Source organism: Juglans microcarpa x Juglans regia, chromosome 1D (genome assembly GCF_004785595.1).
Source record: "Juglans microcarpa x Juglans regia isolate MS1-56 chromosome 1D, Jm3101_v1.0, whole genome shotgun sequence".
NCBI classification, from domain to species: domain Eukaryota; kingdom Viridiplantae; phylum Streptophyta; class Magnoliopsida; order Fagales; family Juglandaceae; genus Juglans; species Juglans microcarpa x Juglans regia.
Window position 1 is genome coordinate 31,346,998 of NC_054594.1, and position 122,461 is coordinate 31,469,458.

General features: G+C 37.8%; 7 protein-coding genes and 1 long non-coding RNA gene across 9 annotated transcripts; 2 read left to right on the forward strand and 6 right to left on the reverse strand.

The window, feature by feature from the left end:
- Positions 1-6,612: 6,612 nt before the first annotated feature.
- On the reverse strand, positions 6,613-7,923 carry LOC121246677. The gene has a single exon (XM_041144917.1). It carries the CDS (start codon positions 7,921-7,923, stop codon positions 6,613-6,615), a length of 1,311 nt encoding a protein of 436 aa, XP_041000851.1.
- Positions 7,924-32,823: 24,900 nt separating this feature from the next.
- On the reverse strand, positions 32,824-34,847 carry LOC121249197 (pre-mRNA-splicing factor cwf23). Its single transcript, XM_041147924.1, has 4 exons — positions 34,495-34,847; positions 34,346-34,397; positions 34,186-34,253; positions 32,824-33,626 (listed from the first exon to the last, which is right to left on the reverse strand). Exons 1-4 carry the CDS (start codon positions 34,639-34,641, stop codon positions 33,099-33,101), a joined length of 795 nt encoding a protein of 264 aa, XP_041003858.1. The 5' UTR covers positions 34,642-34,847; the 3' UTR covers positions 32,824-33,098.
- An 18,989-nt stretch (positions 34,848-53,836) lies between these two features.
- On the forward strand, positions 53,837-59,383 carry LOC121255539. The gene is made up of 7 exons (XM_041155901.1): positions 53,837-54,590; positions 54,869-55,066; positions 55,670-55,942; positions 56,694-56,796; positions 57,824-57,942; positions 58,050-58,226; positions 58,552-59,383. The coding sequence occupies exons 1-7, from the start codon at positions 54,297-54,299 to the stop codon at positions 59,296-59,298; spliced, it is 1,911 nt and encodes a 636-aa protein (XP_041011835.1). The 5' UTR covers positions 53,837-54,296; the 3' UTR covers positions 59,299-59,383.
- A 917-nt stretch (positions 59,384-60,300) lies between these two features.
- LOC121255545 lies at positions 60,301-63,294 on the forward strand. Its single transcript, XR_005938793.1, has 3 exons — positions 60,301-60,963; positions 61,576-61,848; positions 62,810-63,294. It is a non-coding gene; the product is annotated as an uncharacterized LOC121255545 (long non-coding RNA).
- Positions 63,295-76,129: 12,835 nt separating this feature from the next.
- LOC121238927 lies at positions 76,130-79,136 on the reverse strand. The gene is made up of 8 exons (XM_041136032.1): positions 78,785-79,136; positions 78,558-78,688; positions 78,292-78,369; positions 78,118-78,162; positions 77,971-78,015; positions 77,827-77,878; positions 77,222-77,318; positions 76,130-76,564 (listed from the first exon to the last, which is right to left on the reverse strand). Exons 1-8 carry the CDS (start codon positions 79,053-79,055, stop codon positions 76,399-76,401), a joined length of 885 nt encoding a protein of 294 aa, XP_040991966.1. The 5' UTR covers positions 79,056-79,136; the 3' UTR covers positions 76,130-76,398.
- A 569-nt stretch (positions 79,137-79,705) lies between these two features.
- LOC121239849 (probable protein phosphatase 2C 34) lies at positions 79,706-82,716 on the reverse strand. Of its 2 annotated transcripts, none has more exons than XM_041137202.1 (6): positions 82,470-82,716; positions 81,954-82,239; positions 81,499-81,807; positions 80,674-80,791; positions 80,365-80,588; positions 79,706-80,056 (listed from the first exon to the last, which is right to left on the reverse strand). In XM_041137202.1, the coding sequence occupies exons 2-6, from the start codon at positions 82,194-82,196 to the stop codon at positions 79,847-79,849; spliced, it is 1,104 nt and encodes a 367-aa protein (XP_040993136.1). In that variant the 5' UTR covers positions 82,197-82,239; positions 82,470-82,716; the 3' UTR covers positions 79,706-79,846. The 2 variants fall into 2 exon arrangements, with proteins under 2 accessions (XP_040993136.1, XP_040993129.1); XM_041137195.1 differs by having other exon boundaries at positions 81,954-82,236; positions 82,470-82,714.
- A 3,959-nt stretch (positions 82,717-86,675) lies between these two features.
- On the reverse strand, positions 86,676-89,455 carry LOC121240934 (60S ribosomal protein L19-1-like). Its single transcript, XM_041138452.1, has 5 exons — positions 89,224-89,455; positions 87,865-87,987; positions 87,440-87,753; positions 87,149-87,195; positions 86,676-86,911 (listed from the first exon to the last, which is right to left on the reverse strand). The coding sequence occupies exons 1-5, from the start codon at positions 89,333-89,335 to the stop codon at positions 86,887-86,889; spliced, it is 621 nt and encodes a 206-aa protein (XP_040994386.1). The 5' UTR covers positions 89,336-89,455; the 3' UTR covers positions 86,676-86,886.
- A 23,838-nt stretch (positions 89,456-113,293) lies between these two features.
- Positions 113,294-114,717, reverse strand: LOC121246689. Its single transcript, XM_041144926.1, has 2 exons — positions 114,545-114,717; positions 113,294-114,044 (listed from the first exon to the last, which is right to left on the reverse strand). The coding sequence occupies exons 1-2, from the start codon at positions 114,715-114,717 to the stop codon at positions 113,294-113,296; spliced, it is 924 nt and encodes a 307-aa protein (XP_041000860.1).
- Between the last annotated feature and the right edge of the window lie 7,744 nt (positions 114,718-122,461).

Consider the following 122,461-nt stretch of genomic DNA (forward strand, 5'->3'; position numbering starts at 1 on the left):
GCTATGTATTACCCATATTTAAAAACAACCAAGAACCTCTACTGAAATCCCATCATCTAGGTAAACAATAGTTGGAACAATAGTTGGAAAAGGCCATTAAGCAGCATGCAATATTAAAACTAGACTAAACTCTTCTAAAATAATCTACATTTGTGGTGCTTTTATACTAAGTTTGTGAGGAAAGATGTAGAGTGTTTACAAATGCATGTAGTGCTAGAATCTCATGTAACAGGGGGATAGTTGTTATGCAAACCCATCAACGAGATGCCAAGTATAAACACCATTTGCGCACTGCTATGAGAATAAATACATCCGAAGGTTCTCAGTAATCCCCACCTCAAACAACAAAAAAATGGCTGAAAAGAAGATAATGGAAAGACTCGAGGACTTGAATATACCATGTTAGAAGCTGTCCAAAGTGTATTAAAACCATTTGAAGGGGCCGAAATCAATGGGCCCCTTGAAAACATGGGGCGCTGGTCACCCGATACTCACCCAGAACAGAGGTCAAGAAAAGAAGTAGGGAGAAGAGAACTAGGGAGAAGAAGAGATGCACCTTCAGATTAAAAAGCCCAGACTTGCTCAGGGGAGGATTAGCTGGAACTTCCTTACCAATTTGGTGTACAGGTTCAAGTCAGGGAAGGAATAGTCCTCTGGTTCACCAAATTGCCCGTCCACCTTCTACCTTCTGCTTTCCCTCCAACAAAGTCATTAATCCCTCAACAACAGGCCAGCTGTCCTTATGGACCCATCATGTGTAAACATTTCAAGTCTGGAAGTGACCCTTTCTGGCGCCATTTCAGAGCCAATTTGGTGAATAAAATTCCCGCCTACTAATTCAAGATCTGATCTTCACCTGTGCTAATTATAATGAAGGAAAATTAATTAGTACCCACATTTACAGCCACGTAGCAAGGCAAACAGTTATAAAATACCTTTAACATCCATGGAAATTTAAGCTTTTATTGGAATTTAAATAATGAATTATTACGCTTGGCCTTATACCAAAGGAATTTGTATCACAAATTGGAACTGATTAGTGAAAATACCATAATAATCAATTGTTACTTAGGAGAAAGGAAATTTAATTTATTTCCTTTTACTATACAAGAACCATCTGTGTGACCAACGTATAATTTAGTTCTCACCTAATCATAAAACCTCATTTCATGTGTTTTCTTAACATCTGAGTAACTAAAAAACTAAAACCATCAACCTGCAACTGTATTATTTATTTTGTCCTCATATCTGAATTGGAACGTTGCAAGTCAAAAGCATTTTTTCCCTTGATAACAGTCCCCATTTCCAGCAAGCATAATTCCCAAATTTCTGGTGTTTTGCATTACTCTTTCCAATAGAGAATACTCATCTAGAAATCATTGCTAAGAAGGGATGCACATATAAACTATGTGCATTTCCTGGATTGCTCCCCAACAACTATGTCATCCATACCAAGTGTGTGCATACATTTCATTCCATATGTGAAATGGGACATGCAAAGCTGACCAAGTGTGTGTTTCCAGTATGACTATGTTACACATTTGCATGATTTTTCCGTGTGTTTTTCAGTTACACATTTACACATCATGGGTCAATTTGTGACATTGACCCCCATTTCATAACATACACAACCCATCATCTTACACTCCCTAGCTGGCAATTCAAATGTGTCCTTCCCACTAGTTGAATCAATCATCAATTTGTGCCTCTCCCTTTGAGAAGGTGTTCCACAAAATAAGCTCTGAGTTCCAAGAAAAATCTGCACACAATATTAAAACCTTATGAGAAATTAATAACTTTGATTCCCTAACTAACAATCTCAATTGATTGTCAAGTATATCCAACTCAAAACCAGCATTGTAGATGGATCGATTTCTAAACCATCCAATATTACAGCTGCAAGAATATGTCAGTTGCTTCTTAATGGACTTCAAGGTCTCCAAAATTTTTTTCTTCTCTCTCTCTCACATTAGATGACAGATCTTGTTGCTTGGATACTTTGCTATCGATCAACAAAAGTCTCTTAACTTGTCTTAAAGTCGCTTAGCTTTTAGAATGCTAAGTTTGATCATTTACGTTATTGGTCATTAATGGAATTCGATATAACTATGGTAGAAACAATAAGTGCAGGTGATGCTTGCTCATATGTGGAGAATGTTGGTTTTGCAGCTTGAGAAGGCTTTGCGTGAAATGCGCTCGGAAAATGCAGCAATCAAGTTTACTACTAATTCTAAGTTACTGCATGAGGCCATTGCTTTAGTCACTAGCATTGAGGAGAAATCTTTGGAGGTAGAGGTGAAATTGCATCCCAATGATGCCAAGCTTGCTGAGGTGAGCAGAAAGAGTGTAGAAATTGAGAGAAAATCACAGGACTTGGAGGCTGGAGAAGCTGCACTTCAAAGGGACAGCTTATCCTTCATTTCTGAGTAAGCTCTTCTGACCTTTGCTATATCCATACTCTTGCTCTTGAATCTTTTTGCTACTGAGTGCTGTACAGTTTTTTTTTTTTTTTGGTAAAAGTTTTTGATAGTTAATTAGTGAGGGCAATTTTACATAGTTCAATTTTTTTTTCTCTCATTTAATTAAGTTGTTTGTACTTCTTGTAGGTGAGAGTCCTATGATTATTAACCAAATAGAGGAGAGGGCAAATGAGAACGATAGTCCAAACAAGTAGCAAGAAAAGGACCTTGAAGGGTCAAAGAGCTAGGATTGATGCAACCAACATTAGCTTGAAAAGGAAAGAAGATGACATAAACAGCAGGCTTTCAAATTTAACTTCGAGAGAGCAGGCAAGTATTTCTCTGTGCTGTGTAGTTGCTAAATCTGTTGACTTATGTATTAATATATCATTTTAGCAGGAATTTGATGCCATGAGGACAAACTTGGAGATGAAAGAGAAAGAGCTACTTGCTGTGAAGAGCTATTGAAGATACGTGAAGACTAGCATCGGCTTCAAGTGAGTGAAGAAGAGAGATCAGAACATGTTCGCTTGCAATCAGAACTAAAACAGGAGATCAATGATTACATTTGCTTCAAAAAGAACTACTTCTGAAGGATGCTGGAGATTTAAAGAGAGAACTTGAGTTATGGAAGAGAGAACTTGAGACTGATATGCAGCACCAACTAGAGGACAAAGAGAGAGAATTGCGGGAGAGGGAGAAGCTATTTCAAGAAAAAAAACATAGACAATTAGACAATGTTAATTACTTGAGAGAAGTAGCTAGGAGAGAAATGGAAGGAATTACACTTGAGAGAGTTAAAATAGATAAAGAAAGACAAGAAGCTGATGAAAACAGAAAGCATCTTGAAAGGCGCCAACTGGAAATGTGAAAGGATATTGATGAGCTTGATGACCTTAGCAGGAAGTTGACAGATCAGCGTGAACAATTTGTTAAGGACCTTTGGCCATTAATAGCAATGCTAAAGGACCTTTGGCCATTTTTTCCCTTGCTCGCAGCTGCTCCATGGTTTGTTTCAAGAACCACTGAGGGTATGCCACTCTATTGTTATTACTACCAATTATCTCTTGATGATTGACAACATGGAAGTTCCTAAGCAGGAAAACCCCATCAACAGGGCTGCACTTACAAGAAAAGGGGATCTTCTACTAGGCTGCTGGGTAAAGATAGAGAGAACCATACTCTACGTAAAATATTAAGAGAAGACGAAAAAGAAAACTTTCCACCATGGATTATTTGATAATGAGAACAGGTGCTAGATGTGCGGGCAATTTTAAGGTACTGCTTTCATTATCAATTTCAGCATTGCTATTACAGATTCATAAGCATATTGGTTTAAACATTGTTGATGATCGTGGACAATGTGAATAGGCAATATAATTCGAATGAAGACTATATTTATTTGGGTAATTAGCGATTCCTACCTAAGCTTTGCCGACAATCTCCTCATCTTTTGTGTTTCTTCATTGAAGTGGTGTGCTATCTGCAATTAAGCACGTAGACAAAGTAAGCTACTATACACACACACATATATATATATATATATATATCAATATATTTTCAATGTGATTTCTAATACTTACGCTTATAAAGGGGATTGTGAAATGGGGGGTAGCAAAATAAATTCATGAAACCACGATGGGTGTAAGCCTGGATCTATTATAAAAAATGAAGGCAATGATAGGGATAAACATTCCTATTTGTCTAGCATAGAACTTAAAACAATACATAGGGTCTTAATTCAAAGAACTGTGTATATATGCCCATTGTCATGAGTACATAATGAATTTCAACTTAAAAATCATAATAATCAATACAAATATGACTTACCGTCATCATCATCTGACTCCTCATGCATATGAGTCTCAGACTCGCTACCAGAGTTATCCTCGTCAAGTGGGTCATCATCAATGAAGACATCATTGTCAACTGGTTGGGACGGGTCTTGACGTGATATGCTTAATGGATCAACAAGCAAATGCTTTTCATCGACTCGACTCAACGGATCGGCCATGGTTGATTCACTCTCGAGAATAGGGGGATAGTTGTTCACATTATTGTGACTATCATCTTCTGTTTCACCCCCTGATGATTCGTCATCATTAATCTCCTCCTCAACAGTAGTCATCGAAGGAATGTTGTAAACATTCCTATTTGTAATCTTATGGACGACATGCCAACTACCACCCAATGTCGGATCCGTGAGATATAATACCTGAGTTGCTTGACATGCAAGGCCAAAAGGCTCATCTTTATACCATTGCCTAGCAGTATTCACTAACGTTAAGTGGTCTCTAACACGTATCCCCCTTCTCGGGTCGCCAACGTCATACCACGCACATTGAAAAAGATATACCTTACGCCATCTCATGTAGCGTAATTCTATAATATCATGTAACACACCATAGAAGTCAACAGGGGATCCCTGATGCGACCCATGAACCACCACCCCACTGTTTTGAGTTCGACGATGCCTTTCACGCTCTTTCGAATGAAAGCGAATACCATTCACTATGCATCCGGCATATGATGCGACCCAGGGATCTGGACCACATGCTAATGCATATATGTCATCAGTTACCGCGCTTGGACTACTTGCACGCAACTCTTGAATCTACCATACAAAATGACAGAAGAAAAAACAGTTATGACTTACCGTCATAATTTGTCTAAGGGATACAAATGGAAACAAAAAATATCGGTATCTTACATGAGATTTGAACCACAATGGGAATTCGCTCTAGTGCCTACGATCGATGTTATGAGGGTCTTCTTCTTTCATCTTGTTATAGTGTTCCTTGTATGTATGGGAAGCTAACGTAATTAGGAGAGTAAAAAATAAAAATTTAATAACTAAAGAAACTTTCCAAGAATGTTGTACTTACTCTGTGTATTGCTCAACCTCCGTGCATTTATTAAGTACATACCAATGGGCCTTGGCCATTAGTGTATCTGCTAATTTGTGCGACCTTGTTGTCCCCAATGGTTGTGTCTTATGTGAGAAAATAGATAAACTTGGCTCACTTCCCGACCCAGTCGAACTGACAACATCATTGTTACGTTCCTCTCAGTTATATCTAGTCTCAATATCATTAAGGTACATAGAGCAAAATGTAAGGCACTTGAGATGAAGATATGCCTCAGCAATTGAGCCTTCTGGACGGGCTCTGTTGCGGATGTACCGCTTGAACTTTCCTAGATACCTTTCAAAAGGGTATATCCATTTGTATTGCATGGGTTCTGCCAGTAATGCCTCCTCTGGCAGGTGAACAGCAAGGTGCACCATGATATCAAAAAATGCGGGAGGGAATATCATTTCTAGTTTGTAGAGAATGATGGGAATATTTGCCTGAAGCCGATGCAACATTGATATGTTCAAAGTTTGTGAACATAATTCTTTGAAGAAATAGCTTAAATCTATTAAGGCTTGACGCACATCGGCCCATAAGAACCCACCAATCACGACCGGCAACAGTGCTTGAATGAAGATATGACAGGCATGGCTCTTCATTCCACTGATTTTCCCATCACCAACATTGACACACCGGGCTATGTTCGAGGCAAATCCATCAGGGAATTTCACATTTGACAGTCAGGCACAAAACGTCTTTCTCTCATTCAAATTTAACATGTAGCAAGCAAGACTCATACTAATATGATCGCCATCACGTTGTAAATGCAATTATTTGCTTAGTCCAATATTAACCAAATCCCTACGTGCATTGGCGGAGTCCTTAGTTTTTCCTTCAATATTCAGCAATGTTCCCAAAACGTTATCGCATATGTTTTTCTCAATATGCATGACATCCATGTTATGTCTCAAACCCAAGTCTAACCAGTAAGGAAGCTAAAAAAATATAGATTTTTTTGTCCAATTTAATTGATTGGGCGTTCGTTTCCTCTTCAAAGAAGATTTACCAAACTGGACATGTGACAAGAGAGCCAATTGTTCAATCAAATCCTCTCCCTCGACCCTTGATGGTTGGACTCGGTGCTCCTCGTACCCATTAAAAGCATTTTTTTTCCGTCTCCAAGTGTGATCTGGGGCCAACCATCTTCGATGACCCATATAGTAATGTTTGCGCCTATAAACCCACCATTGTGAATCTGTGTCAGATGTACATGAAGGGCATGCCATTTTGCCCTTTGTGCTCTAACCAGAAAGATTGGCATATGCGGGAAAGTCATTGATAGTCCAAAGCAACGCTGCATGCAATCTAAACATTTGCCCATTGTACGCATCAAAGGTATGAATACCCTCTTCCCATAACTCACTCAACTCATCGACAAGAGGGCGCAAGAAAACATCAATATCATTTCCTGGTGCCTTTGGGCCAGTGATTAGCAACGACAACATGGTATATGGATATTTCATACATGACCAAGGGGGCAAGTTGTAACGCACAAGTAGTACCGGCCATATGCTGTACGGTTTGCTCATGTTATTGAATGGGTTAAACCCATCACTCACCAAACCAAGTCTAACATTGCGAGGATCTTGGGAAAACCAACCATGTTTTTCATCAAATTCTTTCCATACCTTAGAATCGGCTAGATGACGCATGCATGTCGGATCGTCACCACGTGCTTCTACATGCCATCTCATGGCTTGGGCTGTCTTCTTTGACATAAATAGCCTCTGCAAGCGCGGCTTCAGGGGGAAATATCGGAGAACTTTTTGTGGTATTCTCTGTTGCTTACTTGTAGTTACAATCCACCTAGATGCTTTACATTTAGAGCATTCATTATGATCAGCATTTTCCTTCCAAAACAATGCACAATCATTTGGGCACACATGTATCTTTTTGTAAATAAAGCCTAAGTCATGCTCCAAGCGATGAGCGTCATTAAATGAGTCAGGGAATAGAGCATGGGGAAATGCAGCTTGCAGAAGCTTTATAACCATGTCAAAGGACTTCACGGTCCAACCACCAATGCTCTTGATGTGAAGCAACTTGACTATAAATGATAGCTTTAAGAACTTAGCACATGAAGGATAAAGTGGACGTCGTGCGTCGGCTACCAAATCCTCAAAATTAAGGTTTGCTGGAGTATTAGAGGTGGAGGGTTGATCATTTGTGTTTGCATTTTCTTCATTTCTAGTTGAATTATCCATAAACAACCCATGACGAATGTCATCTAACATCTCGTCGAAATCATCAATGTAGTCATTGTAAGCTGATGCATTGTCACCTTCATCATCAGAAAATGTAGCATCTAGGAAGGGATCATCTTCTCCATGGAATATCCATTCCGTATAAGTTGGATCAATCCCTATGATGAACAAATGATCTTCGACCGTCAGAGAAGAGTGGAAAGCTCTATTTCGGCATCTCCTACAGGGACACCTAATGTGATTGGATCCAAGTGTGTGGGCTTGAGCCATAGCCAGGAATTGTCTAACACCTTCAGCATATTCATTGGAATGCAATCTATCTTCGATAAGCATCCAAACCTTATCCATCAGAGTAGCTGACCAACTATGGGAAAAGAGAGAGTTAGGGGATAATCAATGAGAAAGAATGTAAAAGATCATTTCTTGGAGTGGAGGTATTTACTAGGATATCTGAAAAAAGTAACAAAGAATGGAAAATGAGAAAAGCCATCAAGCAGAAATCTGTTTGCATTGTGGTTTGTGGGTAGGTAGAGGTGAACATGTATGTTTAATTGGTGGGTTTTAAAGTCGATCAAGCAAAATGTGTTGTAAACTGGTGGCGTAACCTTGCCTATTAGGTGTACAGGTTCTCATAAATGCCTACTTAAAATTGTGTTGGATGAATTTAGCATTATGTATATTTTCAGGTTGAATGAAGGAAGAGGCCAGAAAATTAAGCACTATTATTGAATTAAGGAGCCCATACTCGAAAATTAAGGAGCTGCAGTGCATGTTTTTTTTGTATTCTATTACATGTCAATGCAGCAATTATAAAATAAAGTAGAATTTAAATTTGACCAATACATGAGATAAATGAATTAATGCCTATTATACGCTGAGTTATTAAATTAACTGAGAGAGTTCATATTATATATAGCTTTTGAAATTATAAGCATTGTGATATTGGTAAATATCATAACCCATCATGAATGTTTAACTTGGAGGAGTACTTCCTTTGTATGAGATGGAACATTTATTTCTGATCGATCAACAATATGCAGGCTAAATTGATCTCATGAACCAATATATGCCAACACAATATTAATTGCGTCAATACTATAACAAAGGAATTCTCCATGAAGTAGACATATAAGGTCATATGTCTACTTCATTCAGCCACATGGATTTTGTATTTCTCTTAGGATAAGAAGGAAATTACACTAGGATCAAATAGAGTGGTGGCATATATATATACAGCCACATATATATATATATATTGGTCCCTACTACAACTCAAGGGCATATAAAATCTGTGGTGATTGAAGGCGAAGGGTACTTTGAAATGGCATGTTCGGAGATATATCTTGGTCGAATTATTTCGTAACCAAAGTAGGAATCATTTATAGGTCTGGTGGTGTTTTCTTTTGAAATGCATTGTCTATGATTCTAATCCGTTTTATTCAGTATGTTCTTATGGTGGATGAACCTTGTTTCACAATTTGAGAGGGGGGCTATCCTCTTCCCTCGTTAACTTCCCTGCAAGGTAGGTGGAAAAGGCAATAAATCAGAATGTTCAAAATCGGAAAAGGCAAACTAATATGCAAGGTAGGCTACCCTCATTGTCTGATTATGAGTTTGTGTCCAAAGTGTCTTCCTATGGCCTTACATGGTATTACACTTATGAAGATTTGGACAATTATGAAGTACATGCCACATATAACATTAGTTTACGCATAAAAGCCACGTAATTGAAATATCCGAAAACTCTATCATTTCAAATTGCACCAAACTATTATAGTATAAGTTTGAGTAGGTGTTGACAAATATGCATAAAAATCTTGTTATTTTCCTTTATAGAAGCAGAAATTATATTGCTTGCATCAATGATTATATCAACAAAGATGCAAGCAACATTTATAGTAAATATAAGAACATGGTATAAATGTTAGCCTTTCTTGAAATGCATAACCAAGATTATCACGGGGCAGCAAAGGAAAAAATAATATGAAAAGCATGAAAATGAATCAATGCACGAAACTAACTAAAAAGATAATGAAACCAAAAGAGACAACAGATTCAATAAACATATAAAGGTAACATATAAATTTTATATATATTTATATATATATATATGTAGATTCAGAAGGGCAGCAGATGCACAAGTAGAGAGTATACCTTAGTAAGATTTGGATGATCTAGTTTATGCCACACAACAACGTTCTTGTGTAAAAGCTGCGAACAAATGACGCAATACATTAGAACTTCTGTCCTATGACCCTTCTCACCCCAATCGAGCAATTTAACTTGGTATCATGAAAGAATACAGACCACAGAAGAAGCTGTTAATAGCGTATGGGAATGACTTCTTGTTAATGAAATATAACAAATGTAACCCACTTAGCATTACAAATTAAAAAGAGGCTAACATAAGCAAGCAAAGAAATTCAGGTGATTGGCTGAATTGTGATGACGAGGAGAGGATTCAACTAATCGTAATATTTAGATACACAATTCAGCCTAGCTACTGCATGCACTCCAACTTATTGTCACACAGAAATGCACTGTCACCATAAGAGTGTGAGATGCCACACTCCTTGCCCATTGCACGGATCCCACATCCCATGTTGAAAGAATTCATCAATAACATTCCCTTTGAGTTTTTTTTTTGGTTGGGAGGAGTATACTATTGAATAGTGCAGAAGTGACAAATAAAATCAATCCTCAAATTCTTACCAAAGTTTATCATACATAACATTAAAAAAAATGAGCTCCCCAAGATAGATGTTTTGGTTTTTTGGTATTATTTTCACTGTATTTAGAACATGCCAAGTTTTAGTCTCTTGTCCAAAAGAATGTTATTGATAGTATTCCTTGGCCACCCGAAAGGCAGCTAATGAAAAAAAGGTACAGTCGTGGGAATATGCACAAATGCTTGGAAAGTACTTTAGTTGTGCGTAATTTAATGCCTCAGTTGGAGTATATGAAACTTCGATTTATAACTGAATCAAAAAATTCTTTTATTAACACTTAACATTCTAAAGTAAATCACGAACATATTCCATGTTCTAGAAAATGATACGTCTTTGTCTCATAGGGTGCATATGGTTTGAAAGAAATTAGAGATGCTTCGAAGATAAAGAACGCTCATTGGGAGATCTTAGGCATTTTTTCTTGAGTACTTTGAGTTCTTGGGTTAAAGTGTTTTTGTAAAACAGATAATTTTCTGCACCAGTTTTAGTTTTCTTGCGTTTAGTTTCTTTTCGTTTGTGGAGGTTGTAGGTGTTTCCTTTGTATACGGCATGTGTACTTGGGCTTCTGCCTATATCTTGAATGAATTATTACTTATCAAAACAATTGCAATGGTCTTATTGATTGAAATAATATCAAAGAGGAAGCGAATATAAATAGCAAAAAAAAAAAAAAAAAAAATACGTGACCAAAGTCCACAAACATTTTCACTGTATGCACCAAAAAGTAGAAGCTGCCAAGCAATGATACGTGGCAGTTAGGAAAGCAATCACGTTACCTTATTACTAGCTCCTTGTAAGGCTCATTCGGCAATGAACTGCTCTCACTTATATGTCCCGCATTGACATATTCACTTTTGCCTGCACTTGTAGTTATAGAAAATATTTACTGACATTGAACCTAATTTGATTTGAGTCAAAAGTTAGGAATTAGAGTTTGAACCAAAGTTGGGGGATGAAATTGATTAATTTATAGATATGTTTCCCAATACAAGAATTTTATTAAAATCAGCTCATGCCTTGTTAACATTTTCAGTTCATAGATTAAGGAAATTAAACAGTTTACATCCAGATGGTGTCCAAAAGGCCCTTTACAGATGAGATCAAGAAACTTACAATCATAGTCTCTCCAATCCTATTTGTTGACCAGCCAAATCATAACCAAATATTTTGTCTCGTCGCAAATAAGGTCTGCAAAAGATTGTGATATTGTTATCATAAAAGCACAAAGCTAATCCAAAAAATAATAATTGGAGCAGTTTAAGCACCAGGTAGTAAGCAATAAGATTTGCAATGAATCTAATGTTGTGAAATGCACCCAAATTAGCCTCAGCTGGAGGGGAAATGGAAAGAAATAAACACAATTGTCCAGTGACATGCGAAAGCCAAATTAAAGTCGCTACTGCATAAGCATGCGTGCATTAAGATAAGATAAAAAAAAAATGAATTGAATAATATGGAAAAGCAGCAGGTAGTGATATGGAAAATAACAAGTAGGGAGAAACAAGGCACCAACAACATCACCAAAGTAATTCATGATGCAAAGTCCATGAGAAATAAAGATGGATTTTAACCAAAGCATCACCAAAGTAAATTAAGAGAATAATGATTTTTTGGTCTAAAACATTTAGGATATAACTGGAAGTATGGCTAGAAACCTATAGAAATAAAAGCACGCACATTATTTAGCTTGACCTCATTAAGGCAAGTAAACAAGATTGGTGACTCTAACTGTGGTGCCTTAAATTGTGATGATAGTTTGCTGGAGTAACCATATAATGCTAGTAACAAGATTGGTGAAAGAAGAATAAAAGGATTATACTTGGGGAAACAGTTGTTATTTTATGATTATAAAATAAACTATTTATGTAGAAAGGGCTGGGTTGGGTCTGAAAACTTCTCTACAGAGGGATAAGAAAGTGTAAAGAGGGATTTATGAGGTAGGCATCAATTTTTGGTTTATTCAGTTTAACTTCATATATAACTGACAAGTAAAGTAGTGAGGTGAGAAAAAACAAAACTGGATTTAGCACAACAAAGTTACTTGAAAAGGTTGCAAAATATGAATTTGTGGAGAAAAATCCTCCGGTCAATACCTCTGACTCGACCTTTTTATCTATAAAGCATCACCACAACAGGGATCTCTCTATAATCAAGTGACGTGGATATTGGGTAACTGAACCAAACACTCCATTAAATCATACCACTAAATTAGCGAAGATTATCAAACATACCCAATGATGTTTTTCCCCAATAAAACTCTCTAAAAAAGAGAAATTTGATGAAAACGGATTTGTGGCAATTCTCTAGTAAAGGAAAAAAAACCATGCAGTGATATGGAAAAGAACAAGTACGGAGAAGAAAATATTTAGCGGGTGTTAAGAAAGAAAGGAAGACAAATTCATCTCTCCTGCTTGAATTGATACTTTAGATTCTATAGACAATTCAGACCATAAACAACAAATGTAGAGTAAATTTTGTATGGTCATACAAAACACAAAGACATATACTCAACATAAGTATCAATAAGCAAAATCAATACAAGTAAATGTTGTGATAATGTAGCCTAAAAATTCCTGAATAAATAATTCATAATTGGAGCCATGGGAATGAGGTGGTAATATAAGGAAATAGTGGTGACCATATCCACCTTTGGAAAAAAAATCGCAGTACTATGTTTGGTGTACCTATTTATCTTTAGACTCTATTTGGAGGAAAATTGGAAAATGGCAATATTTGAGGATTGTGAGGAAACGATGCTAGGGCTATGTATATATACTTCTCTAATACCATGTTTCTGTAGGCAGCCCAGTGCAGAGTTTTATTGGACTGTGGAAAAAAAGACTAAGATGTAACAAATTAATTCTATGGTTTGTATTGACCATAGAAAACAATATATCGATCAAGTTATAACAATGGCAAACATATTTATAAATACAAGATAATTTACAATAGAGATAGGAAATAATATTAAGCTCATAACCAAGAAACATAATGTTGGCCACTATTTGAGATATCAAGTTAGATAAAAAAAAATAAAAACACCACAACAAAATAGAGATCTTCCAAATCATTTTCAACATCTACATTCCCTGTCTAATAGGTTGCAATTTGTAAAAATATAATGCAAAATTAGTATAGAGAGATATTTGTTAATAATCTTTGATTATTTTGATAAACATGACTCATAACTTTGAGTACTCTTAACCAATAAAAATGGAACAGGAAAAGAGGAACAATTAGAGGAGCGATTTTGCTTTCCCAAGTTCATGTTGAAAACTAGAACATGAATTAAAGACTGGGGTTTCTATTCGTGACAGGTGCGAGCTGAGAGACTTACCATTGCGAGAGTGGTGACGGCATCTACCAGTCCGTGGACAACTCCGACTTCAAACCGCGCGAACCCCTCTGCTCATACCCACTACGTGCTCTCAGCCATTGACGCCAGATGACCATGTGCTGTCTTCGGTGGAGCGTAGGGTCCAACCAGCCACCAGACAAATCCACGAGGTCGGCGACGTTGGAAGCTCCACCGAGTCTTCTGGGGATGAACGTGGTAGATGCAAGCCGTGGGAGTCGTTACCAATTCGTGTACGCCGACCCTTTCCTCTCTGCGAGATTATCTCCCTAATTGATGGATTCCAATGGAAATGGTCGATCACTGGAGGATTTCATGAAATGGGAGAAATTAAGAGAGGCAGAGGGAAATTTTGGTAGATTTGGTCTGAGGTGATGAAAAGAAATTTCCCCGCTAAAATCAGACGAAAGGGAGAGTCAGCGCGCCAGTCCCTAAATTCCCACCGTGCTGTTCATCGAAATGGGTTTCCACATGTTAAGCAGTGTAAAATGAGGGTTTTTTTCTTTTGCGGCGAAATATGTTGGTGGGAAAATAACTTTTTTACAACAATTTTAAGTGATTTGTCGACATGTCGCTGCAACAGAACGATGCTTTTCCCACAAACCCAGTTTGTGACATAAATCAAGTATTTCCCACCATGGTTTGTCATGGAAAATATTTTTGTGGCAAAAACGCTATATTGTTGTAGTGATGCCTGGATAGGAAGAACTGAATGTCCTCAATCAACTGCCCTTTACAAGAACAATCAGCATTGGGAGCATTAACACAATCAATTACTACTTTAGCATCTCCCTCAAAAATCACTTGGTTAAGTCCCAACTCATGATACAACTACAGACTTCTAATTAGAGCATGGCATTCTGCAGAAAATGCAGCACATACATGGGTTTTTGGAGCAGACAAAACAACCTCAACCTTACCTCTTTTATTTCTTAGCACAATACCAATTCCCATTATTTTCTTTCCAGCATCAAAGGCAACATCGAAGTTGAGCTTGTAAAATGGATTTATTGGAGGGCTCCATCCCATATCAGTGGCTTGTTAAGCCTCTTTATCTGCAACAGTAAGTGAAAGCTGATGAACCTCATGATAGGCTTCAATGTCACTTAAAGCTAATCTTAGAAGAGTAGAAGGACTCACAAAGTTGTTTCAAATACCAGACTATTCCTCCTAGCCCAAATTTTGTGAAAAACAGCAGCCCCCTGACTCAACTTCTGAGCCTCCAGTCTGCTATATAAATAATGCCACAACAAGGTAAAATCACTATAATCAGAATGCCATTTCTTCACAGGGCTATCATTCTCCCCCACACATCCACTGCAGCAAGGCAGTTCCAAAGGGCATGTATAGATGTTTCCTCATGTCGATTGCAAACTGGGCACATACTATCTTCAATAATCTGTTTTTCCTTCAAAGAATGCTTTGTAGGTAATATATCATTAAAAGCCTTCCAGACAAATTGTTTAATCTTACCAGGAACTTACAATTGCCATAGCTTCCTCCACTGCACATCAATTTCCTCTCCATTTGAGGCCTCTCCTTGAGACTGATTCCTCATCAAATAGTCCAAAAAAAAAAAGCACTCTTTACTGTAAAAGCACCCTTTCAGTCCTTACCCAAAACATTTTATCAGTGACATCCCTCAAATTGATTGGAATACTGCAAATTAACAATTGGCCTCTTCTAAACTAAAAATTTCCTCCACCAAAGCAGCCTTCCAACAATGATTAGTAGTATCAATTAGATCTGCAACTTTAGCTTCTGACTCCAACTGATGCATAGGAGTTTGTACTCTGTAAGAGGTTGGTTGTGATAACCATTTATCATGCCAAAATTTTATACTCTTGCCATCACCCACCCTCCAAACAGCTCCTTCATTGACCAAGTCTAGTGAAGACCAAATACTTCTCCAAATATGAGAAGGAGAAGATCCTATCTTGGACTCCATCAGCTCACAATTATTGAAATACTTGTGTTTAAAGACTCGTGCCACCAAAGAGGAAGGTTCTTTAATCAACCCCCATACTTGTTTTGCCAATAATGCTCTATTAAAGCTGATTAAATCCCTGAATCCTAATCCCCCTTTGTTTTTCACTTTGCCTAGCTTTTTCCAACTCCTCCAATGAATACCCATTTCAGAACTCTTATGGCTCCACCAAAACCGAGATAACATGGCCTCAATTTCCTTCAATAACACAACAGGCAATCGAAATACACTCATAGTGTAAGCTGGTATGGCTTGAAGAACACTCTTTATGAGGATTTCCTTACCTGCTAATGATAATAATTCAAACTTTTAGCTACTACTCCTCCTCCAAATCTTTTCCTTTAAGCCCTTAAAAGTGTTGTACTTAGACCTTCCTACCATAGTAGGTAGGCCTAAATGCCTATTGCAATACCACTTACCACTCCATTAGTAGACAAAGTGATACACTCCCTTATATTCGAACTAAATAGGATAGAAGTCTTTTATTTGTTCATAGTTTGTCCAGATGCACATTCATACTTCCATAAGATATGTTCTACATGAATCGTCAGCAAATAATAGGTGATTAATGCTCATACCACCCCTTGAGGCTGCAACTCCTTTAATAGAACCATTCATCTCAGCTTGTTGGAATAAAGAACTTAGCCCCTCAACCCAAAGAAGAAATAGGTATGGAGACAAGGGATCACCTTGTCTTAAGCCTCTTGAAGGAAAAATAAGATCTCCAAGTGCACTATTCACCTTGACTGAATAGCTAACTGTTCTAACACAGGCCATAGTCAAAGTTATTCATCTCTCCCCAAAACCCAGCCTCAACATTATAGCCCCTAAGTAATCCTACTCCACCCTATCATATGCTTTTGATATATCCAATTTGATGGACATACTTCCCACCCTACCTTTTTGCCTTGATTGCATAGTGTGTAAGAGTTCATAAGCCACCATTACATTATCTATGATAAGCCTACCGGGAATAAATGCACTTCGGTTCCATGAAATCAACTTAGACAACATCATTTTCATTCTATTAGCCTCAGCTTATACAATATATTGCATAAGCTAATAGGTCTAAACTCATGCATGGAAGTAGGAGTATTTACCTTCAAGACCAAAGTAATGAGAGTGTGGTTTAGATCACTAGGCATGCTTCCACTCCTTATAAACTCCAATATAGCTTGCAAAACATCATTACCAACAATCTCCCAATGGTCTTGGAAGAATCCAGCAGTAAAGCCATATGGTTCAGGGGCTTTAAAAGGAGACATTTGCTTCAAACCAATCTGAACTTCTTCCTTAGAGAACTCTTTCTCCAAACTGCACCTCATATCTTCAAAAATTCTAGGCTCCACCCTAGCCAAACATTGATTGATGCACTCTCTGGAAGGATAGGTGGAGAGAAAAACATTTGAAAAATACTGCCAGAATCCTTGAGCAATTTCCTTGCAATCTATCAGCAGCACCCCATCACCATTCATCATCTTCTTAATTGTATTCTTCTTTCTTCTCTGGTTAACACAAGCGTGATAAAATTTGGTATTTCTATCACCCTTCTCTAACCAATGCCTTTTAGCCCTTTGTTTCCATTTGATGTCTTCTTGATATAATAAAAACACAGTTTCCTTCTGAAACTGTTTCTGAACATGCATAGAACTTGGTCCTTCATCCCTTTGTAACTGATTTAAGTCTTTAGATTTTTCCTTAATAGCCTTAACTCTGTCTCTATAGACATTCTTGCCCCATCTTTGAAGACCTCTTCTACACACCTCAAGTTTAGCCTGGATAGTTTCTAAATGATTCATACCAACCATCATTTTTTGTCATTCTGATGCCACTGTATGACCACACCCTTCTTCTCTACTCCAACTAGCTTCATATTTGAAACTAGTAGATCGTCTCAACTGACCAGGTCTATTTGTAGCATAATCTAATAGTAGGGGTCGATGATCAGAACAAATAGCAATTAAAGACTCCACCTCATAATGACTATTGCTATCCAACCAAACCTATTAGCCAACACTCTATCTAATATTTCTTTAGTACAAGTAGCATCTCCATGTCTATTACTTTATGTGAATTTCTCACCCTTCCAGCCTAAATCAAACAAGTTACCCCTTTCTAGAACCTGCCTAAACAGCACCCATCTGACTCTCATTCCTTAATTTGCCTCCCACCTTCTCATCATTAGAAAAATCTCATTGAAGTCATCAATGACACACCACCCTATTTCATTAGGCTGAAAAGGAGTTTAACAAATCCCACGCTCCCTTTCTTTGACTAACCTCTGGATGACCATAAAAACAGGTAAGTAGCCACCTCTTCTCACCATGATCATCAGCTATAATAACATTGATATGTCTAAGTGAATAATTCACTAACTCAATATTAAGATCATGCTTCCACATTGGCAGAAGTCCTCCACTTCTGCCAATAGCATCAACCCCTATACAGATTTCATATCTAGCTTTTCTAGCAATCAACTTTGCACGCTTAGAAGAAAGCTTGGTTTCCATAAGGAAAACCACCTTGGGTACTTTAACCTTCACTTGAGAGTAAAGGGTTTGAACTATTCGGGGTTCTCAAGCCCTGACTGTTCCAACTTAAGATTTTCGTAATGCTTGGCGGGGCTGACAAATAACCTCCGCCAATTCCTTCTGGTAATCACTACTAGTTTGATGAATTCCACTCTTCCCCTTCTTTGAAACAACATATTCAGACAACAACTCCTCATTCTCATCAACCAGTCTTTTTTTACCAAACAAATGACCTTGTTAGAAGCAGTTTTACCTTGAGAATGAGCCCTTCTTTCTTGATTCCTGCCATGCACTCTGACCTTTTCCTTGGGCCTCCCCACAACAGAAGTTGTAACAAACTGATGAGAACTCGCTGGCCCATCAACGCCCACCAACTTAACCTTATCCCTCCCAACGGTACACGCTTCAGAAATCAAATCAGCTACATCAAGATTTCCACTAACTGGATCCACTGAGATCTTCGCACAATACCCCCATTAACTCGCAATGAATCCTTAGCTTTATCCCTTCCTTCAAATTCCATAACTAATCCACCTGGGCTTCTTGGAGTCACGCCATGATTTTTGCTAATGACGTAACTGCCACACCTCTGTTCGCCGTCTCGTACTTTCCTCCACCACCTTGGCTCCGCCCCCATTATCAGTGCTTCTGACGGACCCCTCCACCACTCTCGTCTCTTTAACTTGACCTTCCTCACTTCATTCGAAACTTGTAGCAGGAGACACAAATGAAGATCTACGACGGAAAGCACCCTTCGCTCGAAGCCATGCACCATATTGCATGGTTGTGAACTCCTCATTCTCAGAACCTGAACCCTCTTTCGTGCAACCAGAGGCATCATTCACAATCCATCCACACTTACAATAAATTTTTGGCAGCTTCTCATATTTGAATGAAACCCATCGTTTCCTACCAAATGAATTAATAAAACGACCACGAGCAATAGGCTTCTGAAGGGGTAATTCAATTTTCACTCTCATATATTTCCCCCACCCTACTCCATCATCCGCCACATCCACCTCTAGAACCCTACCAACAAAGGACCCAAATAGGTTATTTATATTGTATCTTATAATTTTATATATAAATTTTAACTATCAATTTCTTGACTTTTTGGTTGTTATATTATCCATATAAATATTTAATGTATTCTCATCGCAGATATAAAGATAATACTAAAAACTTATAATAGTCGAACTAAGTTTTGTATGAATTAGATTGTTTAATTCTCTATTATTATTTTGTGTTCATGAATAACTTATTTTATAAATGAATTGAGTTGAATTTGAATTTGAATTTGACTAAGTCGATCTCAAGCAATCTGTTTAGTTGTCTTCTTTATATGCAACCCTAGCTGGCAGGATTTATCACTCCCTTGCCCTTCTTGGGCATGTGGCTTCTCTTCTTCACCACATGGTCGGATCAGTTGGTATGTCTTAGTAATTTTTGGCCTTTTTTTTTTTTATTTGTTAGTTGTTCTTGGACTTTCTTCCAAATAATTGGATTATCAAGAGTGATGTGGCCCAGGTTATAGGCTTATAGCTAGAAATGTTGACATTTTTTCACTCTTTTGTAATAACTTAGGTTATGGTTCATTTGAAATGTTACATTCTCATTTTTCCGGTATTCAATCATTCAATAGAGGATATAAGATTTGTTTCCCCTGCAACACAGAATCGTAACATGTTTTGGTAGTTTGAGAGCCATAACGGGAAAGCGCGCAGCAGGGGTATTAAAGTCATAGTGTACATCATCTAATTTGCTTATGCCTATGGCACTATCTGCTAAAATTTTACCGTTCAACACTGATGCAATCATTCCTAAAAATGATGTCAACGAATGTATTTGCAGTAGGTACTCATCTACTTTTTTCTCAAACCGTTGAGATTAAATATTCTAAATATTTTTTTTAATGTTAATTGTAAGAAAAACTCTTGCTACAGTCGCCTCATGCAAATGTGGGGCAAATGGGTCCGACATGGCGTAAATAAAAACTCACCGTTTCAATGAAATAACAACGCATCGTTTCGTTCTACCCTACCTCATTCGGTTCCCCTCCATCTCTTTTTTCACTCATTCGATTTCTCTCCCTCAAGATGATTTCCATTTCCCCGTCGCCGAGACTCTCAGTGTTTCTCTCCCTTGAAGATGAAGACCTCTCTCTATTTCTCTCCGTCTCTGTGTTTCTCTCTCTCGAAAACGAAGACTTTCCCATTTCGCCGAGTTCGAGCTCCGTTTCCCTTCCAATTCCCTCTATGGTTACTTATTCCATGATTACTAATTCCACAGTCACTTATGTGGTGATGCATTTTCTCCCCATCACAAATATAACTATGGGAATACTTCATGAAGTCGGTAAACAATAAAAATCATTGAGCAAACAGACAGATGATAACACTATCTTTCACATATCAAATGACATCGTGTCTCGTTTGATTTGGTAACAACCATATGATATCAGAACCTCTGTTCTAGTCAACTCTGATAATTATTTGGTAACATCCATCTGATTATCATTTCATATGGGGCGTCATTCTTATTTGGTCCCTCAAATTTGTTGTTTCAGTTGACGAAATATAAATTAAGAAAAGTTACCAATGGAGACCCATGGAGAAGACCCCATGGAGAAAACCCACATAGAGAAGACCCACAGAAAATACCCACAAAAATGGAGACCCACAGTGAACATGAAAACTCAGAAGCAATGTGGGTAGCAATTCCCCAAATCAGATGAGCAGGAAGACGACTCGGCAACCATTACGCATGAAGCCGACGACTGAGAAACCATTACACACAACCTAAAGAAATAGACGCCATACGAGCGGGAACACGAAGACCCATACGATGTTGAGCTCTATTTTTTCTTCAGTTCTTCTTTCAACCATTACACATGAAACTGATGAACCATTACACGCAAGACCCAGACGCAACATGAACTGGAAGATGAAGACCGAGCTCTGTTTCTTTAATCAATTCTTCTTTTAGTTTTTGGTGGGCTTCTTTTCATATTCTGCTTCTATAGTTTTTTTTTTAATCTGACGTGGTGTCCTGACTGCTCATCGGCTGCATAACTTGATTGTACATTACAGAATTGTAATTGTAAAATTATTTATTGGCAGTTGTTCAGCATGCATACGAGTTAACAAATGCAACATGTTTTGGATGTGTTTCGTACGTATCAAGAGGACTCTTCAAACAACTCGGAGGTGGATCAAAAGACCTATAAACATACAAATAAAAAAGAGAGCTCAGGGTGGTTAGGGGACCCTCCGATGCTTAATTTAGTTTTTCTTTTTAGGAAGTGTTTTATTTGCCCATAAATTTCGTGTCTTTGATCATATCTTGAGTGGGCTTGATGTTAGGTAGTGTTGAGTGCTGTTGCTTTCATCCCAAGGGGTTGTCCCATTGTGCTTCATGTTTCGTGCACGTGAATCAATTAGGGGGTGTGATACCTTAAGAAAAATAATTAATGTGGCATTAAGCTCTGACTCATGTCTCGGCGTCTCCTCAGTCAGATCCGTCGAGTCCCTCTCTCTCTTCTCGAGGAGAGCCATGGTTGTTCTTTCAGCACGCATTCCCATAAATACTGCTTCACAACCATCATTTTGGTTGCCTCTCAACTTTCTGCGGCGATGCCCACCTTTCATTCCTTAGGGCATGAGTCATGGTTACCTCTCACACATGCTTCCTAGTAGCTGTTTTCTAGGGACTTGAGGAGTTGGTGCCTCCTCGGCCTGTCCTGGCGACGCCCACCTTCCTTTTCCCAGGTGAATGGTGGTTATAGCTTCTCCCAACCACTTCCTGGTAGCCACGTGCTAGTGATGATTCAAGGCGGCTGATAGGTTAGCGTATGTCACCCTTGAAAACCTCTGTCGGCGTCTCATTAGTCTTGGGTCAGGCTGAACAGGCCTCTCTCTTGGTGGTACAAGCCCACCAAAGGCCGTTATCTTCACTTTGCAAGACCAATAGGCCTCCTTTAGATCATGGGATTTTGGACTCTTAAACTTGGCCTTTTTACCGTCTCCATTTCCCCACTAATTCTCATTGAACCGGTTCGATGGGAATTTAATTCTCCCTCTTCTTTTCTCTTTCGTTTCCCTCTTTTATGCTTTTACCCTCCTTAGTCTAACAACTAGACTCCTCAGACCTATCTTGATGCGCCATTTGGTTTCCCACATTGCATTGTATCTCATGTTTCACAGGATTCGAACCCTTCTGCATCTCACATCTGACACATGGGCATGGAAGGCCAACCATCACTTCCCCTTTATATAAACATGGTTCTGCCCTCTTTTCTCCATTTTACGACATCCTCATCTCTCTGACCTTTTTGGCCGTGAGTTTCTTTTAACCCATAACCTATGATAAAGCGATACGGTCGAAGGCCTCCTTCGAAGAGTTACGTCGTATTGCTCTTGTCAAAGAATAGGTGAAGAATCACCCGTTCAATGTCTTCTCAGAGGCTCTTCTTGGAGAGAAAAATATAATGGTATTTTTACCTCCCCTCTGTCACACCATTTTTGACGACCCGTCTTACCTATGTAGTCTAAAGCCACCCTGACTAGGAAGCGTTCCCCTAGCCCTCCCGCAAACAAGGGGAATAAACTCCACATGGAGGTTGCTAGGGTCGATAGAAGCCTAGTGTCCCCTCGATTTCCTTTGGGGCATTCCTCAAATCTGATTGAGGTATGACGTCCACCACCATTTGTGGTTGTCCTACTATCAGCCCCTCTATCCATCCATCAAATCCACCAAGGAGGCAGGAGAGAGAGTCCTGCCATCCTAGAAGCCTATCATGATCGCGATCCCTGTGGTGCCAGTTGCACCGATGTGCCAGCTTAGGTTGTCCCGGGGGGGCAATATGCTCTCAACACATTTCTATGGGGCCCTCCTAGAACTGGCTCCTTGTCGGTCAACTCTGGTAGAGCCTCCTTCTGAGGTGAACGTGAAGATGATCCCCTCTTCTCCAACCACAATGCAATCCTCCGTCGGCGGTCAAGTCTTCGAGGGTGATGCTAAAGATTGCACATGAGGCCCCAACTCAAATGTGGAAAGGTGTCTTCCCCGAGTCCCCTCGTGCCCAGCTGTTAGGAGAGGGCCTTGCTTCTGCCACCATCATCGTCGGGCTCATAGTGGCTCCTGCCGAGGAGCCTGTCGGGAGAACTTCTGGAGGGGAAGAAGTGGAGCCAGAGTTGGTCACGGTTCTTGACCTCGTTGCCAAGAAGGCAACTGCTCCCCTCTCTCCCTTACCTGTCGTGAGGTCACCTGCTGCTGAAATTGAGACGGTCATCAAGTTGAGGACCGGGGGAGAAAGTCCTCGTGGCCCTAGTGAGAGAGAGGGGCCTCAAAGTCTTGGTAAGGACCTTTCTTCTGCCACTGAGGGCCACCTTCTTTCCTAGCCTGCCATCGGCCCTACAGAAAGGCAGGCACAATTGAAGATGTGGATGCAGCTACTCGGCCATCCCTTGAAGAAAGCTCAGTGAAGGCCATTCCTCTTTCTACTCGATCTAAGGCGAGAGGTGCTTGGGCAGAATCTCTGGAACGGGTGACCAAGTCTTTGATGAATTCTTTTCTGAGGTCTCTCGCACTTGTTTATTATTTTCTGCCCTCTTATCGATTATCCTATACTGACTATTCCCATGTTTGTTTTTGGTTGGCGACATGATGCATCTCAGCTTGCCGCCTTCTTTGTAGATGGCCACGAAGTAGTTGAGGGTGAGAACTAGGCCCTTCGTTCGTTGTCACGGCCAGCCCTGCGAGGCACCTGGGGGAGAGGGAGGAGAATGAGCATCGAGAAATGGAGCTTGTGAAAGCCAACTCGCTCACAAAAAGAGCTAGGAGCAGTTCAAGCAGCTTCATTATCGGCAGAAGACATTAAAAATCAAGGTTGCCAAGATGAAGGAGTAGGCCAAGTTGGCTCGCAATGATGTCCTGACTGAGTCGGCGGCAAGGTGCTTGGTCGTGGAGTCGGTTGATAAACTAACTGCGAAGGTGGTGGCTCTCGAGGAGTCACTAAGCCAGTTGCGGGGGGAGAATGCTATGTTAAAGGGCTGTCAAGACTCTGAGGCTTAGCGGCTTCAGCAGTTGGACAAAGATTTCCAGTCCCTTTCAGAAGCTTTGAAAGGACGGGAAGATTCTTTAGCGGCTGCCTAGGCTGCTGCCGACCAAGGGAAAAGGAGGGCCAACTAAACATCTGAAGAATTAAAGGGAGCTGAGAAAAGGCTTGCCACTCATAATGTAGTCATTGAAGATCTGCGGAGCGACCTGTCTCAAGTTCAGGAGGTTTGTTCCAAGCTTACAGAGACAGCTGAGGTCGGTTGTGTTCGTTCGCGACCAAACTTGGTCGTACAGATACACTGAAGGCCTCAAGAGGATGTGGGACCTCGTTCTAGAGAGCCCTCAAGCAAACTTAAGAGCCCTCGACCCCCACGATCTCCCTTCAGACCCCGATGCACTTGAGCACGACTGTACCTTGGGTAGAGAAATGATTCCTGACGCCTTCCCTCCTAACTCTGATGCCTTCGATCCTAATGCCCCTGATCTAGATCCCAATGCTCTTGAGCCAGATCCTCATGCTCTTGAGCCAGATCTTAATGCTCCTGCACCCTAGCTTTTATTTCTGTTTCTCAGTTGTAAAGTTATGTACATTATTTATTTTCCTTGTAAAGACCTCTGACCAAGTATCTTTAGACTGAGGCAAGGGATGAGACAAGTCCATGGAGACACAGTACTTGGCTCCCTTGGTCTTCTCGTCGATCATATATTTTATTTAGCTCTTATTGAGGAAAATAGAAAAATGGACACTAATGAAGAAACAAAAGATTTCATTACTATTTCGCTCTATTAAACACATCAGTTTACATCTTTTCATTTTCAACTAAAAAACTTCTGCAGATGCTCTGCGTTCCAAGGGTGGGGTAACTCTTTTCCTTGCGCATCTTTGAGTCAATATGACCCCGGCCGATTACTTGTGCGACTATGTAAGGCCCTTCACACCGCGGCCCAAGTTTTCCTTCATTCTGACCCGACATTCCTATCTCCCTGAGCACTAAACCCCTCACTTTGAAGGACCGTGGTCGGACGCGCTGACTCTACTCTACTTTCCTCTTATGGGCCGCGGTCCTCATTTTTGCCTCCATCATTCTTTCTTCCAAAAAATCGAGTTCATCTTCTAACTTAGCATCATTGGCTTACGAGTCAACATGCTGAACACGATATGTGGGCATCCCTATTTCCATGAGTAGGATAGCTTCATGCCCATAGGTAAGGGTAGTGGCAGAACTAGGAATTTGTTTTAGGGGGGCCAAACAAAACTAAAACTATAATAAAATAGTTTTTGTTCTATTTCTATACAATTCTTCTTGCGGTATAGAACAATCTAATAGTAAGATCTAAAATAAAAATAAAATATGTTTAATACAATCTATGTATTAAAAAAAGTATATGATATGTTAATAACAATATATCATTGAAATAACATAAAGACACTCATACAAATATATCAAACAAAAGAAACATATAATGTCTAAAATTGTAACTTACGTTCTTTTAAAGAAACAAAATCATCAAGTATTTAATCTAAATCAAAATTCTTAGCTATAGACAACTAAATTATTTGCTAGAAACTCATTTTCAATTTTGTTGCAAAGTCTTGTTTTAACAATTTTCATAGTTGAAAATGCTCATTCATTGGTTGCTGTAGATACTGAAAGAGTCAAAACAAGACGAATCAATCTATCAATAAGATATTATGTTTTTTATTTCTCTGTCTCTACTAATCTTCGACATAAATCTGCAATGAATGACAAATTTTGAAACTTCAGATTAGTAAGCACATCAACTTCAAAATGCTTCAATTGAAACCTTAAATTAATTTTCCCGTTCTCAAAAAAATCAAGAGGATAATAATTTTTCGCAAGACAATAGATATCATTAATATTAAAGGATTTATAAGCATCATTTGGAACTAAAGCTAAATTAAGGGTTAAAAGTTTTGTCACTCCTTCACCAAACCTACTGTCTTGCATTTGAAAACCTATAGTAGCAATTAAATATTTCAAAATGATAATGATACTCTATCGTAATGTGATCTCGTTGATGACGACTACGACTTTGTACATAACGAGAGCTCAATTCTGGAATGTCAATATCAAATTTCTTGGAGAAAGAGAACATTCTTAAGCAGATTTTCCCAACCTTCATTTCTTAACTTTTGAATGAGTCCTTTTGTAGTATAAACCATATTCATGGCATTCAAGATATTTTGGGATTTTTCTGCAAAACTTAACTAAAAACATCAATAATACCCATGACTTCCTTCATTAATGTAAAATAAATATAAATTTGAATGATGTAATCATTTTATAAGTAGCATTCGCATCCCCACGTTGAGAGTAAGTGTATCCTTCTTTTATTATATTTTCAAGCACCGAGCAAGTGGCTCCAAACATTCGTAGTAGATCGCAAATAAAATAAAAATGAGAACCCCAATGAGAATCACCGGCTCGTTTGATAGTGCCAATTTGGTTAGCTCCTTTTTCACTTTCAAGTTCATCAATAGCTATCATATGTGCAATTTGTGTTGCCTAAGCAGTTTGTAGTTTATCATGATGTTTACATGAAGTGCCAACCACATTGATAATGAAATTCAAATTTGAAAAAAACTCATGAACAGAAACTACCTCTCTAGATGCAGAAACTATTAGCTAAGTGTAATCGGTGAGCAAAACAATGAACATAGTATGCATATGGGCAATCTTTAAGAAATAATACTTGCAATCCTTTCTATTTACCACGCATATTACAAGCATCATCATATCTTTGCCCACGAATATTTTGAATATCAAGACAATGATGAGAAAGAACTGCAGATATTTCATTCTTTATAGTCAATGCCGATGTACCTTTAGCATGTACAAGATTAAAAAATGTTCTTGTATAAAACCATCATCATCAACAAATCTTGAGATCATAGCCATTTGCTCTCTCTTAGACTCATATCGTGCCTCATCAATAATAATGCAAAATTTAGAATTTCCAACGTCTTCACGAATTTTATTTCTCACTTTCTTTGCAAGAACTTCCATTTTTTTTTTTTTTTTGGGTGAAGTATACTTTGAAGATTTAGGAGTATTTTACAAAATAAATTTTCCAACCTTGTCATTATACGAAGCCAAGAGTTTAAGCATCTCAAGGAAATTACCTCGATTTTTTTACTCAGGGGTCTTATCATGACCTCTAAAGGCACATCCTTGAAATGTAAGCCATTGAACAACATCAATAGATGTTTTTACTTGGAGTCGATTGCTGAGAATTTGTTCAAAATTTTGTACATTCATTACTTTATCAATATGCTGTGATTGTTTTAATAAATCCTCACAAGATTTCATAACATTATTATGACAAGAGCAAAGACCCTCCCCAATATGATTCAAAAAGACACAATGTTTTCTATCATTAATCTTCTTCCAACTTCTAAATTCTATGACAGTAAATACATCCTATCCAGAACGTCAAGATGCTTTCATTGTAAAAAGATAACAAGGTAAACAATATGCAACATCCTTTTATGGAGAATACTCTAGCCAAGATGCAAATCGTACAAACCAAGAAGCTTGAAAGCAACGAGGATGCTTTTTAGAACCAAAAAAATGGATATTTTGAGAGACGTGTTTGATATGGATTCATTTTCAAGTAAGCTCTTCTTATTTCATCACGTTGATTGATTGGATAGTCTCATATAGGAGGACGTAATCCTAAATCTCATTGTAGAGAAAATATATCAATCTCTTTAGAATCAAGTGTTGACGATGTAAAATAAATCTCTTCAGACTCCACAATTAGAGAGTTAAGATCAGGATTCTCCTCAAATTCAATCCTTGGAATTTTAGAAGAATTTTCTAGAATATCAACTTCTTTTCTTTTGAAGAATGAGTCGATAGTTTTTAATTTAGACATAATTCATGAACCTAAATTTAAAATCAAATTGAGATATATAAAATAAATTTAGATATATACGAATTCAATTACTCATGAAACATGAATTTAAAGTTAATATTTAAGCAAAAAATAAATAACCATTTAATAGACATAATTATATATAAGCCAAACCAAGTAGTAATCAATCTATTTCAAAACGAAAAAGAAAAATTCTAATAAAAAATACAACTGCATCAATACATGAAAGAAGGGAAAAAGTGAAAAAAAAAAAAACTTCAAAAACATTGCATCAATAGATTCAATACAATTATATATATCAAACAAGAAGAAAATCGAAAAAAATGGAACAATAAATAACAAAGAAAAGTCAAACTGTGTATACAGTGGTGGAACTATCACTATGTATGTAAGCAACTAGGCTATTACAATGTTACTGTTACTGTAGCTTGTAGAAGAGCTATAATTTGCACCAAAAATTTGCTTCAAGACAATACGTAATTGCACCCATGATTAAAAGCTCTCATTTTTTACCTTTTGGCAAATGGTAAGGACAAGAGAAGTTTCTTTTAGCAATAGAAAGTTAGAAATTGCAGAATTGTAGGTGGCAACGGGCAAAGGAGAAGAAAACCATCCGACTTCCTTTTTTTAGTTTTATTGATAATAAAAATGTGTCATCATGTTATTAGATCATTTTATTTTATGTGATATGTATTTTATTTATTGTATTTTTAAATTCGATTAAATTTTTTTAAATTGGACTTATAAGTAATTAATTTATAAGATCAAAATAATTTTGTAGAGGGGAAAAGATAATTTTTTAGAGAGGCGGCCAACACAAGATGAGATTAATATCATCCTATTAAATCATAAAAAATTAATATGTATTATTTTTTTTTCAAAACTTTGGGGAGGCCATGCCCCCCCCCCCCTCCCCCACCCCCGGGGCCCTTTCATAGTTCCACCACTGGGAAAGGGAGAAAGGGGTTTCCCCGTCGAGGTTTTTACTGTGGTTCAATAAGCTCATGATACTCTGGGAAGCTCCTCGGCCAATGCTCCCTTCCTGTCGCCTAGCTTCTTCTTGAGGATGCCAGGCAGAGCCTTGTTAGTAGCCTCGGCTTGCCCATTAGACTTCAGATGTCCTGGCGACGAATACCTGACCTCAATGCCTTACTCCAGGCACTAATCTTGATATTGATTGTAATCAAACTGCTGCCCGTTATCTGATATAGTTAAGGGAATCCTGAATCTGCACACAACAGCCTTCCACAAGAAATGTGTGATGTTGTTTGCAGTTATGGTCGCCAGGGGTTCAACTTCCACCCACTTTGTGAAGTAATCTACCATTACCACTACAAATTTCACCCCGCCCTTCTTAGGGGAAAAGGCCTAATCAAATTGATTCCCCACTGCATAAAAGGCTAGAGTGATGTGATTGACGTAAGTTCTTCAGGTGGACAGTGAGGTATCGGGGCAAACTCTTGGCACTTCTTATATTTTTGGACAAATTCTTTTACATCTTTAAGGGAACAGGGCCAGTAGTATGCCGCCCTCATTGCTTTCGCCGCCAATGATCTTTCGCTAGAATGGTTCCCACACACCCCTTCATGCACCTCCGCCAATATGTACTGCGCCTCCTCCTGTGATACACATCTCAAGAGGGGAGTTGAGTAACCCCGCTTGTATAACACTCCATTCACCAGTGTGAACCTCGTTGCTCTGTTTCTAACTTTCCTCGTTTCCCCCTTATCTTTTGGAAAATCACCAGCCTCTAAATACTTGATTATCTCCTCGGCCCATCTAGGTATCCCTGCATTTATCTCCAAAGCTTCAGCTCCTATTGCGGGCACTTCCAAAGTTCTAACTACAGTTTCCTCAGGCAAGGAATATCCTTCCTATCCTGATGCTACTCTGGCTAGTCTGTCAGCTCTTCGATTTTTGGCCATCAGCACTTGTTGAATTTGAAAGTATCGGAAGTGGGCACGTCTTCTTTCGACTTCCTGCAAGTACTTTTTCAGTCTTTCGCTTTTTGTTGTGAACTCTCCTTTTACCTTATTGACCACAACCTGGGAATTTGCTCTCGCCTTTATTTCCTTGGCCCCGAGGGATGTTGCGACTGTTAATCCAACTAAGGGTGGAAATATGTGACACAACCCGTTAACCCAACACAAATGCGACACGATAAAAGCGGGTTTGAGTTTGGTCTTAACAGGTTCGGGTCAAAACAGGTTGACTCGTCAAGACACGATTGCTTAACGGGTCACTAACGGGTCAAACCGTTATGGTTAAGAAAATTGAATTTACATTTATACCCTTAGATCTAAAATTCAAAAAATTCAAAAAACCCTAACCCAGTAACTCTACGGCCCTCAAGTCCCTCAATTTTCTCAAATCTCAACTTCTCAACCACCCAAATGATCAAGTCTCATGCCGCCCCTTCAACCAGTAACCCTTGTAATATTAATATTTCACAATGTGTGTTTATTATATTTGGGATTGTAACTCTAATATTATTACAATGTGTGTTTATCATATTTGTGTAATTGTGTGTTTATCATATTTGGTACTGTTAGAATTTTAATGTCGGTATTTTTATTGTTTGATTTGTAATTTTGTAGTTAGTTTTTATTTTTTTATTTTTGATAGATATTGTTTATATTTTAATATTTATATAAAACCAATCGGGTCAAACGGGTTGAAAGGAGTCTGTTCAACCCATTAAGTATACGGGTTGAAACAAGTCGGGTCGAGTCGTGTCCTATTGTGTCAATCTATTTTGTATTTATTAACGGATCAAAACGGGTCGTGTCTTGTCAACCTGTTATCTTAATGGATCGTGTTAGAATTTGAAATTTTGACACGAAATCCTTAACAAGTCATGTTCGGGTTGACCCATTAAGTATAATGTACATGTCATGATACGACACGAACACGACCCGTTAACATGATTTGACACCCATAAATCCAGCCAACAGCGTCTCATACTTCATTGTTGATAGTTTTGAAGGCCAGTCGGATGGCGTAATCGTACTCTACTCCTTCATCCAAAACAATATGCACCCCCACTCCTCCAGCTCAGCATGACGAGCCATCTACTAAGACATGTCAGGGCTTCAAGGATGATTCGTATTGTGGCTCCTCTAGGAACTTAGTAAACTCAGACACAAAGTCTGCCAACACTTGCCCCTTTAGAGTGATCCTAGGCACATAGTCGATATCAAATTCACTTAGCTCCACGGCCCAGTTGACCAATCGACCCGATACTTCTGGCTGCTAGAGGATTTTCTTTACAAGTGCTTCCGTGAGGACGCGGATGGGGTGTGCCAGGAAGTACGGCCGCAGTCGTCGGGCTGTTATAATCAATGTGAAGATGAACTGTTTTATACGTGGATATCTCACCTCGGCTCCCCGAAAAGCCCTGTTGGTATAATAAATTGGCCTTTGTTTGCCTCCTTTGTCGCTAACTAACATTGAGGACACCGCATGTGGTGAGACCGATAGGTACAGGTTCAAGACTTCCCCTAGCTTGGCTTGGCTTAGCTTAGAAGGGGAGGGTTGGCGAGGTAAGTTTTGAGGGCCTCGAACGCCCTATTGCATTCGTCGTTCCATTCTTGGGCCTTTGAGATTGCCTCAAAACCCATATGCAGTCGTAGTGTGTTTATCCATAATGTTTCTTTTGTCAGTGCTTGTTGAATGTCACTTAGAGAGTATCTACACCTGAACTTTTGTCTGTTGAACATTATTGGTATCTGTTGGCCATGGTCTTCACCTAGTTTAGGGAGGAAGAAAGGACCCTTTCTTAAGAAGGCAAGAGATGTTGGTTAGTAGTGGTCTTGCTGAGGTGTTTTATTTTACTCTTTGGATTCCTTAATAGATTTTCATTTTCTTTTTACATTTTTATGCACCCTTTTGATAACTTCTTTCATTTAGTTGAGAAATAACCTATACCGCCGCTTCATCAATATCATCTTCACCATTGAAATTTGTGAAGCTCCTCCAATAATGTAGATCAAAAGTTAGCTTAAACTAGTCAAAGACTAACTTTGAGTGGGGGAAAATTGGATGCTGGAATGTTTGTAGGGTCTAGTTGATATATGTATCAAGAGTGCATGAGAACTACTTGAGATAAAATTTTGGAAAAGAAGTCATATATGAGGTATTTTATGAGGGGTTCAATGGTTGTTTGATTTTCCTTGATCTTTTTTTTGTTTTTTTTTTTTTTTTTTTTTTTTTTTTTTTTTTTTTTTTTTTATACATGGGGAGGGGGATTCGATCTTTAGTTCTTTTAGTGAGAAACCAAGATGTTGCCAATTGATCCAAAGGATCTTGGCTCCTCGATCTTATTAGTTCATATTGTGTGTTTGATAACTTGTACAGGTCTTATTGGACTTTGTTTCCTTGGCAGATCTGTTCATTTTTCTGAAGATTAGAAATGCTGAAACTACTATATGTTGGGAATATCACTTCCTTGAAAAAGAAAATTCAGATATTGGTTCTCCATGTAATAAGCTGCACTTTCTAAATTCTAAACCCATCATACAACTGCCTTGACTACTTGTTTGTCATGCATGCAGATTGCAAGTGGAGGTTCTGTTGGCATTCTCCACACAGTATAATCAGGGCTAAAAAAGTGAATTTTTGTATTGAGATTTTTTCCTGTCATATCATCAGGTTTTAATGATGAAAAGAACCGCTGATGACAACATAAAACGCAGCAAAAATACCTGTACATTGGCATAAGCAGAAGTGTTTGGGTCAAAAAATTGTAGGAAATCCTAATCCTTGTGTTTATTATCCCTTTGATATTGAAAAAGTGTTGGATCCTGATGTTCAATTATGTCCTAAAATATTTACATCAAATGTTTTTCAGACAAAATTTTGGCACTATGAAAATTCAGAACAGAAAACTAAAAGATCTCCTAGAGACAACAAGTCCATCACATTGTCTTTTGTCAATGCAGCGCATTACACCTGTTAGGCTAAGATCAGGAACGCGCACAAGCAGATTTGCTTCTAAGCATTGCTCTTTCCGACCTTACTTCAAAAATTGGAGTGTCATACCCCCTGCTTCTTCCCCCTTCATAATTCACACGACTCCATGTCTGTAAGTACCAATAGTTCCCTGGTTGCCTGCAAATTCGGGTCCTAAGATGAGGGTATCCTTGGACATTGTGGTCCGATGGATTGAATATTGGAGATTCTTTCTGGGTCCTTTTGTTGCTTGGGAATAAAGATTCGGATGGAGTGAAGAGTGGGGATTCTTTCCTTGATGTTGCGTTAGCTCTCACACAGTTCTCTATTACCTTGGCCTCCTCTTTGAATCTTTCTCTGATGTCTTTCAGACCGTGAGACCTTGATTGGCTTGTAAGATTCCAAACATTTTCTGAGCCATTGCAGTTTCTACGACTGCTGCAGATCGAATATGGATTTGTCTTGCACTCAAAGCAAAAGTTTTTCCATCTCTCCAAGTCGAATGCTCTTCTCTTTGCACCATCACAGAGACATGTATATGCCTGCAGATAAGTGAAGATTCTAAAAAGAAAATAATAATATTATATTAATCGCGTAATTCAAAACTCATGTTTATATTATACCAATCACTCAATTTGTTTGGGTCATTCGATGCAGGATTCTATACCATGTTGAAACTTCAACAGAAAATAATTACTGAAGAGAGAGGAAAAATAAACTTACGTTGACTTTGGTGTGCGGAACAGTGAAAAAACTGACAAAATGAATGCCACGCAAATGAATGCACTCTACTCATCCACATGCAAAAAACTAAATACCAATCCTTCCATGGCCCAGGATCCAGGACTCATTCATTCATTCATGTTGCATGAGTTTACCATCTTGAACCAGACTAGCAATGATTCTCGAAATGCAGTCAACTTCCCTTGTGTGATTGGGCAGCTTTATCGATGTTGGAGACTGGAGAGGGCTAAATGCTAATGATTGTTTCTGGGTCTAGTGCTAACACTGTATCCTATGTTCTAAATATTTGGTTTTCTATTTCAATCTTCAGCATGTAAATTTTCTCAAGATTGACGAAATGGAAAGAATCAATCTAACCTCTGAGACAAGCTTGAAAGCAATTTCAGCCTTGGGATGCTTGTTCTTATCTGGATGAAGTTGCAAAGCTGCGCAACAAACGATTGATTGTCACGAAAACAAGAAAATGAAAATGCGTATTGGAAAATGAAAGAAAAGCGCGTCCATGAACGGAACCCACCAAGCTTATGGTATCGCTTGCGAATAACGTCTGTCTTTTCATTTTCTTCCACCTATAGAATCCATTAACAAACAAATTAGATCAAATGCAAAAGCTCTGTGACAAGACTGCTTGAAAAACTTGAGATCATGAGCACCCCATAAACCTACTCCAAGAACGCGATACCAGTCGATCAAATGCGATTTAAACGGGCTGCGACCATGTCTATGAGTGCAAGAAACTGGACGAGTTGAAATAGAGCAAATTTCTGTGACTAAATGGGATTTAAGATCGGATTCTTTACCCACTCTACCCATTTCAAAGAGAAGAGAGTAAAACTCTGGAAGACGAGGGAGGAGGAGGAAATGTGAAATGGGTTGTAAAGATTAATGGCTTTTCTTTGTGTGCATCTCCTTTGGTCTTAAGAAAGAAAGAGGGTAGTGATTGATTGATTACGAGGTGGAGCGGTTAAGAAAAAAGAGCAAGGTTTCCGGAAGAGATTTTTGAAAGTGGATCAGTTGGTGGGAAGAAAGAAGCGGAGTTCAGAGAGTTTAACGTTAATTATGCCACGTGGCATCACCCAAGAAGGAATAGGGCCAGCCATTTGGTTTAACCACAATGCTTTGAATTACAGATCCCTTATATTAATCTCAATCATTTTTATGGGTGGGCATTAACCGGATAAATGTCATACATGCAATCCTACCTATGTATTATTTTTGAAAAAAATGGGATTCATAAAAAAAAAAAAAAAAAAAAAAATCATATCATCTGAGAGAGATATCTCAACATACAAACTGAACCTAAATCTCATTTGTTATGTTTGCTGGCAATAAATTATGATGGATGACTACTTAACTAAGAAGAAAAACAATTATTTACTAATACGTTATCAATACAACAAACAAATCATTATAATGTCGATATTTTAATTTTCTTTTTATAATTATAATGAATTATGTAACGAGTGATGCGTTTACAGACTATAATGTAAACCAATATATATCGTAATCAAATTACAGAAAAATCCCATTAGAGAGAGCATATAGAGAATGCAGAAAGAGTGATTGCAGACTTTGAGACAGTAAAGCTGAGAAACAACAGGTATCATGGATTTCAAAACAGGTACTACCATATTGAATTCCAAAGTGAAATTACACGTGACATTGGAGCGTTCAGTCGGTGTGTGTGGCCCACAGATATAATGCCCAGTTGAATCACAGCATGAAAAGTGATCCAGAGTAGGTGTAAAATAATCCAAAAGGCCCCTACCATCGGTGGAAAAATATGGTCAATTTTTACAGAACAGCCTGAATTTTTTTTGTTTTGTTTTGTCAAGAACAACTTGAATTTGAATTTCGCATATTTGAACTGAATATTGGCTCGAGTATTGTAGGCTAATATAATTTGATTTGAAAAATAAATTTTAAATTTTAAATTTTACGAATTAATTTTATTATATAAATGATGTGAATGTTGTACTCTACACACCAATTTAAAAATAGAATAACTGATCGGTTGCCCATATGTCAGACTGCTTGAACTAGAAAGCACTTATTACGTTTGTTAGATATTGGTTGGTGTTTATGGCTGCATTTGGTTTTTGAAGCCGACTGGTAACTTGGAATCTAGAGGACTCTATGTGGCTGTCCCCATGCAATTATTGAGCAAATGTGGGTCTCATAACCCGATGCTTTCAAGTCTCTCTCCCGTCATCAAGTTCAAGTCCAGGCCTGGAGAAGTGAGAATCAGAGGCAAAAGACCTAGGCAATGCAATGGCTTTCGATAATGGTTGGCCGGCAGGGGCTGCTTGTTTATCAAATGTAGCTTTTGTTTGTACAGGGGCAACTTCCAAAGGGAGTAGGAAATACACGTTTTACAATGTCCAATTGCATGAGATGGTCAAAGTTGACCAATTAGTCTTTGTAATGTGATGTATAAGTTAGTTTCTAAGAGCATTAGTAGTGAGTTCAACAAAGTCAAATTTTAGCTAAAGAATAGCTGAAGTGCAAAATAAAGTACAATAATAGGCTTAACAAATGAACAATAATTTTAACTTCAGATGAATTTACTGGCTAAATTTGTTGAGCCAAAGGGGCTGGCCAAATATTATTTTTTGACTAAAATATTGTCTTCCAGCTGCTTCTTCTCTCCCGCACAAGTAGAAAAATTCCAAAAAATTTACACAGCCTGCCTTTCCTCTCTTCCTTTCCCCTCTTTTAGCTTGAACAAAACCTAAACACCGAAACAAAACCCACTCATGATGGCCATTGACTGCCACCATCACAACAAAACGAAACGCCATCGACTCCGAATCACAACCGCGGAATGCCATCGTCTCCAACAATCGCCACAGTAAGCCACGCAAAATCCATTTTTCTTTCTCTATTTTTTCTATCTTCCCTAGCGATTTTAATTCCAGGCTCTTAACTTTTTTCAAATCCGGGTTCTACGTCCATAAAATCAAATATCATAAAACATCCATTATAATTCGAAAATGCAGGATTTAATTGTTCTCTTGATGTGTTCTATCTCAGAGCTGGGATTTAATTGTTCTCTTGATGTGTTCTATCTCAGAGCTGGGATTTAATTAGTTAGTTCCATTTATTTTTCTCTCGGTATTTCTTATTATGAGGTGGATTTTCTAGATTCATGGATTTTCTAACACCCTTGGTGGTGCCCAGTGTGAAAGTTGGATTTAGGTGTCTGATATTATTATTGCTTCATTGCCTGAACAACTGCTTGGATTTATAGTGCTTTTTGAGAAAGTTTCCTCGCTCTTAATAGGCTCCGCAAATCTTCGCATCCTTTGGCTTCAAAGTTCATTAGCCCTGCTTCTGGTGTTAGTTCTTGGTGGGAGTCGGCTTAGTTGAGGCCTGTTGCAATCCCCATGGCTCATTTGCCTGTTTTTGCTGCTTGGACTTATACATAAAAAGCTTATATGCATTTTTCACCTAAAACGTTTTGCATGTAGTAGGAATAGGAAGAAATCTGACTGTAAATTTTAATACAACCATAACTTTTAATACAACCATATATCTGTTGAAAGAATGTGACCGTTGTAAAAAAAAAAAAAGACTGTTAAAAAATTTTATTCGTTGGAACAATATAAATGTTAGAAAATTAATGGGTAGTTTTTTAATAACGAATAAATATTCAAATTACAATTAGAATTAAAATAAATAAAAAGTTCAAAATCAATATTTTAATAGAATAGTGAAAGATTTGTTAAGCCTGTTATTTGATGTTGTTGAAAAGTGATTAGCTAAATTTGTAAAAGTGAATTTCTTAGTCAAATTTTGGCTAAATCTGTTGAGCCCACTACTAGTGCTCTAAGGTCATAGTGAATAGACTCAAGGTTTTTCTATCTGCTATTATTTTTGAGTCACAGTGTGCCTTTGTTGGTGGAAGGTTGATAACTGACAATGTTTTAGTGGCCTATGAGCTGGTTAATTATTTGAGGCACAAAAAAATGGTAAAAAAGGTTATATGTCCCTTAAATTGGATATAAGCAAAGCCTACAATCGAGTGGAGTTGAGTTTTTTAGAAAAAAATTATGGTAAAATTGGGTTTTGCTCAATGTTTTGTGAAGCTGATTATGCAATCTGTGAAGATAGTTTCTTTCTTAGTTTTTGTTAATAAGGAGTCTCATGGACCTATTCTACCTACTAGGGGAATTAGGCAAGGAGATCCATTATCCCTTTACCTATTTCTTCTATGTACTAAGGGTCTTATGCTTTGTTAAAAGATGCAAACAATAAACAGCTTGTGAGGGGAATAGAGTGTGTCGAAGGGCTCCAATGGTGAGTCATTTATTGTTCGCAGATAATAGCATTATTTTTTGTAGAGCTGATGTTCAAATTACTAGACATATTCAGGGGGTTTTAGAAAAGTATGAGGAAGCATCTAGTCAGAAAGTTAATAAAGAGAAACTATTGTGGTTTTTTCAAAGAATGTTGATCCTGGTAAACAAAGGGAGTTGTTGAGTTTGTGGGGGTGTTAGGACCTTCCAACAGTATGATAAATATTTGGGGTTACCTAACCTAGTGGGATGTCCAAGTCTAGAGCTTTTGCTAATATTAAGAGAAGGGTGTAGAATAAGTTCCAAAGCTGGAAAGAAAAACTATTATCACAAGGTGGGAGAGAAGTTCTCATTAAAACAGTGGCTTTGTCAATTCCCACTTACGCTATGTCTTGTTTCGAGCTTCCATTGAGTTTTTATAGAGAATTGGAAGGGATGATGGCTAGATTTTGGTGGGAGCAGAGGAATAGTGAGCAGAAAATGCGTTGGCTAAGTTGGCAAAAATTGTGTACTTTAAGTTTAGAGGTAGAGTGGATTTTAGAATCTTATATTCATTTAATATGGCTTTATTGGCTAAGCAAGATTAGAGGATATTACAAAATGAAGTGTCTTTGTTATAAATGATCTATAAGGCTAAATACTTTCCTAATGATACTTTTCTCCAAGCTACTTTGGGATTGCATCCATCTTATGCATGGAGGGAGATTTTTGAGCAAAAAAAATGGTTGCTTGAAGGGTGTCAATGGAGGGTTGAGACTGGTGATTCTATTAAGATATGGAAGGCTGATGATGTTAGAGCTATCTTTAATCCAATAGTGGCTGAGGAAATTTTAAAGATTAGACTGTCTTTTACCCCTTACAAAGATAAATGATCTGGTCAAAGGAGTCAAATGGTTGTTTTAGTGTGAAAAGCGCATACAAGAAGATTCAAGCTTTGAGCTCAAGTGGTATTGATGAAAGCTCTAGTTGGATGCAAGATAAGCAGCTTAGAAAAAGCTATGGCAGATGAAAGTTCCAAGAAAAATTAGAACTTTTGCTTTGAGAGCTTGTAGGGATATACTGCCTACTCAACACAGCCTGAGAAAGAGAAATATTGCAGTGGGGGGGGGGGGGGGTGTTGTTTTTGTGAAGAGACTAAAGAAGATATTAACTATGCTTTATTTTCTTGTCCTCAGCTTCAAGTAGTCTGACAGGGATTTGCTCCAATGATGTTGCTTTTTAAACCTACTTAGTGTTTTATGGAAAATGTGAGACCTGTTGATATGAACCCATAAGAATGAAATTTCTTGAACTCATAGTCAATTTGAAAACTCACCCAAGAAAGTCAAAATCAAGTCAATGGATGGAGAACCTAGATCCGTTGAGAACTCGTTTAAAAAACCTAAATTATACTAAAATCTAGACCCGTTGAAAAACTTGTCTCAATAACCTAGATTACAAGGAGGAATGCCACAAAGGTTGTGATTTAATTTTGATAAGTTTAAAAGTTCAACTAAGAACAAGAGGAGTAAACTCAACTCACAATGAATAAATTCATCAAATTTCATAAAATTTCTTAAAATGAGATTACAAAGAGTATTTAAACCAAAACCTAATTAAAACCCTAACCAAAATAAAGCCCTTTCTTTCAAAAATACCCTTGGATGAATAGTGCCTTGGCTACAGTATCGCGGCTACAGTAACTCGCTATAGTACCTCTTTAAACCCTAGTTCCTAAAAAGTAACTTTTCAAATAAGCCCTTGGCCAAAATACAAGGCCTTCCCAAAAACCATAGATCATAAGAAACAAGACATAGGGCTAAGCATCCTCAAGCCCAATTATTCTAGACTAATTCTAATAACTAATAAAATAAACCATTTTAATTAAATAAACAAGTCCAATGCCTTCAATCACATAAACATAATAATAGGCCATAATTTATGTTGCACTCTCACATAGCTTGTATCACGTAGATGATCACTGAATCTCATTCTCTCAAGGTCATCTTGAATATTTGGCTCTTGCTAGACTCGTCTCAAGTAGATTGCACTAATCCTTGCATTACCTCTTTGATCTTTTTGGCTCTTGACCTTGTAATTGGCTCATCTAGAACTTGCAAAGGATCTTTAAGACTAGGTCAATCTTGGTGCTCATCATTCCCCCTCTCCTTAAAAGGATTCGATTTCGTATCTCCACCTGTATCAAAGGAAAAAATGTTAAAAACATTGAAAATAATAGAAACATTATACTTACCTGAAAAATCCACTTCATATGCATTATCATTAATTTGTTCAAGAATTTGGAAAAGTCCATCCAAGTTACTTCTGTCATCAACATGTAAAGGCATTAAATCTAAAGAAGTAAATGGATTAAGTCTATAAACAATTTCAAAAGGTGAAAATTTAGTAGTAGCATGAACACTCTAATTATATGTAAACTTAATGAATAACAAACAATATTCCCACAAATCTTCATGAAACACATATAAAGTCTTCCTTATACCAAAATAATCACTCCAATTATATGCAAACTCAATGAAAGACAAATGATACTCCCGCAAACGTTCATGTAACAAGTCAATGAATGGCAAATGATACTCCCACAAATGTTCATGCAACACGTCTAAAATCTTATTTACACCAAAATGATCCATCAAACCAAATCCATGAGCAAGCAACTCACGCATAAGACTAGTAGGCTCTCAAATTCTATTCTCTTTAAACAAATATCAATCTAATCTATAGAGCTGACTAAATAATGCATTCTCATGTACTTCATACACACTAGCAAAGCCATCATCATTAACATACAATTTTTTTTATCATATTCAAGTCTCAATAACTTTGCATCTAAAATGGTGACAAGGACATACCTTCTTGCTAAAGCATCAACCACAAAATTTTCCTTACCTTGTGTGTACTTGATTACATGAGAAAATGTCTCAATGAATTGCACCAACTTGGCATGCATTCTATTCAACTTACCTCGTTCCTTAAAGTGTGTCAAAGACTCATATTCTTCAAAGAAAGGTCAGGTAGGGATTTTCGCACTAGGCACAAAATCAATGTATTGCTCTATCTCTCTAATTGGTGGCAATTCACAAAACACATCGCTATGAATCATGACCTCATATCTCTAGAACAAAGAAACAACAACACTAGGCAAATAGTCATTAAATTTGTTAGTATAAAAGCTTGCCTTAGCATAAAAACTCACTTTTGTCTTTCTGTTTCTCTCTGCAATCTCTATTTATTTTTCCTCTAGTGGCTCCACACTTTTTTCTTGACCCTCAGCCACCTCTCTATTTTCTTTTTCACTCTCTCTTTCTCTTGATGTTTCAGTGTCATTCTCTTTTTTCCTCTTATTCTCTTTTTCCTTTTCACTCTCTTTTTTTTCTTTCACTCTCCTCTTTTTTTGAACTCTCGGCCTCACAATTGTTTTAAAACTTATTCTCTATTTTTCTTGAGATTTCAGCCTCACCCTCATCTTTTTTCCCATCTCATTTCTCTCTCTCTCTCTCTCTCCCTTTCGGTCTCACTATTTCTTTTTTTCTCAATCTCATTCTCACTTTTACTTTTTTTTTTTTTTTTATCAATCTCATTTTTCAGATCTGGTTGGTCCTCATGGACCTGTGTTGGAGTTAAAGGAGCAAGTTTGATTATTTTTCTATCATTTTCAAAATTGTACATGTTCCTTAACACATCATGAATCACCTTCCTATCATACTGTCATGGCTTCTCTAACAAAATATGGCCAGCATGCATAGACACTACATCACAAAACATCATATCCAGGTATTTCCCAATTGAAAAAGAAATTAGCAATTACTTATTTACCCTAACTTCCTCACAATCACTCAACGACTGCAATTTGTATGATCTAGGGTATTTCAAGGTAGGTAAATTCAATTTCTCAACAAAAGTAGTGCTAGCTAAATTAATACAACTCCTTAAATCAATGATCATACTACATACATTGTTGCTGATATGGTATCTAGTATGAAAAATACTCTCACTCTGCTTCTCTGTATCATCCATCTTAATTTGTATATTGAGAGCACGCCTGACAACAAGAGACTCACTATACTCCTCATTCTTACACTTGTTCACTACTATGCTCACGTCTCCTAATATCTCTCTCACCTTGTAGTTTTCTGCACACTACATCTCGTTGATCCATCCTATCCCTCACTTCACCCAACATCAAGTTCAATTGCTCAAACTATTGTGCATGGCTTGCAACACAAATGATGAGTTATTTGCCATCCCCTTTGGTGATGAGTCACTCCTATGAGACATCATAATGTGCTGCACAAAAAAAATATTAGTGGAAAACCTCACACTCTCATACGTGTTTACACTCGAATAATGACACTCCACACGTGTTTCACTCTTAATTGACTTTTACCCGATAATAGTCTCACACTCTCTTGCATTTTATCTCAATAGTTTTTCCTCTTAAGTTCTTTAAGAACTAGTTAGACTAAATCAACACAATACAACCTTGTATTATTTCAACTAGCAATAGGTTCAAGAAACAAGGAATGAATAAAATGACACAAGACTCAAGGAATTTATACAAGGAAAAGAGTAATTATAAAATAAGATACCAACTAGAAAGTTGTATCATACCCCTTTGATGATAAAGATCAATCAACAAATATTTTTCTTTCTCTTTGTTATAACTATGTAACAACCTTTGAATATGCTACTTTTTCCTTTCTTTTTCTTTTTTTTTTTTTCAAATTTTGTTTTCCTTTCTTTTATTTTCCTTTCTTTTCTCTAATTTAATCACAAACATCAATATTCAATTTTGAAAATCAAGCATTTGATTCAAACACACAAGAATTGAAAATGAAGTAGAAGAAAATCAATGGAATGACACTCCAAGTAATTAACAAACTTATAGATGCAATAAATCCTAAAATTTTGAAATCTTAGGTGATGCAAATTTCGGCCAAACCAAAAACCCTAAGAATTTTGGCAGCATACTTTTTGTTTTGTTTTGTTTTGTTTTTTTTTTTTTGCAACCCTAGAATAATGAAACCCTAGAATTAAATGTGAAGATGCAAGAATTAAAAGATAGAATCAGATCTGATTGGAAACCTGGCTCTGATACCAAATGATATGAACCTATGAGAATGAAATCCTTTGAACCCACAATCAATTTGAAAACTCACCCAAGAAAGCCAAAATCAAGTCAATGGATGGAGAACCTAGACATGTTGAGAACTCGTTTCAAGAATCTAGATTATATTAAAATCTAGACTCATTGAAGAACTTGTCTCAAGAACCCAAATTACAAGGAGGAACGTCATAAAGGTTGTGATTTACCTTTGATAAGTTTAAAAGTTCAATCAAGAACAAGAGGAGTAAACTTAACTCACAATGAATAAATTCATCAAATTTCATAAAACTTTTTAAAATGAGGCTACAAAGAGTATTTATAAACTAAAACCTAATTAAAACCCTAATAAAAATAAAGCTCTTTCTTCCTGGCCGAATAGTGTCGCAGCTACAATAACTCGCTACAGTATCTCTTTAAACCCTAGTTCCTAAGAAGTAACTTTCTAAATAAGTCCTTAACCAAAATACAAGGCCTTCCCAAGAACCATAATTCATAAGAAATAAGACATATATGGGTCAAGCATCTTCAAGCCCAATTATTCTAGACTAAATCCAATAAATAATAAAATAAGCCCCTTTAATTAAATAAACAAGTCCAAGGCCTTCAATCACATAAACATAATAATAGGCCCTAATTTATGTTATACTCTTCCATAGCTTGTATCACGTGAATGATCACTGTATCTCATTCTCTCAAGTCTATCTTGAATATTTGGCTCTTACTAGTCTCATCCCAACTGGATTGCACCAATCATTGCATTGTCTCATTGATCTGCTTGGCTCTTGATCTTGTAATTGACTCATCTAGAACTTATAAAAGAACTTTAAGACTAGATCCATCTTGGTACCCATCACCTGTTTTGGACTAGATGAAATGATGCATATTTTACTCTTCTTTTTGTGCTCTGTTGGGGTGTTTGGTATAGGAGGAATAAGATGAAAATGAAGAAAGAGCTTATTACTCCTTTTGCAGCAGCTAACTTGGCAATGTCTCTTTATAAGTCTTATTCAGATTTAAGCTTATCAATTTAAACTGAGGTGAGGAAGATTTGTAGATAGCAGCCTCTATTAAGGGGTTATTTGAAACTTAATGTTGATAGAGCTATTTTCTCAAATATAAGGAAGACTGGAATTCGGTTGATTTTAAGATATAGCTATGGAAATGTGGTAATGGTAGCAACTATTTTAGAAACTAAAGTGAATGAACCTGCAACAGTCGACTTACTTGCAGTGCTAAGAGGGTTGTAACTTTGCATTCCTCTTGGTAATGGGAACTTAGTTATGGAGGCAAAGAGCTTAATGAATTATTCCAGGAAGTTAGCATTGAGCATGTTAACCGAATGGGTAATGGAGTTGCACACACATTAGCTAGGTATGCATGAAATGTTTTTGACGTTCAAATGTGGTGGGAAAATGTCCTTGATTTTGTTGATCACGCTCTTTGGTTTGATAAAGTTACTATGTAATTTGCTTTGGGTTTAAATGAAATTCTGTTTAAATATATATATATATATATATAAATAAAATAAACGCAACACGAAGGAATTTGAGGAATGTTATTTTTATCTTAAATTTGATTAATTTTAATTATATTAGTCATTTAATAATATTTTAAATAGTTTTATAGACTAACCCACCTGAATAAAAAACTAGTTAAGTCATGATACACAATAAATATAATTGAGAACATCAAAATTCATGATCAAAAAGTATTTCTCATGAATGTATCGCTACATGTCGGGAAAAAATTAGAAGATAATTATCGGTCTAAGAAATTATATATTTTCAATTTCTTATAACAAATTTACAAGTATTTTATGTGCTGTCTATAACAAAAATACTAAAAATTATGCTTTATCCATTTAAATTACCACTCTCTTTTTACCATGATTTCTCAACTATCAAGTTTGTAATTCAATTGTCAATTAAAATGTAAATTATTTTAATTTACTCCACAGTTTAATATCTTATCAGTAATGACGTAGCTAGATATCTATCTATCTTGGAAAATTGGAGGATTGAACTTATATTATTATTATTATTATTATAATAATTATTTGTCGCATTAGCATATAATGCATGTCTTTCATTATATAATATTTAATATATATAGAGAGAAACGCAAAAAGCATAATTGAAGATGTAAAAAATATTAGCATGTTCATCAAAATAAAATCGCTTAAGATGATGTATCATGGTTGTAAAAGACAATGAGTTATGGGATGTCATTTTCTCTTTTTTTTTTTTTTTAAAAAAAAAAAAACTCAATATCTTCATTCAAGATTATGATTATAGAGACGATAATAAGATAATAGAGACAAAAATAAAAAATAAAAAAATAAAAAATAAAAAAATCATATGTTAACAAGTGGGTTTAAGAAAATACGCCTTTTGACTTTCATAAGCTTTTTGAGGTCAAAATTTTTGAGTCGTAAATATCAATACTTTAATCAAAGATTTAGGGTAAAGTTTGTATTTCTTTTTTCAAAAAGAATCTTTATTTATTTTATAATAAGATTTTCAAGGGGTTTGTGAACTTATTTCAAGCTTATTAGAGTTATGAACTTGAATAATTATTAGTCACTATTCACTATCCCACAGTCTATGAAAAACACTTCACACTGTATAAAAAAAAAAATTATCAGGTGTGAAATGTAGGGATGAATAGTAGCTGATGTATATCAAAACCTTACGAACTTATGAGGTTATTTTGAACTTTTTGTAGACTAAATAACTTTTGATAACTTTTTTGAGGATAAAGAAGGGATTTCTTAAAGATTTTGAGGGGTTAAGGGTTGTTTAAAATTATAAGGAGTAATAATTTTAAAGCATTTTAGGGTAGGGAGGCTTTTTTTTTTAAGCTTTTATTTATATTTTAAATATAAAATAATTATCTCGTGAGAAAGTGTTTTGTCAATTATTTATTCTTCCGTTCTAGTCAAGCAGTAATTTTATAGAAAATAAAAGATCACGTAAAAATAAGAGAAATGTGCATTTTGCTCACCCTCGAACCACAAGTAAAAAACTAGCACATTACAACCTCAAACTATAAGTTATAATAATGATACTTTATACTCTAATTCAATAATGATAGTTGAAAGAAATGAAAAATAGACAATATTAACAGTTAATCTATTAACGGGGAGGTGTAAAGCATCATTTTGTAATAATTTGATAGTGCAATGCGTTAAATCTAATGTTTTTGGTACAAAATGCAAAACCTTTCACAAATTGAATGGGCAAAATGTATATATCGATACAGGTAAAATATAGGGGCGAAGGGTGAGAGAACTTAAAATAATCTCAATACAAATCATTCATATTAAGATAAAAAGAAAAATAGAGGTGTTGATGCATAAAACATCGCACAATAGGTCGGAAGGAGAGAAAGAGTCATTTCCAGCCTGCTATGACGATTTGGACCTCAATAGGTGTGGTCTGGTGCTCCCGACAGGGTCCGGTGCGGTCGTATGGCGTTGATATGTACATCCATGGCGGTGTATAGAAAACAAATACAGGATAGGGGTGCTACCCGCCCCCTACGGGGTGGGGGCACCCTTGCCCGCACCCCGTCCCACATGGGGTGGGGGGGTGGGGTTTTCACCCTCGTCCCTCGCCCCCGGGATGCTGGAGCGGGGTGCGGGGTGGATTCCCAATCCGCCCCGCCTCTTTTCACTTAAAAAAATACTATATTTATTTTATTTAAAAATTATTTATAAGTACAAATGTAATTAAAAATACATTTTTAGATCCAAATTATAAATTTAAATTTTTGTAAATATGACTATAATTTAAAAATTATGTAATTTTTAAAATTTCCTAGTGCATATTTTGTGTAAATTGTAGTGTATTAGTTTTTAAATTTGCCAATGCATATTTTGTGAACAAGTCCAACAAATTGTAATATATATTTATATATACACAATTTGTAAAATATAAATATAAATATTTATGTTTATATATGTATATAATATATATATATATAAATGGGGGTGGGGGTGGGGGCGGGGCAAGGTTGGGCCCTCTCTGTCACCTGGATGCGGGGCAGGGGGCTCCGCCCCCGCATGGGCGGAGCGGGGTTGCCCACCCCGCCATGCGGGGACGGGGTGGGGCAGCGGGGACGGCGCCCTGCTGCCCACCCCTAATACAAGGAAAGTAAGAGATTGAGACACAAAGATTTACGTGGTTCGGCATAATGCATACGTCCACGGGTGTTTAGAGAGGAGAAATCCACTATAATATGCTTGTTTACAATTTCTCATAGCTTCTCATTTCTCACTGTATAATGGAGATCTTGAATTTATTTACTGGAGAACATCCCCTCGCTGGAGCTCCCCTTCGAGAGGTTGAAGAAGAAGTCGAATATCCCTAAGTTGTCTGTCTGCCTGCTTTTTATTTGATCCTCTTCTCGCGTACGCCTCGGTAGTGGTGAGGGACGTCCGTTTTGCGTGTCTGACCATCTCCCCCTTTATCACTTTCTCCTAACACTGTCCCCTTATCTACTGACACACTCTTATCCTTTACCTTCTTGCTTTTTCTCTTATTTCTTAGTGGTGGCATGGTGGGCTGGGCTGATCTTAGGCCTGATATTTTGTCCCTTACCAGAAACACCCTACTCCATCGCAACTCGCGTCTACTTTCTCAACCCAGCACCTCTCGGCGACGCCGTCTCTCTTGTCAGTGCCATCGAGCTGCGCACCTCTGTCTGCCCAGTGCCTCCACTCTTCTGCGAGCTCGTTGAATGGAGTAAATAAGATTTGAATCCCACGAATCCTCATTCCTCGCCATGAACCCACGTCCGTCGGCTTCCTCTTCCCAGCGCTACCTCGCAATGGCGTCTCTCTGTTTAGGGCCAACTCGTGACACTCGTACGTCTGCTCAGCGCCGCCACTCCCCGCAAGCTGATTGAATGGACCAAACCAGCGACAAGTCCCAACTACTCTGTTTCGCCAAATAGTTTGCTCAGCTTCATAGGTAAATATTGTACTACCATTTTCCCATCCATACATGCTATGTTCTTCATGTGTATATCAAGATGTGATTTTTGTATTTTCTGATATGAGTATTGTGGCTTAGGGCATGGAGAAATTTTCAAAAAATTAGGATCCATAACTGCTCTTCTGCATGCGCATTGCCCTTATTGAGGCACATTTTCTAGTAACTTAATAGACATCATTTTTTTTTTATGTTTTTATTTTCAGAAACATTTCCTATCTCTCAATGTTTGTTTACTTTCAATGATTCATTATTTATTGATTTACTCACCAAAAGAAAGTAACAGTTACATCAATAATTTTATTTTATTTTATTTTATTTTTAAATAGTTGCTGGAATACTTAAGAAAACACCGGCCTTCTTTGTAACTACCATCAAACTCAAAAAATATATGGGAAGATCTTACCAAAGACATCATTATCGAGGTTATACCTTTAACATTATTTACTACCAAATACTTAATTCTATTATGTACCTAATTGATAACTAAAATAATTATTTATATGTGGGGCAAGGAATGAGCAACTACCATATATGAGGATTCAAAAAAACAGTGCTACTGTAGATTGAGGTTTGTAACCGAATACTCATTGTCAAGATCGAAGTGCAATGGAAAATAAAAATTTTTAAGTTTCAGGATATAACGTAAACTTTGGCAGATGAATTCAATAGTGAAAAGACTATGAGAGCAAAGCAAACTTATGACTACTTAAATAATAAGTCTCAAAATATGGCTGTAGCATAGATAGGATGCTGTCAAAGTAATTGTGTGACCATATTGATGCACACTTGTAATTCCATGATGATGAGAAGCCACATTTTTTGAAGCTCTTGGAGAGGGTATGGTGTAGTTTGTGGAGGGTTGGTATTTACTTTTTGTACATTTTCAAGAGGATATGGTATAGGTTGTGGATATGCATAAGGGTTCATTTTTGTACTCTTCGAGAGGTGTATTCCGTGGACATACCATGTTTAATTTTTGGACACATTGGAGAGGGTATGGAGCTATGCGAAGGTTTTGATCAGTAACTAACATTGCCATTGTATGTTTTCTTTTCCTTTTTAATTTTGAATACCAATATTTGTGGATCTAACATGCAAGGCTTTGATTACTTAATCCCTTTTCTTTTGTGGCCAAAGCAGGTATATTAGTTCTAAGTTATAGACTGACTTCTTTTCCTTTCTTTTGTACTTCTCCCTTCGTTATATGTAGCACTTACCATTTATGTTCTGAGCATGTTATGCTGAAAATGCTTACAACTTGTTCCTTTGGCCTTTTTTGTGCAATAGGCGGCCAGAAGCAAGCAAAGCTAGGATTAGAAGAGGTACTCTCGATCCTATGTGCTTAGAAGCTACGGATGCCAACATGGGAGATTGGGTGGAGGACCCAGGAGTATTGGAGTGTGAAGACCTGAGCTGGATGGATGTAACTGTCCCCAGCGAGACTTCTTTCGTGAGTCACAAACTAAAAGATCTGGATGATTGTAATGACAGCACAGATGGTAGAGATAGTGATGACATGAGAGGTATGGATGACAATGATGATTTGTGGTGTGGATGTATTGCTCAAAGATATAAACTCGGGCAACTTTCAAACTACTTGGAATCAACTCTCTTCTCTATATAGATCAGTATAATCACTAATATGAACAGTCTTATATCGTTTAGCAGAATTCTGAAGTTAAAAATTTCGCCTGTTTGTATTTAAACATGGGAAAGCTGGCTAATGCAGCGAGGGCTGAAATTTCCATGTGATTATACCCTATCCATCCACAAAGTTTTTGTTCTTCAACTCAGAATTCAGCCAGTTCATTAGCAAGCCTTCCCCCTATTAAAAGAAAATGTAGAGGATAAAAAAATGGCTTTGCACTCCACACATATCAAATGAATGTTGGACCCTTTCTTGGTCGGGATCTTCTCTAGCAACAAATGATCCAAATATTGATTTTCATGTTGCTTTCCTTTGGACTTGGCTAGCATTGGCATTCTGATGGCGTGCTGCGGACAACAAATATATGTTATATAATTCCTCAGTTGTATTTTCTTGGTTTGGTCATTGGTAGAAAGTTTTGAAAGTTGTTTTCATTTATGTGATTTCTAGCTTCTACAGTTTTAAACAGTAACCGTACGTATATTCTAGTTCAATTGTCATAGCTATAATTAGTGCAATTAACATAGAGTATAAATGATTGATGTTCTTCTCCTGCTTAAAAATGCATGACAGGCAAGGAAGGACTCCATTTGATGGTTACAGAAGCTTGAAGGACTCCACTAGCCCTTTGGTTGTGACCACGTAGCAACCTCTCTAGAGAGTGTTGAAAAATATTGGGTTTAGGATTTTTGCTCACCTTCCTCCACCATAGAATTACTTCTTATATATGTTATCAAAAGTAATTTTTTTAAGAGCATTTTTTAAATGGTTTTCAGTTTTAGAAAACTGGTGGGGTTGGTTTGTACTTTGTAATGGAGAGTGGAGGTGTATCTTAGGGGCGGGCAACCCCGCTCCGCCCATGCGGGGGCATGGCACTCCGCCTCGCATCTAGGGCCTCTAGTGAGGGCGGGGAGGGCCCAACCCCGCCCCGCATTTCCCCCGCTTACATTTATATATATATATATATATATTATATACATATATATATAAACATAAATATATATTTATATTTTACAAATTGTGTATATATATAAATATATATTACAATTAGTTAGACTTGTTCACAAAATATGCATTGACAAATTTAAAAACTACATAGTTTAAAAACTAATACACTACAATTTACATAAAATATGCACTAGCAAATTTAAAAATTACATAGTTTTTAAATTATAGTCATAGTTACAAAATTTAAATTTATAATTTGGATCTAAAAATATATTTTTAATTACTTTTGCACTTATAAATAATTTTTAAATCAAATAAATGTAGTGTTTTTTTAAGTGAAAATAGGTGGGATGAATTGAGAATCAGCCCTGCACCCCGCCCTCGCATCTCGGGGGCGGGGGATGCGGGGCGAAAACCCCACCCCTCACCCCATGCGGGGCAGGGTGCGGGGAAGGGGTGCCTAGTGTATCTTTGTTGTAAGATTAAGAATGAAGAATGAATGTGAAAATGGTTCATTTAGTTTCAGAAGTTGTTCCATTGGTTGAGAAAGGACAGAAGTCATCGACCATTGGTTGGGAGGTAGTTGAATTCTAAACCATCTTCAAGAAATGCATTAAGATGTTATAAAAAAATAATTTAGCAAACGTGGTTACTAAGGCAATTATGTAAGAGAATCATAATTCAGCATTCCATTTTATGTTTGGTAACTACCCACTTTACTATAAGCATATTTTTAATCTGAGAGACAATATTCCAACAACGGAAAGATAGCTGTTTCCATTCATGAAACTGCATAGAAGCTACCCATACAAATGAATTCATGAGTTTTTCGCTTTTCTTTTTTCAGATTCTTCGCCATCTCTCTCAGTTTATCTTCTCTTTTCCGAACATCATACTCGCGCTGTAGTACATCATCCCACATCTTCGAAACCTTATTCTCTCTTATACAAAAATTCTCCTCTAATAGATGAAGTATATATCTGCCCATACGAAGAATTCACACCTCGCATATAAGATCTAAGCCCACACTACTAAATTATTGGACCCTACAACGATATATAGAAACCACTAGGAATTTAATAAAAAAACAAGGTATAGAAAGAAGAAATAATACATATTAGCTTAGAAGAAAACAAATAAGAATCATGATCTCTAGCATAATTTATTTGTTGTTAATGAATTCTTATTTTTCTTTAATAAGTAAGAGTTCTGATTTCTAGAAAGTAGATAGATGTGATTTTCAATAGGTTTGAAGCTACCTTCAATGCACTTAAATAAGCTACCTTGCATCATCACAGAAGAAATATAGGCTAAATATTCAACTAATTTTTAAGTGCAGATTAAATTTATACTTGAAAATCTACTAAGTGGTGATAAAGACATTATTCTATTTACTTAGAAAATTTATACTAAGACGTTCCAATTTTTAAATGCAGATTAAATTTATACTTGAAAACATGTATGCTAAATCTACTAAATGATGAAAATCGACTAAGTGATGATACATATATGGAGTAAACAGAGAGAAAAAAAAGCAACTGTCCCAAAAGAAATATAGGCTAATTATTCAACCAATTTTTAAGTGCAGATTAATTTATACTTGAAAATCTACTAAGTGATGATAAAGACATTATTATATTTACTTAGCAAATTTATACTAAGTTGTTCCAATTTTTAAGTGCAGATTAAATTTATACTAGAAAACCTGTATGCTAAATCTATTAAGTGATGAAAATCGACTAAGTGATGATACAAATATGGAGTAAACAGAGGGAAAAAATGTATGCTAAACCTTCGCATCGGTGGACTAAGGGAGGCTTCGGTGGACTGAGATGGGATCGAGGGTTTCGTTGGTGAACTAAGAGATGGGATCGACGGCTTGGGGACTGATCTCCTCTGGAGGACTGAGGTCGTGGTGGGTAGGGCTGGGTCGTGGTGGGGAGGGCTTCGTTGGTGGACAAAGATGGGATCGAGGGCTCGTTGGTGGACTGCGATGTTCCCGACGGCTCGTTGGTGGACTGAAATGGGACCGAGGGCTAGGGAACCGAGGCTGAGGTCGTGGTGGATAGGGCTTCGTTGGTGGACAGAAATGGGACCGAGGGCTTGTTGGTGGACTGCGATGCTCCCGATGGCTCGTTGGTGGATTGAAATGGGACCGAGAGCTAGGGAATCAAGGCTGAGGTCGTGGTGGGTAGGGCTGGGTCGTGGTGGGGAGGGCTGAGGTCGGTGGTTGTGTTGGCTTCAATGGCTTTGAGGTTCGAGCTTAGGGCTTTAAGGATTTGGGTTGGCTCTGAGGTTCACTTGGGGTCGGGGGGCTTTGAGCTCTAGGGGCGAAATAGTTGAATGAGGGAATGAGGGCTTAGAGAATGGAGTAAACCGGTTCATTGTGTTTTGGTCTACACGTCATGTGTGCAATGAATGCAGTCAAACAGTAGATGCTGCGAAGATTCTTATTGGTGTATATACCGAAAATGATGATGCATGGAAACAATCTGAAAGTTAGGTACCTAAAGAAAGTTGATTACAAAATGAATGGAGGATAGATTGGCGAGTGGGGGATCAGAGTTCGAGATATCAATAATTTGATTATCCAATTAATTTTCTAAACAAAAATATTTGTAAAATCATTTTTTATGTTTTATTATACTAAATAGAAAAGACTTTAGCCAAAAGTGGGGTCTAATCCCATTATTATACTCATACTGCGTTGTTGTGACAGTCACAGACGATCCTCTAGTCCAGTTGAGCCACGAGGGCTGAGAGGTGAGGGAGGCAAGCGGATTTGGACCGGACCTACTCAATTTATTATTATTATTATTAATAATAAACTGTCCAGTCCAATGCCCATTTCATTTTGACTCCTGGGTTGGATCCAGCCAGCACAACACTCCCCTGTCCTTATCTTCACCACCACCACACGCCCAAACGCTGCGTTTTAACCCACTCACTCTCAACTCTCCCCAATTTCATTTCTTCCCCATATCCTTATTCCTTACTCCATCCTTAACGTGCGCTCCTTTCCCTCTCTTATTATTCCCCCCAACTATATTTTTTTATTTCCATTTTTATTATTGGTTTCGTTTCGCCAACTCAACGTTCAAAACTACCCCCACTCTTTCTACGATTGCCGCGTGATTTTGACGTTGATTCACGCGTCAATTCTCCAAAACGACAGGACCTTTTTGGAAATTTGTGCTCCCTTCTTCTTTGATATATCGTACAGATTCTCTGCTACGTCCCAGTCCCGGATCTCCCCTTCTTCTCCGTGTCGTCGTCGTCATCGTCTTCTTCTTCAAACCATAGCTCGCATTTATTTATAATTTCATTCATTCAGATTTCGATTTTTTTAATTCTATCTTTCCATTATCTTTGGAGCTACGAATATTTTACTCTAGAATGCTTATTGTTTATATTTAATGACTTAAGACCTGATGGTTTCGGCTTGATTCTTCGATCTCTCTCGTCGATTCATGGCGGCGGGGGCAATGGCGACCGCCGCCGGAGCTGCGGTTCTGCTTTACTACGTGCTGAGCCGGAGACTGGGAGCGGGTAAGGTTGAGGGAGATGATCGCAGTGGAGATCTATCGAAGTCGACCAGATCCTGTAGAAGGAGAATCGCTCGCAGGCCAGCTCAGGCCCCGGCCACGCTGTTCGAGTCGATCAACACGCTCTCGGAGACGCTGCGCTTTACGTATTCTGAGACTTTGGGCAAATGGCCAATTGGGGACTTGGCTTTCGGGATTAAATATTTCATGAGTAGACAGGTCTGGGATACTTTAGAATTTTGAGTTAATAAAACCGTGTTTTTTTTTAATTTTATTAATTTTAAAGCATTTGCCTAGTTGAAACTATAATGCTATATGGCTGAAGGCTTTGGAGTCTTTCCCTATGAATTACATGATTTCCCCCCGTCATATTGTTTGCTTGTTCAGTACTGACTGGTTTAATGGGTAAAAGTTTAGATCTTTTCCTTCGAGGTCAATCTCGAAGTAGTGCTCTCTGTTAAGCTTGTGTTGTGAGCTCATTCTCGTTATGCTTGCAGGGTAACTTACAAGTTGCAAGTGTGTATGCTGGTAGTGATTCTATTCAACTTAAAGGTCCGGAAATTTTCGTGGAATTGAATAAATTTCTAAGGTTGTTGACCCTTTGTATGCTCTTCTCAAAGAAGCAGTTTCCGGTGTTTTTAGAGTCTGCCGGTTTCTCACAGGAAGATGTCCTCCTTCACAAGCCCAAGGCAGGGGTGCGTTACTATCTAGAGTATGCTTTGTTTTGGTTTTAGTCTCTCCATTTTTTTTTTTTTTGTGGGGGTTTCATTTCTATCATATCTTGTCCTTTTTTTGCTGCTTCATAGAAAATTATGCAACTGGGACTAGTTACTTCCCCTTTGACGATTCTGACTGCAACTGTCTCAGAAGGCTCCTCACATGGGAGATGAAATGAATAGCCATAGAACGGATTGTTGCACATCTCGTGAGGCTTATACATAAAGAGGTTAGAATAAATTAATAGGGACTATAGGCAACCACTGAGCTAAAAAGCAGAGGACTTTTCAGAAAATAGCAATTTTCAATTTGCATTTTTTGCTGTAAAATTGGAACTTACCTATTTATATGCCCAATTAACAACTTACTGATGATCACATATGAGTAATAAGACTTCCAATGTGGGCTAAACTTTGTGAAAATATTAAGTTGTAGGTTTGGCCTTTCTCCCAAGGTAGTTGTTCCGATTCTCTTATGCTAACTGTGATATGCATGGCCAAGAAGAACATGCTTATTGTTTTCCATACAAGTAGTAAAATCATACTTGAGTATTGCCTTAATTACCAGAACAATGATTGCAGCTTTTGAAGCCCGCTTTCACAATTATACGAGATAAAGATTCAAAATGTTTCCTTCTGTTGATTCGTGGTACTCATAGCATTAAAGATACACTAACAGCAGCAACTGGTGCAGTGGTCCCCTTCCACCACTCGGTTTTACATGATGGTGGGATAAGCAATTTGGTTTTAGGATATGCCCATTGTGGAATGGTTGCTGCTGCTCGTTGGATAGCAAAGCTTAGCACTCCTTTTCTGCTCAAAGCTCATGATGAATATCCCGACTACAATGTTCAGGTAAATACTATTTCTCTTCTTACTTATTTTCAAATGAAAGCATGTGGTTGTTTCAGAACTAATCCTTTTTTATGGATAGTTGAACTTAGAACACAATATGAGCTTCCTTGTTCCATGTCTGTGTGTGACATCCTGGTTGTGAAGGTGCTTTGTTAATTTCGTACTGGATGGGTGGATTGTGAAATCGTACTGGTGTTAATTCTCACATTGGTTGTTAGTCGGTGTCATTGACCTGGACTTTATTAGTGATTTAAGGAGATTTCTATTACACCAATGACTTGTTCTTTTGCAAGTAGCACAAATATAACTAAACTTTCTTAGGTGAGGACATTTTGCTTATATTGTGGCGTAACAATATAATCCTTTTAGTTCAACTTATACAGGAACTGATGATGCCAAGTATCTTCTAGTAGTTCTTATATAACTGTGCGATTCCATCATGAGAGCAATATGGTCAGCTCTTTGCCAAAATTTTCATACGACTTGGTTGATCTCAATATTGACCCTTGTGTAGATTAAATCATATAATTTGCGATCATGTGGATACAAATTAAATTTGAAATATGATGTGTTGGCATTTCACATCCACTTAGATTTTCATTGTAAGATATATAAATCTCTAATCCTTTGTTTTTGTATACCATGTTATATCTTCAAGATGTCAATTTTGAACCGTGAGTTACTGTACATAATCGGTTCACGCAATATATGTTTCCTATAAATAAATTTGTACTTAATTTTTCATATTCAGATTGTTGGCCATTCACTTGGTGGTGGTACTGCTGCACTTTTGACATATATTCTACGAGAGCAGAAAGAATTCTCCTCAAGCACTTGTGTCACATTTGCCCCAGGCATGTACTGATCAAGTTTGATGCTTATGTTTTCTTTCTGTTGCTACCAGTTAGTGGGTAACTTTATTTTATGGGCTTTATAAGGAGTTCATAAATTTTCATACAAGGACAGAGGACTAATAACGTTTGCAACTGGCTTTCGATGACTACGAATAAGTCGTAGTTGTTGATTATTGTCATTTAAGTCAGAATTATGTGGACTTCCAAACTCGAATGAATCTAAAAGTTAGTTACTGGATTTTGTTTTGTTTGTGAGTTCCTTCAATGAGTCAATTTTGCAGATGGTACTTATAGAAAAAACAAGAAGCTTCAGATAGTACTTCACAGAAACAGAAAAAAGTCGTACTATTATTGCTTATTTATATCAAGTGAACTTTATATGAGGATGAAGAACGTACTTATAAAAAAAATAATAAAAAAAATATATATGAGGATGAAGAACGTGCACTTACATTAGGAATTGGCAATATGACATTATCATGGAACCTTGATATCTATTTGGGATAAGGAACCAGGTCGAATTTATTTTTGAATGGCACTTTGTTTAGTAAGATATGTTCTTAAACTCACAGTATGAATGGCCTCTTTCGTCTCAAAACCTGCAATATTATTATGTGGAGGACATTAATGATGCTAATGAGCAGTTGCTCAAATGGCACCTCCTTCCTCCATAGGAACAGGGTGAAGAGTGAGCTCATGGCTTCAATACCCACTGGATGTTTGTGTCTTACCTATAAAAAAAATAATGGAGGACATTAGTGATGAAAATCCTGTTTAGAGTTGTCAGAATCGCATATGCGGCTTAATTATTTCAAAGAGGAAGACAAGATGGTAATAATGGAGGGTTGAAGGAAATTGGATCTTTCTGCATTTTGTATTTATAATGTTGAAATTCCCCTCACTCAAGCCCCCTCTTTTTTCACAATGTTTAAAGTGCTTCATAAGGTATCATTGTCGCCTCTGAAACTTGTGGTTCAGTATGAGGTGCTTTTTCTAAAGTGCTTGTATTGTAATTTTCACTTTGCAGCTGCCTGTATGACATGGGAATTAGCAGAATCAGGCAAACACTTTATTACTACCGTCATTAATGGTTCTGACCTGGTTCCAACATTCTCAACAGCTTCCCTTGATGACCTTCGCTCTGAGGTTGGAAATAGCCTGATGGACAATGAATTCTTGACATTAACAGTGAAATTTCAAGTCTCTCATCCATTAGAAACTTTGGTAATCCTTACTTAGATTGTTGCTTTCAGGTCAGAGCATCATCCTGGTTAAATGATATGCGGGATCAGATTGAGCGCACAAGGGTTCTAAATGTTGTTTATCGCTCTGCAACTGCTCTGGGATCTCGTCTACCATCTGTAGCTAGTACCAAAGCCAGGGTTGCTGGTGCAGGTGCACTTCTGAAGCCAGTATCCAGCAGCACTCAGGTAGGCTTTAGCTCACTCTTCTTGGTTAAGTTCTAGCAACATATACTCCTCTACCTTTTCAAGATCTAGACTTAACCTAGGGATCAACCTGGTAAATTGCACAAGTTAGTTCTCTTATACATTGCAGGTAATGTAATATTTTCCCATAAATCTGCTCGACAAGGGTTTGAAACTAGTTTGAGTGCATATGAATCGTGGACTCTTTTGCTTGGAAAACTAAATTTTGATAAAATATGATGTAATAGCACCTTGTACCTTTTTGTCTCTCAATTCTTGCTTGAATATATTTTTATCATTAAAGAAAATTCTGCTTGGTAAATTTTAGGTTGTGATGAAGCGTGCTCAGAATGTTGCTCAAGCTGTTGTCAGAACACGCTCATCTCTATCATCATGGTCTTGCATGGGTGCACGTCGCCGTCATGTGGGCCCAATTATGGGTTCTGAAGTAGAGGATCTGCCTGAAGCAGCTCTGGTGTCTGAAAGAAATTCAGACGCTACTGCAACTGAAGGGATGACAAGTGACCTGCTTCAGAATAAAGTGCAATCTAGTTCTAGCAATGAATCAGGACATGATGATACAGACGAAGAAGAGCTGCTACTTCCAATAGATAGAGTCACCAGTGCATCCACCGTGGAAGACGTCACTGAAGGTGAGTTGTGGTATGAACTGGAGAAAGAGCTTCAAAGGCAGGAGAATGAATCAGATGTTAGAGCCCAGGAGGAAGAAGCGGCTGCAGCTAAAGAAATCACTGAAGAGGAAAATATGCTGGCTGATGCAGTGGAAGGCGATAAGCCAATCTCGGTGTCGGATGTATCAGAGAGTATCCGCTTTTGTCCCCCTGGCAGAATCATGCATATCGTTTCCGTGCCTGCATCTGTTACTCCTAATATGGAGCATGGTGTGCACACTGAGGAACACGTTGGTATATACGAGACACCGAGAGAACTGTATAGTAAGCTACGACTTTCAAAAACGATGATAAATGATCATTATATGCCTATGTATAAGAAGATGATGGAAATGTTAATCAGGGAACTGGAAAATGAAGCAGATTGTAGTTGTGAAATGTGAAATGTATAAATTAATAGTCAAGAGATTACATCTATTGTATACTCTCCATCTTATTTATATACAACTCTTTGATGCTATTGAGGAATCAGACTGTTTCTTGTGCGATATCGGTTTCTTTTGGATGAGATCCTTCTTTGCTTGATAGGGTGTGTTAGTGCTGTGCTCATTGAAAACAGACTTATCGAAGCCATTAGTTCTACTGTACAGAAAACATAAAGGGATTGTTATAGGATCCAGTTTTGGTATCCCAACAACAGGCATTTTATTTGGATGATAGAGGATGGAGCATTGGCATTGGTTTAGTAAATGTCAGTTTATCTTCAAAATTCGAAGAAATAGAGATGGAATCATCTGCATTGGAGTAGTAAAATACAAGTAACTTCAAATATGAGCAAGAGTATTTCTAAATGTTTCTTCATATTTGAAGATGTACAGTTTATATTCAAAAGTGATTTTATTCTAAAATACCAAACCCATAGTTATTGTAGTTGTAAAATAGGTTGAGGAAAGAAATTAGTTGGGAAATAATAATTTAAATAAAAATTAAATTATTAATTAATATATAGTTAGTGTAGTTGTAAAATATGAAAAAATAATATCAATATTATTATTAAAAAATAATATTATATTATTATTTTGACTAAACTAGAATATAACTTAAATAGTTTTAAATTTATAGAAAACGTATGCTCCTAACTAAAAATTTTAGAGATACTATGATGAAATGGCTTTTAATTTTGAGAGGATTCCATTTGCAGAAGAAAATTGCTATTAATTTATCATTCTTTCGCCATGTCACATCAAATGACTTACCAGATAAAGATAACATCCGTTTTAGGGTTGGCATAAGTCATCTTTTTCATGTTTTTTTTCTTTTTTTTTTGAGATTAATCATGTTATTTTCCTTGTTTGTTGAGTGTACGGCAAAACGATTCCATATTAACCTAATATTGTTGGTAAAGTATTTTATGCATTTGCTGAAATGGGCTTAGTGAGCCCAGCCTTTCAAGAGGCTTAGGCTTCCAAAAATTGACGGGCAAGCCCACCTAAGTAGGGCGGATCTTGCTCGCCTCGAATAAGGTGTTCGTGATGCTAGGTGTTGGCACGACCCGCCGTCTCTAAACGATCATTGACGAGTCGCCTTTCACCCCTGACAGGACGAGTTATTTTCATGTACGAGCCGTCGCTTGCATATTTATAGGAATACTCTGGGCCTTCCACTTCTTAGCTTTCGCGATGTGGGACTCCAATTCCCATCTTCTTTCTTTCTGTTTGAATTGGTTCGCACAAAACTCTACGCGCTGAGCTGGAGACTGGGAGCGGGTACGGTTGAGGGAGATTATCTCAGTGGAGATCTATCGAAGTCGACCAGATCGTATAGAAGGAGAATCGCTCGCAGGCCAGCTCAGGCCCCGGCAACTGTCTCAGAAGGCTCCTTACATGGGAGATGAAATGAATAGCCATGAACGGATTGTTGCACATCTCGCGAGGCTTATTCATAGAGAGGGTAGAATAAATTGATAGGGACTATAGTCAACCACTGAGCTAAAAAGCAGAGAGGACTTTTCTGAAAAATAGCAATTTTCAAAGAAGCAGTTTCCGGTGTTTTTAGAGTCTGCCGGTTTCTCACAGGAAGATGTCCTCCTTCACAAGCCCAAGGCAGGGGTGCGTTACTATCTAGAGTATGCTTTGTTTCGGTTTTAGTCTCTCTCCCTCCCTCTCATCTTTTTATTTTTTTGTGGGGGTTTCATTTCTATCAAATCTTGTCCTTTTTTTCTCTGCCTCTTAGAAAATTATGCAACTGGGACTAGTTACTTCCCCTTTGACGATTCTGACTGCAACTGTCTCAGAAGGCTCCTCACATGGGAGATGAAATGAATAGCCATAGAACGGATTGTGCACATCTCGTGAAGATTATTCATAGAGAGGGTAGAATAAATTGATAGGGACTATAGGCAACCACTGAGCTAAAAAGCAGAGGACTTTTCAGAAAATAGCAATTTTCAATTTGCATTTTTTGCTGTAAAATTGGAACTTACCTATTTATATGCCCAATTAACAACTTACTGATGATCACATATGAGTAATAAGACTTCCAATGTGGGCTAAACTTTGCGAAAATATTAAGTTGTAGGTTTTGCCTTTCTCCCAAGGTAGTTGTTCCGATTTTATACTAACTGTAATATACATGGCCAAGAAGAGCGTGCTTATTGTTTTCCACATAAGTAGTAAAATCATACTTGAGTATTGCCTTAATTACCAGAACAATGATTGCAGCTTTTGAAGCCCGCTTTCACAATTATACGAGATAAAGATTCAAAATGTTTCCTTCTGTTGATTCGTGGTACTCATAGCATTAAGGATACACTAACAGCAGCAACTGGTGCAGTGGTCCCCTTCCACCACTCGGTTTTACATGATGGTGGGATAAGCAATTTGGTTTTAGGATATGCCCATTGTGGAATGGTTGCTGCTGCTCGTTGGATAGCAAAGCTTAGCACTCCTTTTCTGTTCAAAGCTCATGATGAATATCCCGACTACAATGTTCAGGTAAATACTATTTTTCTTCTGATTTTAATTTTCATGTCAATATTTAATGAGAAATGCTACATACACAAAGAGAGTACACAAAAATAAACTCACAAACTGATATAACTTCATATGATCCGTTAAATCCATTTTACAATAAAAGTAACTTTACAATTTGATATATTACATCAAACCACATCAGTTTGTGGGTTTACTTTTGTGTAATCTCTTTGTGGCTAAAGTATTTCTCATATTCAATTGTTCCAACTTCGCTGTTAAGTTTATTTATCTTTCTGTCAAACAAATTGAAAGCATGTGGTTGTTTCAGAACTAATCCTTTTTTATGGATAGTTTGAACTTAGAACACAATATGATCTTCCTTGTTCCATGTCTGTGTGTGACATCCTGGTTGTGAAGGTGTTTTGTTAATTTCGTACTGGATGAGTGGATTGTGAAATCGTACTGGTGTTAATTCTCACATTGGTTGTTAGTCGGTGTCAGTGACCTGGACTTTATTAGTGATTTAAGGAGGTTTCTATTACACCAATGACTTGTTCTTTTGCGAATAGCACAAATGTAACTAGAACTTTCTTAGGTGATGACATTTTGCTTATATTGTGTTGTAACAATATAATCTTTTTAGTTCAACTTATACAGGAACTGTTGATGCCAAGTATCTTCTAGTAGTTCTTATATAACTGTGCAATTCATCATGAGAGCAATATGGTCAGCTCTTTGCCTAAATTTTCATACGACTTGGTTGATCTCAATATTGACCCTTGTGTAGATTAAATCATATAATTTGCAATCCCGTGGATGCAAATTAAATTTGAAATATGATGTGTTGGCATTTCACATCCACTTGGATTTACTTTGTAAGATATATAAATCTCTAATCTTCAACCGTGAGTTACTGAACATAATCAGTTCACGCAATTTATGTTTCTTGTAAATAAATTTGTACTTAATTTTTCATATTCAGATTGTTGGCCATTCGCTTGGTGGTGGTACTGCTGCACTTTTGACATATATTCTTCGAGAGCAGAAAGAATTCTCCTCAAGCACTTGTGTCACATTTGCCCCAGGCATGTCCTGATCAAGTGTGATGCTTATTTTCTGTTTTCTATTACTACCAATAAGTGGGTAACTTTATTTCATGGGCTTTTTAAGGACTTCATAAATTTTTCATAGAAGGACACAGGATTAATGGCGTTTGCAAGTGGCTTTCTACAACTACGAATAAGTTGTATTTGTTGATTATTTTCATTCAAGTCAGAATTATGCGGACTTCCAAACTCGAATGAGTCTAAGTTAGTCATTAGATTTTGTTTTGTTTGTGAGTTCCTTCAATGAGTCAATTTTCAGATGGTACTTACAGAAAAAACAAGAAGTTTCAGATAAGTACTTTACAGAAACAGCAAAAAAGTCTACTATGTTGCTTATTTATATCAAGTGAACTTTACATGAGGATGAAGAACATGCACTTATACATTAGGAATAGGCAATATGACATTATCATGGAAACTTGATATCTATTTGGGATAAGGAACCAGGTAGAATTTCTTTGCATGGCACTTTGTTTAGTAAGATATGTTCTTAAACTCACAGCATGAATGGCCTCTTAATACTTTCAAAGAGGAAGACAAGATGGTAATAATGGAGGGTCGAAGGAAATTGAATCTTTCTGCATTTTGTATTTATAATGTTGAAATTCCCCTCAGTCAAACCCACTCCTCTTTTTTCACAATTTTTATAGTGCTTTATAACGTATCATTGTCGCCTATGATATCATTATCAAATTTCAAAATAATAATAATATTAAAAAATAATATTTTATTCAATTTTCAACTTTCATCTTAACTCATCTCATCTCAACTCATTATCTAAACGGGACTTAGGTGGGATCGTATGTATAATTGGAAGTCGATCTTTGGCAAATATTTCAAGCATCTTACAGTAGGCGAGAACTTTGGGTGTGAATTGAGATGATATATATAGCACAAAAGATTGGCTTCATATTCTTTACAAGGGATGAACCCACGAATACAAGAAAGAGACTTACTATTACTTGATTAGTGATCAGGTAAAACACAAGAAGAGACGAATTTTCTATTCAGAAACTCGTAGAAAAATGCTACCATGGGAAAAAGATCAATCTCTTCAAATGTTTTGTAGGAAAAGAAACTGAGAGTGGAAAGACTGCCATATTCAAGCACGAAAACAAATAGAGCACTCGAGCAAGGTGTTTTAGAGATTAGGGTTTTTGTCGTGTCTTCTTGGTGTTTGTGTGGGCCTTTCTCTATCTAAAAGTTGAATTTAAGTGTCTATTGGGGTGGAGGCAACCATTACTCAAACTCTATTTTTTTTTTTTTTTTGGAAGAACATTATTATCATGCTTTTTTGAAGTGTTTTCAGCCATCATAAAATATGTTTATGCAATATTAAAAATAACATTAACCATATTAACCCTTTGAAAACTTTTTTTCCACCTCGAAATGAGTGCTCTCCTTTCACCTGCGAGACTCCCTGCCCCTACCCTATAGCCTTTCCTTTTCCTCTTTTCCAAAACCCACTAGCTCCCCTCATCTCGAAACCCTAACATCATTCGCCGTTTCTCTTTTTATCTCTCATTCCTTTGAAATTTCCTCATTTAGCACCCACCTCATAGCACATCCACCAACCCGCATTCAACCATCGTTTTACCCTGTTTTCTTTTCGAAAACCTTCTCTCCACCTATGTCTATTCTACCAGACTCTAACCCTCCCCCCACCCAAACCTGAAGCCTTAAAATGGGAAGATCTAAAACTTGAACTCGAAACTCAAGTAGCCACCCTCTTGTCTAAACATGTCCTAGTTGGCCGTGTAATATCGATCATAGTTCTGAACAAACACTCGATTCACGTAGCAATCAAAGCAATCTGGAGCTTTTGCGCAGGTCTTTCCATTGAAGAATACCTTCCTTTTCACGCTCCAGTTGCAACAAGAGAAGAATAGAATCCCTGCGGAATATTATGGGGTTTCATCTTCTCCTCTTCGAATGGCACCTAGGTTTAAGCCTCCTTGAATGTCAAAATGTCGGTGTTTTGGGTTTAAATGCATGGGTTTCCGTTGGAGTTTATAACAATACCAAATGCTGTGCAAATCAGTATGGTTTTGGGTAGCCTTCTGCAAGTGGAATAAACGTCGAAATATGAGGTTGCATTTAGAAAGTTTATGTGGATCCAAGTTGAAATTAATGTAGAACAATCCCTTCCTAAAGGTTTTCCCCTAATCTGCCCGAGAAGGCCTACAACTTGGATACCTTTCAAATATGAAAGATTATCTGAATTCTGTTATTGTTGTGGGCATTTAGGTCATACCCAACAAACCTATCCAAACCTCCAAGACCTTCAAAACCCATCCCCTTTTGGCCCTTGGATGAGGGGCAACTTTTCAGATTCCAGGAGGTCAAACCCCTTTGAGGAAAACCACACAAAACATAGCATCCAACAATCGGAACTCATAGCTTTGTCCAACCCTACCCAACAATTCAATAGAGGACCATTTGCATTCAATCCTGAACTTTGCAAAGGCGTGTCAAGTACTCAGGTCCAGGACTCGTAACTGAGAAATGAAAAATTGATGAATTCAGATTTCAAAGTTGCAAACACTGTCATTGAAGAGGATCCACAGTGTAACAGTCCAAGGATGAACTCCTTCCGAAACAACTTTTTTTGCATGAGTATGGATCTTTCTGGGATCACACAGAAGACACGTGGCGAGTCCTCAACTCTTTTGACTAAAAACAAATATCTGAGGACTGAAAGTGGCATGGGTCAGAGCAAATCAGCAGTCTGGGGAACAACAATATTTCCCACAAAGCTACAATCCCTTTCCCCTTTTGATCCGACCAACATCCATGCTTTTAATTCCACCTTGGCAGATTGGAGGGAACATATAAACCTTACACTCATAAAGCCCAAACCGACATTTTCAGTCGCCGAATCCAGCCTTTTAATGCCTTTTAAACCTCTGACTCCACATGCTGAAACATTGGAAAAGCAAAGCTTGTTTGTCCCCCATGAACCCAACCTCTACAATCTTTCATTGCCCAGTTCGATAATATTCTTGGGCCCGATGGAGGCCCAAAGAATAAACATTCACTATTTGTCCTTGTGATCCCATCCGGACGAACCTGTCTTGCCCTTCGACCAAAAGAACTAACAAATCCTTTTGTGATCTTAAAGCAGCATACCCAAAAGGCTTGTTTACCTCATGAAGGCCCAACTCAGTGGAGCCAAAACCTTTCCCTTTCTGCGAACCCACCCCATAACCAAATCGTATCTCTCTTCTCCAACCCTATAAAACCCGAAGGTCAGGGAGACTCCTTGTAGCATGAGGTTACCTCAGGGCAAACATCGAAGGTCAAGAACAAAGGGAAGTAAACAAAAAATGTGAACAAAGGAGAGAACAATGTTCCTATTGTAAACCTGATCAAATTAACAAAGCTCAAACAAGTTGATTCAGTGTTCCTATTGTAAACATGTCACCAAGTCAGGTATGAAACTCCTATCTTGGAATTGCAGGGGAATTGCCCGTCCCCATGCAATAAGAAGTTTGAGGGCAAGCATCAGGACCTACAATCCTGACGCCATTTTCCTTTTAGAAACTTTAATTAATTCGGATAATGCTAATTATGTTGTTAACAGACTGGCTTTTTATATGTATTTATGTATTCCACCAGCTAGTAAATGGGGTGGACTTTTGCTTTTGTGGAAGACTAATTTGGATGTAGAACTTATTTATAGTGATGCTAATGTAATAGCTATGTTAGTCTATTCGAATCCCACCCATACTCCCTGGTTGATTAGCTTGGTTTATTGCCCTGCTGCCATAAAAAAAAAATGAAAATTTTGGGACACTTTGCATAAACTCATCAACATGTTCGGGGGTCCTAGTCTGTCCATAGGTAATTTCAATGTCATCTTGAGTTGGTTTGAAAATTTTGGAAGTAAACCATTTGCCCCCTCTTCTCAAAAGAGTGGTTTAAAAAAATTCATGGATGACAATGGTTTGGTTGATATGGGGTTTTTCGGGTCCAAAATTTACATGGAATAATAATCGACAAGGTTAGAAAAATATTAGAGAGCGATTAGATAAGGGGAGTTGCAAACCATCTTTGGACCACTCTGTTTCCAAATGCTTCCATAAAACATCTTCCTATCTCAGTCTCGGATCATGCCCCATGGATCTAGGGGTCATCACAAGTCTTTCCATTTTGAAGAGTTCTGGATTAGGGATCCCACTTGTCAATTAGCCATTCAAAAAGCTTGGGATACTAATTGTGTGGGAACCCCAACTTACATTTTGACAAAAAAACTCAAGGAGATAAAAAAAAGCATTAAAAATCGGGAACATAAACTGTTTTGATCATATTCTGACTCAAATTAGGAATTTGACCCACTTTCTTTCCCTCCTTCAATCCAAAAACTCCACTTAACCATACGATCCTACTGAAGATGATATTAAGGCCAACCTTCAAGAGATGCTAAAGAGGGAGGAAACTCTCTGGCGCCAAAATTCTAGACTCCAATGGCTCACCACAATGAATTTAAATACAAAATTCATTCATATGTCCACCACCATGAGGAGGAGAAGTAACACCATAGAGAGTCTGAGAACTAACCAAAATCAGTGGACCAATGACCGCTCTGAGATTGAATTCCTTTTTCTGGAACATTTTAAAAACATCTATATTTCCTTTAACCCTAAAATTTAGCCCAAGTTGGAAGAATTATTCACCAAAAAATTTCTGATCAAGACAACATCTTCCTCTGCCAACTTCCCTCAGACGAATAAATTCTTTCAACATTAAAGGATACCCCTTCCTCCAAAGCTCCTAGACAAGACGTCTTTACGAGTTTGTTCTATAAGCACTATTGGGACATAGTAAAAAATGATGTGATTGAGGCTATTAGGAATTTCTTTTTTACATGGGAAATTGTTAAAAGAGCTTAATCAAACACATATATTTTTTATCCCTAAAACAAGAAACCCCAATTCTGTCCATCAATTTCGACCAATTAGCCTATCTAATGTGTGCTACAAGATCATTTCAAAAATTTTAGCTAATCAGATCAAGAGAATCCTTGGAAAAATTATTTCTTCCTATCAAACCGCTTTTGTGCCAGGTTGATAGATCCATGAAAACTCAATTCTAGCCCATGAAATCATTCATCATTTGCAAAGAAAGAAAGGAAATAGTCACTCTATGGCAGTCAAAACTGATATGAAAAAATCATTTGATTATATAGAGTGGAATTTTATCCTGGGGATTTTTTCTTGTCTCGATTTTTCATCTGTGTGGGTGAATTGGATTAAGGAATATATTTAATCTGTCACTTTCTCAATCATTGTCAATGGTTGTCCTAAAGGTTTCTTTCAACCATCTAGAGGACTACAACAAGGTGACCTTTTATCACCCTTCTTTTTCATCCTGGGGTCAGAAGTCCTTTATAGACTCATTGAAAAAAAAGAGTCCAAAGGCAATCTTAAAGGTATTAGCATCAGTAGAGGTGCCCCTAAAATCACTCATCTCCTCTTTGCTGATGACCTAATACTCTTTGGCTCGAAAAATGCACATAATGCTCAATGAATTCTTTTGTGCATTAAAAAGTATTCCACTTGGTCTGGGTAGAAAATCCACAATGGGAAGTTATCTTTCCAGTTTAGTAATAACACTCCCACACAGGTCAAAAGAAACGTCAGAGAGATTCTTAATTTCAAATTGGCAAATTTTAAACTGAAGTATCTGGGTCTCCCTTTTGCTTTCACAAAATAAAAAAAAGGCCTTTTTGAGGATCTTCAGGAGAAAATTGCTAAAAAACTCTTTTCTTAAAAATCAAAATTGCTCTCCCAAGCAAGAAGAACCATTCTCATTAGGACAGTTGTAAGTGCTATGCCTTCCTATGTAATGCCCACTCTCTGTGTAAGGATCATGAGGATGTGAGTAGTGCTGTGTGGAAATTAAGAAGCTTTTGTGTCGTGTGGGACTGCACATCAGAACAGTGAGTTTGGGATATTAATGAAACAGTGTGCAGCAAGTGAAGGAAGAAGACATTAAGTGAAATGGTGCGCATCAATTAAGTAGTTCATGAAGGCAGGAACGAGTAACAAAAATAACATATTGAAGGCAACATTTCTATTGCAATACGGTGTCGTTTTGTTCATCTTCTTCAGTGTATAAATACAGTAGAATTTATCAAAATAATCCATTCATCATTTAGCTTAAAGATTGTTCATTTCTAGTAAGAAGGTTCAGGGTTCCTCGAAAACCTTGTTCAAGAATCAATAAAGTCGGTTATTGGTTTCTATCTTTGTTTGGTGTGAGTTGGGTATTTTCTGGAAGCTGCATACTGGTATCTTGCAGGGATACCTTACAATTGGTATCAGAGAGGATGATCATCTCTTGGAGAATTTTTGGATGGCTGAAGGCACGTGAGAGGCTATTAGGGCCTAGGTATCAGGGCCTAGGGTGAAGGGAAACAATAGGAAGCAATTTAGAGGCAATTGGATGACCACAAATGCAATCCATAGTATTGTTGATAGGTTAGAACAATTATCTGATATGATTAAATCTTTGGTTGAAAGTCGCGAGGGGCTTTTAGGGCCCAGGGCAAAGGGAAACAAGTAGGAAGCAGTTCAGAGGTAATTGGATGACCACAACAATGTCATCCATAGTATTGCTGACAGGTTAGAACAATTGTCTGATATGATTAAATCTTTGGTTGAAAGTCAACCAATAGTTCAAAATTTTGATGTGCATGGTAGTGGGGAAGAAAGATTGATTTTAACTCAAGGAGTGAGGCTAGAATTTTCTCATTTTGATGGCACTGATTCCTCAGGTTGGATCTTTAAGCAACCTAGTTTTTTTTTATCACCATCAAATACCTTTGAATAAAAGGTTAGTGATAGCAGGGTATCATATGGAATGAAAGGCTTTGGTCTGGTACCAAGATGTCTTAGATAGGGAATCTTTAATAGTTAGGATACTTTCATTAAGGCATTGCAAATTAGATTCGGGCCCACTGCCTATGATGATCCTATGAAAGCTTTAACTTGCCTCAAACAGACTAGTACAATTACCATTTATAAGACTCAATTTGAGGCTTTGTCTAATAGACTTAAGGGTCTTTCTGAAAGGCATAAGCTGAGTTGTTTTTTGAGTGGATTGATGGATGAAATTCGATTGCCAGTTAGAATGCTTAATCCTGTTAACCTTAATGCTGCATTTGGATTAGCTAAGATCCAAGAAGAATATGTGATGGCTTCAAGGAAGTCAACCAAAGTTATGGGTAGTAATTTTGATAAGGGGCATTTTGAGGGGCCTAATGATCGAGGTCAGAGATTTGTAGGACCTGTTAAGAGAGTTTTTTGTTCACAAATGGATGAGAAAAGAAAGAAGGGGCTGTGCTACTACTGTGATGAAAAGTGGAGCCCAGTTCATGTTTGCAAAAAGCCTAGAGTGTATTTGTTACTCATAATTTTCTGCACCTTCTTGTTGTTGAAGCAACTAATATGAAAGTTAAAGCGGACACTTACTTGCAAGTTTGAGTTGTAGATGGAGCTACTCTTTTTAGTCATGGGAGATGTGAAGAAATTCTCAAGTTTCAAAACTCTAAGTTCCTAATTCATTTCCATGTGCTTGAGAGGATGTGATGTGGTTCTAGGAGTTTAGTGGTTGAAGACCTTGGGGCCCATTATTTGGGACTTTTCTACTATGTCAATAAGCTTTATAGTTGGTCAGTCTGAGGTGAAGTTGAGCGGTATCTTAAGTGTAGATTTGAAGTTGTGTGAGGGGATAGGATACTTGAAATCTTCTTTTGTTAACCAACAAGCTTAGTTTCTTCAATTGGTGGCACAAGATTCTGATAAGCCAATGAGTAATTGTGTGGAAGAAGTGACTGCAGTAGTTGATGAATTTGCAGACACCTAAGAAGAGTTTTGATCATCAAATTCTCTTGAAAGATAACACTATGCCTGTCTCAGTTCGACCTTACAAATACCTCCATTATCAGAAGATAGAAATAGAAAACATTGTTAAAGATTTACTGAAATTTGGAATTGAGAGGCCTAGTCAAAGCCCTTTTTCTTCACCTGTTCTTTTGGTGAAAAATGCTGATGGTTCATGGAGAATATGCATTGATTATTGTGCACTTAATCAAGTAACTATCAATGATAAGTTTCTCATCCCTGTTATTGATGAGTTACTTGATGAACAATTTGGTGTAAATTTTTTTTCAAAGCTAGACCTTAGATCTGGGTACCACCATATTAGGGTTAAGGAAGGGGACATTGAAAAAACAGCTTTTCAAACTCATAAGGGCCACTATGAGTTCTTAGTAATACATTTTGGGCTTACTAATGCACCTGCAACTTTTCAAGGCTTGATGAATGACATATTCAAACCTTTTCTCAGGAAATTTGTCTTGGTTTTTCTTTTTTATGACATCATTGTTTACAATTCTTCTTTGGTTGATCATTTGAAGCATTTGAAGATGGTTTTGGAAGTCTTGAGGCAACACACTTTGTTTGCAAAGAGGTCTAAATGCAAGTTTGGCTTGCAAGAGGTTGATTATTTAAGCCACTTAATTTTAGTTAAAGGTGTAAAAGCAGACCCCTTTAAGCTGGCTGCAATGGTTGATTGGCCCATACTTGGTCCCTTAAAAGCATTAAAAGGCTTCCTAGGTCTGACTGGGTACTATAGAAAGTTCATAAGGAATTATGGTACAATAGCAGCCCCTTTGACAGATTTGCTTAAGAAGAATGCATTCCATTGGTTTGAATCTGCAACTCAGGCTTTCCAAAAATTGAAGGAGGCAATGACTCAGCCTCCTGTGTTGAGGCTACCTGACTTTTCGAAAGTTTTCACTATAGAATATGATGCTTCAGGTATTGGACTTGGAGCTGGGCTTATGCAAGAGGGGCAACCTATTGCTTTCTATAGTAAAGCATTGAAAGTAAATGCATTATTGTTATCAACCTATGAAAAGGAGCTTCTAGCTCTTGTATCAGCAGTGAGTAAATGGAGGCCTTATCTGTTAGGGCAATCTTTCAAGATTAAAATAGATCAACAAGTTTTGAAATATCTCCTTGAGTAAAGAATTGGTAATGAATTCTAGCAAAAATGATTGTCTAAATTGCTGGGGTATGATTTTACTATTGATTACAAAAAAGGCAAGGAGAATGTAGTTGTTGATGGGTTGTCAAGAAAGAATGAAGAAGATTATGTTGTGCTGGCCTTAATTACATTTCCTACTCCTTTATGGATTGAGGAATTAAAGGATAGTTATAAACTATCTCTTGAGTTAGATGAGATTGTGCAGAAACTCAAGAGTGCGTTGTCAGGACCTAAAAACTTTAGATTGCAGCAAGGGTTATTACTAAAAAAAGGAGAAATTGATATTGGCTCCTAACTTTCCTTTCAAAACAAAAATCCTTGTGTATACCCACAACAGTCCTCAGGCTAGGCATGTTGGTTATAAGAAGACACTTCAGAAAGCTAGAGGGGAGTTTTATTGGCAAGGGATGAGAGATGATATTGAGCTTTGGTCAGAGAATGTGTAGTCTGCCAGACTAGCAAACATGAGACAGTGCAGCCAGCAGGACTTTTGCAACCTTTGCAAATTCCTTAGTTTCCATGGTTGGATATATCCATGGATTTTTTAGTAGGCCTTCCAAATTCCAATGGTTTTTCTGTCATTTTTTCTGTGATTGACAGATTAACCAAATCTGCTCATTTCTTTTCTTTGTCTCATCCATTCACAGCAGCTAAGGTAGCTCAGATTTTCTTCTCAGGAGTGTTCAAACTTCATGGAATGCCTAAGTCCATTGTTTCTGACAGAGATCCATTGTTCACAAGCTCTTTTTGGAAAGAGATGTTTAAACTGCAAGGGATTTTACTTCACTATAGTTTAGCCTATCACCCACAATCTGATGGGCAAACTGAGAATTTAAACAAGAATGTGGATTGTTATTTGAGGTGTTATGCAAGTGATAAACCAAGAGAATGGAGTGGTTGGCTGACTATGGTAGAATGGTGTCACAACATCACCTGTCATTTCTCGATTAGAATTTTCCCTTTTGAAGTCCTCTGTGGATATGCTCCTCCAAAGTTGATGACTTATGTACCTGGAACCACTGCTAATGAAGCTGTAGATTAGCAACTAAGGTCCAAAGATGAGTTGTTGTCCTTGTTAAAAGAAAATATTTAAAAAGCTCAACACAGAATGAAGCTTTTTGCTAATTTAAAGAGAAGTGAAAGGGAGTTCCAGGTAAGGGATTGGGTCTTCCTAAGACTCCAACCCAATAGACAAAAAATAGTGGCTTTAAGACACAATTTGAAGTTATCCCCATGATTCTATGGTCCATTTCAAGTGATTGGAAGAATTGGATCAGTGGCCTACAAGTTGGATATGCAAAGTTCATCAATAATCTATCCTGTTTTTCATGTTTCTTTTATAAAAAAGGAGTTAGGCAAAGGTGTTATTCCATTACCATTTCTGCCCCCAGTTGACATACAGGGTCGAGTACAACCTGAACCTGAAGTAATATTGGAAAGAAGGATGGAGAAAGTTGGCAATCAAGCAGCAACTAAAGTATTGATCAAATGGGTGGGAACTCCACTTGAAGATAGTTTATGGGAGATTCTATGGAAGCTGAAGAACTTGTACCCACACCTTGTGGGCAAGGTTCTCTGAGAAGGGGGGAAGTGTTAGGGCCTTGTGGACAAGGTCCTTGAAGGGGTGGAGAATGTAAGGATCATGAGGATATGAGTAATGTAGTGTGGAATGTATGTGCAGCAGCAAAAATTGGCAAAGTGTGGAAATTAAGAAGCTTTTGTGTCGTGTGGGACTAAACATCAAAACAGTGTGTTTGGAATATTACTGAAATAGTGTGCAACAAGTGAAGGAAGAAGGCATTAAGTGAAACGGTGCGCATCATTTAAGTAGTTCATGAAGGCAGGAACGAGTAACAGAAATAACAAATTAAAGGCAACAATTCTATTGCAATATGGTGTCATTTTTTTTCATCTTCTTCAGTGTATAAATACAATGGAATTCATCAGAATAATCCATTCATCATTTAATTTAAAGATTGTTCATTTCTTGTAAGGAGGTTTAGAGTTCCTCAAAAACCTTGTTCAAGAATTAATAAAGTTGTATCTTGATTTCTATCTTTGTTTGGTGTGAGTTGGGTATTTTAAGGAAGCTGTGTGCTGGTATCTTGCAAGGATACCTTACACTTTGGATCCCAAAAATGATTTTCAAAAGTATTGATCCATCTTGTATGAAATTTGGTGGGGTTTAAACCCCTCAAAAACTCATAACTTAATTCCAAAAGTTTGGAAATACATTTATCAACCAAAAGCAGCTAGAGGGCTGGGACTGAGACTGACCTCCAATTTTAACAAAGCTTTGTTGAGTAAATTAAGTTGGCTCTTCATGAATGAGACATATTTCATCTGGAAATCTATCCTGAGTTCAAAATACTTGAAAAAATCCTCGTTTCTTGAGGTCAAACCAAAAGGCACAAATTCTTGGATCTAGAAATGGATTCTTAATCAACGAGATTTGGTAAAAAGAAATTCTTGTTTTCAGATTAATAACGGTACAAATACCCGTGTTTGGATGGGTCCCTGGATTCCAACACATCCCAATCTCATCCCCACTCAACAATCCGATTCCATTTCAAAGGACCCTAACCTTAGAGTCTCAGAATTAACAATGGAAGAACCCAGGAGATGCAATATACTCCTTCTTCACACTCTTTTCAATGAGTTCACTGTCCATGAGATTTAAAAGATTCCCCTGGCCTAGAATAATTACTATCATCTTGATGATAGATTAGTCTGGAAAAACAATGCTTCGGGAAACTTTACCGTTAAGGAAACCATCAGTCCACTACTCACTTGGGTATTTGGAAAAAACTATGGAAACTCGGGATCCAAGATAGACTAAGGCCTCGTTTGTTTTCAGAAAACATATCATCTCATCTAATCATTACAACTTTCCCAACTTCCAATATAAAATAAAATAAACAATTCAACTTTTTCAAATCCCAAAATAAAAATAATATTAAAAAATATATTCTAACAATACTTTATTCAACTTTTTAACTTTAATTTCAATTCATCTCATTTCATCTGCGAAAACAAATGAGCCAGACTCTTCATTTGGAAAGTGCTTAGTGAGATAATCCCAACCAAGTCGCTGCTAAAAACGAGCCTCAAACTGGACTCCAGTCAAACTTCTTGCCCTCTTTGCAACACTAGCGAGGAAACTACTTCTCATTTGTTTCTCAACTGTCCATTTTCAAGGGTAGTATGGAGACAATCTTTTTGGCCTATTAATATCTCAAGATTTGCAGGTTTGGGTATTGCTAATTGGATTGAATATGTGCTAACTGCTTCAAATAGTCTAAATATTCCCTCTGGTGAGAGTCACACCTTTCAATTGTTTGCTATTCTCGCCATGGACTGCCTTTCGTATCTGAGGAACAAAATTGTGCATGAGGCTAGGATCCCGAAAATTGATGAGTCTGGTGTCCATCATACATTTTCTGAACATAAAGCATCATGGGACAATAAACCACTAATTACACCTAGTAACTGGTCGATGTTTCCCAATGGTCATTCTTTCTTGACCTTCGATGTGGAGGTAAGAGGAAATTGTAGCACCACTGCAGCAGTTTGTTCATTAGCAGCAGGGGACATTCTGTTCGTCGCCACATGTAATATCCAAAGTACCAATCCGAACCACGGGGAAGCGATGGCTCTATATGATGGCATCAAGGAAGTAGTTGCTAGGTGCATTAAATATATAGTTATAGCCGGAGATTCTCAGATTGCCATTGATGCGGTTAAAGACCCCGAAAAGGCCATGGACTGGTTAATTCAGCCTATAGCAAGAGACATCAACCATCTCCTCCTCTCGTCTGAAAGCTGGAAGCTTTAGAAAATACATCGAGATTTTAATCGATGTGCACATTCAATTGCACAATGGGCAGCCTCTTACCAAAACGTATGACTACCTCCCTGCCGCGATTTCATAGTGGAAAAGATCTTTCAGTGGATCCATAGCATGAGCACTAGTTTCCGTTTTGTATTAACTAAAGACAATGTAGCTGCATCTATCTAGCATCTATCTATATAATCTTGCCTTCAAAAAAAAAAAAGAAAAAGAAAATGACATTAACCTTCTTCTGGAGTAAATCCACTTGGTATATAGCATTCCGACTTGCATGACACTCCCAAAAAGGACATGATAATAACAGCGTAATATCTTAACATAGATGATACCACATGTTTGAGTTTGAGAAAAATTTCAAATGAATCTGAAAAGGAGAACAATTACTGCTCCGATTACAAGACTTCACAAGTTTTCTCCCTGAAATTGGCATGCAGATAAATGAGGTTCAAGGGGGTGTTGTGCAAGTACATCAGATCTTCTTCTCAGAACTTCTAATTTTTCTCTTTATTTCATAGAAAAAATTGTTTACAAATCTTCTTAGCAGGGATATAATCTTCAATGTCAACCACCATAGCGGGTTTTGAGGGATTCTGGGGGTTCCTCTTCCATAATGCCTGAACCCGTTGTTGCAAAGTACTCACGGATGGTTGTTTTACGGTCTGCAAGGAAAGTGTGATCCAGAAAGTTGTCGTAGGCGACATTGCTGAGGTTCTTTGCTGCCAATACACTACAGAACGTTTCATCAGCTTCAGTTTATGTACAACGTGGTCAGCATAGCATGCATATATGTTAAAAACAAAAGTTGTAGTAGGCAACACTGCTGAGGCTCTTTGCTGCCAATACACTACAGAACGTTTCATCAGCTTCAATTTATGTACAATGTGGTCAGCATAGCATATATGTTAGAAACAATGTATCTACATCACATCATCTTTAATAACATCTTTGTAGGAAATATATATGATAAGTAAAGCCAGGAGAATACATTGGGTAGGAACGATTGAACGGCGTCTTATATCGTATAAAGAGAAGTGACTTCAAATCATCTCCAAGATGTTGATATATATGGTTATTAGGCAAAAGTTTGTGCTATGAAAACAACTCTGTGCGTGTGTCATGTCTGATCAAGACATCCAACCAAACCATGGAGAATGGCAGTTATACACACACAAATGCGCGCGCGCGCGCACACACACACATATTAAAGAGTAAAAAAGAGGCTCCCACATGTACAAGTGCAAAATTTTCTACAGATCATTGCGGCTGCGCCCACATGATTACAGGCCAATATTTTGTTTCTACTAGATTACTTGTCATCAAGTTCCTTCATAGAAATACTAATCTTGAATTATACATAAAAGATATGGATTCAAATAGCACTTACCAGTGTCTAAGATAAACACGGCAAGGCAAAATATCATTTCGCCAAATCTTATTGATGTTATAACGTCCATAGTGCTGAAAATAGATCTCCTTGCTTCCTGTTGGAAAATAACTAGCATAACTATCATCACAGATACTCGCCTTTCGTTTCTGAGCTTACAATGAAAAGGGTGAAAACACTACGTAAAATGAAGGGATGCAAGGGAGACCTCCCAAGTCCACATATAGTGAAAAGATGAGATTCATCCACATACAAGGGATGCAAAGGGAGACCTCCCAAGTCCTCAAGCTGATATATGATAACAGATAACTAGCAATAGCAGCATACACAATATCTTTTCAAGCATTTGAAGCATAAATGAGGGATAGCCCCTATCCCTACAGTGTCTGAAATAACGTTAGCAATATTTAAGATTGACAATTACAAGTATATTACTTGGAAGCTGGCTAATAAGCCAAACGAAGCCGAGGATTCTTATCTGAAAGATGAACAACCTGAGTAGACAGGTAGTTTACATGATAAATCTCTAGATAAGCCCATATCTCAAAGTTACCAACGCATCATATTCTCAAACTAATGATAACTAAAACCCTGAAAAGGAATACCTTTGCATCGAACTTGAAAAAATTCCTCATCACTAGACCGAGCACAAAGCACCTGTATCAATGTCCCAGCAAGTTTAAATTTATTATAGTTACCACCCAAATTACTATTATGTAACTTTTAACCGACATATTAGAAAACCTAACTGCTAGATTATCAAATGGCTTCCCATCAAGTGTTGTTGGCTGAACCTGCAAGAGAAACAGATAAATCTACAATTAAACCCGAGAGCCAATCCCTGGACGTAACTTGATATGACAAATTCAATGTTTTATAACAATATAGCAACTCACAGCTAGAAACCGAAATTCGAGCTCCCTCTCGATAAAAGCCGGAATCTGAACATTAACAAAGTAACATTTTGAGTTGAACTTTGAAGAGAATTTAGCTCCTTTCACTTGTAGTTCATAATAATTTTCCAATCAAACACAAGAAAGCAACTGAAGCCATACACTACATATATATACCTCTGATTTTTGTATCTCGAAAAGTGTAACTATTAGTGTTTCGTCTTCACAAGGCTCGACACTCAAGCTAGAAATCTCCTGAAAAATTAACGAGCAACAAGCAACGAGGTCGTTATATTTTCATCCAAATTTAATAATTCTACAAAATTGAAGTAAAAGAAATTAAAACTGAAAATGGCGCAAAAACCTCAACTTAATATATCTTGTAATTTTCCCAACAGATTATATAAATGAAAATAAAAATAAAAAATGTTATCCTGAGGAACCTTGGTTTCTGGCTTGGCAATGCCACGCTCGAAGAAAATGGGAGCCGCGTGAGCGAATACGCGCCGAAAGCCGGTCAATTTTGCGACTCTGAATTTGATCAGATCCGGGAATGTACTCCTTGCACTCCTCTCTGGTTCGCACAGAAAGATTGGCCGTCCGAAAGAAAGAAAATTAAAAAACATAGAAACAACGATGATGATGAAAAATGTGACTTAGTTGTACGTACCGGAAAGAAGGGAACCGAAGCCACAGATGGAGATGAAGCCATCAGGGGAGACGATAGTTTCGAAATCGGACTCGTCATTGAGTTCAGTCGCCGGAGAACTAAGCCGGCGGTGGTCGGAGGACATGTTGGTCCGACAACGTCGCCGGAAAATTCGTATGTGACCGGATTGGAGAGGAGTAATTAGAAGAGGGAGAGCTGAGGGGTGGGGTGACGAGCGAGGCGCCAGTCGGGGAGGAATGGGGGGGAGGGAGAAGGAAAGAGAATCGAGCATGAGCCTGAGTCTCGAGACTAGAGTCGAGAAAAAAGAAATAAAAAAAGAAAAAAGAGTATCATGTAATACAAACAAACCAACACTACAAGTGATCATATATGATAAATAATATAAATTAAATTTCATAATTTTCCATTAACCTAAACTCTTTTTTCATATAAATAATAGATGAATTGGTTTCAAGTAACTTGTATTTTACCAAGGAATTTGGCCCTTTCATTTTTTTAAGCATTTTAAAAATTGAATAAAATATTATTTTTTTAATATTATTATTGTTCTAAGATTTAAAAAAATTAAATTATTTATTATATTTTGTGTAAAAATTTTAAAAAAATTATAATAATAAAGTGAGATGAAACACTTCTTATATTCAAATCAGGCCTTAGCGTGCATGCAATGGTTCCGAGTGATGCGTCCTTAACATGGAGAATTGGATCCATCATAACATATTGATATCTTAATAACCTCACAATCGACTTTATTTAGTTTTCTTTACTGCTATGCAATATTCAAATTTTCCCTTGTTGAGTGTGTTTTCCATTCAATACGCTTCAGGATAATGCAATATTCAAACTTTATTACAAGTATCATGATGTCACTCTTTCTTTGCTATACATCCAATGGTAGAAGTAAGTATATTCAAAACCAGCTTGGACAGTTCAAACTCTGTATTCATGACAGTCGACAGATTTAGTACAAAGATTACATTTGGAGGACAAGGGCCCATGCAACCTGATTATTTGACGTTCGACAATTTTGATGATCACTGCTAAGACAAGGGAAATAAGCAATCATTTTGAGACATGCACATCGGGGATTGGTTGAGGGGATGGAGTGTGAAAGAAGAGGCAAATAGCTGAGATGTCATCCATCGCAATGCCTCGCTTCTTGTGTTTCCATCCACGGACAGCGCACTCCACAAGCCTTTTTGCTGATTTTTCCCTATCAGGTGTTGAAGACACAATTTGTACAGCTTCTTGGTTGGAAATAACATCCCATATCTGAGAAGAGAAGAAGAAATATCACATACAATTTGAAGTAACTCGGACTCCGTTGTTTATAAGACAAACTTATGTCAAAAACATTATACTTGGGACTTATCAAAACATTTTCACCTTACACTTGCAATGGAATTTCACACCATATCTCATCATCTTATGCACAATAAATATGAAATTTGTAATCTTAATCATGAATAAGCAGCGATTATGCAAGTCATTCTGTGATTAAGATCGAGTTGGGGATTTTGCTAGCCGAAAGGGAGGATAAGAAAGAGTGGGAACAACTATCAAGCAAGAAAAATGCGTACCCCATCTGTTGCCAAGATGACAAATTTGTCTCTGCTGGTTATATTCCTCTGTGTCACATCTGGCACAGAAATAAGCCCAAAGTCCTTTAGGCAGTAGTCACCCAAAGCTCTTGATAGCGCTAGTCCTGTTGTCTGACTATTAGGCTTCCAGATCCTGTACACTCCAGGTTCATCTTGTAAGCAAAAGACTCGTCCCTTGAAATCTGCTATTCGCTCAGCCTCCTCTGTAACCAAAATAGATAGAAGTTGAAAATCTGTAGCAATAGATGCACATCTGCACACAGAGAGAGAGAGAGAGAGAGAGCTAACGAGGTAAATTGGGCTTGAAGTCAATGCTAAGCTGAAGTGGTACCAAATGGCCAGCATCATCGGAAGTTGCCAATACAGCCCTAGAATCTCCAACGTTTGCAATGACAAGGTTTTCCCCCTGAAGAGACAATTGACGGTCAATACTTCAGGTTACTTATCAATATGAGTATTTCACATATATGCAACAGGCACATATAAAGTACTCAAAACAACCAAGACTTGCATGGGTCAAAGGCATTAAGGCAATTCCTATTTCTCTAAATAATCTTAGAAATCTAGCTAGATGACAATAAATTAATACTAGCTAGAAAGGATCCCAAGTTTTTAAGAGGAAACAGCAACAATAGTCCTATTACTCCAAACAAGACTTTCAAGGGACGACATTTTTTTCTCTGTTCATGAATTGTTCCTAGCTAGAAAGGAAAATTATTCCTGATTTATGCTAGATGGCAATAAATAGCATAGCCACGGATACTATGACAGAGTTGCAAATGAAGATGGCACCAAGTTAGACAAACATTAGGGTATACAGACACACACACACACACGTGACATATGCTGTAAATAGATAGTCTGATTACTCTTGTAACAGATCGTGATACAGATAGAGCATTTCCACTTGTATTTGGTGTCACTTATCTGTATCACAAAATTCTTGTATTCATTTAGTTTTAATCCTTGACATTAGTATCATCTACTTTAGTTAGCAAACCGAACATACCCATCAAACAGGCAAAAGCTAAGGCATGGTTGATGGAACCCGACATCGAATTTAAAATCTATTCCATGGGGAAAAAAACTAAGATATGGCAAATTCCTAAGCACCTGTTTAACAATCGTCAGAGCTGTAGTACCACTATGAAAAGAATCGATTCGGGGATGATGCTTAAGCTCCTGGTCAACGGCAGCATAAGTTTTTAAGTAGGATTGCTTCCATATATTGAACCGATTAAGATTTCTATCCACTTCTATTTTAGGATCCAGGTCCAGTGAGGTCGAAGCTATAGATTCTTGCCAATTGCACAGCAAAGAAGTAGGCACTGATTTCCTGACCCTTTTGGATACAAGGTGTCCCCATGGGCCATGCCCATCAAAAATCCCACAAAAGATCATGTCTTCTTGACATCCAAACTCCTAACAACCAGGCCATGCATTGATCACAAGTTAATCAGAATGAACAAACTAAAGAAATCATAACTGCTACAAAAGCTCGATTTTTGAAATTGTATGCTAAGTTAATCAATTAGCTAGATCTCAACATTAAACAGGCAGGAACATACCTCCCAAACAATTAAGCAGTCCTGATTTATTCCCTTCTTCCCTCTCTTAGAGCATACTGATGCAAAGTTGTTGGATTTGTTGGACTTAACGGTGCCAGAAGAACTCAATATCAACTCATTCTTCCTGGCTTCCTTTGCTATTGTTTTCGCAGTTTCCCTTCCAACATCATTCTCATAATTCTTGCCTTTCTTGAGGGATTCAGATCGGGTCAGCCCATCAAGAAAGGATGGAAAAAGTACCATCGCCACTACTGTCGAATCATACCCATAATCACCTAGCGAGCTGCTATATATACATAACTTGCTTTAATTATTTGATAAAACTCGAAACCAAATCTCCAATAAACAACAAAAACCAACTAAAAACTCTAGAATCACCAAAAGAAGAACAGAAAAATGATATCAGTAATGATAAAAGATAGCTGTTTTTCTTTGAAAGCCTTTGTAGAGAATAAGAAAACAAGTACGAAAAAAAAAACACTTATTTCTTCACCGACTTTTGCTCAAGATAACAGCCAGTTATATGCCTGAAAGCAGAAGCTTCTGCCGGAGGAAGCCCTCTTGATCAACCTTCGAGTCTGAGAGGCTTATACTGCATTGAGCATTCTTGTTTTCTCCACCTTGCAAATTCCCGTGGGTACTTACGTGAAGGGATACCTGTACATGCTTACGGCAACAGTATGTTGGTCAAATTACTGGAACACCTTTGGTAATGGCAAGCCGTGTGCCAACAAAGTAAGGGGTATTTTGAACATTCTGGCAGGTGATTCATATTGAGAGCTGTATATATCATCCGCGCCCACTTATGACATGCTTTTAAGTTTAGTTTAATAAATCAAACAAAGACATGTATTTGGAAGCATTAGTAGGTGGATTATCATGAGCTAATCGAAATATTTCTTTTATTTTATTAGGTCGGTATTTTAAAAATAACAAATGGGTAATGGTGCCTGCAATTTAAATAAGTTTCCTGAATGTGGAAGGGTCAACAACATGAATTGGGTTCCAAAGAAGGACAAGGCTGAGAGTTAGACACTTGTATTAGACCCTGGACCATATGGGTGCCCAACTTCATAAAGTATAGATTATTGCTTTAAAATCGTGCATATTTATTGCTAGAGGGACCGGATATGGGTGCTAGATTCTGGTCGTGGAATTCAATGGAGGAAAAGACAAATATATAAGAAGTTGGGGCGAGAAATATAAAAAGTAAAGCAAAGTGAATTCTGGGTTTTTAATACGAGTAATGATATATACATAAAATATTTTCACAATTTATTTTATAATAATATTATAAGATGAGAATATTTTTATAAAATAATATTATTTTTATAATATATTTTATAAAAATACGTCTCATTTAAAATATAATTTATAAAATATTGTAAAAAATACTGTATATAAATTAATTTACTTTTTTATATATACTTGTGGCCAGCAAAGTTTGCAAGTTGCACCAAGTGGATTCCCCAGTCATCATTACTGATAATGATGCCGAAAACATTCATTCATCTGTTTTAATAGAAAATGATAATGGTGGCCAGGGGAGATAGAGCTGCTACCAAAAGATAGATACTATTTCCATGCTCGATCGAATTGTGGTTGTTTTTCTTCCACCAAATCGAGGCTGCTTTCTAGAGTCAGCTTCGCTGAGTCAAACTCATAGTACCAAGGCAGTTTCATAAGCTCGAACGAGTTAGAGAAATTGGCACACATTTGGTGGGATATACGTTAAAAATCTTTTGAAATAACACTTAACGCTTCCTTTCTTTTGCTACACGTTAGAAGTGCACACTGACACAAAAGTATAATATATCTCCTTCTATTTAAAAGTCCCTATAAATATGAACAGTAACATGAACAGTAATTCATGTTTTAAGCTTTTCTTCTTATACCTTGTGTCCCTATTTCCATCCACGTCCCTCCACACGGCAAAATCACCACAAAAATACCACAAAATTAAAAAATCACCACACAAATCACCAAATCAACACACACGTTTAACACAAATCACAAATCAGGATCTTCGGCTGGAGTTTGGGAAGGAGGGAGAGTCCGTGAGAGAGTGAGAGAGAATATGCCGCATGAGGGGTAGATCGGGGCCATGGATGGTTGGGGTAGGTCCATAGTGGCCAAAAGAGGCTCATAACGGTGGTTGGACACCGTGGGTGGCGGCGCACGAAGGTGGAAGTGGGAGAACCCGTGCGTGAGGGAGGTGGACTTCGTGGGGGCAAACGGCAGGGAGATGGAGGCCGAGCTTGTTGCAGGGGGATGGCCGGTGGGAGGGGAGGCTACTGGGGAGGTGGTGGTGCTGGAGGATGGCGCACGACAGCGCAGCAACATGAAGCCCATTCGGGCTGTGCACAGTCGAGAGAGAGGGAGAGAGAGCGTGAGAGAGAGAGACCGGTGAGGGGGGACTCGTCGGAGTGAGGTGGTGCCGGTGGAAGGGGTGGTGAGGCTCACCGGCGCACGGCGGCGCCGGGCTAGGCAGAGGAAGAATCGGCTTGGAGAGGGGGCAGCGTACCGCATACGCGTGAGCTAAGGGAGGAGAGAGAGAGAGGGGAGGGAAAAGTGAGGGAGAAGGAAGAGGGTCTGGGTATTTAATTTAGTCCCTTCGTCTTGAAATCTTCAAAACAATCTAACGGTAAAAAATTAAAATATTAATTTAAAAATACATAAACATTAACTTAATTAAAAATACTAAAAAAAATTAAGATAAAATATTTTTTAAACTAACACACAGGAAGATTTGGGTTTGATAAAGTGCGGGAAAATGCTGTGAAAAAAATCAGAAAACAGAACCCAAGAAAGCACAACCGTAATTATAGCAAGTCATACAGGGACATAAGCGGCTCAGAAAGTGTCAAACAAAAATAAAATCATATAAATAATTAGAATTTTTAATATAATTTAAATTTCATAATATTCTAAATTAATTAAAATCATTTAAATAAAATAATTTTCTACCATTATAATATTTTTGGAGTTTTCAAAATAGAAGAGACTTACTTTAATAATGAAAAAATGTGAGAATAATATAGAAATAAAAGACTCTGTATTTTTTTAGTACTCCCTAAGTCATTGAGTAGTATGGTTGAATTCTACAATTTATAGATTTTGTTAAGAAAACTATTACTAGAATATCTAAAATCTTTTCATTTTCATATTACTCATATTACTGTAACATTTATTTTTGTAATTTTCGTAGGAGTTTTTGTGGCTTTACTTATAGACTGCTACTTTGGAGGAATTGACTCAGAATTTTACGATTGGGTTCTTTTTCGTTTCCTAACTATAATGTATTTTTCTCTATTGATACATATTATTTTGCACTCCAATAAAATTAATTCAGAATTTTCTATTCTCTGACCAAGACCATGCTTTGGTTTTGCTATTTTTAAATTTCATTTTACCACTTCTTGTTTTTTATTTTCTTCGGTTGGATTACTTCGATTTATGCCGTAAAGTACTGTCATCATGACATAAATTTTCCGCATCTCTTTTCACTTGTTAGGTGCAGAAATTGAGTTCATAAAAGATTATCCATATACCACTTATTTTGCTTATGATTACATTTTTTTTTTTTATAACACAAAGCAAGTTTATATTTTACAAAACAACTTATTTTTCATTCAACGGGGCAAATGTGCCTCGCACATTGCCCAACTGCTAGTATGTATATATATATATATATATGAATAGTTAGTTTGGATAGTGAAATGATATGAGGTAATTTTAGATGAGTTGAATAAAATATTATTAGAATATTATTTTTTAATATTATTGTTGTTTTGAAATTTGAAAAAGATGAATTGTTTATTATGTTTTATATAAAAAATTGAGAAAATTATAATGATAAGATGAGATGAGATAAAACTATCTTTGAATTCAAACAGGGCCTTAGTGTCCATACATGAATGCTAGTCAAGGCTACCAAGGTTAGGAATCCTCCACGGCTCCACGTAAGAAAAGATCGATTCTGGGCCAGCAAGTTTATGAGTTTTGCAGTTCTTTACTCATTGAGACCTAATTGTATTATACAAATTATCTCATCTCATCTATTCATGATAACGTTTTCAAACTCTCACACAAAATACAATAAATAATTCAACTTTTTTAAATTTCAAAATAAAAATAATATTATAATAATATTTTATTCAACTTTCATTTCATCTATCTCATCTGTATAACCAAATGAGGTCTAAGTATAATTAATTAGATGGTCCCCAATCCATCTTATATAACAAGCTGAATTAGTTAGTGCACTGAACAAAATATTTCTCTAAAACAGAGATAATCCAATCTATTAGAAGGAAAGCATCTATTAATATCACAAGGGATAATGAAAGGATTATAGTTTGAACGTATAAATAGCAGAGACCATTTCACAGCAAATGTGATTTTGTGTTCAAAACTCCTTTACATGCATACTGAATCCACTCACTCAAATGGACCTCGAATGCTTCCCGGAAATCATTTGACTGCCCATCAATCATCATTCGTAACTCATTCTGGGAAGGGCAAATACCAACATACATAATTACATATGAAACTAGTGGTTTCCTTCAAGTGCTCGACTAAATATATATATATATATATATATATATATATTAAAAAAAAAAACAATTCCAAAAAATAGCCACTGCCACTAACATGCAGACACCAAGGTATCTCGCCACAACCTCGAGCATGCACGTTTAGCAACCATCATAAAAGCAAAAATAAAAGATAACTGTACTTCTACTAATTCAAGTGCGGTTCAAAATTCTCATGTCTTAGAAGACATGAGAAATGTAACAAATACATCATCAAGAAATTAAGAAAAAAAAGAACAAAATAACAATTAGAATTCCAAGGCTCAATTCTTTATAATTGAAAGACAATCCACAAGAAGGAACCGTATTCAGTGTTCATCGTGGAGATGTTTCACTTCTCACTTCTTGGATTTTTTGCCCCCCCTACAATAACAAGAAAAAAAAAAAAAAACACTACATTAGACTGTTAAATTTGGGAGAAATAACTAGCAGCACATGGGGACAGTATTAACATTATAACAGGGGTCAGGCACCGATTTATAAAAGGTAAAAAGACCCCCAAAATTCATGTCTACAATTTTGTCACCATAATCTCTCCCTCTTTTCTTTTTTTTTAATCTTTAAGAAACAATAGTGTTAAAAAATCTAAAGTTTTCTTACTCTGCTGGTTGTGGTGCAGCAACTGGTGGTGCCCTCTCTCCAGGACCCTGTGACGTCAAGACAGTTAACTTACACTGCCACAATATCTAGAAATACAAACATTGGAAAGTATGCATAACGAATGTATTCTGTACAAAGCGTGTTATAATCTTGCTTTCAATCACGGGTAAAAACACAATTTCAGTTTAAGCGGAAAAAAGGTCATATTCTTCGGTGGCATCCTAGTCCATTCTTCAAAAATAAATAATAAAAAACTATTTTCCAATAATGGCTGTTGAAGCTTTGGCATACCTGTGCCAACCGTTCTTCTCTCCTGGCTATCTTTCTCTCCCTGCTTGCCTTGTTCTTAGCACGCTTGGCCTCAAACTGATCAGAAAGAGTCTTCTCTCTTGCCTTTTCAGCCTTTGACTTATGAATACTCTCCATGAGGACCCGCTTGTTTTTATATACATTACCTTTCACCTTCATGTACATGTCATGGTACATGTGCTTGTCAATTTTCTTTGATTCCCAGTACTTACGGAGCAAACGCCTAAGCACACGCATTCTCCTCATCCAGAGGATTTTGGTTGGCAGCCTTGCCTCCCTGGTACCCTTGCGCTTACCTAAGAGTAAAAACAAAAAACGAGTGACACAGCCTCAAGATGATCAATGAGGCACCAATCAAGACACATCAATAGAAACAGACACTAAATCTTTTTATAAATAAAATATACCATATCCGGAGTGGCGACCCTTCCTCTTGGCCTCCTTCATTCTGTTTGCTCGGGCACGAGAGTGGATCTTTGTTGGTTTCTTGATTATGAGACCATCCTTTGCCAGTTTCCTGATGTTCTGCCCTGCGTATGATAATCATTTATAGCATTAGAATAAACTACTTAACACAGCCAACAACACGATAATCTGGATAGATTCATTTCATAAGCTAGCCACACTACAATTATTCAGCAATACCAACCAGGGATGAAGGCACCGGGCAGGGGTTATATATAACAAAAGCTCAAGAAAAACACAGTGAATTTCTGGGGAATTTCTCCCATGGCTATGGAAAACGCTGAAATTCTGGGCAAAACTTTTGGCCCTTGCCTTCGCCTGCCCACCCCACTCGCATGGTGTGTGTGCCTGAAAGTGCATGCATTTCATTGGCAGAGCATAAAGAGCTAATTCATGGACAGTTTCGCTGTAGCTTTTACTTTTGCCCCTAACTTTAAAAAGTGGGCCCTTCTTTACCTTGCAATGGTATTGAGTTGGTGCCGTGTTTTCTTCTCCCCCATCCCCCATAATCAAGAACATAATCTGATTATCAGACTCAGGGAGGAGAATATAAACAGAGAGAAATGGGCACTCCTGACTTAGGCTTTTATTTGGGAATTTGTTATTTGTGCTTCTAAACAAATCGAACCAGATAGATTATTTCAATCCCCAAAAAGGCTCCCCAGTATTACAATCTTGCTTCGTCCAAGATGCCAACAATATTATACAGACCAAAAAAGGAACAGGTGTAGAAAATTAAGCCACTAAGAAATTACTAAGTTAAATGAGGCAGGTACACCTTATCATAATTAATCGCGCAACAAATTAAGAATAAGCATGCAAGAGTACCAAATTCAGCACTGGGTCTCCATTTTATTGATCTTTTGGTATACCATATAAAAATATCCCCGGAACCACTTTTTTGTCAGTATTATTTGTCTAAACACAAACATTTACAATGAGAAGGACAACAAAACAAATATACATTATAACTGGTTTGAGTTTGATATCCTAAAGTAATTATTTGATGATCTAAAACGATCCCATCAAGAATGAACGGAGAAACTTGAAAAAATATTCCATGTAAAGGAAGCAGACAATTCAAAATGGATTAAAGAAGTCCTCAAACCAAATAGAGAACCAAGGATATTATGCTACAGCCATTAAGAATTTTCAATATGCAACGTCTAAGAATTAAATCATAAAGTTTTTTCGTATCAAGTTATCTATAAGATTCAACCGATAAGGATCGAAAATAATGTTGGGCAAACAGAAGTGGGATTCTGAACTGAAATGAACAGAGAGAGGAGGGAATGACGTACTAGAATTGGCCATAGAGATTTCATTGATCTCATTAGGGTCGAGCCAGACCTTCCCTCTGCCGCAGTTGAGCACGCTCGCGGCGAGCCGCTTCTGGAGCTTCAACGAGACCATGGCTTCTATCTGCCCCTCCTCTCTCCCTCTCCCTCTCCCACAGTGACCACGGAGGGTTTGTCGCGAGAGAAAACTCGTCTGGGGATTCTTTTATAGCACGGAGGACCATTTTAGGATTAAATAAAATGGTCTCCGTGCTATTTCAGTTCAGAAAACTCGTCTGGGGATTCTTTTGTTATTTTTTTTTTTTTCAATAAAGTCTCATCTCATTCATAAAAAGATTCAGAATTCACATTGAAGATAGTGGAGAGTTTCCTCCTAGTCTACTAGACAGTCTGAAACATGCAAGACTTGGTATATGTGCAACAACATTTCCTTCCTTATAGACATGATTAGTAAAACAAACATCAAAAAGTTGTAACTTCTGTTTTATATCTTTTATGATCATCCCAAAATAGCTCTCATCTTCTATTTGTTTCTTAATTGCCATGACAACTCTTTTTAAATCCCCTTCAAGTACCACTCGTTTCATACCCAGTTGAATACCAAAATTTGTTGCAATCAGTGCTCCTATCGCCTCTGCTATAGATGGATCATTACTATAACTTCCCTTTTTTCTCATTGTAGCCAAGAATTAACCTTCCTCATTTCTTACTGCTATGCCAATCCATAACATACATTGCCTGTTATCCATAGCTACATCCCGATTAATTTTACAGAAACCTGGTTGTGGGTAATTCCATGTGATATTCCTTCGAAGATTGAACTCAGTTTGGGCCATAGTTCTGACTTGTAAGGTTGCTACATCTTGTCTCATACTATTAACTCTGCTAATCACTAACTTGGGATCAATTAATATGTTTTTAAAAACATATTCATTCCTTTTCCACCACAGATTCCATAGGATTAAAGCCAGCTCTTCCATGTCTTACTTGTCCAGTATATCGAGCATATCTTCTATAAGTGCTTTGATGTTCTTGACTGATGTTTTACTTTTTTGTATTCTCTTTGATCCTTGCCCCAGAATATCAGAAGTTGATATGCAATCCCATAATATATGTTCAACAGTTTCTGGTTCTACTAGGCATAATGGACACATTTGATTAGTTAGAATCTTCCTCTTGTATAAATTGACTTTTGTTGGTAGAATGTCAAGACATGCTCTCCATAAGAAAATTTTTTATGCTGGTGGAATGTTGAGTTTCCAAATCCTTGTCCAGTCTTCACATTTCTCTGATTTGTGTGAGTATTGACCTTTGTTTCTGTCTTGAATATCACATTGCATGAAATAAGCACTTCTAACTGTGAAAATACCACTGACAATTCCTCTCCACATCAACTTATCTTGTTCGTTGTTTCTTCTGAGGGGTATTTGACAAATTAAATCTGCCTCTCCTTGAGAGAAAAATTCTTTGATGAGAAGAGTCCTCCATTGCTTAGTATCCTGGTCAATCAATTCCTCGACTCTCATATTTGCTCTGAGTGAATTGTGTCCACTTTGAAGAGTGAAGGTAGTAGGTGTTGGCAGCCATTTGTCTGACCATATCTTTATAGCTTTCCCATTTGCAACCCTTCATATCAGCCCTTCTTTAAGCAATGATCTTGCATAAAAGAAGCTTCTCCAAATATAAGATGGATTAGTTCCCAGTTTTGCATTGAGAAAATCAGTTTGGAGAAAATATTTGTGCTGCAGTACTTGTGAAGATAATAAATTTGGAAATTGAATCATCCTCCAACACTGCTTTACTAATAAAAGCTTTATTAAAATTTTCAAAGTCTCTAAATCCCAAACCCCCTTCGTTCTTTGATTTTCCCATTTGAGTCCAGTTAATCCAACTCATTTTTTCTCCTGATTAATCTGTCCCCACTAGGGGTGTAAATTCAAACTGGAAAACTGGTCTAGACCGGACCAGTTTTACCGGTTTTGAACCGGTCCGGTCCGGAACCGGTTCTTAGAATGTGAAAACCGGCCGGTTCCAGTTTTAGGATTTTTCGGACCGGACCAGACCGGTTGATAAAAAATATATATATAAAATAATATTTGTATTATTGTATATATAAGTTTTATACAAAATATTATATATATATTAATATATATAAGTTTTATATATTATGTATAATTATAAATTTTTATGTGAAATTTTTATATATAATATATATAATTATATATATTCATATATGAAATAATTTCTTATTATAATTTATAAATTATTACATAAAATGTTAATATTAAATCACTAAAAGTTTATAACTAATACTAATAGTCTAATATAGACTAATGACTATAGTTATACTTATAATTAATACTACATATTTTTACTGAAAGTTTATAACTAATACTAATATATAACTTATAACTATACCAATAGTCTAATATTAATACACTATTATGTAGTCTAATATATTAATAAAAGTATAAAACAGATTTTTTTAAATCAATTTTTTTTTATAAACAAATTTTTAATGAAAAATTGTAAAACTTACATTTTAAAAAAATCAGAAAACCGGACCGGACCGGACCAGAAACTGGTAAAACCGGAAGTACCGGTTTAGGTGGGTAACCAGTGCATAATCGGTTTTAGAAAATACAAAACCAGTGCATACCGGTTCGGTCCTAGATTTTATCTAAAACCGGACCGAACCGGACCGGTTACACCCCTAGTCCCCACGAATGGCCTTTCATCAGTTTATTCAGACCCTTCAATAGACCTTTGGGAAGTCTAAATACCCCCATAGAGTAAGATGGAATTGCTTTAACCTCTAATTTTAGCAAAATTTCTTTACCTACCTTGGCTTAAAATTTCATCTTCCAGTTTTGCATTTTGCCTCTGACTTTGTCCATGATATTATTGAAATCTTTGATTCTTGTTCTCCCAACTAAGGCTAGTAATCTGAGGTAGTTCTCATAGGTAGTGGTTGATCTGATTCCTGCAACACTGAGTATACTATCTCTAGTAGAGGCTTGTGTATTGTTGCTAAAATATATAGAAGATTTTCCTTTATTCAGTCTCTGACCAGAGGCAGTTTCATACATAGAAATCAAGTGCATCATCCTACTCCAATGTATTGAGGAAGCTTGACAAAAGAGAATACTATCATCTGCAAAAAAAATAGATGATTTATAGTAAGCTGTCCTCTATGCATAGGAAAACCAGTTATTACTTTTGTCTTTCTGCCTTGTTGAAGAGTTGAGTGAAGACTTCTGAACACAAAATAAAAATATACGGTGATAGTGGATCCCCCTGTCTTATTCCCCTCGAAGGTAGAAAGGATGGTCGTGGATTCCCATTTAGTAAGATAGAATAAGAAATTGTTCTAATACAATTGAGGATCAGATCTATCCATCTTTTGTCAAATCCCATTCTTTCCATAACAGCGGCAATAAAACACCATTTCAATATATCATATGCTTTATTCATGTCCAACTTGAGTGCCATATACCCATCTTTCCCTTTCACTTTGCTCTTCAAAGAATGTAGGACTTTAAAAGCAACAATGAGGTTGTCAGTAATTACTCTACCTGGCACAAAAGCACTTTGAGTAATAGATATCAAGTGAGGCAGATTTTTTTTTTTAACCTATTAGCCAGTACTTTGGAGATCGCTTTGTATATGACATTACATAAACTGATTGGTCGATATTCAGTGACTTGAGTTGGATTTCTGATCTTTGGAATAACTATATAAGTTTCATTTATAGTTCTATCCCAACATTTAGTGTTTAAAGCCTTTGTCACAGCCTCATATATTTCATTGCCAACTGTATGCCAATGTTGCTGATAAAACCCTGCAGAGAAATTATATGGGCATGGAGAGCTCATTGGATTCATGCTAAATACTACCTTTTTCACCTCTATAAAAGTGAAATCTTGAATTAACCAATTGTTCATATCTTCTGTTACCATTGAGTGCATTGGTTTTAGACACTCTCTTTGTCCAGTGGGGTTCAAGGTTGAAAATAGATTAGTAAACAAACACTGAAACACCTGGTTTACACCATGATATTGTAGCATTGACCCTTTTCAACTTGTTAATCTGATTAGCTTTTTTTCCTTTGAGAAGCACATATATGAAAAAACCTAGTGTTTCTGTCCCCTTTTTGAAGTCAGCTTTGCTTTGCTCTTTGTTTCCACTTTAAGTTCTCTTCCTCTAGTATCATTGTTACTTCCTTGTTCAGTTTTTGAATTTCTTGCAAATCATATCCTGTATTTCTCTGTTGTAGAAGTTGAAGTGTTGTCTTTCTATTCTCAATTTCTCCCAATGACTGTTTTCTTTTGATTATGCACCAGTTCAGTAGCTTATTCTTGCATCTTCTTAGCTTATTGGATACTGTTGTAATAGAGCTAACATTTCTGTTATTATCAAGCCAAGTATTATTAATAAGGTCCTGACATTCCCTCAGTTGCCCCCAATTAAATTCATATCTAAATACCATTCTGTTGTTCTTGTCATACTGAGAATGTGTATTCAGAGTTATTGTAATAGAATTGTGATCAGAAGTACATGCCACTGTTGCATATATCTTAATATCTTGATTCAAATTGATAAATTGCGGATTTGCTACAAATCGATCTAGTCTTTCTTTTGTGAATTCAAAACCTTCTCTATTGTTTGTCGAAGTGTATTTAAGATCATTGTATCCTAAATCACTTAGATCATTGTCTTGTAAGGCTTTACTGAAAAAAGCCATTTGGATATTGGATCTTGCTGCTCCCCCCACTTTCTCATGTTGTTGAAGAATTTCATTAAAGTCACCCATGCAGATCCATGGTTTATTGTCACCTGGTTTCAACTTTCTTAGCAATTGCCAGCACCCTTCCCTAAGTGTTGTACAAGGATTTCCATAAAATCCAGATAGATACCATTCCTTCCCATTTTGAGGCTCTATAACTTGGACAGATATATGTGAGTTTGTATAGGATTCCAACTCTACAGAAATAAGAGAATTCCACAAAAGATATTCCTCCACTGAGTCCTCTACTATCAATAATGAAACTCCTATCAAAACCAAGTTTGTTTCTAATTTTTTCCATCCTTTCTCTCTTGCTTTTTGTTTCAATAAGAAAAAGGATGTTTAGGCACTTTTTCTTTACTAAGCAGTAAAGCTCTTGAACTGTACGAGGGTTCCCAAGCCCTCGACAGTTCCAACTTATGCATTTCATTGATGATGGTGGGGCTGCTCAGCAGCCACCACCTTTTCCTCCTGAGTTAAGATCCTTAAAGGTTTGAGCATGTCCAGTGGTTTCTTGAAATGAGTTTGTTGATTACTGTTGTCAATTTCTGTGTTATCTCTTTTTCTACTGCTTGTTTCACTACCATCAGAAGTTTCCATCTACATTTTAGTTGTTTTGTTTATCTTAGTCTATCTTGCTCTCTTTTTCCAGCCAATCTGTTTTTTCCTAGCTCCCTTACCTTTCACCATTTCCACAGGTTTTGTAATTGAATTTGACAGATTAATAGGGGTATCAGAAGAAGTTGTTATTGAAATGCTTTGTGCCCTTGTCATAACCCCTTTTGCTTGATGAAATATTTTTTCCTATCCTATATCAACTGACTTATTCACCTCAATTTCAGCATAGTTATTGTGATGTTCCAAATGTAAAAATCATTTTCCCTTGTTTGAACAGCCTAGCTCTGATGAAGTAAAATTAATCACAGGTTCTTCTACAAGTAATATGTCATGTGTTTTATTCTGTTCTACCATACTTGGCTTTTGAATTGATTGGTCTTGGCCTCTCCCATGAACTCCATATCTTTTATCCCCCTAGTCATTTGTACTTATAGGGAATGCCCTCAGCCACTGACCATATTGAGAGATGCTACCAAACCCAATTGTGTTTTTTCTTGCCTTCTCTACATCACAACTTCTATCAGCATGTTTAATAGCCCCACAATGAAAACAAAACAAAGGTAACCTTTCATATTTGAATATTGTCCTCCTTTGCTTTCCTTCCACTCTAATCTTCTTACCTCTGGCAAGAGGTTTGGTAATATCCAGAATTACTCTAATTCTAATTTTTTTCCCAGACAATACCATTTTCATCCACATTGATAGTTAGTACCTCCCCCACTGTTGAACCAATTCTCTCCCCCCTTCATAAGTCATAGCTGCCAAAGGCAAACCATGAAGTTTAATCATGAAATCTGAAGTTGAATCTAGAAGATTTCATGATTAAACTTCATCTCTTGTGGAGGAGTATTACTATCAAATAGTTGAATACAGATCAAATTTTTATCAAAAGACCATGGTTTGCCGTGTAGGACTCTTTCTAACTCCACTAGTTTATGAAATTCAACTAAAAATTTGTTGTATCCTACCTCTTTAAAGAGTAGCCATCCTTTTGGATTCCATAATTGTGTCATCGTGGCTTTGAAAGCCTCCTTATTTATAGCATTTTCCATTAGAATCAGCATAATCAGACAATTTTGACTTCTTACATTTGATCTCCATGTTTCTTCCTTTGTGAATACTACAGTTTCTTGTTCTTCCTCTGTAAGTGTAAAACCTTCCCATAATATCTCCAAGTCATCTGTCACGTTCAACTAGGTTGTTTGGTTGCTGAAACTTTGAGAATTACAGACAAGACCTAACCACCGCCTTACACTTTAAAGAAAGGACAAAACACCTAACCCTCAGAAAAGGAAAGGATCGGCATCGAGTTGTTAATTGAGTGAGTTGTTAAGTGAGTCGACAGTGAACGAGCAGATTTAATCGTGGAGAAACGTTACTTTTCATCCCCACGCCACACATACTCTAATATGTAATTTATCATTTTATTTAAATACACATATTTGCACATAAAATATGTATATGTTTAAATAAAATGATAAAAATGACATATTACATGTTTGTGTATGGTGTAGGGGATGACAAATCCCACCCCGAAACTTAAACGAAGTACATAGGTTAATCAACAAGTAGTAGTCCTTAACTGGTTCATTTTCCAACCAATGGAAAAATGCCTACTATTCTTCAGGGTATTATGGAAGGCGTAAACCTGGGACAACAAGTGCAACTGAGCATTTGAGAAACTCAAGGAGTATCTTACCAGCCCAGCACTTCTAAGCCAAGTCGAGCCAGGAGAAATTCTGAGCCTGTACTTGTCCTTCTCTTCGCACACTGTTTCAGTGGCCATGATAAAGGAAACGAAGGCCACCCAAAACCAGTATATTACATTAGCTGGGCTTTTCAAAGAGTAGAAATGAGGTACCCTCAGATGGATATTGGCCTTTGCACTGATGATGACAACTTGATGATTGAGGCCGTATTTCCAAACCCACCCGATCAAGGTCCTAATAGAAGCACCTTTGAAGAAGATCTTACAGTGGCCAAACGTCTCAGGCCGCTTGATGAACTGAGCAAGTTCAACATCAACCATCTCCCTGAAAGGTGATAAAGGGATAGATACTAGCCAACTTCATTGCAGAATTCACCGACTACCCTGAAAAAGTATGAGATGCACCTACGGGCAAGCCTTGGTAGATCTTTGTCAACGGCTCATCCTGCCGAGCTGGCGGGGGAGAAGGGCCACGGATACTAAGGAAGAACACAACTACGTGATCAAGCTTGCTTTCAAGGCTACCAACAACGAGGCAAAATACAAAACACTATTGGTTGGTCTATCAGTCACTAATTCACTGGGAGCCACTGAAGTGGAAGTAAGAGTTGACTCCCAAATAGTCGTCAACCAAGTCCTCGGAGAATTTGCTATAAAGGGTGAGAAATTGAAGAAATACTTGCAGTTGGTGTGGGAAAAATTCAACCATTTTCGATATTTCCATATCCAACAAGTGTCGAGGGGAGAGAACTAGAAGGGCAACAAGTTAGCACGGGCTACCTCAAGACAAGAAGATTCTCCCCTGCTAGAGCATACAATCACCAGCACAATTGATGTACCCGCCGTGGGAATCGAAGTGGGAAGCACGAAAGGTTAAAAATCGGGTAGCACGCTTCACTACGGTAGATGGGATCCTGTACAGACGGGGCTTCTCGACACTCCTCCTAAGGTGCGTCTCGTTGGAGGAGGCACAATACATATTGGCCGAGATACATGAAGGGGTGTGCAGGAATCATTCCGGTGAGAGAGCATTAGCCAAAAAAGTGGTAAGGGCAGGGTACTACTAGCCGCACACCCTTAAAGACGCAAAAGCATTTGTTAGAAAATGCCCAAAGTGCCAACTGTATGTCTGGATACCACATTGCCCACCGGAGGAACTGCTGTGAATCATGTTGCCTTGGCCATTCGTATAGTGGGGAGTTGACCTGGTCGGACCCTTGCCCATGAGTAAGGGAGGTAAAGATTCGTGTCCCTCACCGTGGATTGTTTCGCCAAGTGGGTAGAAGTGAAAGTCCTGACGACAATTACAACGAACAAAATCACCCAGTTCCTGTGGAAGGTCGTGGTTTGCAAGTTTGACATCCCCCGCAGCATAATCTTGGACAATGGGCGACAAATCGATTTGAACCATTATTGTGAGTGGTGCATGGAATTGGGGATCAAGTTCAAATACTCTTACCCGGTTCACCTACAAGCCAACAAATAAGTCGAAACAACCAACAAGATACTACTTGGGATACTAAAGAAGAAGCTAACTGATAAGAAGGGAAGTTGGGTGGATGAGCCCCCAAGGTCCCATGGGCTTACAGGTTGAGCACTGACCAAGTTGGAGTTAGAAGGCCCAACCTCCGACCTCTGACTTGTCGGAGCGGATTCGGATTTTGAGCTTTTTATTTTGTCTTCTTTAACTTTATTTGGCCCACTTAAAAAAAAAAATGTGTGGGCTTTTAGATTTTAATTTTTTCAAAGACTACAATCTAAACTAAATAATTCATTTTTTATTATAACAAAAAATACAACTAAATAAAAACAAGTAACATATTAGCATGCTTCCAAAAATTAAAAAGAAAGTCTTATTGTTACTGGTACTCACATCATCAATTATCCACATCCATCTAATCACTACAATAAATATCCACACCCACCATCCATCATCCACACTCATCATCCACACCCATCATCCACACCCATCATAATAATATTTACTTACCACTACTACAACAAACAACAAACATTTTCTAAGTTCTTATTCTGACAACAAAAGAAATCTAACATTTTTTAAGTGCCAACCAAATTAAATGTTCCCAACAACAACAAATTACGAACTTTCAAATTACAAACTTCTAAATGCCGAACAAATGAACCAAAATAAATTAACTATTACAAACTTCCAGATGTTCCAACTTCCAAGTTGTGTCTGAAAAAAAAAATATATAAAAAGATTAGTAAGAAAAATAGCCCCAACTTTAATTTATAATCAAAGTTTAATCATTCAAAACAATCACAACTTTTGCATCATATTAATAAGGAAAATTACAAAGTCAAAGGGTAACTAGATTAATCATTCAAAACAATCCAAAGTTAGTAAGTTACACATATTCATGACCAAATTACAAATTTCACGACCAGATTCATTTTCATCAATAGATTCACCAACAAATTCATATTTTCCAAGCTCTACATGTTCGGGTTTTAGTGATAAATGACATGGATAAAAGTAGCCATCTGAGATAAATGGCTTTTATTCGTTTAGCCAGGTTTCTTAATTATAATATTTTCTATACGGATTTGTTCAGTTTGGAATAAAAAGAAAAGTGACAATTTGAGTTGGTCATTACGTAGTATTCCTAGAGAAAAATTATTGTTTGCAGTACAATTTCTTGGTTTACAACCAATTCAGATTGAAAGAAAACTTATTAACAACCAATTTGAGTTGGTCAGTGGCAAACTGGACCTACTGAAATCAATCACACACAGCCCCAAATCATACTAATATAGTAATATTTTCCTAACTAAAATCAAATTGCAAACACAGCAGAAACATGCATTGAAAAAACATAGCGGAAACATATTGCAAACACGCATCTACAAATATACAAATATACAAGCATCTACAAACTACTTTACAAATATACAAGCAAAAATGCATCAACGTGCAAACACACACACACTGATAAATAATATCAAATAATTCATTATACCAAAACTCGAGAAATAAACAATAATACAAGCAAAACCCTAATGATTTTGTTACCTGCATGATAATACATTCATCAAACCTCCACAATCAACCAAAGATAAGATCCAAACCTCCACAATCAACCCGAGATAACGGAAGAGGCACTTAAAGTTACTAACATTAACAAACAGTGGTTGAGGATGCGACTAGAGGTGTAACCGATCCAGTTCGGTCCGGTTTTGAACATATTTTAGAACTGAACCAGTATATAAGGGTTTTGAGATTTGAAGAACCAATACCGCACACCAGATACACCCCTAAACCGATATTTTCGATTTTATCGATTCCAGTCCGATTTTGTCGGTATATTATATATATAGTATATATATGCTATATAGTAATAATATATTGTATTATATTATAATATATAGCGATATTGTAGTAGTATAACTACTAATATTATAGACTATAGTGATAATATATAGTTATTTATATAGGATTTTAAATTTTAATGTTATTTTAATTAGTAATTTAGCACATAATACAAGATTATTTTATATATAATTATATATATTAGAAATCAAAGTTATATATAATATAAAAAATGATATAAAAAATATTTTATATAATATAAAAAATTAAAAATATATATTTATATGAACCAGTTTTGTCCGGTGTTAGAAAAAGGAAAATCGAAACTGGACCGATTTTGACTGGTTTTTAAAAAATGGAACCGGTAACTGACTGACCCAATTTAAAATCGAACCGAACTCAGCGGTTTGGTTCAATTTGATTCGGTCTGATTTATCGGTTCACCGATTTTTTTTTTCACCCCTAGATGCGACTGAGTCAGAGAGTGGGCGTGAGAGTGAGTGAGTGATTGAGTGGTTCAGAAGTGAGCGACGACGTCTACATGACAAGGGAAGAGGTTGAGAGGCGAGAGACGGTTGGAGGCTAGGGTTTTTTTCAATGAAGATTATGAGGGTGAGGTTGAGGGGGGTGGTTGAGGTCATGTTTTGCAGCTCGAGCAACTCCACCGCAACCTAGCTCACGGGACCTATAGCTAAGAGAGGGAAAAGGCTCCGGTGACGTTTGGGGTCACTCTGATGCCAAATTGAAAGAATTGTAAACAATTCACTCTGACGTTTGGGGTCACTTGGGTGATGAAGAGAGAGCTGAGTAAACTAGAAGAATAGTAAAAAGTTCAGAGAGAGCCTTCCCGTGGAAGGGATGACTATTATTTATACCTAGTTTAGACCTGACTGCCGAGGGAGATCGGGGTGTGTCAGGTCGTACCTGATCAGACTTGCCACCACTCCCTCCTGCCATGACAATGCATTAGGATGCGGCCCAGACTGCTGAGGGAGATTATGGGGTGTCAGGTCGTGCTCGGTTAGAAGTACTACTACCATCCTCTCGTGGCAAGGTGTCAGGATGTGGTTGAGCTGTTCTACGTACTACCGGCAGCATGTTGTTGCATCCTGGGTTCCCAGACACACATTGAATGCGACGTGTCTCGGGTCTGATGTGCCCACGATCGGACATGTTCAGCCTCCTGCATCCAGCGGTGATAATCTGCTCTGTACCTTATGGCAGGGCTCGGTAGGTCACTGGCTCCTGAGGTAGGATTCTTGGCATAGCCGAGCTCGGTGCCAAAGCCTTTCCGAATAGGCTTATGGTCATGGGCTCGATATGCAGTCTCCCAGTCTGGGCTTCAAGCCCACCTTGGGTTTTCGCCTGAGAGGCCTTGGGTCTCCATAGCTTGATCTCTTTGGGCCTGAGCCTGGGCCCTTCACTCAGAGGGGCCCTCCCTCACAGTACCTCACGAATTCCTATCACAGAAGTGTGGTGGGAATTCAAAACGCTCCACAGTAAGGGTGTCACTCGTTCGGCTCCCGAGGCCATGTGTCCATTTGATGAGTGTGTCTCATCAACCCCTGTTACCCTTCCATCTTCTGTCTTTAATGAGCCGTCCGCCAGTTGAGTTTTCAAGGTCACCCATTCGGCTCCTGCCGATTCGAGTTCCTAAGGCTGTGTGTCCATTCAATAAATGCCTTTTCTCGTTTCCTATGGTTGTTCTGTCTCCTATCGGTTGATTGGACGTGCCAACCACCTTTCTCTCCACGTCCCGGGACCTCATTGGTCCGTGCCCCCCACAAGCCTGACACAACAGCTGCCATCCATGCCCTGGCCTCGGCTGTTGGGATCAGCGTGGAGTTCGTTGCCATCTTCACTGTCAGGGTCACTTCGTTTCCCACAGACCCTCTAACCTTCCTCTGCTATATAAAGTCCACTTCTCCTTCTTTTTCCTTTTGTCTCTCCCAGTCTTCCTTCGAGTTCCTCCGTTTCTCTTCCTTCGAGTTCCTCCGTTTCTCTTCCTTCGAGTTCCTCCATTTCTCTTTCTTTGAGTTCCTACCATTTCTCTTCCGTTGCAGCGCCTTATTCGCCTTCCCAGGCCTTTTGCTCTGCCTCTGCTGTCGTCTCCCTCTTTTCTTCCCGTATTGCATCCGCTGTTTTCTTCCCGTTAGGTCTCACCACCACAATGGTACCCAAGGCTGATTTCTTTGCTCCATACTTTTCCAAGAAACGCTGGGTTTCGTCAATCTCTGGCACGGACCTCAAGGCGTTTTGTGCCAAATACAACATCCCCCCCTCCGTCGTCTTGGAAATTCCCCAAGGGGCTAGCACATGGTGAACCCTAATGGCACAGCTTCGCGAGTGGCCCTTTTCCCGTTGATGGTTGCAATTGGTCTTCGCCTCTAGTTTTGCAGTCCCGTTCTCGAGGTTCTCAATTACCTCGGGCTAGCTTGACCTAGCTCCATCCCAACGCGTGGCGACCCCTGGTGTCCAGTTGTATCATCTTGTAGATCACCCTTAGTAGGGCTACTGAGGAGTATCCCGAGTTGATGGCTCGAGAGTTCTTATCGGTATACTGCATCAATTGCCAGCCGGAGAGCATATGCAGTTTCAAGGCCCTGACTCCTGGCTAGAAGATTACTTCGCTCGAGCAACACCACTCAAGCATTAAGCAAAGGTTCCAGAAGTATTTCTTCGTTTCGAGCTCGGATTTAGGATACCCTAGGGGAAGGCTGCCCACAAGGAGTATCCTGTCCAGGCAGTTTGGGGGTTCCTCCCTTCCACGGAAAGTCTAGGACTCACACTGAACCGTAAGGAGGAGGCTCGTCTAGAGACGGTGATGTCTTGGGTGATAGCCCATTCTGACGAGTCGTAAACTAATCAAGCCCTCTCTGACGAGAACATTCTGATCGGTCCTACGAGGTCAGTAGGAACTTTCTAGGCGAGGAGTTCCAAGGGTCCTCCCATTGCCGTGGAGTTAAGTGATGACGATAATTCTAAGGCTCCGTCCCCGGTTGCACCTGGGCTGTGTAGTGAGAGTTGGGGGTTGCTGCTAAACTTTTCCTGCAACTGGTAGTCACCATCCCTCTTTTGCTAGGGTCGAAAGGAGCTAGGCACCGACCTCAAAACTGGATAGAGCCCGGGCTGCAGCCACTAAGCAAGCGGTGCAGATGCAGCTTCCCTTTTTCGCATCGGTAGGCCTTTTCTTCCCTCTGTTTACTTAGTTGAGCCTTTTCGGCCTTATGCCTTGACGTTTCCAAGTGTTCCTTTCATTGCAGGCCACAAATTAGTTGGCTGCAACGATCAGGGAGGAGCTAGGGGAACTAGAGGAGGCCAACCGAGAACTCGAGACATTGGGTCGCTTCAAGTACTGAAAGATAAAATAGGCGGTCCAAAAGATCAAGGACCTCAAGTCCAAGCACAAATAGTTGATCAGCGAGGTGGTGTTCATGAAGGAGCATAACTAACTCTTGGAGACACTGTGAGTGTAAGTAGAAGAAGAAGAAGGCTCTGAGATGCCTTCTACGCGATGTTGAGGAAAACATCCACCGGTGGTCTTCTATACACCAAAGCATTAAAGAGGCTCGTGTCGCAGCCGAGCGGAACTTGGTCACCCGGGAAGCGGAGCTGGAGTCTGCTTGGGAGAAGTTGAAGTAGTTTGAGCGGGTTTGGGCCTCGGTTGCAAACAACGCTCACAAAGTTGTTGGCTAGGTGCTTCAAACTTACCCAGGAGGCCCAACACCTAAGGGAGCAACTGCAATGGGTGAAGGAACATATTGAAGAACTCTCACGCACGGGAACCCAGAGGAACATTGACCTCCTAGCCGCAACATCGAGATTGCTAGCTTGAAGTCTCAATTGGACGACGTTGCGCAGCATTTTGGAGAGATTAGATCCCGGATCGCAAAGGCCAACACCATCTGGGATGTAACCTGGTCTTACGGCTACCGGGAATGTCTTGAATGGATGCATGAGCACCTGCTCTAAAATCCCAGGCTGGACCTACACACTCTAGACTTGGCCTTCCTTCCCCCGAATGCCCAAGCGTAGGCATATGTCAAGAACTTTAGGAGGCCAAGGTATCCAGCGGGTGCTCCTCCACCTCCTTCTCTGCAGTGACGAGCTTGGACTATATATATATTTTTTGTTTTGTAAGGCCTTTGTATAGCACTTTTTGTTGCCGTCTCTGTAAGAGTTGTACATTTTTTATGAAATGAAATGGAAATATGTTTCTCTTGACTGCTTGTGTCCCACTTTTTTTTTTTTTTTTATTTTTTTTATTTTTACTTTTGACTTCACGGCGAATCTTGTCTTTGTTGGACGAGGGTCGGGGAGTCAAGATACTTGGCTTCTAGGTGAGTCTGGGGACTTGACTTTGTTGGACGGGGGGTTCGGCGAGTGTATCGACCCTACCTTACCTCGGAGTGAGTCTAGGGACTCGACTTTGTTGGAGGGGGGGTCGGTGAGTCAAGGGACTTGGCCTTACCCTACAGTGTGTCTCGGGACTCGAAATTTAGGGACACAGCTTCGTTGGATAGGGGTCAGCGAATCAAGAGACTTGGCCTTACCCCACAGCAAGTCTAAGGACTCGACTTCGAGGAGACTTTAGGGACTTGACTTTGTTGGTCGGGGGTCGGCGAGTCTAGGGACTAGGCCTTACCCCGCAGCGAGTCTAGGGACTCGACTTCTTTGGTAGTAAGGCCTTGATGAAGGCTCAGGATTTGACGCCCAACCTGATCCCCACTGTCAGTCTAGGATTTAGCTTTGTTAAATGGGAGGTCGGTGAGTCAAGGGACTTGGCCTTACCTCACAGCGAGTCTAGAGACTCGATTTCAAGGTGAGTCTAGGGACTCGGCTCTGTTGGATGGGGGTCGACGAGTCTAGAGACTTGGCCTTACCTCGTAGGGAGTCTAGGGACTCGACTTCTTTGGTCGTGAGGCCTTCACGAGGGCTTGGGGTCTAACGCCTAGCCTAGACCCCACGGCGATCGCATCTAGGGACTTGGCTTTGTTGGATGGGGGTTGGTAAGTCAAGAGACTTGGCCTTACCCTATAGCAAGTCCAGGGACTCGACTTCGAGGCGAATTTAGGGACTCAGCTTTGTTAGATGGGGGTTTGGTGAGTCTAAGGACTTGGCTTTGCCCTGTAGCGAGTCCAAGAACTCAAGTTCGAGGTGAGTCTAGGGACTTAACTTTGTTGGACGAGGGGTCAGAAAGTTAAGAGACTTCGCCGTACCCCGCATTGATTCTAGGGACTTGACTTCTTTAGTTGCGAGGCCTTGACAAGGGCTCGGGATTTGATGCCTGGCCTGAACCCCAGGGCGAGTCTAGGGACTTGGCTTTGTTGGATGGGTGGTCGCGGGGTTTTAACAAGGACCTAGGATAGGGTGCCTGGTTTCGACCCCGTGACGAGTCTAGTGACTCAGCTTCGTTAGTTCCAAGGTTAGACAACAAAGAATTTGAGATAAACATTTGGGCATTCTCATTCATCAAACAAGTTTACAATGTTCATAAAAAGTACTACATTTTGTCCCTATACTTAGTACTTCTTCAGATGTTCCGCATTCCAGGGTGGGGGAGCTCGTGCCCCTAACTGTCTTTAAGGAGATTGGAGCCGGGTAGATTGCTTGCAGTCACCACATACTGCCCTTCCCATCATAGTCCCAGTTTTCCTTCTTTTTGGGTGGTTACTCCAGTCTGTCGCTACACCAGGTCGCCCACTTTGAAGGAGAGTGGCTTGACTCTTCTGTTGAAATATTGCTCTGCTTCTCTTGTTACTTGTCGTTCGCATAGCCGCCTCTTCCCTTTTTTCTTCCAACAGGTCCAACTGCTCAGCTAACCTCTTGTTATTGGCGTCTAAGTCGAAGTGTTGAACACTAAAGGTAGGCATTACGACTTCTACTGAGATTATTACTTCACTCCCATAAGTGAGGGTGAATGGTGTTTCTCCGATGGGGGTTCGGATAGTTGTTCGGTATGCCAATAGTACGCTCAGGAGTTCTTCACCCCATGCTCATTTGTGCGTTCCGAGCTTCTTCTTAATGGTGGAGAGGAGGGTCTTGTTGGTCGCCTCGGCTTGGCCATTGGCTTGTGGGTGTCCCAGCGAGGAGTACTTCACGTTAATTCCAAGCTCTACGCACCATTCCAGGTAATGTGTGCAGTCAAACTGTCTTTCGTTGTTCGAGATGAAGCTCTGAGGTATGCTGAACTGGCAAACTACTGACTTCCACAGGAACTTCGTGATAGTTCGGGAGGTGATGCTTGCGAGGGCCTTCGCTTCGACCCACTTCATGAAGTAGTCGACCGCAACACTACAAACTTGGCCCCTCCCCGGGCTATTGGGAATGGGTCGATGAGGTCCAGACCCCAATAGGCGAAAGGCCAGGGGGCCATGATCGATGTTAGCTCCTTCAATGGGCAGTGCAACACCATCCCATGCTCTTGACACTTTGGGCATTTCTTTGCAAAATCCTCTGCGTCCTTGAGGGAGCGAGGCCAGTAGTACCCGGCTTAGGTTACCCTTGCAGCCAGTGCTCTTCCACCCAGGTGGCTTCCGCAAACTCTTTCTTGGATTTCCACCAGCACATACTACGCTTTGTCGGGTGAGAGGCATCTCAGGAGTGGCACTGAGAAACCTCTCTTGTACAGGATCCCTTCCAATAGGGTGAACCAAGCTGCCCTGTTTCTGACCTTTCACGCTTCTTTCGGGTTGTCCGGTAGTTTGCCCTCCTGCGTGAAATTCCTTATATCTGCTGCCCATTTGAGGGACGCTATGGTGGTGAAGGACACCTCACCCGCGATGGATGGGGTGTCTACTATTCTGACTATGGTGTGTTTCAGGAGTGAGAGTTCTTCCTGCCCGGATGCGGCCTTAGCCAGCCGGTCCGCCTTCTGATTCTCTCCTCTTGAGACCTGTTGAATGTGGAAATAGTAGAAGCAGTCACGTTCATTACAGACTGTCTGGAGGTACATCTTCAGCCTTTCTCCTTTCTTGGCGAACTAACCCAACCCCTGGCTGACAACCACTTAGGAGTCAGCCCTCACTTCTACCTCCTCTGCTCCTAACAACTGAGTGACCGACATCCCAGTCAAGAGCGCTTCATACTCGCCTCATTGTTGGTTACTTTGAAGGCAAGCTTGACTGCATAGTTGTGCTCCTCCCCCCGTTCGGTTGCTATATGCACCCACACACTCCTGCCAGCCTGGCGGGATAAGCCGTCTACGTAGACCTGCCAAGGTTTTCCTAGGGGTGCAATTGGGACTTCCTCCAGGAAGCTCATGAACTCTGCAACAAAGTCCACCAATATCTGTCCTTTGATCGTGGCGTGGGGCAAGACTCCATGTCGAATTCGTTGAGCTCGATCGCTCACTTAGCGAGGCGTCCCAAGGTATCTGGTTTCTACAAGACTTTCTTGAAGGGAAGGTCAATGAGTACTTTTCATCGGGTGGGCCTGGAAGTATGGCCTCAATCTTCTTGCAGTGACAACCAGGGCGAACACCAACATCTCAGTTCGCGGATACCTAGTTTCGACATCGTAGAAGGCTCGACTTGTGAAGTAGATGGGTTGTTGTCCTTCCTCCGTTTCTTGTACTAGCACCGCTGACATGGCGTGCAGAGACATGACTAAGTATACAGTCAGATTCTCTCCTGGTTTCATTTGGCTCAGCAGCTGGGGGTGGCTCAGGTACTTCTTCAGGTCGACAAAGGCCTCTTCGCAGGTTGCATCCCAACCTTGGGCCTTCCTCAGAACTTGGAAGAATGGGAGACACCGGTTGGTTGATCAACGATGAAGCGGCTCAGGGCTGCCACCAAGCCGACCAACCTTTGGACTTCATGAAGGTTGCGAGGGGAGGGCATCCCCATCACTACCTCTACCCTTTCTAGGTTCATCTCGATCCCCCTCTTGGTGACCATAAACCTTAGGAATTTTCTTAACTCTACCCCGAATGTGCACTTCAATGGGTTGAACTTCATTTGGTATCAACGAAGGACCAAGAAGGTTTCTTGAAGATCTACTAGATGCTGCCTAGGCTCCTTGCTCTTTACTAGCAGGTCATCTACATACACTTCCATATGCCGGCCGATCTGCTCTTTGAACATCCAGTTGACCAGCCGTTGGTAGGTGGCCTAGGCATTCTTGAGGCCGAACGACATTGCTTTATAGCATTAGAGCCCTTAATTCGTGATGAACGCGGTCTTCTCTTCATCGTCCGGACTCATCCTGATCTGGTTTTATCCAGAATAGGCGTCCATGAAGCTGAGGAGGGGATGTCCTGCCTTTGAATCCACAATTAGGTTGACGCATGGCAATGGAAAGCTGTCCTTCTGGCAAGCTTTATTCAGGTCGGTGAAGTCAACACACATCTGCCACTTTCCGTTGGCCTTCTTCACCAAGACCACGTTGGAGAGCCCTTCCGGGTAGTGAACTTCCCGGATGAACCATGCTGCTAGGAGACGGTCCACTTCCTCAGCTATCACCATGTACTTCTCAGCACTAAAGCTCTGCCATTTATGCTTGACTTTCTGAGCTTTAGGGTCAACATAGAGGCGGTGCTCAATGATGGAGTTGTCTATCCAGGACATATCCTCGTGGCTCCAAGCAAATACGTCTTGGTGTTCGATAAGAAGACATTTTAATGCCTTTCTCAACTCCTGGTCCAGCTTAGTCTCGACCCAGACCGTGCACTTCAATCTCTGTCGGTCGACTAAAACCAGCTCTAATGGCTCATTGGGTTCAGCCTGCCGAAGGGCTTGCTCGTTGCAGACTTCTTCATCGCATTCAGTTAGGGTCGGTGGTGAACCCGGCCCATATGTCTCTTCAGCTCTTTCCATGGCTGCAACTACTTTGGCCTCGTGCCTTAGCTCTTGAGCGTAACACTCCCGAGCCAGGACCTGCTCTCCACGAACTTCACCCACCCCCAGGTTGGTAGGGAACTTCATTTTGAGGTGGTAGATGGACGTCATCGCCCTCAAGTTATTCAGGGTAGGGCATCCCAGAATTACATTGTATGAGCATGGGGCTTTGACAACCGAGAAATCAGTCATGGTTGCAGCGGTCTTGGGTGCCTTCCCTACCAGAACGAATAGGGTGATGACCCTTATTGGTTGAACAATGTCACCTGTGAAACCCTTGAGAGGCATAGGGGCGTGGCGCAGTCGGTCTGGACTGATTCTCATCCTGACAAAGGCTTTCCAGAATAGGATGTCTACCGAACTACCACTGTCGATTTGGATTCTTCGAGTTGTAAAGTTTGCAACTTGCATCATTACTACCAACGCGTCATCGTGCAGGTGGAGGATGCCCTCTTCATCCTTTTCACCAAAGGTTATTGTGGCGCTCCCAGGATGTCGTGGTGTCCTAAAAGTATTCACCTGTGGTGAACACCTCTTCATAGCGTGCCCTATGGGCAGACGAAGTGACCCCCCTCCTGCATATCCTCCAGTGATTATGCAAATTCCTCCGATTGGTATGTATTCCATCGGGAGGCTCCTCTGAGCTTCGTTCCTTGCTCCCTGCCTTCCTAGGCTCACACCCTGCTAGGGACCTCAACGGCCCCCTCCATGTCAGTCTTCCTGGTCCTCCGACTAGCGCCTCTGGTTCCATTGGTCTTCCACTCTTTTTCTTTTCAAGGCATAGCAGTCCCTGGTGTTGTGTCTGTTGATCATGTGGTACTCGCAGTACTGGTGACCTTCTCTGTCTCAAGGCGACTCTCTTCGCGGGCTCAGTTGCTAGTCTCCCTCTACTGCCGAACTTGCATGAGCGTGCGGCATCTCACTCAGCTGGGTCGGTGCTTCCCCCATTCTCTTCATATCCGATGGTGACCTCCCCATTGTCCAGCCACATTCCAGTCTGCTTGCTCCATCTTGAACTGTCGTGAGGCCGTTAGAGCCTTGAGGATGTCTTCTGTGTTGATGAATCCATCTGATCGGTCCATAAACTCCCCCAATGTAGTGGGGGTCTTCCGCGCTATCTCATCCATAAATGGATTCCTAGGCCAGAATCGCCCCAGAAGGGTTGCCAAGGTGATCTTCTCATCTTGGTCGTCGATGGTCATGCATTCCAGATTGAACCGTGAGAGATATGACTTCAGACTTTCACCCTCTCACTGTTTAACTGTAAGGAGGTAAGAAGTCAGGTGCCTCCTCTAATGGCTTGCCATGAACTGCATCATGAAGAGGCTAGCCAGCTCGTCGACGCTTTCTATGGTCCCAGTCGACAGAGACCTGAACCAGGCCCAGGCGGCTCCTTTCAGTGTTAGTGGGAAGGCTCAGCAGGCAATCTCTCCCAAAAAGCCGTGCAAGGTCATATGGGCCTTGAACATCTCCATGTACTCCAAGGGGTCGTTGGACCCGTCGTACACTTCCATTTGGGGTACCTTAAACTTGGGCGGGTGTGGTACCACTATAACTCCTGTACTGTATGGGAGGTCGGTGCTGACAAGTAGCTGGTCTACGGTGGATGGCGTGCCCATTCACTTAGCCATTTCTGCATATTTGTCCCCGAGCTCTCGGAGTTCGAGGTGCATCTTGCGCCTTTCCTCTTCTGTTGCGGTATTCGTAGGGACTCTTCGTGAGTCCCCATGTTCATTGCCACTAGGTTCTCTTCCTTGGGCCGGCTCAATAGGTTGGGGGGCCTAAGGCTAAAATTTTGATTAAGACTTTTTTTGAAAGCAAAATTAAATATATAAATATTTTTTATAGAATGAATATTTTAAATTTTACATTATATTTTTATTTAAAAATAATTTTTATTGTTTTGCAAAGTAAAATTACTGATTAAGATTTTATACCACATTTTCAACTAATAACCGACTTAATCTTTTTTAGAAAACTTTCGATTTAGGCTGCGTTTGGATGTTGAGCTGAGTATAGTTCTTTATTAATAGTAGTAATTTGAGTAGTAGAGGGAGTTTATGTATGGTCCATCTAAACTGTGTTTAAAGTGTGTTTGGATGTTAAAATGAGTTTAGTACTTTTTATGAAAATTTGAAAAAGGTTGTAGGTCCCGCGTATAAAGATGTGTTAAGTTGAAAAAGGTTGTAGTTCCCACGTATAAAGAGGTTTTGAGTTGAGATGAGTTTAGTAATTTGAGAGTTGGGTGTTTGAATGATAGACTTAACTTAAAATTAGACTAAACTCAGCTGAGTTCAACAACCAAACGAAGCCTTAGAGAGGATTTTATCAAATCTAGTTTTACAAGACATGTTTCAAACTCTTGGAGCCCTTGGGAACATGATTGTTCTCAACTATTCTTAGATGTTCTCAAATTCTAATTTTTCTCTCTCATTTCTCAAAATCTAATAAAATACCTAAACTCAAACTATTTTATTACTATTCACAAACTATTTCATTATTCTTCATAGATATCATGATATATTCTTAGTATCCAAATGAGCCATAGAAGCAATTATAATCATTATTATCAATAAAGTTATATAAATAACCTACACATTTGGGAAAAGTGGGTCCTTGCCTCTACAAAGGATTATACAAAAAAATTGTGGACACTCGAAAATTAGATTTTACTATTTATAATTTTTACATTATATCTTAAACTAATAATGACAAAAAAAAAAAAATCTATTCTTAGAATGAGAGTACCTGAAATAATTATTATGTGGGATACTTTCAAAACTAATAATGACATAATATTTATTTGATACTTTTGATATTCTCATTGATTTAATTAAGTTTTTTAATTATATATTTTTTCTATTTAAACAATTCTACTTAATTTTTTCTAGTGGGCCCTCTTCCACTAGGGGCCTTAGGCAATTGCCTAACTTGCCGAATGGAAGAGCCGATCCTGGCTTCTCCAACTAGCTCTTCGTTGGTCTACCTGAGCGTCGTGCTCTCCTGGCAGAGCGTCCCAGTTTCCTCCATAAGCTTTTTATCGTCTCCTCCATTCCAGTGAGCCTTGCTTCCATTTCTTTGCTTTGGTTTTCCTCCCTTCGAGTAGCTTGGGACCGTGTCGCTGCTAGCATGCAAAATACATGTTTTTATGGAAAAAATCTCACAAACGACGCCATTGTTGATGTCGGGTTTCGCAACCCAAGCAGCTCCACAGCTACCAAGCTCATGGGACTTGCAACTAAGAGAGGGAAGAGACTCTAGTGACATCTGGGGTCACTCTGATGCCAAATTCAGTAGAGAATACTTGAGTGATGAAAAGAGAGCTGAGTAAACTGGAAGAATAGTAAAAATTTCAGAGAGAGCTTTCCCGTGGAAGGGATGGCTATTATTTAAACCTATTTTGGACTCGACTGTCGAGGGAGATAGTGGTGTGTCAGGTCGTACCTGTTCAGACCTGCTACCACTCCCTCCTGCCTTGACAATGCGTCAGGACGTGGCCCAGACTACAGAAGGAGATTGTGGGGTGTCAGGTCGTGCTCGGTGAGACCTGCTGCCACCATCCTGTCATGGCAGGGTGTCAGGATGTGGTCGAGCCATTCTACGTACCACCGGCAGCACGTCGTTGCGTGTTGGGTTCCTTGACACACATTGAATGTGATGTGTCTCGTGCCTGACGTGCCCACAATCGGACACGCCCAGACACCTGCATCCAGCAGTGGTAGTCTGCTCTGTACCTTATGGCAGGGCTCGGTACGTCACCGAGTCCCGAGGCAGGATTCTTGGCTTATGGTCGTGGGCTCGATACGCAATCTCCTGGTCTAGGCATCAAGCCCTCTTTGGGTTGTCGCCTAAGAGGCTTGGGGTCTCTGTAGCTAGATCTTTTTCACTCAGAAGGCCCCCCACACAATGCCCCCCCCCCCCCCCCCCCCCCCCCAAAATCCAGATGATATTTGGTCAAAATAACGTTGTTTTCCTTAACAAAATGATGCCATTTGTTAGGGAAGAATAAAGCCTCATACAATCTAACCAAAACGACGTCGTTTTGAATGGAAAAACGGCGTCATTTTTGCTAAATTTGGGCAGGGTTTCACCTTTTAGGCTGGCCTGCTTGCATTTTTTGCCATATTGAGTTTTAAACCCAATTTTTTTCTTATTTTTGGACATTTTTTCTCTTAAATCCTAAACTAAACCCTATTTTATAAAACACTAAATTTAATTTTAATCTTAATCTTTGTTTTAGATTTTTAACCCTAAGTTTTTTTATTTATGGTTTTTATAATTGTTAGTATTATTTATTATTATTAATTATCTGTTATCACTTATCATAGATTCATATTATACTTTTAACATTTTATCATATTATAGTGTCTAATTATATGTTATCAACTTATCATTCAATTTATGATTTTTATAATTTTTTCCATCACTCAATTTAATTGTTAGTATTGATTAATGAAAATTATTATTTAAATTGACTTGTACTATATTGACTAAAATTTAAATATAATTACTATACTAATGTTATTATACATTGGTATTACATGTACACTATAAATCTATAATGTTATTAAGACAATATGTACTATAAGTATTTAATGTTATTATACATTATTATAAATACACTTGTACTATAGGGTTTAAATACAATTGTTAGTATTTATACTCTTTTTTTTTTTGAAGAAATGATTTTCATTGATCAGGAATCGATTACATCATACATGAATGAGTCCCCCTGGACTATGTTCAAAACCTCCAAAGGACCATCCTCTAACCAGATGGTTTTCTTAACATTTCTAATAGCAAGTTTTTGCTGTCGTGTAGGCAGCTTTGCTTGCTGATCTGTAAACAGAATTGAGGCGCCATGCTTGGTTGTGCTTCATCATTTGATGCATATCCCCTGTCAATTGACCCAACCATGAGTTATCTACACTATTGGAGTTCACTGCATCAACAACAGTCTTAGCATCCCCTTCAAAACAGACTTGGTTAAAACCAAGTTCATAACACAATTCCATAGCTCTGAGGAGGGCATTACTTTTGGCTTGGAGAGCTAATGAGATATGGTCTTTATAGGTTGTCAAAACTGTTTGTACACTACCATCTGAATCTCTAATCACCACACCCCCTCCCATACTCCCTTTCTCTTTGTCGAAAGCTGCATCAAAATTAGCTTTGAGATATGGCCATGCAGGGGGTTCCCATCTTGAAATTGGAGTTCTCCCTTGAGTCCCTGCAGCACACTTGGACCTATCCTTGTTGTTTTCTTTAAAATATGATAAATCAGCTCGAGCCCTTATACCAATGGACTTCGGTTTTGAAAACTGATTCTGAAAAATGAAGGCATTTCTCCTTACCCATATCTGATAGAACATTATTGATACCAACTCCACGATCTCCTTGCTCAGCTTTAGTCTCATTTTATTCCACAGGAATTGGAAGTCAAAGAATTGCCTCTTCCATTTATTGAGCAAGTTGTTCTCTCCACCCCACACATCTGCTGCAGCAGGGCATTCCCACAGAACATGAATTGTTGTCTCACTTTCCCTTAAACAGATTGTGCATATGTTATTCTCAATAATGTTCTTCCTATTAAGATTTCATGGGAATAATATTATTGAGACACTTCCAAATGAACATTTTAACCTTGCCTGGGACCTCTAGCTGCCAAACTTCTTTCCATACCCCATTATCTCCTCCCCTTGTCGAGGCTTCTCCTGTCATTCTATGCAGCTTCTCTATCTCCATATAATAGGCACGTTTTACAGTAAATCCCCCTTTTTCTTGAACCTATTCATATCAACCTATCACTGGCTCTTCTCTTACTAATTGGTAGGGAATAGATAATCTTTGCCTCATTTTCAATAAAAACTGCCTTCCCCAAGTCTTTCTTCCATTCACAATTGTCTTCCTCCATCAATGTGTCAACTCTGGCCACAGGATCAAGAGTACTTATGTGTGTTTGAATCTAGTAGGTCACTGGGTTGGGAAGCCATTTATTCTTCTAAATTTTTATGTTAGTACCATCTCCAACTCTCCAAACAGACCCCTCTTTGATTAGGTCCAAGCTAGACCAGTGTTTATAGGGCCCATTCCCTGACCCAGGCCCATTTAGAAAATGTGTTTCCCGAACAATTTCCAGCCCATCAACCTCAGTTCCCTCTAGATTTGCCGTCGCAAGGACAACTTTTCTGCAAATCTGCAGTTGTGTCTCCCCCATTTCAGGTAAAGTGGCAGTTCCCCACACCGCGTCTAGTCCCTCTAAGGTCCTTTCCCCCCGCAACTAAGGTGTCATTGCATTGTACGAATCTAGGGTTCTGAACCAGGGTAGGGGTGATGCCATGTTTGCCTATTTCTGCCTCCTTCCCCTGTAGCCCTTCGACTAAGTTAGTAGCAGAGGTTTCCACCTCCATCAATCCGTTCTCTTTTCCTGCTTCCTTCCCACTCTCACCTCTACCATTTCTGGACGAAGATGACTACCTTCTCTTGGTCCCTTCTGCACACAACCAAGGCCCGAATTGTAGCCCCGAAGCTGTTTCATCTCCTTTACCCTCCCAGTTCGACTGGCAACCTTGATCACCGTGAAGGAACCATCCACACTGGAAACAAATCTTTGGAGCTTCTCGTAACGGAAGTGAAACCAATGCTTTGTTCCTTGGTAGCTTATAAAACGGCCTCTAGCTATGACTTTATAGAGTAACAACTCCACCTTAACTCAAAGACAACTTCCCCATCCAATGCCATCCTCCTTGGCATCCACTTCTATAACACACCCCACTAAACCTCCTATTTGATATCCCCAATCCTCAGTCATACACCCTAACAGTAGGTCTTGTATTTGCATCCAGAAAACCTCCCTATCGAAACTGATCTTTCTTGGGCACTTGGTCCCATCGTAAGGCAAAAGCATAAACAAAGCATTTTCGAACGTCCATGGCTTGCCTCCAGGATTCTGTACATATCCACGTTAGTTTCGGATGTAATAATAAATACATTACGGTTAACTTATTTGAATATGGCTCGTTTACTAATCCGCCATATTTTTTACATTTTGTTGCTAATGAGTGCCTTCCCCACTACTCTCTCTGAGCAAACCCTACCAATAAGACTTCTCTCCCCCTTTACGGAGAATTTCCTCCCCCACATTGCTATCCACTTCCAGCACCGCCTCTTCTTCCTCTGTCAAGCTGAGTTTCCTCCAATGTGCCTCCAAAACATCCAACCTGATACTCCCCTCTTGTGCCATTTTAGATCTTGACTGAGCAAAGATGCTTAAGAACTGATTCACCACCACTGGTTCAAAGCAAGCTTAGACCAGAGAGGAGACTTTTATCACTTACCCATTGTTAGTATTTATACTTGTACTATAGTATTGATTATTGAAAATTACATATTATTATACTATAGTATTACATGTTGTAATCTATAGACTTATACTATAGTGATTAATTACATATTATAGTCTATAAACTTTTACTATGGTTTTTATAAATAGCGTCTAATTACATGTTATCAACTCATTATACTTTTACTACAACAAGTGTCTAACTCATTCCTATTAATAGCTAAAATATAATAACTAGTATTATATATTAGTATAGTCTTTATTAGTATAATAGTCTTACATGTTATTATAAATTTATAGATTAGTGTTTGTACATTACATTAGCATTAAATATTATTATATATTAGTATTACAAATGGATACGTTAAATAGGAAACAAAAAGATTTATTTAATTAGTATAATAAAAAAAATTGTTATTATACATTAGTATCACAATTAGTCTTTATACATTAGTATTACAAGTTATTACATTAGTTTATTATACATTAGTATATGTTTATTATAATAATTCATTATAAAATTAAATAATATACAAAATAATATCCCATAAAAACAATAGATGTCACAACAACAATAAATAAATACCAATATTAATAGCCAATGACTCTGATACCAATAACATTTCCCTGGTGATATATATATTAGATATATTTAATTTATAATATAATACATGACGGTATAACCAGTCATATGCATGATACAATATAGACAGGCGGTATAACTGATCATATGCATGAATTATAAAAGATAGAAATCGTAATTGATAAACTTAACTTTATTAAAAATGTAATACTTACAATGAAATTAATTCTCAAAAGGTTTGGAAGCAAAATACATTGAGGAACTTTGGAAGTGTTACAGAGAGACTATTTTGAAAGTAAGGACTGAGATAAGGGAAAGGCTTCAAATCAAAACTTTTTGAATGCCTTCCTTTGTTTGCAGACTCTCTTTTTATAGGCACTAACACAGTAACTATTAATACTCAATTTTTAGTAGAAATTCCTTCTTCTGTTACAGAGAAATGATAAAGTAAGGTAAGAAATAGATTTCCCAATATTATTTTGGTGATAATATTTTTTACTAAAATAAATGTTATTTTAAAGCAAACTCCATTATTACAAATATGTGCATTAGATAATTTACAATTTATGTTTAATTTTTTTCCATTAGCCTGGCATAATGTCTCTTTTATTTTTTTCAAAATAATTGGAAAGTATTAATCGCTATAATATACAATTTAAATCTGCTCTTGTGTCTAATAAGACAATTGTAGTAAAAGAAAATTCTTAGTTTATGGAGACTGTTACTTCAATATACCATTTCTGAAAATTTGTCTTATTTAAGATATTAATAAAATTATCTGTTTCGTCTTTAATAACTATTGTTGAATATTCTCCTTGTTCTTTATCAGGAGTATTTATGTTTTTATCTATTTTTAATAATATAATTTCTTGTAATAATTGTTCATTTGAAATTTCTAATCTAAGATTAGAAGCTTTCAAATTTCTAACATCTTGCTTTATTTCATTAATTCTTTGTTGTAGATCTTGTAATGTAACTTTTTGTTTTTCTATTTTAAATCTACTTACTTTTCTGAAAAATTATAAGGTGCTAAAATGGTTACTGAAGTAGTTTGATTAGTAAAAGTATCTTTTAATTTTACCAAATAATCTTTTATTTCTTGTGGATCCTTAATTTTATCAATTAATTCTAATATAATATCTTCATGTTTTGATGGTACATTAATGGTTTTATTTCAAATACAATTATTCTTATCTAGGCAATTACAAACATGTACCTCATCTTCTTCTGATTCACTATTGAAGATTGCTCTGAAAAGTTTGATTCTTTTAATTGATAGATTTATTCTCCTTCTGAAGAGTTTTCCTCTTCTTCACTTGAATGTATTATAAAGATATTTAATAATTTTTTTTTTTTTTTATGTTTCAGGTATATCTAATTCATTAATCTGTTATTTGACCTTACAATTTGACTTGTAATGTCCAGTTTTTCCACATTTATAACAAACAATCTGTTTTTCTTTTTTATTATATTTTTTATATTTTTTATTGGTTTATTATATTTTTTTATCTTTTATCTTTTTATAAGGCCTTTTATATTTTAATTTTTTGTTAAAATAATTCTTATAAATTATTTTTCCCATTTTGTGTTTTCTTGAAGGAGCCAATAATAGAATATAGCCAAATTGTTCATAAAAGGTACCTAATTCTTTTTTAGCAATTTTTTTTTCCTTATTCATTTGCTTTTTTAATCTTAGATCATTACATATAATTAAACAAGTTCTATTAAAATTAGTTATTATATCACCATATGTGAGATTAATAAAATCAATAGCATCATTTGGTTTTACTAATGATTCTCGTACATTTTGAGCAAAGTAATATGAAAGTCCAGATATAAACTTTGTCTTCCAGTATGGTTGTTGACAATCATTTCTGATCATAATTTTAGTTAGAAATATATTTTTATACCAACAAAAATCAGATAATTGAGGACATCTTAAATTAATTGAAAAATCCCTAGTTCTTTCTTTAAATTGAATAGGATCACTGACAAAATGCTTGGTTAATACAAATATTAACGTATTAATAGCATCTTCCGATGGTCGACCATCTTCTGTTTTAATGATTTGCATATTTTCATCATGTTTATATTGGGTTAATATTTTTATTCTTTGTTCATGTGAAAGATAATGATCCCACCAGCCTTTTAATTGGCCAGTAAAACCTGTAACAATAATATGAACTACTTGATGATCAGTACCATAATCATTTCCTAGAAATGATTTAATATTTCATACTCGAATAATCTATCAATATTCTATTTATATAATACATCTGGTGAAAAAACAGATCATACTATATATTCTCTTTCTTAGAATTGCATATATGATGAAGTACCAATTACGAATAATAGAAACATGATGTTCAGAATCCCTAGCCGAAAAGCTATGAACATGATCTCCTCTAATCTTATTTATTTGTAAATCTAAATTTTTAAATTGGTTTTCAATATTACTAATTTCATAATCAAATAAGACAGGCGAGTTTGTCTTACTTAATACATTAATATGAGATTGTTTTGAAGTAGATGCGATATTAGAAATGTTTAATTTTTCTAATTTATTACACATTTGTTCTAATAAATCATTTTTATTTTTAGAAAAAATTAGTTTTAGATGAGATGAGATTTCATGGGGAACAAATAAAGGTATTTATTTTGCTTCTTTAATAGTAGGATTAATAGGAGATAGTTGGGTTTCAATTCTCTCTAATTGTTTACTCATGGTTTTTAGATATAAATTGGTACAATTGTTTTGTTGGATTATATTATCAGAGTTTTTACTTTCTGTTGTAGTATTATATTTTTTTATTGGTGAAACTAATATTTGAGTACTTCATTGGTTATACTTAATGGCTTCAAAACGGGATATTCTTCGTAAACGATTTGATTATTTTCTTCCTTAATCCATTGATTAGTAGTCCTGTTTGTAGTTGATTATTGGTTTGATTTATAGATTTCAAACCATGTAAAGAAAGGTATATTAATTTGTATACTTTTTAAGTACTAATAATATTTTTCTTGGATGTAATCTCGTTCTAATTTTGTAAAAGTTGAAAAGAATACAAGTCTTTTTTATTATTTTCTTTTTTCATATAATCTTGTTTGAGATATTCTTTATTAATCTTAAATTCTTCTTTATTAATGGTGTATATTTAGACATCATCTACAATTATTTGTGAATATGTTGGAGAGGTAGATGCTATACTAAAATGATTAATAGTATATATATTGGTGTATCAATAACCTTTCCACGAATAACTCCCTAGATCTAAGTGTCAAGACTCTGGGATCTGGCGTTAACTTTTGAGATTTATTCCATGAAATTAAAGTAAGAACGAATCTGGGTGTATGATAACTAGAGGGTGTGGGAGAAGAATGAAGTGAGAGATCTTCTAAAAGGTTGAAAAGTAATTTGGACGGTTTCATCCATTTTTTTATCTATGTATTCTAAATCATCTTTAGAATTGTTTTCCATTTTAGGTAATGGAGTGATATTTTCTAATTGCCATTCATTAGGGAGAGTAATTTATTATTTGTATATTTGATTTTTTGGAACATTAGGAATTGTCCAATCTTGTAAATTTCTTTCTACATCTATTATACTATAATCTTTTTGGTTGATATTATCAGATTCTATGGGAATACTAGTGGTGGATTCTTCATATTTGAATAAAGAATTCATTGAGACAGGTGATATATATTAGATATACCAATAACATTTCCCAAGTGAGATATATATATATTGGATATATTTAATTTATAATATAATACTAGGCGGTATAACAAGCCATATGCATGATACAATATAGACATGCAGTATAACCGATCATATACATGAATTATAAAAGATAGAAATCCTAATTCATAAACTTGATTTTATTAAAAACATAATTCTTACAAGGAGATTAATTTTCAGAAGGTTTGAAAGCAAAAGACATTGAGGAAGTTTGGAAGTTTTACAGAGAGAGTATTTTGAAAGTGAGGACTGAGAGAAGGGAAAGGCTTCAAATCAAATTTTTATGAATGCCTTCCTTTGTTACAGACTCCCCTTTTATAGACACTAACACAGTAACTATCAATAATACATGCCTATCCTATTGTCTTCATACTTCAACTACTTAATAAGTAGAAGTGAATAGTATATGCAAAGTTCTTTTTCTTTTCCTTGAACAATAATCTGACGAACTAAATCGTTTGTCTTTTCTTTTGGTAGGCAAATAATCTTGAACGACAATAATCTTGAATAGTATAGATAAAGTTCTTTGTCTTTATTCTTTGAAGAGAGAATACTTCTGACAGCTTCCATCTGTCATGTTGAATAATTTGATAAATCAATAATCTTCAAGATAACACTCCTGACAGCTTTCATCTGTCATGTTGAATAATTGGAAAAGAAATAATCTTCTGGAATCACATAATCTGATGGTCATAATCTCTGAATTCCAGATCAAATGGATTTTAAGAATCCATCAGATGTATCGGTTGGTAGGATGAGTTGTCTTGAGAATGGGAGGCTTGTTGAGAAGGAGATGCCTGTTGAGCTGGTGATAATATGGGTTGTTATAACGAAGATAATCTGACTTGATTTTGTTCGTCTTCTTCATCATCGCTATTTGAGACTTGTGACATTGCCTCAGCTAATTTTTTCAAGTCCTAATGGTTATGGATGTTAATTGAGCCTGAAATCTACTTCGCTAGACTAGGACTTCACGGGCTTCGGTAATTTTTGAAAACATTTTAAAAACATAATTGTAATTGTATTCTTTTCACCATTTGACATAGAATTGGAGGGCTAAAACCATAATATTTTTTAGAGAGGGATGCGATTTGATGACATATTCACACTTCATATTCCAATTTAATTTTGTTTTGAGTAAGAAAAGAAGAAGTTGTGAGCAATGCTTTAATGAGAGTGGATAATCATTTTGTGAAGAAAAAATCTGAATATTTTCTTTAAAAGAAGTAGGAAGAATAAGAGGTTTAGGTCCATATTAATCTCACCATGGTAAAAACCATCGTGGGAGTGTCTTAATTTCTTGTAATTTATCAAAGTGGAGAAACTAGGAATGACACAAATTTTTGTTTTGTTTAAGAAACATTTTTGTCCATACTTGCTGGTAATCATAATAATCATAATATGAAATATCATAAGGTTAAGAAAATTTTCTTGTTAAATAGGATTTTTTTCCCATTGTTTTAATGTGAGAACATGATTAATAGTAACTTTTTGAAAGACAATAATTTGGGATGAAGGTGGAGAATGTTGAGTTTGAAGAGAATAAAAGATTTCAAGAAAAATAATAGAATTCGTGTCTACTAATATGAATTCATAAAAATTTTAAGTTTTCTTAATATTTTGTGAAAGATAATGTCAGTCTAGTAAGATAAAGACATCGAGTAATTTTTGAGGATAAGATAGGTGTTGGATTTCATACTCAATAGGGAAGACTAGATACCAGTGAGTCTTAACGATAATAGAGGATGTAGAAGGTTGAGATAATGGTGGAGGATTAATAATTTGAGAAGGGGTATAGGAAGAATGAGAAACAACTTTGGAGTATGTTTGTAATTTCGGAGGAGTTAATGGTGAGAATGGATTGCAAGATGGCCAAATATTTTGTGGTAATGTCCCCAATACCGTGTATAATTTTAGAGTTGCATAAGGATAATGTGAAGGATAGGGAGGAGATGGTGGCCTAGCATAGGACGATTTAAACTTTATTCTTGACTTTGAGGATGACATGATTTTCTCTATAAGAATTCTCGGAATAGGAAATCAGGAAGAGAATTAGATTCTCTTTTAATATGTTCACTATCAAAATAAAAAATACCTAATATAACTTATCATCTAGCAAATATTTGTTTAGCAGCCAGGTTTTTCACATTTTTAATCAAAACTTCCTTGTTGATTTACAGTCTATTCCAAGTAAAAACTTTTAATTTAACAAATCATCTTGAAATTTAGATATGCATAACGAGTTTTGCTACACAACTTCCACCACACTCCACACTCCACATTTTTTTAAATTTTTT

What these genes read in the sequence shown, in the direction of transcription:
- LOC121246677 (XM_041144917.1), bottom strand. Translation starts at nt 7,923, where the DNA reads ATGGATAAGGTTTGGATGCTTATCGAAGATAGATTGCATTCCAATGAA.
- LOC121249197 (XM_041147924.1), bottom strand. Translation starts at nt 34,641, where the DNA reads ATGGGTAGAGTGGGTAAAGAATCCGATCTTAAATCCCATTTAGTCACA. An exon ending in CAAGCGATACCATAAGCTTG is followed by an intron (nt 34,254 to 34,345) that starts GTGGGTTCCGTT and finishes TTTGTTGCGCAG; the next exon opens with CTTTGCAACTTCATCCAGAT. An exon ending in CTTTCAAGCTTGTCTCAGAG is followed by an intron (nt 33,627 to 34,185) that starts GTTAGATTGATT and finishes ACTTATCTGCAG; the next exon opens with GCATATACATGTCTCTGTGA.
- LOC121255539 (XM_041155901.1), top strand. Translation starts at nt 54,297, where the DNA reads ATGGCGGCGGGGGCAATGGCGACCGCCGCCGGAGCTGCGGTTCTGCTT. An exon ending in TTCACAAGCCCAAGGCAGGG is followed by an intron (nt 55,067 to 55,669) that starts GTGCGTTACTAT and finishes CAATGATTGCAG; the next exon opens with CTTTTGAAGCCCGCTTTCAC. An exon ending in TTGTGTCACATTTGCCCCAG is followed by an intron (nt 56,797 to 57,823) that starts GCATGTACTGAT and finishes TTCACTTTGCAG; the next exon opens with CTGCCTGTATGACATGGGAA.
- LOC121238927 (XM_041136032.1), bottom strand. Translation starts at nt 79,055, where the DNA reads ATGCTCGATTCTCTTTCCTTCTCCCTCCCCCCCATTCCTCCCCGACTG. An exon ending in TTGCCAAGCCAGAAACCAAG is followed by an intron (nt 78,370 to 78,557) that starts GTTCCTCAGGAT and finishes TTAATTTTTCAG; the next exon opens with GAGATTTCTAGCTTGAGTGT. An exon ending in CGTGTTTATCTTAGACACTG is followed by an intron (nt 76,565 to 77,221) that starts GTAAGTGCTATT and finishes AACGTTCTGTAG; the next exon opens with TGTATTGGCAGCAAAGAACC.
- LOC121239849 (XM_041137202.1), bottom strand. Translation starts at nt 82,196, where the DNA reads ATGGTACTTTTTCCATCCTTTCTTGATGGGCTGACCCGATCTGAATCC. An exon ending in CTCTGACGATTGTTAAACAG is followed by an intron (nt 80,792 to 81,498) that starts GTGCTTAGGAAT and finishes TTGTCTCTTCAG; the next exon opens with GGGGAAAACCTTGTCATTGC. An exon ending in TCATCTTGGCAACAGATGGG is followed by an intron (nt 80,057 to 80,364) that starts GTACGCATTTTT and finishes TTCTCTTCTCAG; the next exon opens with ATATGGGATGTTATTTCCAA.
- LOC121240934 (XM_041138452.1), bottom strand. Translation starts at nt 89,335, where the DNA reads ATGGTCTCGTTGAAGCTCCAGAAGCGGCTCGCCGCGAGCGTGCTCAAC. An exon ending in AATCTCTATGGCCAATTCTA is followed by an intron (nt 87,988 to 89,223) that starts GTACGTCATTCC and finishes TATCATACGCAG; the next exon opens with GGCAGAACATCAGGAAACTG. An exon ending in GGGTCGCCACTCCGGATATG is followed by an intron (nt 87,754 to 87,864) that starts GTATATTTTATT and finishes TTTTACTCTTAG; the next exon opens with GTAAGCGCAAGGGTACCAGG.
- LOC121246689 (XM_041144926.1), bottom strand. Translation starts at nt 114,717, where the DNA reads ATGGGGGAGACACAACTGCAGATTTGCAGAAAAGTTGTCCTTGCGACG. An exon ending in TTGGACCTAATCAAAGAGGG is followed by an intron (nt 114,045 to 114,544) that starts GTCTGTTTGGAG and finishes AATCTGTTTAAG; the next exon opens with GGAAAGTGAGACAACAATTC.